This window comes from Mus musculus, chromosome 13, assembly GCF_000001635.26.
Source record: "Mus musculus strain C57BL/6J chromosome 13, GRCm38.p6 C57BL/6J".
In the NCBI taxonomy this organism is placed as follows: Eukaryota; Metazoa; Chordata; class Mammalia; order Rodentia; family Muridae; genus Mus; species Mus musculus.
Genome location: NC_000079.6, coordinates 60,028,772 through 60,172,950, shown reverse-complemented (window position 1 = coordinate 60,172,950; position 144,179 = coordinate 60,028,772). Strand labels below are relative to the sequence as shown.

The 144,179-nt window shown below is 45.8% G+C and overlaps 3 long non-coding RNA genes across 4 annotated transcripts, besides 1 other annotated feature; 2 read left to right on the top strand and 1 right to left on the bottom strand.

Moving 5' to 3' along the window:
- Nucleotides 23,752–27,270: an enhancer, noted in NCBI's record as "VISTA enhancer mm745". NCBI's record gives its function as "enhancer in: neural tube[11/12] | hindbrain (rhombencephalon)[11/12] | somite[11/12] | midbrain (mesencephalon)[11/12] | forebrain[11/12] | limb[11/12] | nose[11/12]" and the evidence as "EXISTENCE:transgenic organism evidence [ECO:0001131][PMID:17130149]".
- On the top strand, nt 46,535–58,425 carry Gm46420. Its single transcript, XR_001780977.1, has 2 exons — nt 46,535–46,621; nt 58,071–58,425. It is a non-coding gene; the product is annotated as a predicted gene, 46420 (long non-coding RNA).
- Nucleotides 56,282–143,240, bottom strand: A530065N20Rik (RIKEN cDNA A530046M15 gene). Its single transcript, NR_046142.1, has 3 exons — nt 143,090–143,240; nt 62,279–62,472; nt 56,282–59,668 (listed from the first exon to the last, which is right to left on the bottom strand). It is a non-coding gene; the product is annotated as an RIKEN cDNA A530046M15 gene (long non-coding RNA).
- Gm35193 lies at nt 127,953–131,826 on the top strand. Of its 2 annotated transcripts, none has more exons than XR_382541.2 (3): nt 127,953–128,181; nt 131,263–131,348; nt 131,448–131,826. It is a non-coding gene; the product is annotated as a predicted gene, 35193 (long non-coding RNA). The 2 variants fall into 2 exon arrangements; XR_382540.4 differs by lacking the exon at nt 127,953–128,181 and adding an exon at nt 129,949–130,274.
- Nucleotides 143,241–144,179: the final 939 nt, after the last annotated feature.

Sequence of the window (144,179 nt, the reverse complement as noted above, 5' to 3'; positions counted from 1 at the left end):
TAAAAGTTAAGTCTTTGTCACAGTAAAAGGTCCAGCTTCCCCCAGTAATAAGTCAAAGGCAGCACCAGGAAAGGCCCGACAACTAACTGTTAACAATAAACTCACAACTTGATTTTTACAGAGCCCTGTCAGAAGCATCTGCCTAGAATAAATCGTCTCAGCTCACCCTCGGCCAGAGGGGACTTTATGCCTTCTCCCTTAAAAAAAGCAAAGGCTGCAGCCCCGTGTGCCCAGCCTCTGGAAAGACCTGGTGGATGTCAGAGCAGACTGCAAAGATCCTGCCAGGGCAGTGGGCTTCAAGAGTGTGGCATCTTTATACCACCCATCAGCCATCTGCTTCTAGACAGAAAAGATTTTTGCAGATGTTGACATCTGCAATATCTCGGTGTCTCCAGGGAGGCCTTTGGAATTCTGGACATTTGGCAGGCTCCAATGTCTCCTGGAGATGCCTGGAAGTGCCATTAATGAGAGAAAAAGGTAGTTTGGGGCTTTGCTGGAGAATTTCCAAGAAGTTCCCCCAGCCCCCACGCCATGAGAGACAGGGTTTGGATTTCAGGTCTAATCTGTCCTCCAGGCTGTTCCTGTCTCCCCAGTTAGTAGGTTGTGATTCTCTGTGACGGTTCATTTGTCTTTGGAGGCACTTCAGTGACAAATGTTTAAGGGAGTGTGGGACAATGGTCAAGAACAAGGGGGGCAGTTCATTGAACTGAAGTGACCATACAGTAAATAGAAAGAGGTTCAGCTTCACTGCTCGCCCGAGCACACAGCAAGGCTTTTGTATATGATCACAATGGATATAGCATAAGGTCCCTGTTGATTTCTAACAATATATAGCAATGTACACACGCAAGCCCCGTATGTAAAGTGGGAAAATGGCCCTAGGGAAGTGAACTTGTCTACTCAGAGGACACCCCTACACCCGAGTAGAACTCCTACAGTCGCCCATAAGGATGGAAGCAGCTCCTGGCCCCTAAGTGCCACAGAGCGAATGGCCCATTGAGATCTAACATGTCTTGAGGGGATCACGGGTGCCCAGTGGAGTCCACATGAAGACAGCAACGTTCCTCCCTACCCTAGAGAATGAAGGGTGGTAGAAAGCAAGAGAAACCACCACGTGACCTAGAGTGGGGAGGGTTTGTCCCTTCCTTACCTCAAGCTCATGCCTCTACCTCATTCCAGCAACATTACACAGGATCCAAAATCAGGAGACCTTAGAGGGTCCTGAGAACTTCTAGAAACATCTAACAAATCCTCGGCTTTCCAACCTGGGCTTCGCTGTATAAGCATTGAGACTGCGCTGTGAACGCTCCCAAAATATATGGTCCGTGTCTCCTTTTCCTAGGCACAAAAGGGAAGAACGTGCGCACCGCCATTGTTCTTTGACCCCACGCACCAAGAAACATGGGAAATGTTGTCAGTTGACCTGGCTCTCTCCCAGCTACTCCAAGGAGAATGGTGGGAGAGCGTCAGGTTACACAAGCAGTGTGGCCTGGGTTGAGTTTCCAGTGGGGCTCAGTGCGTGCCGGTTAAGTTGGACATCAGTGTATTCTGTTTGAGAGATTGCTTCTGGAAGGGAGTTGACAAAGTTCACTCTTGACGATCCCAATGACATAAGTAATGTGCTGTTTGCATCAGTACCCCCTGAGGCATCCGTTTAATCAATTTCGTAAATAACACAATGATCTACTACAAAATAGTGGACTGTATACACTATATTTTGGCACAAAGATGGTCATTCTCCCACTAGTAACCAGGGGCTCTAAATAAATGATTTCAACAATGTTTTATTAAAGGCGACAAGAGCCCTCGAGCTGCATTAATCGGGGAGAAGTCGAGTGGCACCTTTGTTATGGAAATGTTGCGCACATAATGGCAGGGCCAGACAATGTGAGGCCACTTCATTCTTTCAACCATGCTGACACCTCTTAAAGAGGAACTGCAGGAAAGGATGTGGGAAAGATTTGCTTTCCGAGGAAGCTCTCAGCTAATATTTTGGAGGGCTACCTCTAAACCCTGAGTAAAATTCAGGAGGAAGCTGGAGGGCTGCTGAAAATGGAGAAGGGTTTCCAACCAGGGCCCCGAGTTCCTTCCTTCCTTCCTTTCTTTCTTTCTTTCTCTCTCTCTCTCTCTCTCTCTCTCTCTCTCTCTCTCTCTCTCTCTCTCTCTCTCCCTCCCTCCCTCCCTTCCTTCCTTTCTTTCTTCTCTCTTTCCTTCCTTCTTTCTTTCTTTTTTCCTTTCTTTTTCCCTTTCTTTCTTTTCTTTTTTCTTTTTTTTTTTACATGACATTTCCAAAAGACTGTTTTACAGTTTTTAAAATGCATCAAAGACTCTACCATTTTACTGTATCTCCTGCAGAGTTTGGACAGAGTCTCTTTAAGCAAACTGAAGGGATCTGAAGTCTGTGGACAGATAAAGACAGGTAAATATACACAATTACATCGAAGGCATCTTCATTTATGACCAAAGATAAAACAGTATCTTTCACCAGCACCGCCACTGTGGATACTTTGTGATCTTCTGTTACCAGGGAGTGTCCTTAGTAAGGTGCATAAAGTGTGTAAGGTCTTGGATACTGGTTTCCGAATACCGGAGAGGGCAACATTCCACAAATGACTCTTACTAGATATTTCATCCTGATCAAGCACTATGTCCGTGAGATGTGACCCTTTCTTAGACATAATTCTTTTGCTACATCACTTGCTGTTCCTCTTAGCCTGCTGCTTCTTACTCATCAAAGAGTCCACCTATTTGGAGCATTTTCCTGCAAGAGTATTTGAAAATAGCTTTTCTGGCGGGGTATGGTGGCTCTTACTTTTAGTCCCAGCACTCAGGAGATGGCAGAGGCAAGCAGAATGAGTTCAAGTCCAGCCTGGTTTACACTGTGAATTACAGGACAGTCAGAACTACATAATAGAAAGACCTTCTCTGAGAGAGAGAGAGAGAGACAGACAGAGAGAGACAGACAGAGACAGACAGAGACAGACAGAGAGAGACAGACAGAGACAGACAGAGAGAGACAGACAGACAGAGAGAGACAGAGAGAGAGACAGACAGAGAGAGACAGACAGACAGAGAGAGACAGAGAGAGAGACAGACAGAGAGAGAAAGCTTTCTGTTAATGTTAATTAAACCTTTTGTCCGTGATACTGAACAGGTAGAAGGACATCCGCAGATGTTACTGAGAGAAACTAAACAGGGTGGGACCACCCTTAGTCAATGTGGGGACACAAAATAGAAGATGGCTTAGCTCTGTGTTGTACTTAAGAAAAGCTAGAAGAAAGTGACCCAGAGACAAAGCGGAGGAGTGGCATGTGTGCTATGTGTGTACACACATGTTTGAGCATACTTGTTACCAAAGTGTGATGTAAGAAGTGGGAGATATGAAACTTGAAAGACAGGCTACCATCAGGATGGAAGGCTTAGTGGTCATTCTGATAGGATCTTCACCTTGCCCGATGTCCATCTGAGACAGGGAGTTTCTGACTGAGTCTGGCTGGGAAGAGGGAGTTAGCTTTTTTAATAGAATACATGAAGATTTTTAAAGGGCTGAAGATCAGAGCAGGGCCCAGTAGATGAGGATCAGGGAAGGATAAAGGTAGACTCAAGACATTATAGCTGGTCAAAGGTAGATGTTGAAGGAGGCAGAGGCCAGTACCTCAGCCCTGGACTTCTGGACCAGAATGGATAGACTCACCTTCAGCCCTGAGGGAAGATATTTGGTGGGTGAGTGGTATTTGAGAAAGTTCAGGATGTTCCACAGCACGTCCAAGAATCCGAAGCTTGAGGCTGGAGTCAGACTTGAATTGTGTTCATGACTAAAACCTGACAGGAGGAGTTGGGGATGAGGGCCAATTGGTTGGTCACATTGCACCTGTCCTTCAGATGCAGAGGAGATGAGTGCCCCTGCTTTTCATTCAGTCTGGAACCCTGGCCTTTGAGATGCTATCGCCTACCTTCATAGTAGCTTTTCCCCCTCAGCTACCTCTCTAGAAACATCCTCATGAGCACACCCAGATGTGTGTCTCCTAGGTGATTCTAAATCCAGCCAAACTGACAGTGAAGGTGAGCCATCCCAGGAGCCCACAACTACCCAGCCAGGAGGAAGATCAAAGAGATCTAAGAAATATCAGAAGGAAGAAAAGACACGGAGACTTGGGACCTAAACTGCTTTAGAGACAAATACAATCCATGTATCTCAGCAAGCAGAACGGAGTCACAATTTCCATAAAAACATAGTATAGAAAAGATATCATCAGCTACATGCTGGAGACAAATGCATTTAATCCCAGCACTCAGGAGGCAGAGGCAGGCAGACTTGAATTCAAAGACAGCCTGGTCTATGGAGTGAGTTCCAGGACAGCCAGGAAACCCTAAAAGGAAAAACCCTGTCTTGAAAAACCAAAATCAAACAGAACACCCATAGTGCAAGCATTAAAATAAAAGATTAATATGTGGGACCTCATGAAACTGAAAAGTTTCTGTAAGACAATTTGTTAACTAGACAAAGCAGGAGCCTATAATGGGAAAAGATTCTTATCAACTCCACATCTGATAGAGGTCTAATATTAAAAATATATAAAGAACTCAAGAAACTGAGCATCAACAAATCAAATAATCCAAATTTTAAAATGTGTACAGATCTAAACAGAGAATTCTCAACAGAGGAATCTCAAGTGAAACACTTAAAGAAACCTTCAACATCCTTAGCCATCAGGGAAATACAAATCAAAATTACTCTGGAATTCCATCTTACACCTGTTGGAATGGCTAAGATCAGAAACACAAGTGATAGCAGATGCTGGTAAGGACATGGAGCAAGGGGAACACTCCTCCATTGCTGGTGGGAGTGTAAACTTGTATAGCCACTATGGAAATCAATGTGGTTGTTCCTCAGAAACTTAGTTATCTACCTCAAGACACAGCTACACTACTCTTGAGCATATACCCAAAGGACACTCTATACTACCATAAGGACACTTGCTCAGATATATTCATATCAACTTTATTCATAATAGTCACAAACTATAAAGAACTTACTTAGATGTCCCTCAGCGGAAGAATGGATAAAGAAATTATGGTATAACTACACAATGGAGTATTATCCTGCGGTTAAAAACAATAACATCATGAAATTTGCAGGCAAACAGATGGTGAGGTAACCCAGACCCAGAAAGACAAATTTAGTATGTATGGACATTATCTGTTAAGTAAAGGAAAGCCATGCTATGATCCACAGACCCAGAGAGACTGAGTAACAGAGAGGGCTCAAGGTGTAACCCATGGGTCTTCCCAGGAAGGGAAAATAGAGTAGATTTTGTGGGTGCACTGGGTATGGATAGGGATGGAAACAGGAAGGATCAGGCAGGGGGATGGTGGGAAAGAGTAGTGGAGAGATGACTAGAATTGGGGTGCACTTGCAGGGCAATGTAGAGCCCTAGTGCAGTGGGAACTCTCTGGAACCTATGAGAGTGACCATAGGGAAAACTCCTAGTAATGGGAGAGAGACAGAGCCTGAACTGGCCATATAACCAGGCAAGGCTCCCAGCAGTGGGTCTGCGACATCAACCCAGCTACAAAACTTTCAGTATGTAGTCTGTTCTGCCTGCAAGATGTGCTGGGATAATGGTGGCTCAGAACTTGTGGGAGTGGCCAACCAAGGACTGGTCCAATTTGAGGCCTAGTCCATGAGAGGGAGCCCACACCTGACAGACACTGCCTAGAGGACCAGGAGCCAGAGGCTGGACAGCCCAGAGACCCAGGATAGATGTAAAGGGAAACTTGAAGGGAAAGGGAGGAGGAACGGATATGGGGATGGATAGGGGAGGGACAGGACCTAGGAGTGAAGGGAGGGAAAACTGGGGTTGGGATGTTATGTATGAGACAAGAAAAAAAAAAGAAAGGAAGGAAAAAAGAAAGAAATAATAATAATAATAATAATAATAATAATAATAATAATAATAATAATATACAAAGTCATAGCTACAACCAACTCTGGGAAACTACAAATGATTGAAATTATACAATTGCATTAAAAAATATAATAGCCAGTGATAATGGACATTAGTGGTATAAACATGTGTAAAAAACTTAAATGCACCTCGTGGTTTCAAGAATGAAGTCAGTACAAATAATTGGGGTTTTTTTTTTTTGTTTTGTTTGTTTTGTTCTTTTATAAATGGATTGCTTAAAGCCTGACTATAGGGCCCGAGAGATGGCTCAGTAGGAAAATGCCTGACCACTTGAGTTCAACTCCTGGAGTCCACATAGAGGCAGAAGGAGAGAACCAACTTCGAGTTGTTGTCCTCTGACCTCCACACCTGAGTCATAGCACCTCCCCACCTCACTCCCACATTCCAATCATGCACTCACACAGATGTGGTAAGTAAACAACTTAATAAAGTCCGACTACAACTCCTCAATGAACAAGTCAGCAACTTTACAACCTAAGCCACTCTGTGCCTAGAGATTGATTCTCTAATCTCATATGAATCCTCAAAATGTAAAAAGCAAGGAGACTCCAAGAGTTTTTTTTTTTTTTTTTTGAAAGAGTGGGTCAAGTTCAAATGATTCAACAGCGTTTGTCTGAGAATCCAACAGTTAACCAACGAGGGTCCATTCTGAAAATGGCTCTTGATCAGACATGAGTGAGTTGATTAGCTGGTCTGGGCTGAACAGTGGTCCAACCAAAGCTTCCCATCGTGAGTTTTAAACCATTTATCTGATCACAGAATTGTGAATCAGCAACGGGGGCTGGGCTCTCTGCTAGACTATTCTAGCTCACTTGGCTATCAATACAGGGTAAGTAATGGAGATGAACGTTGGGTCCAGGTAGACTGGCTCATTTGATGACTGACTGAGACATCTAAGCCCTATCTATGTCTGTGATATCTGGGAGACAGGTTCTTACAGTTACAGACACTGGCAAGGTACCAGAATGGGGGACCCTAAATGAGCAAACCCTTTTCAAACTTCTGCTTGGTCACACTTGTCAAGGTCCTGTTGGTCCAAGCAAATCACATGGCTGTGCCTAACTTCAGGGAGTGGAGAAGTAGACTGCTTCCTAGCTGCTTCCCGGAGGTGGAAGACGAGCCCTATTGCTAAAGACATCATGCTCTTTGGATCCAAGAAGGTTCTGACCCAAAAGCCTCCTTTCTAAATAGCTTTCATAATACCAAGAGGCTCTGTGAAAACATCCAAGAGAAGAAAACAACCAATAGTCCCACCCAGCTATGACACCTTTGGCCTGATTGGTCTGAAAACCCCAGGGGTGTAATAGGGTACACATACCTTGGAGGTGACCCACATCTCCCCAGTGGGAACTAAGGCCCACTCAACAAGAGAAAACTCGTTCCTGGCTCTGGAAACCTAGCCAGCTACCCAAGGCAAGTGATGTCATGGGTCTTGGAGGAGAGCCTACAACTGCCACTTTATGAAACCAGCATAATCCCTAACTACATTCTAAATATTTATTCTGATACCCACACACATAAGTGTGCATGTGTGGGTATCAGAACAGAGACCATTACAGAAAACCACAACCCAACGAAAACACAGAGAATGAGAGATTGTGTGGTGCGCAGAAAATAAATCAATAGCCTCAATTTTCAGAATTTACAGAATTTAGAGATAAAAGTCCAGAAAGGACTGAAAATACTACCCTGCTTTGCTCATCAGAAAGCACACAGTGTGGTTTGATATCTCTCGGGAACAGGTTCTCATTTTCTTCTACCTTAAAATTCTGCATATTATGCTAGGATTCTTTTTCCCTCCAAAAGACTCCCAGGATCAGGTTGTAAAGGTTCTTTACAAAGCTTTTATTGAAACTCTGATGAGGATTGGGTACGATTCACAGGCAGCATGAAGATAGCTGGCAGCACGGCAGCTTTATAAGGAAGGGCAGGTCTTTCTGTCTTTTCAATTAGATAAACACTATGTTAATCCATAAACAGATTTACTGAGCTGTGTACCTCTTCTTTCCTCTCAACTACGTCTAGTCTACACCCTGTTAGACCAGACATTATTACCAGATATTATCCTTATTCCAGGATACTTAGTCGCTTTGCTGGCTTATTACTATGACACTAATTTGCTATTGAGTTGACCATCCAGTGGGAGCTACGGGGCTTGAACTTTTGATGTGCATTCAGGCACTTCACTGACCTTCCAGACTCCAGTCATTGGCAGCAGCTCTGGTTGTCTGTATAGAAAATACACAAAATGGGGCTGGCGAGATGGCTCAGCTGGTAAGAGCACTGACTGCCCTTTCAAAGGTCCTGAGTTCAAATTCCAGCAACCACATGGTGGCTCACAACCACCCATAATGAGATCTGACACTCACTTCTGGTGCATCTGAAGAGAGTTACAGTGTACCTGTTTATAATAATAAATGAATCTTTGGGCTGGAGAGAACAGGGACTGAGTGAGCGGGGCTGACCAGAGCAAGCCAGGCCAGGTGGAACGAGCAGAGGTCCTAAAAGTCAACCACAACCCAACAACCCAACAACCACACGAAGGCTCACAGCCATGTTCAGCTATAGTGTGCTCACATACATAAAATAAATAAGTAAATCTTTAAAAAAAGAAAAAGAAAACGCACAAAGTCATTCAAAACTTTAGTCTCCAGCAGCCCGATGTTTTTAAATAATTAATGTGATCATGATTAAGTCAGAACAAAGAGTTTAGGGTTTGCTCTGATTTCTTAGGCCTAGGATTATAGTTAGCTCTAGGGTTAGGGTTAGAGTTAGGGTTAAGGCTAGGGCTGGGCTAGCGCTAGGGTTAGGCTTAGGCTTAGACTTAGGCTTAGGTTTAGGGCTCAGGTTTAGTCTTAGGGTTAGGGCTAGGGCTAGGACTATATAGTGAGACTGTCAGAAACAAAAAGGAAAGTTTTTTTGGCCTAGGATGGTGGTAAGGCTAACATCTTTGCTATTATAAAGAGAGTTTGTAGAGCCTTATTTACCATGTTAAGAATAGGAGCATAAACTTTAAAAAGTTTAGTAATTAAATCCAAAAACTAACAAATCCATTATCATAGACAACACATTTGTATGCAAAAATAATTTATTTTCTAAAACCTGTTACTGTTTCATAGTTCCTCCAAAACTTTCTAATATCTTGACTTAATGGCACAGGGCGGGTCTTGCTTCTCCCAGCGTGCATACTTGTAATTAGGAAAAGGAGCAGTCTTCCAATACTCTTCCAGCATGCTTCTCTGATACACAGCAACACTAAAGGAGTAATAGCTGTTGGTTTTCATACAGGATCTCTCTGTGTTGCCCAAGCTGGCCAGCCTCCTGGTCTTCTTTCACCGTGGTACAATTACAGACTCGTGCCACATGCCTGGTTAGATGTCTGAAAGTTAATGTTAAGACGGAATCATGTCAGTAATGTGTCTGTATGTCCCTTCATCAAAACCAGCTCTTGCATCCTTATGAGTCGGAGTAAGGCTGTGATTGGCTGCACATCTGCTGGGCACTTAGAAAGAAGACCCAAGCACGGACGTATTTCACTCTACGACACAAACTGGTTACATCTGTGAATATCACCACTGACTCTTCACCTAATTCTCTGACCACTGGAACGAACTCAGGCTCATCATGGCCCTTACAAAGTTTTAATGTTTGCGTGCGTATCAATTTTTCATTATTAGCAACAAATCTTGTATATTTCTTGACATGTACTTTTTGTTTGATTGGTTGTTGTGATGGTTTGTATCTGTTCAGCCCAGGGAGTGGCAATGTTGGGAGGTGTGGCCTTGTTGGAGTGGGTGTGGCCTTGTTGGAGTAGGTGTGGCCTTGTTGGGGTAGGTGTGGCCTTGTTGGGGTAGGTGTGGCCTTGTAGGGGTAGGTGTGTTACTGTGGGTGTGAGCTTTAATACCATTGTCCTAGCAACCTGGGAGTCAGTATTCAGCTAGCAGCCTTCAGATGTAGAACTCTCAGCTCCTCCTGCACCATGCCTGCCTGGATGCTGCCATGCTTCCACCTTGATAATAATGGACTGAACCTCTGATCCTGTAAGCCAGTCCCAATTAAATGTTGTCCTTATAAGACTTGCCTTGGTCATGGTGTCTGTTCACAGCAGTAAAACCCTAACTAAAACAGTTGTATTGGTTTTAACTTATTTACTGATTTTTATTTGTTTATTTATTTATTTATGTGTGTCTGTGTGTGAGCCCGAGCACATGCACATGTCACAACACATGTGGGGACATCAGAGGACAACTTGTGTCAGTTGTCTCTCTCCTCTGTCATGTGGGTTCCAGGGATCAAGGTGCAATCATCAGGCTTTGGTGGCATGGCCTTTCTGTTCTCTCTTGCCAGCCCTACTTTTATCTCAAGCTGAGCAAGCCATGGGGAGCAAGCCAGTAAGCAGCATCCCTCCATGGCCTTTGTGTCAGCTCCTGCCCCTAGGTTCCCACCCTGAGTGAGTTCCTGTCCTCACTGCTTTTGATGATGAACTGTTATATGGAACTGTGAATGAAATAAACCCTTTCCTCCCCAAGTTGCTTTTGGTCTCGGTGTTTCATCACAGCAATGATAACCCTAACCTAGAGAGAAAGAAATCAAATGTATTTTACCAGCTAGAAATCAGGTTGCCCTCAGTGAAGGAAATAGCCTTTGTGAGGGGAGGGGAGGAATGTGATAAAGGGGGAGCCCCAAATGTCAGCGTTGATCGAGAAACATAAGACAGCCATCTGAGTGAGTTTGGTATGTGAACCATAATTTGTGTAGGGAAGTCAGAAATGAGAGTAGAGAGTAAGAGAGCTGACACAACATGGAATCTGGAAGCAGGACAAGAGTCAGGGCCAGGGAGGAAGAAATCACTGACAGAGTCACAGAAAATGGGAGTAGCTGATGTCTTGGTGGGGGTGAGAGAATAAGAAAAGCAGAAAAGTGGGTTGGAGAATAGTATTTCCTGTATCCTTAAAAAGACACAGATGCCATAGAACCAAGGGCAAAGGTCATGACCTCAACCTCAACCTCAGTGACCAGGGCAGGAGCAGATGGACACCACCGCTAGAGAATATGATTTCCACGACGACGACTCCAGTCCAGGGGAAAAGACGGACCGGACCACGTGAGGTCATACAGGAAGACTTCACACCACACACAATGGAGGCACTTCCAAGTGACAGCTTGCTGTGGTTTGCATGAGTGTAGCCTAGGGTCCACCTGTTAAATGATTGGCCCCTGGGTGATCCTACCAGGAGGTGGTAGAACATCTAGAAGGTTCCTCATGGAAAGCCTTATGTCTCTGCTGGGATACCCTCAAGGCAACTGTGAGTCTCTGACATCTTCCCTCCTCCTTCTGTCTCTCAGACTCTCTCTGCCCCACAGCCCTTCCTGTTGCAATGTACCACAGTTGACAAAGGCCCACAGTGGTAGGATGGTATTTGCAGAACTGGGCTAAATAGAACTTTTTTCTTACAAGTTAACTGTTAGCTGATATAGAAATGCTATTAAAATAATTAGACCCACAAAGACACCCTCTGGTCTTAGAGATAAGTCGCCCCTACGGTATCAGGTCCTCAGAATTCTTCATCAGCCTCTTATCTAATTGTTTTCCTATTGAGGTAGCAGAGACAGCTTTCACTGAGGAGCTGACATTTCCCTCGGTGACTTAAGAGTCCTGTATGTGTCTCTCACTTGTGCTTTGTAGCTGAATATCATCTTCAATGCTCTGTTTTTACTTTAAGTTCATTGAGACATCTCGGAGCCAAGACAAATCTTTCTGAATAGATTCTGTCAACTTGATGCATTCCAGTAGTGCCTTCTGACTTCAAATAGTTTATGATGTTGTCAATGAGATCGCTTCTCCAAGCTCCCTTCCACAGCAAATGAGAACAAATACAGAGACCCACAACCAGACATCACAACACTCATGCCTAAATGGGATGTCTCTATCAAATCCACCCCCTCTGAGAGCTCAGGGAACCCCACAGAAGAGGGAGACTGAATGAGCATAGAAGCCATAGAGGAAGGAGGACACCAAGACGATAAATCAACACGAGCAAAGCCCATGCCAATTCACAGAAACTCAGGCAGCAAGTGCAGAGCCTGCATGGGTCTGCACCAGGTCCTCTGTGTATATATCATGCCTTCTAGTTTAGTGTTTTTATGGGATTCCTGAGTGAGTGGGTCTTTGATTCTTGTGCCTTCTCTTGGGTTCTTTACCTTCTGTTGGTTGGTGTCTCTAACTTTGATGTGATAGTTTTTGTTTTATCTTATTTTTTATTTTGTTACATTTAAAGAAATGGGTGGATGGATGGATGGATGGATGGATGGGGATGGATGGATGGATGGATGGATGGATGGATGGATGGATAGGTGGATGGATGGATGGATGGATGGATGGATGGATGGATGGGATGGATGGATGGATGGATGGATGGATGGATGGATGGATGGATGGATGGATGGATGGATAGGTGGGTGGATGGATGGATGGATGGATGGATGGATGGATGGATGGATGGGTAAGTGATGTATGGATGGATGGATGGATGGATGGATGGATGGATGGATGGATGGATGGATGGATGGATGGATGGATGGATGGATGGATGGATGGATGGATGGATGGATGAGCGGATGGATAAATGGATGGATGGATGGATGGATGGATGGATGGATGGATGGATGGATGAATGGGTAAGTGAATGGATGGATGGGTGGAATAATCGATGGATGGATGGATAGATGGATGGATGGATGGATGGATGGATAAGTGGATGGATGGATGGATGGATGGATGGATGGATGGATGGGTAAGTGGATGGATGGGTGGATGGATGGATGGATGGAATAATCGATGGATGGATGGATGGATGGATGGATGGATGGTTAGGTGGGTGGATAGATGGATGAAAACCTAGCCACTAGGATAAAGGTTAACAACTGAATTGTTACTTATACCTACTGGGAAATAGATAGCCAGTCTTCACTCTCAGAGTGACACTGGGTATATCAACCACTCCAGGACAGGCCTCATGTTCAGTAGTATGGATGGATGGATGGATGGATGGATGGATGGATGGATGGATGGATGAATGGGTAAGTGAATGGATGGATGGGTGGAATAATCGATGGATGGATGGATGGATGGATGGATGGGTAAGTGGATGGATGGATGGATGGATGGATGGATGGAATAATCGATGGATGGATGGATGGATGGATGGATGGATGGTTAGGTGGGTGGATAGATGGATGAAAACCTAGCCACTAGGATAAAGGTTAACAACTGAATTGTTACTTATACCTACTGGGAAATAGATAGCCAGTCTTCACTCTCAGAGTGACACTGGGTATATCAACCACTCCAGGACAGGCCTCATGTTCAGTAGTTAAAGCAACATATAATGGACCCCAGAGGTCTTTGTGTGCTTTTATTTGGGTGCAGGTTGGCAGAGATTTTTATTTGTTGTTTTGGGGGTGTGGTTTTACTTTGTTCTCTTAGTTTTATAGGGTTTGTTATTGTATTGGGTTTTCATTTGTTTTTTGAGGAAAATAAACTTAAATTTGGGTGGGAGGAGAGAATCTGGAAGGATGAGGGATTGTGGAAGGGGAAGAATATGATCAAAATATATTTAAATTTAAAAATGGTTTTAAATAATTAAAATGTAATAAAAATTGTAGCAGGGAGGATAAGGCTTCTCCAGGGAAGATGTCTATTTGGTTCTAAGTGAGGCCTTAGCCTCCTCAAGGCTTCATTGTTCATTAAGAACATTGCTTTTCTGTTGCTGTGATAAAATGGCATGACAAAGATCAACTCGTAGAAGAAAAAGTCGATTATGTGGGTTTAGCATTCCCGAGGGCAAGAGTCCATCATGGCCAGGAGAGACCAGGAGATCGTCAAGAAGCAGACATGGCAGCAGGAACAGGAAGCTGAGAACTTAAATTCTCAACCCCAGGTTCAAAGCAGGAGAAAGAAAAAGAAAAAAGAACCGGAAGTGCAAAAGTAATGACTGGTATTCATTCTTTAAAACAGGAGAAATGTGCGTATAGAGTCCTGGACCCAGGAAGCAAGGGTGAAGGCGGAGCAGAGGCTGAGGTAATGTTCCCACAAGCGGAGGAACATCCCAGATGAGCGGTGACCCTCTAATGCAGTGTGGCGAGGGGCTGCTCTCAACCCTCAGGAGGAGCTAGCCTCTGGAACTGGGACTGTTCTGATGCACAAGCCATTGACTTTATATGGTCCTTCACCACAGTGGCCCTAGTATATACTAAAACAATATCTTAGTATATACTAATAACTAATAATATAATAATGCAGCCATTCAAATTCGGCTTAAGAATAAATTATCTCCTTTGAGTTGAGAGCTGTATTTGTGCAAACACTAGAAAGCAGCATTGATTTGTTCATGAGGGCTAAGTCCCATTGAGGGCTAATTACCTTGTCTTTTTAAAGACAGGGCTTCTTGTACAGACACCAGGTTGGGCTTGAACTTGCTAAGTGGCTGAGGATGACTTTGAACTTATTCTGATGCCTCCACCTCCTGAGTTTTCTGTTAAAGGCACGGACGGCCATGTTGGTTTATGCAGTGCTGGGGTTGGAACCCGGGAGCACTGTGTAAGCCGGGCGAGCAGCCCACCAAGTGATCCACATCCTTAGACTGACCTAATGACCTCTCAAATGTCCCTCAGGACTCAGGACTGTCACCTTGGGGATCAACTTCCAACAGGGGCACCGGACGACATAATAGCAGGACTCCACACAGTTCTGAAATCCCACCGCAGAATAGCAATCTTCCCAGCTAACATCTGAGGAAACACCCCAAGTATTCATTATGGATCTTAAGTTAAAATGATCTTATTAGGGAACTCCACAAACCACACCATTATAGTTTAATGAAGGAGAAAATCACTTCAAATTGAGTTCCTATCCCCAAGTAAGAGAAAGAGACAAGGAGGGCTAGAAAATCCATCTGCTCATCTTGTATACTTTGTAGTCTTCAAGGCAGAGAAGAAAGAAGGGTGCTCAGGGGAGCCCCCACCTCACTGGGCTGAAATTCTGGAGGACAGCCAATGGCAGATGACAGTGCTCCCTGCTGTGTTACTCACTGCCTTGAAGAAGGTGCCTCAGTTTGCCCTACATAGAAAATGTGCATGATGATATTTCTTAATAAAAGAATCTAGAGACTACATTTGCATAATTCGCTAATATTTGGGGGATAAATTATATAAATTTCAGAGATTATATACAATTATATAAATTTTAGTGATTCAAAGCTATACCAGTGCCCTGAAAATGTAACAGTACAGTTCCAAGTGACTTCCATATCTCTTCATGCAGGATCTGTCTGTGAGCCCTGCATGGAAGAGGGAAGAAGCCAGAGGCTGGCTGGCGTTAATAGCTCCCTTTTAGCCAGCAACACCCAGGGCAGGGATGGGGTCCTGTCTTCTCTGTGAGGACTTCAGGGAGATTAAGTTTCAGTGACAGATTTGATCACAGGTTTCCAAACAGAATGGAAGAGTGCTAACAACAACAACAACAACAACAACAAATTAACATTCTAAACCCTTCAAAAGCAAAAAAAAAAAAAAAAAAAAAAAAGAATCCAGGTTCTTGTTCCTAAGAGTTATTAAATAGCCAAGGAGTTGGAGAGAAGGCAGATAGATTCCGGGCAGAGGGTGAAATGGGCTCTATTTTCAAGTTTAAGGTTAATTTAATTTTGACAGATGGAGCCATAATACTCATTTCAGTGAATACTATGTTAAAAGCCACACTATTAAAACTGTGTGATTGCCTCCCCCCCCCCCCACCTTGTTTATTTGCATTTTCTTTTACGATGTGTTTCTCAGAACCCAAATCTAGATTTGGAAACAGAAAGATGGGGGAAAGCAGCAACAGGCACCCAGCTCCATACCACACCACTGCAAACAGGAAGAGACAGAGTGTATAATTTAGAGGCAAAAGCTTGTTTTTCCTCTAAATTCCGAGTCTCCTATTTCAGGTTTTAGTGGGCCACGTTAGAAAGACTGACGAGGACGCAGTCCCTTAACCCATGCGCAGTATGAGAGGACACAACATGCCTATTAATAAAATGGTATTACTGCTCTATTATAGTGAGGAACAATGATGACCTGGAAGGTCGGCCCCTGAACTGAATTTGAGCTGAAGTGTTTTCCATTAACTCTTGGCACCAGCAGGACAGGAAAGCATCAAACCTTTCCCAGGCTGAAATATGAAAAGTCTGCGGGGAATGTCTCAGCGGGAGAGGCATTTCATTAAGACCCGAGCATCTTAGTCTTGAGACTTCTGCTCTCCCCTAAGCCTCCCTATGATAAGGGGTTCTCTCGGGGATTTGCAAACAGAAATGATTTCATTAGATCCTTTCAGAGTGGTTCGCTGTGGCCCGGGCTTTTGAATTATCTGCTCTCTGACGAAGAAATGGTTAGACATTTGACTTCAGTGTGACTGCGGGATGTGAAACTGGGCTGAATTGGGTAGAGACCCCGCTGCCCCGTGGACAGCTGTGATCTGTGGGCTCCTCCCCGGGATGTGACTGACATCCACTCGACTTTCCCAGCTCTCTAAAGTGACTGTTGGAACTTGTTTTCAATGAGCCACTGGAGAGAGGAGAAGCAGCCTGTAAGAGACGGGATTAGCAGTACCACAGGAGACTTTCCAAGGTGCAAGTTCACTTCACAAGCACACACAAAACCCTAGCCTACCTGGCCCGGCATGGAGCCTGCCTACAATGGGGGTGGATGAATGTCCTGGGGAAGAGGCCAGGGCCACAAATGCTGAGATTTACCAGGTTTTAAAATATGCAACCCTGCCATGCTCATCCTCCTCCAACTCAGCTTCTGTTTCTGTTGTCAAATCTGTCACTGGAATTAAAGCCTCAGTTTCCCTACCCGGGAAATGGGAATAATAGGGGTGCCGTAGAATCAAAAAGTACAGGGGATTCTGTTGGGGTGTTCAGTATGAGGTATGCAGGATGTTTTGTTTGTCACACTTTCTGATACCGTAAAGAGTCAAACCCAGAGCCAGATGTCATGGCTTAGTTGCCTGGAATCTATGCCCTTTGGAGGGCCAGGCATTTTAGCTGCAAAGACCAACTTTCCTTTCTCTTTTTCCTTTGCCCTGCCCTGCCCTGCCTTCCCTTGCCCTCCCCTGCCCCCTCCTGCCCTTTGGAACCTCAGGAGGCAGTGTTTAGAACCCTGGCTAGACACTGGAAAGCGGTACTGAGTTGAAGCAGCAGGCACACACATACCTGTTTTCTCTTGCCCTCGGGGAAACACATTCAGGTAGAGTTAAGTTCAATGGAAACTGCTAACTCAGTTGTCACAGACATTTCAAACTGAGAACGCTGCTTCTATTTCAAGTTGTCGAATGTTTCTGTCATGAAAGGTCCCAGGGTCGTATTATTTTCTCTGAGTCAATTCAAATTGAGTTTTCTTCTTTATACAATCAATTATCGGATGGCGTTAAACAATCGTTGTATTTCCATTTTTCAGATAAATTTTATTTGGTTATATAAACTTCTCAAAAATTAAACTTTTTAGGGCTGGAGGGATGACTGAGTACTTAAGAGTACCAGTTGCTCTGTGGCGGTGGGAGGGTACACTAGGCTCAGTTCCCAGCACCTACATGGAGGCTCATAACCACCTGTAACTCCAGTCTCAGGGGATCTGCTGCCCTCTTCTGGCCTCTTCGGGTGCTTCATGCAATTGGTGAAAAAAAAAAAAAAATATATATATATATATATATATATATATATATATATGTATATATTCTTCCTCTTTTCCTTTCCATCTGGGCCTCAGCAATGCAATGGCATGTTCTGGAATTCTAAGATGGCTTCCACTTATTCATTTTATCTTTCTGTTCTCCAGCTTGGATAATTTCAACCGTCTTCACATCCTCACATCCTTCTTCCAGTTTGTATTTTTCTGTCAAGTCCTTTTAGTCCATTTTCTACTTCCATTATTATATTTTCCTAGACAGAATTTTTTTATTTGGTTCTTTTAGCAGTAATCAATAATTACTCTTTTTTTGTAGTTTAAAAGTAATTTGACCAAGAGATGTCTCAGTAAGTAAAAGTCCCTGCTGCACAAACCTGATGATTTCAACTTGAATTCTATCCCCAGATTCCACAGCAGAAACGACCAACTACACACACACACATACACACACACACACACACACACACACACCATAAACACACATTCACACAAAGTAGATTTTTTAAAAAAAGTTTTAAGTAATATATATATTTTGTAGTAGGCTTTTAGTGAAAATTTATAAATGTTGTGGCTAACTCCAAATAATTGAAGCAGACTATTCTACCCATTTAACAGCTTTAAGGCACAACAACTGAGCAATATTAATCTATTTTATCCTCTAAAATAATCTGGCTACCTCCCGGCCAAAACCCCCAAGATACTTATGGCTTCCTCTGCCCCAGCTCTTTTCCAATGATGTCTCGTGGACTTCTCCTCATGACTGCATCACCATTTCCTCTCTCTCTCCCCTCCCCTGGCTGGGAGGAAGTCCAGACCTATTCTTTCCCCTGCTCCATCACTGGCCAATCAGCTCTTTATTCACCAATCAGGGAGTAATTGTGAAGCAATGTTTACACAACACTGAGTTCAGAGATTCTCCGAATACAGATTGCAACCAGATATGAGGGCACAGAGATCAACATTTGAATAATACGAGATCATCTTTATGTGGTGCACAATAACATTATGCCTACACTAGCCTCTGAGTCATTGGATACTGTTTTTGTATATTTCATTGATTAGACATTTTTTAATTTCTCATGTGTAGGGTGAGTATGTGTGTCCCAGTGCATATATGGAGGTCAGGGGACAATGGCGTTGGCCAGTTCCTTCACCTCGTTTTTTTACATGAATTCTGAGGGTTGAACCTCGGTCACTAGGCATTCATAGCAACAGCCTTACCCACTGAGCCATTTTGTTGGTCCCCCAAGTGGGCTCGCCAGTGGGTATATGACCGAATGTTACGGCCCTGTAATGTCTGTTAGTGGCCGATAATTCAGTAGTAAACAGTAAGGCTTCATGACTTCCTACCCATAACTGACTGATAGGTGAGGAGTCTTGGTAGGTTCCGGACCACTGGGACACACATACTCATAGCTGGGCACAGCTGGTGTGAGCTCACGGTTGCCATGGCTGAATTGTGCTTTATGGGTGGCATTTCCCTTCTCTCATTTTCTGTCCCTTACATCGTCCCATCCACTCTACTGCAATGTACTCCTTAAAGTCTTGGGGCTTAGCCTTTGGCTATCTTTATTCTTATGATCTTGAGCAGCCAAAGGTCTCTGCATACACCTCTATTCACAGGTAAAAAGAGGCTTCTCTGATGAGAGATGAGAGTAGGAAATTAAAACATAGCTATTTAGAAGGCTGCTTGATGCTATGTCAACCTATGCGAACAGCAGTGACAGGATCCTCTGTGGCTTAAGACATCCCTAGTCATGGACTTTTGACCAATTTACGGGTCAAATGTATACAGGTCATACATACAGGACTATTTATTTATTTCCTCTCATGGAGGGTGCCTCAAATCTAATTAGGGAGCCGTTGGTTAACCCTATAACAGTTCTACCACTATTACCCAGGTCAGACATTTTGCCTGACATGTTGGCTTTATAGCTCACAGAGTTCACATCTGGATAGGACTATTGATGGCTTCACTGCCCCAGCAGCCTCCAGAACACAGCTTGGCACTATGAAAGCTACTCAACAGGAAGGAAGCTTAGAAATCAGACTCATTTTCATTTCTCTGTATCTTGCTTCCAAGATGAGCATGGTGCCTTCCTAGCAATCAGAGCTTACAAACTACTTCTTGTAAACAACTGAGAGAAATTGCAAGAGGCTGTGTTGTTGTGGGGTCTCTGGGGGGGGGGGTTGTCTAGTACAGCCTTTTAAGGATCATCTAGCCTTTCAGGGTGTCTGCTTTCAAGATTTTTATTATTATTATTATTCGATTGGGTAACCGGATAATAAGTTTCCATATGTCTTTTTCATAGTACCTTCATTTTAATTAAGTCTCACTTCCCTGTCCACTCATCTTTTCTATTTCTCACCCTCTCCCTGTTGGAACCTCTGTGTCCTAAAATAATCCCCTCCACCCCATCTCCTCTCATTTTATCTATATGCTATTGTCCTCTTTCCCTAAGACAAACTACTCCCACTGTCGGCTTTCTGGTTCACTGGTTTGGGGACATCTCTAAGCTAAACATAAAAACCTAGAGTCAAAACTAGAATCCACATAGGAAAAAGATTATGTAGCACTTTTCTTTCTGGGACTTGGTTATCTTGTTCCATCTGCCTTTTCTAGTTTCATCCATTTACCCTCAGAATTTATTTATTTTTGAGTAAAACCCCACTGTGTGTATATATACACCATATTTTTGTTATCGGGTCACAGACATGTGTTGCCTATTTCCTAGCTATTGACAGTTGAGCAGCAAGGAACGTGGATGTTCAAGTGTCACTGCAATAGGATATAAAGTCCTTTGGGAAATGCCTAGATCTGGTATGGCTGGGTTAATATGAAAACTGGAGGGAGCAGAGGTGATATTTTCTTGTGGTTCTTTATGTGCATGTTTGTGTGTGTTTGTGTGTGTTCGTGTGTTTGTATGTGTATATGTGTATGTTTGTGTGTATATGTGTGTGTTTGTGTGTCTGTATTGCGTGTTTGTGTGTGTTTGTGTGCATGTTTGTGTGTGTTTGTGTGTGTGTTTGTGTGGCTTGTGTGTGTATATGTGTGTGTTTGTGTGTATGTTTGTGTCTGTGTATATACGTGTGTGTTTGTGTGTTGAGTTTGTTTGTTTTAGCATTTTTTTTGGTCTTAGTTTAATTTTTATTACTGTTAAAGACCATGACCAAAAGCAAATAGGGGAGGAAAGAGTTTATTTCATACAGTTAGTTCATCACTAAGGGAAGTCAGGGCAGGAACCCAAAGCAGGAACCTGGAAACAGAAACAGTGAAGAATGCTGCTCACTGACTTGCTCCCATGACTTGCTCAGCCTCCTTTCTTACATCACCCAGGACCACCTTCCTGGGGACAGCACCACACACACTGGACTGGGCCATCCAATGAACACAATCATTAACCAAGGAGATGCCCATGGGCTTGCCACAGCCCGATCTGTTGATTGTTCTCAATTGAGATTCCCTCTTCCAACCCCAGGGTACAATTGGTTTTCCTCTTTGTTACTGTAGCTGAGATTCATGTAGTCCCCCTCTCAAAGGAATACTGAAGAACGTGCAGTGGTAATCACTCAGGGCTTGCTCTAGTAACTTAGTGACCAGCCAGGGAGATTAAGAACACTTGCTACTCTTGCAGAGGTCCTGGGTTTGGTCCACAGCATCTACTGGCCTGTAACTCCAGTGCCCTCTTCTTGTCTCTATAAACACTGACATATGTAGTACACATGCACGTATGCAGGCAAAATACTCATATATGCAAAATAAAAATAAGCCTTGATTGAAGGGGAAATTTAAGGGTCCTTTGGAGAGCCAGTTATGTTGGATGGTGTTTTCCTGGGGCAAACACGTGAAGGAGTGTTTTCTTGAAGTGGATACAGGTGAATAACTAAGGCAGGCTTATGAAGGAACGTTTAGCTGAAGCAGACACAGGAGAGAGGTTGTTAAGCTAAAGCAAGCATGTGAAAGGACACATGATAGCGAACTCTTTGCTAACAACACACATGTATTGGTCTGCCTTACATTGCATAGTTGATCTGCATTTGTCAGGACTCCATAGAGAGAAACACACCAAGAAACTTCTGGTGGTGTGCTTCAGTTTCTTGCCACTTCTGGAGACTCAGGCTGATTGGCAGAGTGATGTCAGCTGAAACAGACACACATGCTGAGGCAAGACACCTGGTAAGGCAAGACCCATGGAGGACATGTGATGTTTGGAGACAGTATAAAAGGACTCAACAGTGCTGAGGCTGGGCTAGGCTTGCTTATAGAGCTAGCCGTGCAACATTTCTGTGGGAGACAAATGGATAGGAATGGTAAGTTTCTTCAACCATAGTTATGAAATTTGGGGTTAAAAAAATCATGCTCTAAATTTATCATCGGAGTTACCATCAAAACGAGCATTTTGCATAATTCTGCCTCAGATTTCACTGTACCCTCAAGGGTTATCAATCTCTTATAGCTGTCACTCATTCTGAAAAACTAGGTTTCTTTTTTTCTTTTACAGTCCGTAGAGGAGAACACACTGTCGCACTACAAGACAGGGTAATTCTTGAAGCTGTGAGCTACTCAAAGAGCTAGATTATGTACCACAAAAACAAAGTCCATGAGCAGGAAGAATGTAGACAGAGGAGAGGGCAGATGGCGCTGGGCTCCTCCTGCATTTCTGCTTCAAGCCCACGAGCCTCTGCAGAGTCTGCTTTCAGAAGCAATGAAAGCGCTCGCTCGTCAGAGTCTTACGGTGTCAGAAAGTGCTGCTGGTCATTTGTGCCATTTTATAGCAGGATGGGCTTCTATGCTATCTCACGCTCAGTGTGTGTGTGTGTGTGTGTGTGTGTGTGTGTGTGTGTGTGTGTTGGAGCTGACAGGTGAGTAACTGCAATTTGCATATACCATGTGATATAAGAAAAATACCTATTGCTTCAGGAATGTGGTGCCTTGTGACTCTGACTATTTCTACCCTTTTCTGGTTATCACCCCAGGACTAGGGAAGCCACATACAGCTGCTGTTTGACATTCACAGTGGGTTGTTCCCATGATTTCCTGTAGAAGCTATTAGCTATTAGCTAACTAAGGGCAACTTCACAGGAGAGGAGAAGGAAACGAGCAGATGCCTGCACATGGTGGCATCCTCAGATACAGAGCATGTCTTGCCCTCTAACTTTGCCATCATGAGAAAAGCCCTGGGTAATCCAATCAGGTGAACCACAGGCCTCTAAAGTCATCAGTAAACCAAGATTCCCAGGGATCTCAGTTGCCTTGGTCAAACCTCCCCTGCTTCTCTCTGACCCCTTCACTGTGGAAGTGTCCATCCAGGAGTCAGTGGTAACATGTGGCTCTCCTTTAAGCAGTGCCTAAAATCAATGTTTCTGTGGCTTCGTGCCACATCAACTAACACCCCAAGAGCATAGGCCCAAGTACCAGAGTCCTTCTGTCTCTGTGGGTCATAGTGAATGGTTCCCACTGGGCTATACCACCCAGTTGAATTGTGAGCTCTCTGTAATAAATGACTTAATAGTGTTATCCTCTCAGGCTCTGCCCCTTCCGCGTGTTACTATCAACTCCCAGTGGTATGCCTCACACAATAAAAGCACTACACACCCTTAAATACTATTCTACACTGTGTTTCTAATCCAGGGGATACTTGGACCAGGGGATACTTGGATAGGACAAAGAAATTCATCTTTCAAATCTGAAGATTCAACATTGAGGATTTGATCAACCAAAAAAAGAAAATATATTTTAAAAGCTGACTAAACAGGTATAGGTCTTCTTCTTCTTCTTCTTCTTCTTCTTCTTCTTCTTCTTCTTCTTCTTCTTCTTCTTCTTCTTCTTCTTCTTCTTCTTCTTCCTCTTCTTCTTCTTCTTCCTCTTCTTCTTCTTCTTCTTCTTCTTCTTCTTCTTCTTCTTCTTCTTCTTCTTCTTCTTCTTCTTCCTCTTCCTCCTCCTCCTATTCCTCTTCTTCTCCTTCTCCTCTTCTTCTCATTCCCTAATCAGTGTAAACAGGTGCATAAACACATCACATTAGACATAAGTAACCTGCAAGCTGAAGGATATAAGAGGATTATGTGCCCACATTCTGTCCCTTTATATAAAACACTGGGGCTTCTACAGGAAATCATGGAAACAACCCACTGTGGACGTCAGGAGACAGCTGTATGTGGCTTCCCTGGTCCTGGGGTATGAACTAGAAATGGGTAGAAAAATAGACAACAGAGTCATAAGGCACAGTCTGGAGCTAGGTGTGGGTCATGCAGTTTGGTGTAAGTAGAAAGTCAGAGTGGCAGGACCCTCCTCTCTACCCCAGGCCACTGGTGTTCACTCTCTAGTCTGGGCTCCTCTGTGGTAGTCATGCAGGATACATGCACAGCTCAGAAGAGCAGAGTAGGTAGCTTCGTGGGACAACCAGTGACAGAGGAGGACTGTGGGCAAAGACTTCATTGCTTTAGTGGGTGAGACTCCTCCTCTCACGCACTCTCCCGTTCTGGTTAGGTGAGGTTCCGCAAAGCCTTTCTGTTTGCTGTGCTCTGACTATTACATCATGCCAGAAAGTTGCATCTATTCTGTGCAGTGATTTATTTTACTCCCAGACCTAATTTTACAGGAAAAACTGGTTGAAGGGTATGATTAGGGGGTTCGGGTGGTGAGAAGAAGAGTCAAAGAAGTGACGTAGAGTAGATAGACTTGTAGGATTCTTTGCTAAGAACATCTGGAGAACATCTGGAGGGCTGGAGATGTGGCTCAGCACAAGAGCACAGAGTTCAGTCTCCAGCACCCACATCAGGTGGCTCTCAACCACACATAACCAGGGCAATGTGATGCCTCTGACCTCTGCTGGCACTTACACTGTCCTGATGCGTCCACACTCACACCTGTGCACATATCCACTCCCCCCCCCCACACACACACAGACACACACACATAATTTAAAATAGCAAAAATAAATCATAAAAGAAAAAGCAGAGAGGCCTATTTAAATCATGTTTTTCTCTCTGATGGTTTGCTGGGTGCTATTGGACCATCAGGAATTATTAAGAGACTGTGTATGTGTGTTGCTACCTGCTACGCATGTTGGGGTACTGGTGACATGGTAGTGGTTTGTTGGGGACTCCCTCTCCCCACAAGCCCTCGCTTCCATAGGCACAGGTACTTTTGAGGGGTATTCTTGCTTGTCCACTGCTTCCGACCTGGGGAAGGAGTGAAGTCTCCACTAAGCACACCCTGGGCTTTGCATAGAACACAGGGGGAGCTGGGGGAGTGGCTAGTGGCCATCCTTTGCAACCTCAGGAGGATACTGCCTGCTTCTGGGCCAATGAGTTGATTTGGAGGGTTTAGGTCAGATCTGGGAGGGAGGGTGAAGAGGAGGAGGTAGAAGAGGGAGAGAAGGAAGCTGGGATGTGTGCATGTGTGCATGTGTGTGTGTGTGTGGGGGGGGGGGTGAGAACAAAAGGCACCATTTTGCTGGCTCTGCTCTGAAAGCCAAGCCCATCAGCTCCATTTACTAGATCTCAATAGCTGAAGCTCAAAGCACAGCCGCCTGTGGGCCAACTTCTGCCTCTTCTGGGATGTGCACTTCCCAGCGGGACTGCGAAAGGGCAGACAGGACCATCGAGAAGGCAGCTCAGGAAGGAAAGAGAGGGAGAAAGAAGGAGGGTGAGAGAAGAGAAAGAGGGAGGAAGGGAGAGAGGGAGAGAGCAGGGCTGCCGGTGGAGGGAGAGCGCGCGGGGTGGGAAGGAACGCAGCAGAAAGGAGCCTGTGGGGGAGGGGAGGGAAAAGAAAGGGGCAAAGCCCCTTGCTGACACGGGGCATAACTTAATTTTCACGGTGCTGGGACGGCTGTATCGTGTAATCTGCCATGGCACGCCGTTAAAGCTTCAATGACTTTAGTGACCCAGAAGGGAGACTCAGACCGCAGAGAGGCTTTTGAAAAGAAGTGGTGATCTTTCACGATTTATGAGCTTGTCTTAAAGAAACAGACTCCACTCAGTTTAAATTAATCACCCTTTCCAGGGTGCATAGAAATGGGGGTCTCGGGATGCAAGCTGGGAAGGCCCTGGTGCGCCTGGGCCACATGACCCTGCTGGAGGAGGACGCAGGAGGACAGTGGAGGGGGGGGGGGGCACTGTGGAGGAAGACTCCACCACAGAGGGGAGGCTCTGGGCTTCTCAAGCACCCAGCGGGGTCTGGCTAGACAGACACCAAGCCCTTAGGGGCAGCAGGGAGGTCAGAGCCAGGAGAGCTGCCAGGGGTGGGAGATGGCCTGTGGGTGGTGGGGAAGGGCTTTATTCTCCTTCCTGTACTTGTAGTCATTGTGGAGAAAGGAGAGAGAGGGGGTGGGGGGATATAAGGCATTTCACACCCTGAGGAAACGTGAGACCCTCCAAGTGAGTGACGCTTTGAAAGGAGAAGTGGGTATTACCAGGCCTTTTGATCTACTCTCATTTTCCATATTTCTAAGAACAAAAGGTGAAAACCTCATCCTAATGTGCATACATTTCCCTTTTTGAGTTTGGCAAAGACAAATTCCCCAGGTTTAAAAAAAAAAAAAGATGTTTTAGAGAGCTGACAGGCTGACGGTCCTAAAATTATTAGTCACAGTGTCCTAAAGAAAAATCTCAGACCATAAATTCTTTGTTTAAGTTGATACAACCAATGGAGCGAAGGGTCATATTTCTTTAAGACCCCCTTAGCCAAAGCAAGCATTTTGTTTTCTTGCTAGCACACTTCACCTCTGCACAGGATAAATGAGCCCAAGGTGAGGAGTCCCTGGCTGTCCTGTCTTCTCTTTGGGACTGTCCTTTGTGTCATTTTGTGTGCCTGTGGCCCTGAGCTTTAACACTTTGAGGCCTTTTGTATTTCCAAGGCCTCACCAGCAGCTGGTTAAATGGAGTTACCTTTGAACTGTTCTCAGTGTTTGGAGGCCCCTTCATCTCCCGAACGCCAATGAATGTAAGTGGGAGAAATTGGGCTTGAGTCAAAAGATCATCCAAAGACAGCAGGCAGATCAAGTCAGCCAGTCCTTGGTGGTTTTGATAAAAACATGGATGAGCATCCCTAATCCAACATGACAGCTGTAATTCTGGGACATTTCAGATTTGCAATATCTGGATTAAGGATGTCCAGCTGGGAAAGTCTAGACAGAGATTCCAAAATGGAGGAAAGCTCATCTGAAAATGTTGTTCCAAGCACTCAAAAACAAAACAAAACAAAACAAACAAACAAACAAAAACAAAACAAACGGGTGTCTCTTATCTCAGCTCAGGGCTGTCATTGAGGTGGCCTCCCCTAAAATAACAGGGCTGACCCATGCCTCAGGATTCTCATACAGAAGGAGATGCTGCAAGAAAGTCAAAGCTGTAGGCAAAGCTCCCACCTGCCCTTGTGGGATGTTCAGACATGGTCCACAGTGTATTTAAAGTGATGACTTTCCCTAAGGTTCATCAGCAAGGCTGTAGGCTCAGAAGGTGTAGCGAGGCACATACCTGGTACCCACTAGTTCACTACTGATGACAGACACTCTGCAAACACAAGCTGCAGTCCTGGCAGGATGCTGCTTTCACGGGGCCTCCTTTTTCAGTGTGGCAAAGAAGGCGGCCATGACAATGCCCCACCCCACTTGTCTGACAGAGCATCGTTCTTCACTGGAAACTTAACACAGTAAAATGTCAACATACTGAGGTGGGGTCCAAGCAGCTATTGCTATACACATCATGTGACATAATGCTAATCATTTTTGAAGTTCAAAATTCAGTAGAGTCTATTGCTTTTACGATAGTGTGTAACCGTGACACCCATCAAGATGAAAAGCCTGTGTAAGTGCTGTCCTCCTGCCCAGGCTGCCCAACTCCATTCCTGGCAGCTGCTGGTCTTCTTTCTGACTCTATGGACCTGCCTACTAGGGATATGCCCTCAAGAGGGGCACAGCTCACACGGCCTTTTGTATCAGGTCTGGCATGTTCTTAAGAGCATCACTTCATCTAGGTAATTATGGCCGCTCTAAGGACAGATAGGCTGTGTGCTTCCCCCTAAAAGATCTCAACCTTATTATTACCACACTGCAGCATCAACCACAAAATATTCACAGTCCCTTTCCCCTTATGGTCTGTCTGATAGCAACCATCTAAATGCCTTGGTAGTCTCTCCCTTTCTGGACCTGTATAGATTTCTTTGACTGTAATGTCAGAATGAACTAAATACCTGGCATTTACTTCTGGGTATAGATCTCTGGCTTTTTTTTTTCTTTCACAGATACAATCCCCTTGTGCTTTATGCTATAAGGCAGGATAATATGCCACTACAGTCATCCATTATAATCTCCCAAGAATGCTCTTATGTTCCTCATTTCTTGATATTGCCATTCCGAACGTTTTCATTCATGAAATTACTTGGGTATTTTACATTATTGGTCTTTCATTAATATAGGTTCCCAGGTGGTATTGTGCTTGAAATAAAAGCACAGTTTTGTTTTTTGGTTTTTTTTTTTTTTGTTTGTTTTGTTTTTTAAGAAACAAAACCTACATTGTGTTTCTCATGAATGAAATTGATGTTTATTCCAATCATGCTGTTAAGAAACATTCAACAGTCTCAGCAAATAAAAACTTCAGTACACTGCAGTTTCATCGTTGTGCATGTGGTGATGGGAGAGGGGCAGGAGGGGTGAGAGGGGTGTGCGGTACTTCTTGAATTCACAATGTGTTCTGTGGTGTATGCACATTCTCCTATGCTCAAATTTACGAAGTTTTCACCACAACTTCTTTCGGGATCAGAATGCAAAGGCAGAGGGGCAGGTTCTCAGTAGATAACCTGTGCCAGGAGAACCTACTGGCCACAAAGGAGACTCAATATGTTTCCATTTATCCACCACATTCCAATAGGGTCACAGGCTGCAGCCCTCCACCCCAGAAAGGAGGTTTTCCTAGCATGATGACATGGAACCATTTTATAGCATCCTTAAGTCCACCAACGAGCTTGGGAGACCATAGAGTCATTTAAACATCAGACTTCAATGATAGGGGGTTTGGGGAAGGTGAGGTCACAGATGATCAGCATCAGAAATCATGTCACCAATCAAGGGGGTGCCCCCAGGACCTGTGCCACTGAACAAGCAGGCTAAATGTCACACCAATCTTACATAAAAGAAATCATGAAGTCACCTTTAACCTGCACGCACTTCCTATACCAGGTTTCCCGACGACTCGCACCACACAACGCTAGATTTACTTAGGGACCAGTGGGAGCCATGAGTTGGTTACCATTCCATTTTGGTCAGGGTACTATTTAGATGAGATAGAAGGCTACACAGCGTTTGTACTTTAAGCGTTTATCCTGACACCTTGGACAATGACGGCTGGGTTGTGCTCAGCTTCCTAGGGAGCTGCTTGTACCGCAGTGTGTCTCATCGGGTATGAGGACGAGGCCAGTCAGAGCATGTCAAGTCTATCTGCTTCAGCCAGAGTTTCTAGACTTACCATGGAGACCTCAGATGTCGAAGCGTGGCGCTTTCACAGATTCTCTGGATCCAGAGGTCAGGTACATGACACTGACCCCTGACTCAGTCATGCTCTGCACTCCCATGTGGGCTCCCTCTTCAGCCTTTGGCCCTTCTGCAGTGGGCTTCTTCTAGCTCCTGATTTCTTTCCTTCAGAGCCACAGCTTGTTTAGAGCACTGGATTATAATGGTGATTATAATGGCCTGGCCTGGGTTCTATTGGTTCTCATATCTTTAGTAGCTAATGGTATCATCTTGGCTGATAAGACCATCAATAAATAACATTTTTCCTTTCACAGTTCATTTATAATCTACTGAGCACATGAATCATATCGATTTTAGAAGAAAAATAAAGCAGAACTCATCTTTATAAGCTATCAATATTAAATATTTGCTTTAGAAATTAACTTTATTACTGATAATAATATATGCTTATATAAAATGGAACACTTCACTTCAGATAATGTTTATTGAAGGTAAACAATGAAAAAGCTTTTTCAGTGGCCTATGGCAATCTGTTGGTGGTGCTATCACGCAGTACCATACACTGAGTAGTTTATAAAGAACACAGTTGACTCTCCACTGTGTTGGGAATGCACAGGTCCATGGTCCAGTTCAGAGTGCTAGAGTCCCATGCAGTCTGTTCCTGCCCACATGTTGCAGAAGAGCTCAAAGGCGGAGTCCCTCTGTGAAGGTCCCTCCTTAGAGCCCAGGCCTGACCCCTTCCTCAGTCCATCCCTCCTCGAGACACAGCCTCTTACAATGGCTTCACTCACTACTCCTGAACGTAGCGGGGAAGACTCACAGCACAGCCAGGTCTTCCTCACTAGAACACACATTATCACATTCACAGTTACACACTCACGGCACAGCAAGGCCTTCCTTGGAGTATGCACTATCATGAACACAGTTTGCAAAGTGCTAGTAAAGCAAGGCAAAGGAAACCGACAGAAAGTGACCCTGGGAAGGACTCCTGGGTCACTTGTTGGCCTTCCTGTCCTAGACTTCTCCCAAGGCAGTTTTCAGAGCTCAGGTGCCACATTTCCTGGAGGACAGTTGGAGGTTAGACCCCTTCTGAGATCAGTGGCGGTCACTCCATAATCCACTATCTGTTTCAGATCTCCATCTCAGAGAAGTAGCCACTGTGAGAACAGCAGGAGCCCACCCCCTCCTGCTGTGCCCCCCCCCCCCACCATTTGTGGGGACTTTGCAGTTGGCCAGGACATCCACAAAAGCAGACCAGGAAATGCCACCCCTCACCCCAGCACATCTGGAAACTTTTTTAAAAACGTAGATTTTTGTTATTCAGGTATGGCCACACATGGCAGGCCAGGAAGCAAGGGACTCAGGGGCCAGGTTTGCTCTTTTACAGTAATTAGCTCTTTCATTATTTAAAAAGGTTTAGCAAGAACCATACCCATCTTATTCCTGAAGACTGAATTTCCTCCCATCTGGTCCCACCCCTTCAAGGCTCTGTCACCACACTAGTGACAAAAGCTTCCATGATAAGCATTTAGGGACACTCAAGCCACAATGCAGAGACCTGTGACTGCAAAGAAATAGCACTCCCAAGTGTCAATTGCATCACAGAGCAAAGCTGGCCAGAAGAAAGGGAAGGACTTTAGTAAACCTAATCCAGTAAGCTGACCAGCCTTAGCAGAAATGAAGATAAAGATTCCCTGTCCCTGACTCTGACATTGCAAAGGAGTAGCTCCATCACTATAGCGTGCAACCCAAGACACCCTATAGCCCTGTCATTACCTTTAAAGGGGGCAATGGGTATCATTTTCTATTAAAAATATAGTCTTAGCCTGGAGAGATGGTTCAGGGGTTAAGAGCATTGACTACTCTTCCAGAGGTACTAAGTTCGATTCCCAAAACCACATGGTGGCTCACAACCATCTGTAGTGGGATCTGATGCCCTTTCCTGGTTACAGTATACTCATAAAATAAATAAACAACTCATATGTACACACATACACACACACACACACACAGAGAGAGAGAGAGAGAGAGAGAGAGACAGAGAGAGAGAGGATATATACATCCTGAGGGATCAACCTACATGTCCACCGCAAAAGAATGGATAGAGAAAATGTGGTTAATACATGCAATAGATTTCTAAAAGCTTTAAATTTTTTCATTTTAGTGTGTGTGTGTGTGTGTGTGTGTGTGTGTGTGTGTGTGTGTGTGCTGTCTCCATGAATTATGTGTGCACTACAAATGCTATGTTTTGTAGAGCACAGTATGGTCATGGGACAGGGTGATTCAGCAGGACCGTGCTAAGACATATCCCTCCCCCGACACGAGGTACCAGCCATACAAAGAATCTAGTATAGGATAGAGTTTATCTGGGAGCTTGGGAAGGGGGGTTGAGAAGAGAGTTGAGTCAGAGAAAGAGAGGAGACAGAGAAGGAGAGAGGGAGAGAGAGAGAAGAGAGAGAGAAGAGAGAGAGAGAGAGAGAGAGAGAGAGAGAGAGAGAGAGAGGAGAGAGGCCAGCTGGGAACATGTTGAGAAGTGAGGAGAGGACATCAGATCCTCTAGAACAAGAGTTTAGGATGATCGTGAGCCACAATGTGCGTCCTGGGAACTGAACCCCGGTCCTCTGCAAGAGCAGCCAGTGCTTCTGCTTACTGAGTTATCTCTACAGCCTCCATGACGTATTTTTTCAAACATTAAGAAGAATTAAGTTATGTTATTTGGAGAAAAATAGATGTAACTAGAAATCATCAAATTGAGGGAAGTCAGCCAGTCTCCGAAGACAGATACCATGTGTACTGGCTGGTTTTGTGTGTCAACTTGACACAGGCTGGAGTTATCACGGAGAAAAAAGCTTCAGGTGAGGAAATGCCTCCATGAGATCCAGCTATAAGGCATTTTCTTAATTGGTGATCAAGGGGGGGAGGGCCCACTGTGGGTAGTGCCATCCTTGGGCTGGTAGTCTTGGGTTCTATAAGAAAGCAAGCTGAGCAAGCCAGGGGAAGCAAGCCAGTAAGTAACATCCCTCCATGGCCTGTGCATCAGCTCCTACTTTCTGACCTGCTTGAGTTCCCATCCTGACTTCCTTTAGTGATGAACAGCAGTTTGGAGGTGTAAGCTGAATAAACCCTTTCCTCCCCAACTTGTTTCTTGCTCATGATGTTTTGTCCGGGAATAGAAACTCTGACTAAGACCCCATGTTTCTTCTCATTTGTGGTCCTTAGATTCTATGTAGCAATATAGCTTTGTGTATGTGTACATGCCTTGCAAGGAGGAGACTAAGCAGAGGGGAAGGGGAGACAAAGGGATGATGGCAAAGTGGAATATGTTCAACATACAATTAGAAAAAATAATGTAGCCTGTTCCTCACACTGACTCATAAGATCCCTACTCACTCGACGTGAATATCAGTGACTGCCGTTATAAACCACTGTGTTGGTGGTGCGTTTCTGCATAGCGATAAAGGAAAACTAAACTCCAGCTCTCTTCAGTGACGTGCGCTGAATTAGGTCCTGGTGTCTAGAGAGTAAGTTCCTTGTGGAAGAACTGAGAGCAGCGAGTTCCTACACAAGAGCTCAGTGTGTCCGGAGGCTTGCCATGAAGGTAAGAGTTGGGCATTTGTGGTAGGGGTCCCACTCAGTCAATCCACACCGGCAAGTATAAACTTTCTAGACCACAACAATAAAGTTTTCTGGAAGCAATATGGTAGTGGTGAAGTGTAAGAACCTATAAGAGCTAGCTAGGGACTCCAGGGAAGACACTGGGACACCAAAGCCATCCTCATCCATGGGGCAGTGCCATCTGATGGTAGGTCAAGTCAGACTGGATTTGGTTCCTAAGGAACAGATTGCTGTCAGTGAGCCTGGGATCCTCCCGAATCCTCCACAGGAACTATGTGCCTTGCTACAGGCTCCACAGTGGTTTGAAGGAGGATGGTCCCTGTAGGCTCATATGTTTGAACACTTGGTCCCCAGTTGGTGGCCCTCTGGGGAGAGTTAGGAGTCTGCCTTGTTTGAGGAGGCTTGTCACCTGGGGTGGGCTTTGAGATTTAAAAGGACTTCTACCATCCCGGGTTAACTCTCTCACCTCCTATGTGAGATCAGATCAAGACATGAGCTCTCACCTCCATGCCTTTGTGCCACCAACACTGAAAGCCTGGAAATGCAGGCCCCAGTGTCAGTGAAGGCAGCAGCAGGGCAAATCACCAGGCAAGAAGGAGGCCAGGTGAGGGAAAGGCAAGCTGCCCTCCTTCCGCTGTGTTCTTTTGTTACCTGGGCTGCTACTGCAGGTCCCCACCCACCTTTAGGCTGTAGCTATCCACTTCAGCTGAGGGGCTCAAGACCTTGTCTCTACTGGGACTCCTGCTTAGTGGTTCTAAATTGTGGCAAGCTGACATTTGAAACTAAGTAGCAGCTGTGTCCTAGTTTTTTGTTTGCCAAGAGAACAGTAGTTACATACAATAATGTACAGAAAATATTTTCAGGGGATTTCCTCTCCACTGTATTTTGAGTTGATCTGTGTGCATGCGTGTGCATGCATGCATGCATGTGTGAGTGTGCACGAGTGCATGCGTGTGTGTTTGTGTGCACATGTGTGTGTGTGCATGTGTGCATGTGCCTGTGTGTGTGCATGTGCTTGTGTGTGTGTGTGTGTGTGTGTGTGTGTGTGTGTGTTTATATGCTTTTGGGAGTTCAGAGAATAACTTTAGGCTCCATGCCTCAGGATCCTCTAGTTGTTTGTTTGTTGAGACTCCCACAAGCCTGGAACTTCCCAATAAGGCCATTGAGTCCCAAGGATATATCTATCTTTGTCTCCTCAGCACTAGAATCATGAGTGAGCACACATACACACACACACACACAACCCACCCCCACTATCTTCTTCTGTGTGTGCTCTGGGGATCAAACTCACACTTGCAGGGCAGGGATATACTGCCTATGCTGCCTGCCCAAGTTTCAAGTTCATTCTTCATTGTTTGTCTAGCAGATTTCCTTCATCAAAGAACCCAGTGGCTGTTACTATCCAGGCATCAGTCTTGGAGGCTGGTCTTCCCTAGTTTAACCTCTAGCTTTCACACCTGCAGGTATGAACATCTTAATACGATCCTGACTGACCATAAACCTTCCCACGGCAAAAACTCTCTGGTGTATGTAAGTAGACAAAAACTCATCTGTTTATAACCAGAACAGAATCACAGGTAGAACATGAAGTTCTGAGCCTGTGGTAGGCCACTGCTCTGGTCAGCTGGACTTTGAACACTCCTGGCTGTGGTGAAAACCTAGGAAGAAACAATGTGGACTGATTTGGGAAGTGGCATCCTTTTCCTTTGCTCTCTGGTCCCCAAATGCACAAACTCTCTCTCTCCATCTCCGTCTCCCTCTCCCTCTCTCTCTCTCTCTCTCACACACACACACACACATACACACACACACATACACACACACACACACACACACACACACACACACACAGATCAAGGCACTGAAGGGCCCTCTCTGAAGTGACCTCTTGTTGCAGGGGGTCAGGATCAGGGCTAGATGTCTCTAGGTTCATGGCTCTTCAGTAGCAATGCAATTGCAGAATAGCAAAGGAACTTGATTCCAAAGCAAAGAAATGGTCCAGATCAGACTCGCTGTCCAGAGTGACTGGAGTCAGGCACTCAAGGGCTTCAGCAGGGTTGGGGCTTCCTTTCATAGGTTCAGGAGGAGGAGTCTGATTCCTAGAGCCATAGTTTTGGGATGGATCTCAATTTTGACCCATAGATTTAGACTTTATAGACTTTTGTTCACTACAAAGTCTCCTTTCCATGATGCACCTGTTTTAATCATATTCAGGTCTAATTATGAATAAGCATAAGATGATAAATAGGAAAGTCTTCCTAAAAGCTCAATTTGAGGATGTGCTTCACCTAATTGCATATGCACCCAAAAACAGTTTGGGCCAGATTGGTGCCCCATATTCCATACCCAGATATGGTTAGGAATAGGTATAAATGCAAACTGTCTATATTTTGTGGTTGTTGAGAAGAGGAGAAAGTTGTTTTCTTATTAAGAGAGGACTGTGTACATAGTACATACAGGTAAGGGTCTTAGATTGCCAAGTGCATTATTGGATTAGGAGTTCCTGCCCTGACTCCCTTTGATGATGGGCAGCGATACGGACGTGTAAGCTAAATGAACCCTTTCCTCCCCAAGCTGCTTTGGTCATGGTGCTTCATTATAGCAATATGAACCCTGACTAAGACAGTCCTTGTTTTCTACTGTGTTTGAAACGGACTCTCCCTTTCCTCGATATACACTAAGTCAGGTGGTGCTTGAGTTTCTGGAGATTCTTCTGTCTCCATCTTTGTGACAGTTTCAGTTGTCAACTTGACACAACCTAAATCAGTTGGGACGAGAACGTCAGTGTGGGAATGTTTCATCAGGCTGGGCCTATCTGTGGGGATTGCCTTGATCATGTTATTTGATGAGGGACGACGACCCAGCCCACTGTGGGCGGCACCTATCCTAGGTTTGGGTCCTAGACTGTTTTAAGAGTGGTGAAGGTGGGCTGAGTTGTAAGGATGAATACATTAAAGCATTTCTTTCTGCTTCTGAGTTTAGATGTGATATGATACGCTGCTTCAAGTTCCTCCCACCTTTACATCCCACCAAAACAATGAGCTAGAATTAGAATCTGGGATGATGAGCTAAAATACACATTTTTCTCCAAGCTACTTTAGTTGGAGTGTTTTATCACAGCAGCAAAAGTGAATCTAGGACAGGCTCCTGTCTCTTATAGGAGCCCCAGGGATGACAACTGTACACTACAATTCCTGGTTTTGCTTGGGCTTTTGGTGATTCAAACAAATATCCTCATGTTTGTGTGTTATTCATAGGGCCATTGCCCAGGTCTAAAGGCATTTAATAGAGGTGAAACAGCCCTGTTACCTCCTCCTCCTCCTCACCCTTTCTTCATGACATACAACTATAGTGTGGGTCTTGAAGACCCCTATAAAACCCAAGTATTCAAGGCATGGTCCCAGGTGGGAAATGTTAAGGGAGTCAGGACTTGTCTTTATAGAAGATGGTAATGGAGACCCTTTTCTCTGCTTCTTCTCTTCTGCCTCCCAACCACAAAGTGAGCAGTTTTATTCTGTCATAGACCCCTGCTGTGGTGAGACTGTGAACCAACATAACCCTTTTCTTTTTACAGGAGATGATAGCAGACATCTGTTGTGTGTGCTAAAGAAAGAAGTTGGCGTCTGAGGTGACTTTTAGGCTTCCCCTATACACATGTCATCAGACTCATGTAGTGTAACCCCACCATGGTCCTTATTTCCGGGCCAATACACCTATGCTTGGTTCTGTGTGCTCAACTCTCCGTGGTGTCCACTTAACTGCTATTATTTTGGAAAGATCCAACCAGAAAATTCTAAACTCTCATGCTTCCTTTTCAATGAAAAACATACAACATACGTTTTTCCTGGTGTACACGTTTCCTGAATGCTCTTTTGTATGACTTGCTTGCCTCCAAATGTCCATGGTGAGTTGGGTAAAGGGCTCCATGCAGGAGGTGGCAGAATTATCCCTAAAATTAGCAGGGTCAGGGTTTGCATTCCTCTCTCACCTGTAGCCACTGTGACTTTCCTATAAACACCTCCTACAAAGGCAACCACCAACCCAGCTCTAAACCCAGCAATCTACAGCGATGACCTGCCTACATGATGCACTATTGTTGTTGTGACATAAATTCAGGAGTAACCAACCACTATCTAGTTGAATTTAAAAGGCTCACTTTGCAAGTCGGAAATCATGCCTGGCACTTCTCAAGTGGCCAAGAACCTGAGACTATATAGGCCACACACCTAGGAGCAAACCAAATACTATTGCTCTGCTGAAGGAACATGGCAATAAAATGACTGCCATTATCAGAGAAGTCTCTACCTTCAGTAGATGGGAACTAATGCTGAAAAACCAGAACTGGGGGCAGGGGGAAGAAAGACATTGGAGCACTCAGTCCTGAATGGGGTATCCCATCAATTTCCTCCCCTCAGAGTTCAGGAAGCTCTGCTAAAGAGAAGGCAGAGAGAGTGTAAGAGCCAGTGGAGGTGGAAGACACAAGGAACAAGTGTCTTCCAAACACAGCAAGACTGGCATGTCTATGAACTCACAGAAACTGTGGCAGCATGCACAGAGCCTGCAACAGATTCAAGCCAGATGAGGTCCCAGAGTCGAGAAACAGAGGTGGACACTGCCTCCCAACCCATCCCTAACCAAGAAGCTATCTCCAATTGCTAAAGAAAAGTTATTATTCCCCAATGGAGTTTTACAGACTACACTTGAGGATGCCCAGAAATAGAAGACCAACACAAAATGAACTCAGTGGTGTTTTGTAGATTTTTGTCTCATTGCTTTGTTTGTTTGTTTGTTTTAATCTTACTGGTCTTTTGCTTGTATATTATGGTTTCCAATTTTGTGTTTCTGCGGGTTTTGTTTTTGTGTTTCCGTGTGTTTCTTGTGCCTTTTCAGTTATTATTGTTATTGTTTATTTTGCCCGCTTGTTATCTGAAGACAGAGGTGGGGGGAGAGGGCACTGAGTTGGATGGGTGAGGAGCTGGAGAAGATCTGGGGAGAGGTATCATGATCAGAATAAACTGTATAGATTTTTAATAATAATTTTTTTAAATCACCTCCTAGCTACCCGATGGGGACTTGAAGTCAAAGCCACCAGGGAAAAGTCAAGGTTTTGGGACCATCATGGTTGGCTGGTGGATGAGTCCTGAGGGTCAGTGTGGCCAAGAAGAACAATGCAGGCAAAGGGAGCACTTGTCTTGGATTCCCCTAAAGATACACTGTGGGCATACAGGAGGCTGATTGAGAGTACCTTTAATTGACAGAGTGGTAAGATGGGGGACGGTGACACCAGTGAACAGCCCACACAGCATTGTCCAGTGCCAAGGCAGGGAAGCTGGACTTTTTTGCCTCTGCAGAGAGTGTGGATGACTTTGACAGAGATGTAAATCTGACATTTGACATGGGGCCAAGAGGTAGTTCATTCCGATACAGGGAACACCCAGAAGGATGGACGTGAAAAGTACCTCCATTTTGGGGAGGTTCGGGCGACATCTGCTGTGGCATCTTAGGAAACAGAACATCATCAGACATGGCTTGGGAATTGTGGGGTTTTGCTGCTAAAGTGGTGCACTGTCAGGAACATTAAGCCAAGCTGGATGGGGGAGTGGACTGGTCCACACCTCTTGGTGGTACATGCCCTGTACCTGTGATTGGGAATCGTAGCCCAAGGTGTAGCATTGAACTGGGTGCTCTGCTGGGTCAGCTAGGCTTGGGTGGATGGCCTCCACACACCAGATAACTAGAGAGGAATAAAAAACAAAAGACAAGGAACTGAAGGTGGCCACCACTCATGTATCTATTGGATACAGGTCCCCCTCATTTCCTCAAGTCCTTCTGACTCAAATGTGATTTATATAGGGGCCCTTGTAGACAGGAGACCCCTCTATGGGGCTGCCTCTGCTTCCTACCCACCCCTCCTGAGCATGCACAGGCCTCGAATGCACACGGGCACATCACTGTTTCGCCATGCCCTTAATTGTATGGATCTCCTGTTCAAGGTTCTGACTAATGGTAAGTTATTTGTTCAGAAAGATTTTATGACTCCCATAAAATGTCAATTACAGTTTTAAAAAATAACTTGTAGATTTTCTGTAACCTGATGCTGCCATCTTGGACCCCAGGGGGAATATTAAATGCAAGTAGCAATAACTAATCATTTAAGTAATACATAAATAACCCGAGATGGAGCGCTGTTAAGAGTTAATAGTCTCCCACACACTCCATAGAGGTTGAGGCTCCACTCAATTAACGTGACCCCGGGAGGGGGGGTGCAGGGGCCAAACTGCACCCAGTCGTTTTGTTGAAGGTATTCAACCCTGCACACATTCACTTCCTTCTTTATGCTGGCTCTTTTCAGCAGGGAAGCTCTCTGCAGTCCCTGGTCTAGAGAACAATCACGGTACAGTCTCAGAGGACAGAAAGAAAACTGGGGTCATAAATATGTTAAATGGGTGCGTGGGCTTAAGTGGCTTTGTAAACGAAACACGGAGGAAACCTCAGACTAATTAATGAATATCTGGCAGCAGAAAAGCCAGGGGCTGGGGGACAGTCTCTTTGCAGGGCAAGGACGCAATCAATGGGTAGATAATTCTCGCCCCCCACCCCCCCAGGAAGAGTGCTTACTTATTTTGAAAACATTTTTCAAGATCTCAATCACAGTGGCTTGAAGGGAAAATATCTGATGAGATTAAGCGTACACAAACATTTAAAGAGCGAAAAACTGCTCTTTAAAGTGGTGGTTTCTCTAACTGGGTCCCCAAAGAAGGAGTCTGTGGGTTGTCCAAGGTGTTATCCTTGCATTTGGAGTTGGAAAACCCCAATGGTTTGAAAGAGGGTGAATTATATCCTCTGGGTGGATTCACAGAGTATTAGAGTGCATTTCTGCTTTCCTGGTGTAGAACCCCTGATAAGCAAGTTCCACTTGGATAAATAAAAGATAGACCGTGTGGTATGGCTTTTCTGTGTGTTCTAAAATGCTCTCGTCTCTGTTTGGAGAATATAATATTTTTAAGGCACTTTTAAAAAATCAGCATATGTATTTGTTTAGTAATGGAGAGATTGCTCACATAGGCCAAGCAGCCAGCCCACTGTGAACCCTCAGCTCTTTCTTGATCCTGCTCTGTGAGAGAAGCTGTGGAGGCTAGCATTTTGAAAAGGATCCCTGAGTTTTGAAGATGCTGTTCTGTAAGAGCTAAGTGGAGACCAAGGACCAAACAGACCACAGCAGAGAAGCTGGACAGGGATGGGGGCAGGGAGGGGAAGGCAGTGAGGGAGAGGTGAAGGGGAAAGAGGAAGGAGATGAAGGGAGACAGGGAAGAAGGGAGGGAGACAGGGAGGGAAAGTGAGAGGGAGGGAAAAAGAAAGGAAGGGAGAGAGAGGGAAGGAAGGGAAAGAGAGGAAAGGAAGGAGAGAGGGAGGGAGGGATGGGAAAAGGGAAAAATGGAGGGAAAGAGGGAGGGAGAGAGGGCTAGGAAACAGGGAGGGAGGAAAGGAGGGGGAGAGTGAGGGAGGGGAGACTCCTTGGAGGAATGGGTAAAATACACAAAGCCACAGGATGGGGGGGAGGGGTGCACAAAACCCCAAAATAATAGAAAACCAGCAAACAATACTGCTCCTAGTTTGTCCCTGATGTCCTTGTTTAAGTAATAAATTAAATAGTTGAGCTCATTCAATGTTAAAATACTAAGCAAGCACTCTAAGCCTCTTGTGTCAAGCTGGTTCAATGGCTTTAGCTCCAATGATTATAAAAACAAACAAACAAAATCCCTTCTAAGTCCTCTCCACACTGACTCTGCCAAACTCATTTTATTGGTATTGCATATTAAGCTAAACAATCGCCGAATTACAATCCTTAAACCCAATTCACAAGTGATGTCCGTTCTTCTGCAAGTTTTGCTGAATACTGTAAAAAGACAGAGAATTAAGTTTGTTTTGTTTTGCTTTGCTTTGCTTTGTTTTTTTAAACAAAGAATCCAGGGGTAAATCTTAGTAGCTCTTTTTAAATTCTTCCCCGCTTTGGAGACAGTCTCTAAGTATCCCTGGTTGGCTTGGAACTCATTATGAAGACCAGGCTGGCCTTGAACTTAACCTGCCTCTGCCTCCCAGGGGCTGGAGGGCAGCGTGTTCACTCTTCCTTCATGTGACTTCTTGGGAGGGACTCAGGTGGTCAGCGACTATGAGCGAGGAGCAGCGCTGCAGTCTAACAGGAGGAATTATACCCGGTGGAAGAAGGAGGCTCGCACTCCCACGGCCCCACGGGTTGCGGGGTAGCCCGCAGGAAGCTTCTCTCTGGCATCAGTTTTTGTATCCACGAGCTGCCAAAGGACTTCCGGTCCACTCCTACACTGGGCTGCATGCTGTTATTCTCCGAACACTTTGTGGCTCTCACAGCAGAATCTGAGAACTGGTGAACATTGGGTAGAAAAGGATCAGGAACCAGTGGATACTGGGGGCTGAGGTGGAGAGATGAGGGATAACTAGAACACAGATGCGAGGAAGTTCCCGGAAGGGATGGAAACATCATAAAAGCAGTGTTGTGACAACGGATGTACAATGCAGTACTTATACGGTTATTGTGTATAAAATTTACCTGTACATTATAACTCAGTTTTAAAAACAGGCCTACCAGACCAAGATAATAATAGAAGCCCATCACAAGTTATGTGGGTTTTTTTTTTCTACTGCAAGCACACATTTGGCACCCCTACCCCCAGTAAATATTTAAGGGTGTCCTTCAACCCTACAGGGCTACAGCCACCTTCTATATTTTGTTACGCATGAGATTTGTTAGTTCTAGTTTCCATTTCTTAATTTTAATAAGGATACACTGTAGAGAAATATTTCATGTGTTGGAAAAGAAAAATAGTGATGTGGTTGCCTGGTAACCAGAAATCAATATCAAATTTCCCACATGGAGCCTCAGTGGGCAGCTGTGGGGTCCGTGGCAACCTAGAGGGATGCCCAGCTCTAGGGGCCAGCCTCCATTTGGCTTCAGTGGTCACTACGATGTGGTGAATTGGGAGTCTTGTTCCCAGATTTTGCCCAAAAGAAGCTTAGGGAAAAAATTCTCCAGAAATCTTGCATGTTGGTTTAGATTTTTAATACAAACCACAGTGTGGTCCAAAGAAAATAGGATCAATTCGGCTGATGGACTGAAATCTTGTACCCTCGGTACTGTGGTCAAAACCTCACAATTCTGTACTTAAATATATTCCCAAGACTTTATGTTGGCTAATATTGACTTCCTCAACTTTTTATAGTTTCTGAAGCTGGAGGTTGGGATAAAGGGTCAGGACTTGACAAATCTGTCTCCTCTCTCTTCCCTCTCCCTTCCCTCTCCCTTCCCCCCCTCCTTTCCCCTCCCCTTCTCTCTCCCTCTACCCCTTTCTCTTTCCCCTTTCTCTCCCTTTCCTCTTTTTCCCTCTTCTCCCAGCCTCTCTCCCTCTCCCTCTTCCCCTCACCCCCCCATCTCCTTCTCTCCCTCTGTACTGGCTGGTTTTGTGTGTCAACTTGACACAAGCTGGAGTTATTATGGAGAAAAGAGCCTTAGTTGAGGAAATACCTCCAGAGATCCAGCTGTAAGACATTTTCTCAATTAGTGATCAAGGGGGTAGGGCCCAGCCAGTTGTGGGTGGTGCCTTCCATGGGTTGGTAGTCCTGGGTTCTATAAGAAAGCAGGCTGAGCAAGCTAGGGGAAGCAAGCCCGGGGAAGCAAGCCAGTAAGCAGCATTCCTCCATGGCCTCTGCATCGGCTCCTGCCTCCAAGTTCCTGCCCTGTGTGAGTTCCTGTCCTGACTTCCTTTGGTGGTGAACAGCAATGTGGAAGTTTAAGCTGAATAAACCCTTTCCTCCCCAACTTGCTTCTTGGTCATGATGGTGTTTTTGCAGGAATACAAACCCTGACTAAGACACCCTCCTTCTCCCTCAACCCCCTTCCACCCTCCTCACCCCCCCTCCCTTGCTCTTCTTCTCTCTCCTTGGTTCTATCAGTCTTGTCCTTCTCCTGGCCTCAACAGGGGTCCCAGCATCCTCCTAAATATATATCACAGACACTACTAAATTTAATCATTTAATCAATATATTGAAATCCTGTGGGTGCATAAACGCTGCCTTAAAGGCTAGCCCAACTGTAAACAGGGCATTACCCAGCTGGGTAAAATCTTGACTCAGTGCAAGGGTATCATGGCACCACTTGAAGGGCATTGGCTCTATGGGCTTTCTTCAGCCAGATCTGGTTTATGTGGAAGTAAAAGGAAGATGGTTTCTAGTATTCTGCCATTTTCTTTCTGAATTGTGGAAGAGACTAGATGCATTCTTCCCAGATTCTTTCTTCAGGCTTCGGTCTCTGGCAGTAAGTGGAGAGCCAGACTGTGTTCTGAGCCTGGAGTCTAAACAGATATCATGGACAGATTCTCCAGAGAGGACCACATAAATCCCTGACAGGACCGTCCCCCGTGTCCTCTTTCATGCTACATATGTGGAGCTTGCATACTGAGAGCGAGAAGAGCCTGGGTCCCTGAGTCGCATTTTGGTGGGGAGTCATACATCTTACTGCATCAGCCCGAGGAAAAGTGCCTTATGGAACACGTGAAGTCAGGGGGAGTCAAAGGCAATTTGTCATTTCAGTGAACAGAACGTTTCCGTTTTAGAGCAGGTCTGGGAAAACCTGTTTATGCTTGTAGGTGCCTCATATTCTAATGGGATTAATTAAAACTGCAGATCCCTGAGAAACCATGCACTTTGAATAAACAGAGCTTTGTCCTGTGCTGTGTTGCTGAATGCTCTCAACAAAACCTGCTGGGAGAGGGCTCTTCTCCTTGGTACAGAACAGAGAAGGACCAAATCACACATGTGGGTGCATGGGGTCCCCACCTAGGCTGCATGCCTTCCTTTCTGTCTGCTCTTGGCAGAGATGTGCCCCAGGACTTAGTTATCTGATGACTTTCTTGCAGTTTATATTTGGATTTAATATTTATTTGGTGTCCATGAGCAGTCTTCATTCTTAGGCTAATGTGAATTATTATTTATTAGACTTCCATAAGAAAAAAGAGTTTACGCAATTTCTACCCCAAAGGACAGGCATTTAGAAGATTTGAATTCTTCGAATACAATATTGTCCTGGTTTGTCATGAAACTGCTCAGAATTCTCCCTAAGAAGATAAAATAAAATTACTGCATAAATTTAAATAACATTAGTCTCGTTTTGTTACAGTTTCTTTCTCAGTTTGTGTTATACACATGAACAAAAATGTCTCTTATTATGGAAAATATTAAAATGTTCACTATCATCAGACACTAGAGAGAAACATTACAGAAAAAAATGAAAGGAGACATAGAGATGCTGGGGCATTTCCAGTCTTACCTCCTAGAGTGCCTCCATCAGCCAATCACCTAGAACAACCCTCATCAATCACCCAGAACTACTCTCATCAATAACCCAAAACTACCCTCATCCAATCACCTAGAACCACCCTCATCAATAACCAAGAACTACCCCATCCAATCACCAAGAACCACTCTCATCCAATCACCCAGAACTACTCTCATCAATAACCCAGAGCTGCCTCATCCAATCACTTAGAGACACCCTCATCAATAATCCAGAGCTGCCTCATCCAATAACTCAGAGCCACCCTCATCAACAACCCAGAACTACCCTCATCAATCACCCAGAGCTGCCTCATCCAATCATCTACAGCCACCCTCATCAATAATCCATAGCTGCCTCTTCCAATCGCCTACTCAAGCCCTCTTCATTCCCCACAGTGTGAGCAGTACATCTCAAAGCTGCCTTGATTCTCTTATTTTCCACCAAGCCAGTAAGTACAGCCTACTGTGTGCAGCCCCTGAATGACTCTCCACTGTGGGTAATTCTGTCCCTCAAGGAACCTTTGGTCTGGAAACCAGGGCTGGTTTAATGCAGGTCACTGTGCACCGGCACATTGTTGTGCCTCTGTGGTCCTGGTCTTGGTTTAGTGTTCTGGTGTCCCTTATAAGTTGTCCCCCAACTTGAAATTTGCTACGTGCACATAGCAAAGAGGAAGCTTGATAGGTAGACAGCCATTCCTTCCCCATTCATGACGTCCCCGCGACCATGCAGCTCTAGTGGTCATGAATGAACTGGACTTCAGCAAGATGCAACCCAGCATGTCTCACTCATAACTGAGGAGCAGGCCCACATGGAACCCCCAGTTGCCATACTTTCTGCTAAACCAGAACTTCCTTTGAGTGCAGAAGGCTGACGCTGTTGTTCTAAGAAACTGTGAGCAAGCACTAACCCTCTCCTGTCATTCCTTAGACAAGCTATCATCCTGTCCCAGGAAGCAACCTGTGACCCCAAAAATGATGTCAGGGGGGAAATGGGAAAGGGGTGAACCAGAGCTCTTTCCACTCAGGCCCTCGTTACTCAGTGATGAGCTGAAGGTAGAGCGTTCTAGAAAGTGTGTGCTTCCTGCAGCGTTTCCATAGCTCTATCAGCATGCCCTGGCAGGAGGGGCTGTGGGAAGCTGTGGGGAGCTGTGCACTGTGTACCAGGTACATGTGCTTGTACTTGCGAACCTGGCAATCTGCAACTAAGAGACAAATAGTAAGGTTGTAATAATAAGGTCTTAATTGTAATGTAGACTGATGTGAGGGGAGGGAAGGAGTGACAGAGTGACTGAGGGGGGGAGGGGGGAGGGAGGGAGGGGGGAGGGAGGGAGGGGGGGGAGGGAAGGAGAGAGAGAGAGAGAGAGAGAGAGAGAGAGAGAGAGAGATTTCTATTCTGTACTTTTTATTTTGTAGTAGACTAAGCAATGATATAAGCAGCCAGAATAGAGAGGTTTCTGGGATCTCACAACAGGGACATGTAGATAGTATTGGCTTCAAGAGGGATCTTAAGGTGCTGCACACACAACATCTCCCTCTCTATGGCAGATGGTTAAGACTGGGCAGAAAGATCTCCCACGCCAGCGAGGCACATTTATAATGTTCACTATGGCCATCTCACTTGAATACATACTGATAGCATCCAGTGTGTTCTCCAGTACAAGAACAGAATTTAATAAGCATTATCAATAAATACTTCTCCTGCTGAAAGAAGAGAAGAACGGCCTTTCTATGCTGTCAATGCTGTTACAGTCTTGATCACACCAACAGCATTCACGACCATGACTCAACTCTTCAACAGAGCTGGAAACGGGAGTGTCAGGGTAGCAGAGGCCAGTGGAAGTCCGAGAATTTGAGGCCAGCCTGGTCTACATAGAGATTATAGGAGGGGTAGTAGGAAGAGGGGGTAAAGAAAGTGGGAGTGAGGGAAAGGAAAAGATCAATTGTTGTTTACCTTGATTTCTGATGTGGAGTTTCAGCACTGGGTACTCTTCATTATAAACAGTGATCTCTGTTCATAGTGATCTCAGCTCATATTGAGCTGCTTTGAAATTAGAGGCTCACTCAGATTCCCTCTGTTGAAAAATGAAATTCTGGTTTGCATTTCTCTAAACCCGTGGACACAATTCCTCCTCGAGGGTACAACTTGTTGAAACTCGGTTCTCCTTCCACGCTCATGAAGTGCTCCTGTGTGGGAGGCCACGGGCCAAATGAAGGTATGGTTCCGAGTGCAAAGCCGTACGTGCTCCAGTCTGCTGGGACCGCAGGGCTGATGGGGGTCTAAACTCGATGACACCGGGGCCTGCTATATGCTAGGGCACCTGCACCCTGGAGGCTCTCCGAGGTGGGGGATGACATAGCAGTGGAAGGTGGGTGCTTTTCCTGAGCCAACCATGCTGTCCGTGGTGGCGACGGATACCTCCTTCTTGGCCACCTGCGTCATGAATGTGGCGGACGGAAGTGAAATAAACGTGAAGAGAAGGAGAGGTAAGAATCGCGCGTGGCGCTTCAACCTCCTTTGAAAGTGAGCGCGGCAGGCAGTCCCAGTTTTTTTTTTTTTTTTTTTTTTTTTTTAAGTATCTGCTAAATCATTTCTGCAAGAGAATGTGTCCCAGGACAGATCTCCAACAGGAGAGCTTCTATTTACAAACCAGACATCCCTCCTACCCCAGCGGTGTGTTGTGCGCATGCAAATGTGATGAGAAGGAGTCAGACTTCTCAGGCTTTATCCTAGCTACTTAGCAAGCAAGCACGCTCTCTCAAAACCATGTTCTTCCTCCTCCCTCTCTTTTTGAGATACAATTACTGAAATTGCATGCAAATTAGACATGCCTTACTGGAAGAAACCAGAGGAAAAGACACTAATAATTTTAGCAGGGCAGAAGGTTCAAATTCAGGGCAGACCCCCAGCGGTCCTTCATTTGAATAGTCTCTGCTGTGGATATCCTGCTCACACCCTGCCTCCTACATTTCTGCTGGGCACTAGCCAGAACTCAGAGATATGAATTCAGAGGTGCGTTGATAGTGAGCCTGCGTTCTTGTTCCCTTCCCTAAGATTGCCTGTCCGTGGATTCAGAAGTTAGAAGAAGCCGGAGCCCTGGCTTCCTCCCGTGGACATTTCTGAGCACCAGTTTGGTGAGACTGCCACAGCTGGGTTTGCAATTTCATGCTTCAGATCCTTCTCGTTTGAGGCAGGGTCCCCCGCATTGCTGAAGAAGGCAGTGGGTCTTTGTCTGAGGTCACAGATTCCTGGCAACAGACCCTTCAGTTTGGGCTAGCTGGCTGCTGGAGGCCTGCCAAGCCTCACACCAAGAAAATGATGGCATTTAATTGGGGGCTTGGGGGGGGGGGGCTTGCTTTACATGAAAGAAATGAGGGAAATGAAAAAAATTTAATTCATGACTATGTAATAGGTGTAAAACACTTCAGCTACGTGGAGGTTGTCATTTGACAAAATAGGGGAGAAAAGGAAAGAAAAGAAAAAGGAAAGAGAGGAAAAGAAAAGAAAAAGCTGTCTTCTTGTTAGACCACAGTACAGCTACCTTGACCACTCTGGGCTTTGGCAGCCAAAGGCAACATGGAAGCTAAAAAGCCATTGCAATAAACCTCTGAGCTTTGCCCCATTAAAAACGTCAGAGTCATAAATCACAACTTTAATGACCGAGGAGGGAGGAGATCAATAAGTTTGGAGAAGCCATCTATAGAGGAGTCATATGGTGTTATTTAGCACAAGATCATGAAGGTGGCTGACATCTCCCAGCAAGACAGAGTTCAGTGTGAAGATCCACATCAGAACAAGAAGGTTGGATTAACTTTTAGGTCGGGAGTATTGGGGTAAAGGTTTCTAATTCTAGGCAATGATTGATCTTTGAAGTTGCAATTCGTTTAAAAATAAGCAAGCTTTTTATTTCCAACTTTTTTTTTTCATTTTTTTGCATCTTCAGACTGCAGGTTTTTTTTTTTAAATAAAAAAACTGGAAATTTCATCAGTTTTATTAGTCAGAGTGTTTTTTAAAACCATCCTTAAATTTGGCAACTATTTAACATGCGGAAACAACAGAAAGTCAAATTAAACAAAGGCTAAAACTGCCTGTTTAGGGCATGGATGTAAGAATAATGTGCCAAGAGATCTGTGGCTTCTGTCCCAGGATCAAACTGTCAAGCCCAAAGAAAACGATCCCGTAAAAGAAATAATCCAAGGCTTAGAATTATTCCTGCAGCTTTTTCTTCTGTCTTCCTTGCATCTTCGTACCTCCGAACTACAGCTGTGGTCGCAGACCTTCTCCCCAAGGGGAGAAGAAAAAAAGCAAAATCCCATATTTTATTAAGTTATTGATTTTAGCAGAAAGTTTCAAAATCGCCTTATTTAATGAGTTACACTTTACAATCACAAAAGATATAAACCGAGACACAGGGGTAGCCAGTAAAAGGTCTTTTGAGGTCTTGGTGGAACGTTTAGCAAGGACTGAAGATCACTTCTGATGCTCATTCTAAAAGAAATATTTTAAGCAAACCATAAAAGTAGGCTTGACCCTTCCATGAGCCTATCGTAAATCAACTGTTAAAGGAAGGGTAAAAACTGGGGAGGAGGTCAGAGGTGGCAGAGAGGCCACAGAGAAAGGACAGTGTGAGAAAGCAAGGGTGAAAACCAGAGAGGAGATAAGGCATCCGGGGCTGGGGCGCACTGTTCATTCCCAGCCTTCATCTGTGTCACAAAGGAAAGGAATGGCCACAGGGAAACCTCAAGACCAAAAGCAAAGGACAGATGCAAGGATAAAGTCCTTCACACTAGCAGCCAGAGGAAGGCTTGGACGTAAACACCAGCAAGCCCTCCAGAAAGCCCACAGCACCACCGGAAGCAGTGTTAGTGTCCCAGTCGCATTAGAAGGTAGACTTTAAAATATTCAGGAGGGACAGAAAACTTTCTGCAGGTGTGCTGTCTCACAGAGGTCATTTGCACTACATTCTGTTGATGGCTGGCATGTTTTTAATATTTTGCCAAACTGTCCTACACATACAAGAGACAGTTTGCTTCTCAAAGAGAAGAAAATGATACAGTGATTAATAACAAAAATAAAACTTGCTTTTATGTATATATATATTTAAGTGTTAAATTTGACCCGATCAACATGCCTAACCATTGTGTCCTCTGAGTGGAAGCAGGTTTGAAGCCCAGACAATTATCACAATTCACATTTAAATGAAAGCTGGCTGGATTGATTTGTAACGACACAATTTATTTGGTAATAATGGCATTCCTTGAGTTGAGCCAGCAAAACAAAGGTTGATTTACTCCCTAATAACAAAGACAAATGGCCCTTCTGCTGGCTTCCTCCTTCCTCTCTGGGTGAAGGGCCAGGCTGCCAGCCGACTCCTCTCCCTCTCAGCAGGGCCATTCTAGACTGACTTAGCATGCAATAGTCTGTATGATGTTTTCAAGTCTGGAGGACAAGACTGTCATCTGGACCGGGTCCAAAGATGTACCATTTCCTGGTGGCTGAGTGGAGAACGGCTGAAGAACGGCTGCTCTGAGATATGGTCTGACTGTGGATATGAGCCTTCTACGAAGACACACAGGCCGGTAGGAGTGACTGACTGGTGGACAGAAGGGACCAGAGTGACTCCTGCACAGAGTAGGCTGAGACCTACGAGCCCTTGAAAATGAGGTTCTCGGAGGTGACACTCGGCACAGGCAGTCACAGGGATCCTCTCGGTAGTGCCTCTGTTGAAATCACAGGAGGCGTGATCACGCTGGCGAAAAGTCTCGGGACCCTGAAACCAAACTAGGAGCAAGTGGCTTCCCGGCTGAGCTGGCCCCAGGTGACCACATCCCCTCACTTTCCTGGCCAGCTTTGCCTTGAGAGTCAGCAGCCTCCTTTCTAACTGGAGGTCTCCGCCTGAGAGCGGTCAGAGCATTTGGCTCGCCTCTCTCCCGCATACCACTCTGTTTTTTCAAGATCAATTGACATAATGAGAAGAGCTTAGATCAGAAGCCACCACTTGGGTAATTAAACCTCGAGACCTCATTTGCATGCGATTAAAACGTGATACAACCTATTCACTTAATGAGACAGAACAGCTCCCATTCAGTGCTTAGGAATATGCCAGGAAGATTGTCCGGCCTTCCTTTGCCGCATGGAAGTTGCTGGGGCCTGGGTGGGAGAGGTCTTCGCAACCTAAAAAGCCCAGGGCTCCAGTAAACCCCGTACACCGGCCTCGTGGCAGCCCCAGGTCGCAACAAGGACAACTGGAGGAGGCTGAAAAAAAATTGGCAACCTTGGTCATCTGACTTTGGACATTGTGCGGGATGTGAACAGCACGAGGGAGCAGTGAGGAGCTGAGGCGCTGAGAAGACTGCAGGGAAAACGAACAAGAGGGCGGAAACAAGGAGAAAACTAAATTGCAAAGTAGAAAAAGAAAATGAGGTACTCGGTTCTCCAGCTCCACTGCAGAGAACACTTCAGAACAGAAGAAAGAAAAGTACCAGAAAGAAAGAAAAACGAAAATTAAAAAAGGAAAATGTCAAAGGCAAGGGTGGGGGGGAGGAAAAAGGGGAAAACATTGTTCCCCTAACCACCCGAATTCCCCCCAAAGTTCATCCTACCTTGGGAAATCTATTTTTAAAATGATTTTTATCTTTCCTTGGAATTGCTATATACTTGAGCCTCTTCACGTGTTGGGACCCTTCTCCTCCCTCTGGCCATCTGTATTCATCTGTCTTGCTACTGGGCAGCCATGTCTCAGGTATAGACATTTACACACGCAGAGCACACCATTCTTGGTATTTGTGTTTCTGCGAGCTTGGCTTGTGTCGCTTGAGAAGTTAACCATAACATCGCTTTTCCACAGTCAAACAAGTAATCTACACAGGAGCTACCCAGTCCTGCCCACATTCTAGGGGTGAAGCGGAGTCTGTGGAAGGGATGCATAATGGATAAAGAAAGGGAAGGTCTTCACTGTTTCTCTTAAATCGCCAGGCTTGAAAAAAAAATCATTGAAGACCAAAGTGTTTTACTTAAGTAACTTTTTAAAGAATGGGATCTACAGGGAGCTAATAATCAAAGTATCTATAAAGTCTCATTTTTGTTTTGTTTTGTTTTGTTTTTGTTTTTGTTTTGTTTTTTTGTAATATGTGTTTCTAGAGCTTTCGGGATGTTTTTGTAAGGAGTTAGAATATTTGTTCCTTTTTAAAAGAGAACCACTTAGCTTATACTACAAAGTCTGGCAGGAAGATACTGCGCTGGCCAGGGTTACAAGGGTTGCTCCTGGGTTGATTCACTAATGTGCCATATTGGCATGTCTTACAATGATACCTCAAACACAGACCACTCTGTGTGGAAACAGAAAATTGTCATCACTAAAACAGATCTCCATTATTGCTAGTGTATATGATGCTTGTGCCCATGGGTACCGTGGAAGTTTTTAATAAATGTTTGGATATATTTGTTTGTTTGGTTTTCTTTTTACTTTTTTCCCATTTATTATTTATTCACTTTATATCTGATCACGGTTCCCCTCCCTCCTCACGCAGTCCCTCCCTCCACCTCCCCTCCCCTTTTCCTCTGAGTACCCCCTTCCACACTGGCAACACCAAGTCTCTGCAGGGCTAGGTACATCATCTCTGAGGCCAGACAAGGCATCCAGTTAGGGGAATGAAGTCCAAAGACAGGCTACAGCTTTAGGGACAGCCCCTGCTTCAGTTGTTGGAAACCCACGTGAAGACTGAGCTGTATCTCCTACATATGTGCAGGGGACTATGCCCAGCCTGTGGATGCTCTTTGGTTGATAGTTCAGTCTCTGAGAGCCCCGAGGGTCCAAGTTAGTTGACTCTGTTGGTTTTCCCATGGAGTTCCTATCTGCTTTAGGGCCCTCAATTCCACCCCCACCCCACCCCCTGATCTTCCATAAGAGTCTCTGCGCTCCATCCAATGTTTGGCTGTGGTCTCTGCATCTGTTTCTATCAGCTGCTGGATAGAAGTTATTCTAGGCTCCTGACTGCCAGTACAGCAGAGTATCATTGATAGTGTCAGGAATTGGTACTTACCCATGGGAAAAGTCGCAAGTTGGGCTGGTTAATTGATAGGCTATTCCCTCGGTCTCTGCTCCATCTTTGTCTCTGCATTTCTTGCAGACAGGACAAATTTTGGGTCAAAAGTTTTGTGGGTGGGTTGGTTGGTATCCTTATTCATCCACTAGGGTCCTGCAGGGCTATAGGAGGTGGCCTCTTCAGGTTCCATAACCCCACTGCTGTGAGTCTCAGCAAAGGTCACCTCTATAGACTTCTGGGAGCCTCCTCCAACACAGGTCTCTGGCACCTCCTAGAGATGCTCCCCCACTTACATCCTTGCCAGCTGCAGATTTCCATCCATTCTCCTGGCCCTCTGGTGCTCTCTCCTAGCTTTCCCTACACCTAATTCTGAACTCTCCCCCAATTCTCCTCCCCATCCCCTCTCCTACCCAGTTTCCTCCCTCCATCTGCTTCCTGTGATTATTTTATTCACCCTTCTAAGTGAGATTCAAGCAGCCTGGCTTGAGCCTTCCTTCTTTTTTAGCTTCTTTGGGTCTGTAGAGTATATCACGAATATTCTGTAGTTTATGGCTAATACCTACTTATCAGTGAGTACATACCATGCATGTCCTTTTGAGTCTGGGTTACCTCACTCAAGGATGATATTTTCTAGTTCGGTCCATTTGCCTGCAAAATTCATGATGTCCTTGTTTTTAATAGCTGAATAGTATTTCACAGTGTAAATGAACCACAGTTTCTGTATCCATTCTTAGGTTGAGGGATATCTGTATTGTTTTCAGTTTCTGGCTATTAAGAATCAAGCTGCTATGAACATAGTGGAACATGTGTCTTTGTAGTATAGTGGAACAACTTTTGGGAACATGCTCAGAAGTGGTAAAGCTGTATCTTCAGGTAGAACTATTTCCAATTTTCTGAGAAACTGCCAGATTGATTTCCAGAGTGGTTGTACGAGTTTGCACTACCACCAGCAAAGGAGGAGTGTTCCCCTTGCTCCACATCCTCCCCAGCATGAACCATCACTTTCTGATCTTAGCCATTCTGATGGGTATAAAATGGAATCTCAGAGTCATCTTGATTTGCATTTCCCGGATGACTAAGGATATTGAACGTTTCTTTAAGTGCTTCTCAACCATTCGAGATTTCTCTGTTGAGAATTCCGTTGAGCTCTGCACCCTGTTTTTTAAATTGGGTTATATGGTTTGTTGATGCCTATCTAACTTCTTGAGTTCTTGAGTCCAGCTTTATTTTAATTTAATTATTTTTTAAATTATCTGATCCATGGTGATCAGATAATCTCAATCTTCTTGTGTCTGTTGAGACTTGCTTTATGACAGATTATAGAGTCAATCTTAGAGAAAGTTCTGTGAGGTACTGAGAAGAAGGTATATTCTTTTGTATTTGAATGAGAGGTTATGTAGATATCTGTTAGGTCCATTTGGTTCATAACATCCACTAGCTTCATTGTTTCCCTGCTTAGTTTCTGTTTTGATGACCTGTTCATTGGTGAGAGTAGAGGATTGAAGTTCCCCACTATTAATGTGTGGGGTTCAATATGTATGTGATTTAAGCTTCAGTAATTTTTTATGAATTTTTCAGTGGGTGCCTTTGCATTTGGGGCACAAATGTTCAGAATTGAGAGTTCATCATGGTGGACTTTTCCTTTGATGAATGTGAAGTGTCCTTCCCCATCTCTTTTGATTACTCTTGGTTGAAAGTCTATTTTATTAGATATTAGAACGGCTACTCCAGATTGTCTCTTGGGTCCATTTGATTGGAAAACCTTTTTCCAGCCCTTAATTCTGAAGTAGTGGCTGTCATTGTTGTTGAAATGTGTTTCTTGTATGCAGCCAAATGTTGGATCCTGTTTATGCATCCATTCTATAAGGCTGTGGTTTTTTTATTGGTGAATTCAGTTCGTTAATATTGAGAGATATTAATAACCAAAGATTTTTAGTTCCTGTTATTTTGTTGTGGTTGTTGTTGTTGTTGGTGGTGGTGGTAGTGTGTGTGTGTGTGTGTGTGTGTGTCTTCTTTTGGTTTTGCTAGCAAATAATTAATTTCTTCTGTTTTACTGGGTGTAGTTACCCTCCTTGTATTGGAGTTTTCCTCTGTAGGGCTGGACTAGTACAGAGACATTGTTTAAATTTGGTTTTGTAACAAAATATCTTGGTTTCTCCACCTATGGTAATTGAAATTTTGCTAGGTATAATACTCTGGGATGACATCTGTGGTCTCCTAGGGTCTGCAGGCTATCTGTCCAGGAGCTTCTGGCTTTTAGAGTCTCTATTGAGAAGTCAGGTGAAATTCTGATAGGCCTGCTTTGTATGTTTTTTTGGCCTTTTTCCTATGCAGCTTTTAATATTCTTTCTTTGTTTTGTGCATTTAGTGTTTTGATCATTATGTGGTAGGAGGATTTTCTTTTCTGGTCTAATCTACTTGGTGTTTTTTAAGCTTCTTGTACATTTATAGCCATCTCTTTTTTTAGATTAAGGAACTTTTCTTCTATGATTTTGTTGAAGGTATTTTCTGGTCCTTTGATCTGGGAATCATTTCCCTCTTCTATTCCTATTATTCTTAAGTTTGACCTTTTCATAGTGTTCCAAATTTCCTGAATGTTTTGTGTTAAAAAATATTTTAGATTTGGCATTTTCTTTGACTGGTGAATCAGTTTATTTTATTGTATCTTATATGCCTGAGATTCTCTTCTATCTCTTGTATTCTGTTGGTGATGCTTGCGTCTGCAGCTCCTGATCTCTTTCCTAGGTTTTCCATCACTGGGGTTGCCCCAGACTGTGTTTTCTTTTTTGCTTCTATTTTCCTTTTCAGATCTTGAACGCCTTTATTCATTTTCTTCACCCATTTGATTGCATTTTCCTGTATTTCTATAAGATGTTTATTTATTTCCTCCTTAAAGGCCTCTGTCATCAACTTAGCCTATTGTGCTATAAAGCATTGAAAATCAGCCTGTTGTCATGGGTCAGCACCAAAGGTTCTAAGAACCTTGCTATGGTGCACTTATACAGTTTCAGATAGGTAACTACAGATGTGGCTGTGGGCACATTCATAATGATAAAATCAGGTAAGCACATGCCATTTTACAGGGTGGGGAGCTTTACCAATTCTTCGCTTGCCCAGCACACAAACTGGCTTGCCCTGGTGAGACTTGGGGCCTCATGAGTACCCCTACTGCTGCTCAAATTTCACGGAAGCTGCACCCCCACTTTTCCTAACAGTGCACCCAGGAAGCTTGCACATCTTCAGTTTTTCCATAAGTGGATAGCTCTCTTGGCCCATAAAAAAAGAAATCCTTTTGTCCAAAGTTGAGTTAGGTGTTTGGACTAAAGCATAGAACTGTTAGATTTTTAGGACTTTGTTTTGTCTATGCTAATTTTGTGAAAGTTTAGTTCTTTGGTTATCCAGATTAACAAAGATAAATTTTAAAATATAATTTTTTTTAAAAAATCACTTTTTTTTTTAATAGCAAGGGGCTGGCAAGGTGGCTCAGCAGCTAAGAGCTCTTTCTGCTCTCTTAGAGAACTGAGTTTAGTTCTCAGCATCTGCACTGGCAAGTTCATAACCACTTGTCACCCTGTTACTCCAGCTCTGAGGGACCCAGTGACTTCTGGCCTCAGTGGCATCCACAAGCACTTAGCAGATGCTCAAAAGACACACACACACACAGACACACATATGTGTGTGTGTCTGTGTGTGTGTGTATGCTTGTAAATGTAAAGTTTTTACATTTTTTAAACTTAAAAGGAAACAGCAAACACTACATAAAGAAATGGCCTCATCCCGTTGTACATAGCTAAGTACTATTAGCAATGACTGTAGTTGTAAATGAAGAATTTATAATATTTGAAAATTTATTTCTGCTAATTGTAAGACAATCTAAGTTGACTCACTTGGGCATTTTTTTTTTGAGTTGTGACACAGTTAGTAATTCATTTTTATATATAAATATTTATATATATTTATTCAGTCTTCCCTCATTAATCTGCCACAAAAAATCTTTTATTTTTTTTTTAATGGACCAGTTATTTCCCCCCCAGAAATAACCTTGTCATTGTTAGTAAGTTTCCCTATGATATCGGCATGCCTTATGAAATATCCATTCTGAGTAAAAGTTATTTATTTTTACTAAAGAAAAAAAAATGCCATGATTCTTTTTTCTTTCAAATAATGATCTCTCCTATAGCCTTAACTAAGAAGGTGGTATTAGCATGGCCATTTAACAGTGAAGGAGGCCCAGACTCAAGAAGGAAGTCACTTGTCTAAGGACACGGGAAGAGAGAGAGGCCAGGAGTAGAACACCCAGACAGGTCCAGAGATTCTAACTCTACCGTAGCCAACTCCCATGACGCCAGACAGACTTTGGTCACAAATTCTTTTGGAAAGTTGTAGATCACTGATGGCAGATTCTAAATCTGGAATTCCATAGAAACCTAGAGAAGCATTCCTTAGAAGAGAGAGGGGTGACCCTTTGGCCGTGGGCTTGGAGTCACCACGATTCCCAGCAAAGCTAATGATGCTTCATTCTGCTTCCTCTAGTGGGGACACAGGCATGATTAGAAAGGCTTTTCCTTTCATGGCCCTCGAAATGTTTAGTGATGAAAGTAGATGGCCAGACATACTTCTATTTGGTTCTAAAGCCCTGACTTCTGAGCCTGAAGAAACCTAGAGTCTACCACCTCTGTATCCCCTCTGTGTAAGCAGAGACCAGGCTGCTGGAATCTTCTGCCCCTTCCTCTGCTCTGATCAACACAGAGTAAACAAGGGAGAGCAGGGGAGATCAGCTGAGTGTTAACCCAGGGCTTATGCCTTACTTGAGCCTGTGATCAACCTAGTTAGGGGCTGAAATCCCCTGTGACTCATTGACATTCAGGAAGGGCACATGGAGCTTTGAGGAAGAAATGTACAGTGTGAGGTACATTCCCCAGCATGTAGACACACAGAGACGGGGGGGGGGGGTGTATAAGTGGGGCACGATAGGTGTCAAGTCAAGAAGAGGAGTGCAGATAGCTTGGTGGATGGTCATAACGAAACACAAAATGTTTGCATTTTAAACTGGAGTATACAAAGAAAAAAAATCGCTTTTTCCAAAGCTACCCCAAAGTGGGTGACTGTTGCTTGCCTGTTCTTTCATTGGCGAGAATTCTGGGAGTTGACTGGACCCTAACACAGCAGTACTCCCCAAAGCTCAGACTCTGGTCTCTGTTCTCACACAGGGTGGGTGGCAGCTGAGGACTCCAAAGCTCTCTCCTTGGGCAACCTGAGGGAATCTCAGGGCTTGCCCAGACCGGCTTCACAAGGCACTTTTTATTTTGTGTCTAGTATGATTAATCTAATTTGTTTCAGGTTCTGGGAAACAGGCTATACTACAAGGTAGCCTTCTGGAAATGTAGGAGAACTTACATCCAAAAATTCTTGAGCAAATTAGATGTTAAAGAGCCGATTGTTTCAAAGTTAACAAGCTGCTACCCAGGGAAAGGCAAGCCTGAAGATGATTCAGATGTTTAGGAGAAGTAGGGTCTTGGGCTCCATGTCCTTGGTCCTTTGTGAGTTTTCCTGGATTTTTTTAAATCTGTCCCCAAAGGTGTCACCATTTGGGAGAGACTCACCTGGACTAGAGGTAGGTCTGTTACACTATGGCAGAGCCCTTTCCATGTATACCTGCAGCCCCTGGAGCAGTAGGCCCTGCCACAAAGAGATGGTTCAGTGGTTCAGCGTGTATACTGCTTTTGCAGAGGACCCATGTTCAGTTCCTAGAATCCATATCAGGCAGCTCACGACCATCTGTAACTCCAGTTCCAGGGTGTCTGAAACCCTCTCCTGGTTTCTGCAGATAGTGACATGCCTCTCTCTCTCTCTCTCTCTCTCTCTCTCTCTCTCTCTCTCTCTCAACAGACAAAATGGCTTCCTGAGTGTGATGGTTCGAATAAGCTTGGCCGATGGAAAATGGCACTATTAGGAGGTGTGGTCTTGTTGGAGTGGGTGTGGCCTTGTTACAGGAAGTATGTCATTGTGGGGGTGGGCTTTGAGGTCTCCTAGTGGTCAAGCTCCATCCAGCTCTGAAGAGAGTCTCCTCATGGCCACCTTCAGAAGATAGTCCTCTTCTAGCTGCCTTTGGATCAAGACGTAGAACTTCCAGCTTCTCCTGCATCATGTTTACCTGCATGCTGCCTTGCTTCCTGCCCATGATGACAGTGGACCAAACCTTTCGAACTGTAGTCCAGCCACAATTAAACGTATGCCTTTATAAGAGTGGTCTTGGTCATGTTGTCTTCTTCACAGCAATGAACCCAAATGAAGGCACCAGGTAAGATAAGCATGGCCCACCACCTAATGGGAAAGTGTTTCAGAAACTCTATCCTTCAGTTTCTGGCATCCTCGACATCTTGAGTCTGTGATGCTGACAGATCTGTCAATCAGTCTCCAGGGTGTGTATTGATACAATTGTCCTCCTCTGGTCCAGACAGAATTTGACAGGATAGTTTTAGGACACAGTTCTGCCAGTCCAAGATGGCATGGGATCTGGTACTCATTGATTAAGGTAGGGTGGTGAGGTCGTGAATGCCAGGGGTTCACCTCCCATCTCCCTGTCCCTCCATGCTGGGATGATAGGAACAACCCACCATGCTCAGCATTTTGTATGGAAGCTGGAGATTGAATGCAGGTCCTGAGCAGGCTTAAAGCCATCTCTCCTGTCCCAGAAAGTATTATTTGTTTCTTTTGAGGTTTTTGTCTGTTTGATTGTTTTCCTTAAGACATATTTCCATCATCTAAGACAGGATTGAACACCCAAACCAAATGTCTCTAAAAGCCACAGATTAAGATCTCCGTTTCTCCCCCGATAGATCTCTTAGCTGTCCAGGCAAACAACTGAGGTTGCAGGTGCCTGAATACACATTGTACTTGAGAGGAGATGGCCCAGGAGAAGATATTTTGGCAAGTATATATTGAGTTTAGTTTCTCAGTTATCCTCTGAAGGCAATCACACTTATACACAGAATCATGTGTCATGTTATACCTCAACAGTCATACAGCCAGGCAGCTATTTATTCTCAAAGCAGCCTTCTTTGAATTCATATAAAACACAATTTAACCTCTCTTTCCTTTCTAGGAAAGAAAAAAAAAAACCTCAAAATAGAAACCACCTTGTAACAACTTTGTTTTAAAATCAGAAAATGCATACCATCTACCCGTACCAAAAAAAAAAAAAAATGGAAAAGATTAAAAACTCTCCCAGGAGCGTGGAGTGTGGAATGCAGTACTTAGTTCAGAACTGCATCCCAAGAGACAGCAGTGTCATCAGCAAAGCACGGGCATGGTCTGATACCAAAGCTGGAGGATCTGATCTCAAGTGCAGCCAGCCAGCCTCAAGGTCACCACCCCTTCACAGACGTTCACACCTTTCAAGGGCTCCAGTGTCTGCCCAACCTTCTGGAAAACGACCAATATGGTTGACCAAATCATTTGATCAACAAAGCAGCCATTGTTGTGCCCTGTAAGATCCAAAATAAAGACATGAGAGACATAAGAAAAACAGTTCTCCCGAGAGAAGCTTGTTCTTAGCAAAACCATGAGAAGGGTTCAACCCAGGAGAACCCTTCTGCACGGGGACTATGGTGCACGAGGAAGTGCAGACTGCACAACCACTTAGCTCTCTGAGGCTTGGCTGATAGATGGCCACCCCAGCTATAGACTAGAGGACAGGAATGAGTTTCCAATAAAAGGGTCCACCTCAGCCACCTTCACAATCAGGTCAGGAAGACCAGATTGGATTTTTGCCTGCAAAATCCTACCCTCCCTTTCAGCAACATAACAACTCATGGACACAAGTTCATTTAGCCAATAGAGTTAAAGAGTTTAACCTCCCCTGAGTTCATTTAGCCAAGACAGCCAATGAGTTTTAACCTCCCCCCACCCAGTTCTTGCTGTAGGAGGCAGGATAGAGTTTGTACACATACCAACTGAATTCAGACATTTAAAACAAGTTCTTGTTACCTGATCACCAGCATTTAAAAAACATTATGTATGTTCTGACGTTCCAGGAAGAAGAAACAAACAAACAACCTCATGTAGCTAGAGTCTCCGATGCCATAATTTAGAATTTGAGGAGAAATTCTTTCGTGTGAACTTGTTTGAACTAGTACTTGGACCTTAGGCAGCCACAGTGAACACACCCTGAAGAGCTTTCCAAAAGGGTGTCTATGAATGTGTGTGCTGAAGGACTTTCTCATTGGCTTTCCTCCCCTGGTCTGTAAGCCTCCTGAGAGGGAGGGAGACCTTGATTACAACAGTTTGATTAACACAGCCTTTCTCTGGGAATCTGGAGCAGGGTTAAGTATTCTGAGCAGTATAAACACCTGGTGAATGAATAAATGAATGAATGAATGAATGAATGAACGAATCTGAGATTTTTTGTGTACTGTGTGATTAACTAGGTGACTCTCTTTCAAGGTGAAGCACTGCTGGGTTGCTCAGGTAACCTAGAGGGTTTTGGGTAAAACCACAGTGGTCACTCCAGGGTATATCCTTTAGTGCCTTTTCATGTCTGTCTGGGTCGTGTTTCTCAAAGCTAAACTAGTCTCTTCCCTTTTGGACTTAAACAGTGAAACTACAACATTTTTATGGTACTTTCTTTATAGAAATGGAAACATGTCTTGGTCCTTTGACTGCCCCAGTGACGACTTTGGACAACAGACTAGGTAGGCGACCAAGACATCTTGATTCAGTTGATACAAAAAAAAAAAAAAAAAATCCCAGGCAGATATCCCCGAGGCCAGAAAATCAGCCCACAGGTCTTTCTGAAGCCCCTTCTGTTCATCCATAGGATGGAGACTTAGGCCAGGTAAAATCTGATGAGGTTGATCTACCGTGTCATGTCCATCTCAATTTGAATAGTCGGAGACTCCTGCCTCACCTTCTCTTAGGTACCACAATAAGGAAGCTACATGAATGAGCTTCCTTAATCAGTGCTGGATTCTACTGATGTGAAGGCAAAGGAGACAGGAAGCCAGTGATAGATGGCCCTTCATTCCAAGCAAGATGGTAGCCAGAAGCCAAAAGGGGTCCCACCCAGGAGGGGGCTCATAGCATCTCCGGAATGGGCATAATACCTTTTAAGGTCTCTTATTAGACCTGAATACATTTGAGTAGACAGACAAACAGGTCTGCTGCCAATACCACTAAATTACCAAAGGAGATGGGGCTGCCCAAAGACAAGTAGACTTGGTGTCAATGCCTCTGTAGTAGAGCCTTGGGATTTGGGCAGATATTAAGTGGTGGTTGTTCGATACACAGTGACCAGCTAGTCCTGGTGTGCCTGACATTTCTCAACTTTAATAGTAAATCTCTCAAGTCTCAGGAAAGCCCATGCTCAGGACAAACTGGGACAGTCTTTAAACTTTAAAGACAGTGACAAGCTGGGCTGGACTAGGCTTCCCTTGGCAAAGCTGTATGGCTTACCTATCTGGTCTGTAGAACCCGCATACAGCCAGCAAATAGGAGGCTTCCTAGCAGAACAATCATTATATTTTTGGATTACTTAATTTCCCCCTTCAAATGTCTGCCTGAATAATAAGTTAACACAAAACTACAAGGTGAATAGAAAACAATTCAAATCAAATTTAAAAGGCAAAAGATTTTTGAATCATGGGCTCATTGAAGCTATCCTTTTCTCCAAATGGTTTGCCAAGTGACTAGCTTCAAACATATTGCTCCACACCAAGGAGGCAAGGTGAGAGAACAGATGTTTTGGTGTGCAGAGATAACAAGACAGACAAACAAAGAAATACTGCAGAGGGGAATGATGACCCAAATTATTGTCCCTTCCTTTCAAAAAGGAGAAAATTTGTGCAGAGCTAGCCCGCTATTTGATTGATTCTGCTGTAAATTCACTTTGCACTTTGAGAAATTTCCCCCAATGAAACACACACACACACACACACACACACACACACACACACACACACACGGCAGGGGGAGTGTCTCCAGAGAGAGAAGAATGCACAGCCCACAGTCCGGAGCATATTTAATATGCTGTTTTTACAGCAGCCACTGGTTTCAAAGAACTTTAACCCCGTTGTGTAAATGCGTCACCAGGAACATACCCAGGTTGTCATGGCAACAACCTCAGTGCAAGGCCCTTTGCTCCGTTGAACGGGTGTCAGCTTTCAGTCTCCTTGCATTCCAGGCTGGCATCAACCCCAGGCTACAGCTCAGACTTCATTAGAGGCCCCATGAAGGACTGGGAAAGAATCCTGAGTAATTCCGAGAACTTCGAGGCAGCTTTCCATGAACACACCTGAGGGGAGAGCCGGGGAAATGGAGCGGGAAGGAGCACACTAAGCAAGGCTGAGCTGGCCTGTTCCTCAGAGAAACCTGGATAGACCACGCAGCCTTTTCCTAGCTAATTTTAGGCACATCCATTGTCTCAGCTGGAAGAGACAACAACTAAACTGCTATCTGGAAGTTTACCCCTAGAGTCACATGACCAATGCATGCTGCAGGTGCAGGGGCAGCTCCTGAGTGCTGCTCAAAGGCTGACAGAATCCTGCAGCCAATCCTGCAGCCTGGTACAACTTTCCTGACATATGGTTTTAAATAATGTGTTCAAAAACATGGCTCAGAAAAATCTGATAGTCATGTGGTTCTTGAAATGCTCTGGACAAAAAGGGACATTAGCTTGACTAATGCTATCTATATAGACACACACACACACACACACACACACACACACACACACACACACAGCTAATGTTCGCTTGGCCAGCTACTACAGACAGGATTTACAATCAAATGTTTCTGAAACAACTAGCTTCTCAATTGTCTATGTGATCATGGGTTGTGGTCATGATAGCCCTAATACATTCTCAAATTTCTTCAAAGGAAGGTCTGTTTGACCAAAGTTATATACACATGATTTATCTGAAGAAGCACATTCTTGTTTTATTTGTTTATTGTATTTACTATTGTATCATTTATTTATTATACAAGGAACTTTCCAAAACGGTCCTCAGCCAGAAGGTCTGAAGCACAGAATAAATGCAGCCATCAGGATGGAAAGGGAACACTTGAAAAACCAAAATTTACTCAGAATCATCCATATGGGGGTGACAGAAATGAGCTCCCACCAAGCTCAGAAACAAGCAAAATAAATCAGAGGAGTGTGACAACCCGTGTTTAATAAACTGATCAAACAGGGAAAAAAAAGATGAGTCAACTTTGAATGGTTTTTCTACACTTAGAAATCCTTATTCTGTCACCATGTCTATGAGCACAGACCAGGCGACTGCCCCATAAAGACCTGCAGTGGTAGGTCACAGCCTGCAGTTCCATTCTCTTCTGTCTTGCCCTGGAATGTATGCAGTCCCAGGTCCTCATTTGGCACATGGATATATGTGTGTGTGTGTGTGTGTGTGTACACATTTGGTGTTATTTTTCTCTCTGTGTTCCCACACTAACAAAACTCCTTGAGACAAATTGTATTGTTATAAAATACAATCTCCTTTGTAATGAAATGGTGTCCAGGAACTGTGACTTGGCCACTGGTGACCCATTTTTTTTTAAATGATTGGATTATGTTTTCTCTATGGACATTTTTTTTCTTTCCTAGAATTGGTCCAGAAAAAAAAAAAATCAGTATTTGGTAAACTTACTAAGAAAACTCAGTCAAGGAACAAGGGATGTCATAGTTAAGGTTACTGAAAACCATGTAACATGACTACTCTTGAAAACAAGACGTTTCTTATATAGTTATGTAGTTTTGAAATGTTAATCAAATGTCGGTTGTCCTCCATTCAAATAAGCGTGGTTCTCTTCCCGGTTGTCTCTGGCAATGATAGAGCTGCCAGGGCTAACGCAGAGGAAAGCACCAGTTTTTTTTCGTTGGTTTTGGAATCAGCCTTGAGAATTCTGGTCAATTGGGGTGATTTAGGGATCCCCTAAAGAAGGAACCCTCTGAGGAACAGATGTTCCAAGCAGTCCTTCAAGACCAAAGCTGCATTTGAAGCCTCCCCAGGGTTGATGAGGGAACCTGACTAAAGGCCATGATTGCCAGGATGGGGATAGCATGGGACAGTCGGGGCTGGGAAACGCAACACTCAACCTAGTGGGGACTAAGCAGAGAGGAACGGGGCCATCGCTGCATAAGACTATGGTAAGAGACTCGATGCCTGAACCAGTCGGATTGGGTGAGCCCAGAAGACCACATAAACATATCTGCTACCCACTTAGCTCAAAGCATACATCCTCAAGCAATCTCTTCCCTCTTCAACATAGTTGGGAACAGGCTGAGTTATGCTGCAGTTACAAACGGTCTTGTAGATTCCCCTCAACCTGCACTTTCATTCTCCTTGTTTAGTTACCAGCAACCACAGCCAGTTCTACACTGTTCAGCTGAAGAATTCCATAAACAATTGGTAAGTCCTAAATCATGTGATGAATCCGCGACTTTCCGGACCTGAGCCGCTCCTTTGTCCAGTGTATAGGCTACCCATCAGTCACTTAGTCATCTTGGTTATAGGATCAGCTTCTATAGCCATCAAGTAACTCTATTTTAATTAATCATGACCCCCAAAGCCAAGAACGATGACGGTGGCATTTGAGTATGCCAAAGAGAAGCTGTAAGTAGCCTCCTGTAAACAAAGGTTGAAAGCTTACTCTACATTTGCATGAATAGGAAAAAAAAATCACAGTACCAGTAGTATTTGATGATTAACTGAAGTTTCAGTCATCCCAAGGGTACTAGAACATGTGCACATATCCCTGAGCATCAGGGGGCAGAACAGACTCTGCTCACCACTGGCTGCAAGGCTGGCTCTTCATCATCCCAGCATGCATTGGGGGCAGAACAGACCGCTCACCCTGGCTGGAAGGCCAGCTTTTCATCTTCCCAGCATGCTTTGTGCTTGTCCCTCTCCTGCAAAATGTAATTGTCATCATAAAGAAAATTTGCCTGAATTTCACAATAGTTGCCTTGAGAGAAATGAGATCAACATCTGCAACAGAATATCCCACTGTGTTAACTTATCCCTGATCATCTTCTTAAACTGTAGCCTCGTTTTAAAAAGCTCCTACCCTCTTGGGTCCAGCTCTTCCCCCTAGGAAGTTGTTTCCAATCACACACTGAAGAAGTCTACTCTGAAGCCTGTGCTGTGATGTTTTACCTTCTTGAGTGGTTATTAAAGTATTTTATGTAATGATGTCTTCACCTCAGGAACTTTTGCTTCTTCCTATAAATCCTCCTCAAACCCCACCACACTCTTGTAGTCTCTGTGGAGTGTCCCAACGAGAGACAAACATGAAGTGTTCTCCCTCCACAGCTGCTACTCCTGGAGTACTGATGAGTGCTTGTCAGTGGAATGGATGGAGCTTGTGAAAAGGGTTAAGCAAAGGACCAACCAGTACAAACACCTCCAGTTGGTCGAGGGAGGGAAGAAATAGGTCCAAATGGCAGCCCGCTCAGGTTACACGTGGTAATTACCATAAGGGATGCCACTGGTACTTGTTGGAGAACTTATATGTACCAGTAATAATAGCAGAGACTAGGAGTCATCTCTACTGAGCTCTGTGACTTGCACACAAGAGTACACGACGAGTTTTTGAAAGTTACCTGTGAAGGAACTGCATAATTTTAAAAGTAAAGATGGCCAATATCTTTCCCTCGTAGTCTATTTATTTCTCTGTCTTAATTAAGCACGATGACAAGAATATATTGTCCTCATTTGAGTACATCACAGAATGTCTTTAAAATCATAATGTCCAAATCATTTTATATATTTTTATTTTAATTTTTATTAAATTTATTTATTTATTCACTTTACATCCCAATATCAGCCCCTTCCCATCTTCCCAGTATCCCCTTACACAGATCCTCCCCTTCTCTTTTGAGAAGGGGAATCCCTCCTCTAGGCATCACTCCCCTATACACACACACACACACACACACACACACACACACACACACACATACACACACACAACCCTACATACACATCAAGTTTCTAAAGGACTAGGCACAGCCTCCATTTTACATTTCTAATACATAGAATAATAGTCCAAAGGGGTATCAGCCTCCACAACCCTGAGTGAAATCAGATGAGTTAACACAGGAAGAAAGAAAGAAAGAAAGAAAGAAAGAAAGAAAGAAAGAAAGAAAGAAAGAAAGAAAGAAAGAAACCTCTCTCATAGGCATTTTATTTGCAATTAAAGCAAAAATTATTATCAGACATATTAACAGTTGAGACCCTGGACATAAAGCTGGCTAATGTTCGTTCATCACGTCTGTACCCCAAACCTACTTTCCTCAGGACAGTATTTCTCGGATTCCAGTTCTTTTCACAGAGTATAATCTATCTTACGTTGATGGGGATGCTGTAAAGAGACATCTCTGTGCACACAGACACGTGGGTGATTCTCAGGCAGCCGTTGAGTGTCACACAACTTAACAGAGAGCATTCCGGATCTGAAGGCTGCAGCTTTCCCACCTGTGGCAGGAAATCAAAGAGCTTGTAGCACATCCCACTGAGCCACTCAGAGGCACACCATTCTAAGACACAAATCTATACATGTGAAGTCTAGTTATACCTTGATACCACACAGATGGAGTCTCCTGTTCACCAACAGAATCTCGTGCCTGTTGGGTGGGACTCAGCTCTGTTACTCCTCTGCCTAGGCTAACAAGTCTGAAATTTCAGCGGCAAAACTTGAAGATGATTATTCAGCTCTTGACAGAAAATCTGGGAGGTGATAACAGACTTCTCTTCCACCTTAAGGAAGAGGTGTTTGTGCAGAGGAGCCGGAGGCTGGGCAGAAGTGAATGGCTTTGTAAGGTTCTCAGAACGGCATCTAATAGCAGCCAACGTTACAAACCACGCCGTGCAATCTGCAGTCAGCTTCAGGGCCCACACCAGTGAGTTCTAGTTTCTTTGGTTTTTTTTTCTTTTAAACGTCTCTTGAAAGTACTGTATTACAAATGTTCTTGTTAACATAGCTGGCGTTACGGAGGAAATGCTAATGACTTAAGTCAAAAACTAATTGAAAATCTAAATTTGAAAAAGTTTAGGATAATTTATCTCATTTTGCTCATGTTTCTCTTTCTGTATATGCATGGTGATTCATAGCACCCCCCACACGACTGGGAAGACTCTAATGAGATTTTTTTTTTTTTTGGTTAAATACAAAAAGAGAGAAAATTCCGAGTGTAGAGAAGCCCGGTGCCAGAGTTTCACTGGCAGTCCCTGCCCGGGTCTCTGCCAGTGCTTGTCTTGAATCTGAAATGTGCCTCACAGGCTCATGCTTTGAATGTTTGGCCCTCGTCCGGTGCTGTGCTTGTGGGAGGCTGTGGAACCTTCAAGAAGTGGGGCTTACAGGGCAGAAGTAGGCCACCAGGGATTGGCCTCAGAAAGTCCAGCCCCCATCGCTGCCATTCCTTCGGTTGCTTTCTCCTCCAGGCTGTGAGGAAGCTCAATCCCACAAGCCCCTTGGCAGTGAACGGAGCTTGGCTGCCACGCCTTCTCACAGGAGCTGGACCCCTGAAAGCCACGACTTTTCTCCAGCTGTTTCTGTCAGGTCCTGTGGTCACCAGAACACACAAGCCACTAGGACTGTGATGCCCAAGGAAAACCTTCCCCTTCTAACCACTAGGGACTTTGCTTTGATGAATAAAGGGCATATGACAGTTCAAAGGGTGCCCAATATAATAAAAGCCATTAAACATCTGTTATTGTTTTTCTTGGTAGGATGTTTCTGGATTTTTCATTATTTTGCCCAGAATCTTTGTTTTCTAAAATGTCCATATCAGATACATTTTTAATTTAACCCAATGGCTTCTTTCTATATCCCTCTAGAACCCTGTAAGAAGTCTACACAGACCATGGGCATGCTCTGACCATGCAACAGGGAGTGTGTGGACTCATGGCAGCCAACCTCCAGTGACACAGGCTTAAATAGCACAGATGGGCAACTCTGAACAGATACCTATGCCCAGTACAAGGGCAACTGAGTCTCAGTTGCCCTCAGTAGCGGAAGGGTTAGCATAGAGCTCATGGAGACTCCTCCCTGCCCTCTTCATCCCTACCCCTTTCCTGGAATCACTGCCCAAATAAGCACCTGCATGGAATCCTTGCTTTAGCTTCTGCTTTGGGAAGCCTAACATAAAAAAACAAAAACAAAAACAAAAAAAAAAAACAAAAAAACTGTTAGTCTCTGTCTTTCGGTAAGAAGTCATTGAGGGCCAAAGATGTGGCTCAGTTGTAGAGTTCTTGCCTAACACAGAGCAAACTCTGGGTATGGTGGCCTATACCAGGCTATCTGTCCAGCCCCAATTGTCACATTCGTAAAGGGACACAACTAGGTGAGGCTGCAGTCATGCACTGCACCTAGATATCTTTAAGCAGCAATCACATCATTAGGAATATTATGAAGCATAAAGTTCTCATTATCTAGTGGCATCTACCCTATTTGATTCGAGCACAATGCATTCTCGCAGGTCCTCAGTGACACAGGCATAAGAAAGCCTACCAGACTTGCAGTTGAAGAAAAGGAAAGGATCTACCATTGAGCACCGCCCAGAACCCAAATGATGATAGCAAGCAACTGTTACTGCCCTGTGTGTTTTACGGTTGCTTTATAGTATACCCCCTCTGCTCATGAAAATACATGTTGGTTCAAGTAGCAGTATGTCATGTTACACCAGCAGAAGTCTCAGAGGAGACTCAAAGCAGTGAGAACAGGTAAACTACTGCACATGTGCACAGGGTTGTGGCTGAAGAACCAGCAAGACTGTCAGTCTAGAACAACTAGGCAGCTGAAGCCCATACAGCAAAAGAACCAAGGGACCTGACAGAGGACGCCATGAAAGGCAACACTGGATGTTCAACCACTTGTCTTGGTAAGGGTTTGATTGCTGTGAGCAGACACCATGACCAAGACAACTCTTATAAGGACAACATTTAATTGGAGCTGGCTTACAGGTTCAGAGGTTCATTCCAGTATCATCAAGGTGGGAACATGGCAGCATCCAGGCAGGCATGGTGCAGGAGGAGCTAAGAGTTTTGCATCTTCATCTGAAGGCTGCTAGCAGAATATTGACTTCTAGGCAGCTAGGGTAAGGGTCTTAAAGCCCAGACCCACAGTGACGGCCGCACCTACTCCAAAAGGGCCACACCTTCTAATAGTACCACTCCCTGGGCTGAGCATATATAAACCATAACACAACTGTTTACATAGAATAAATAGGACTGGTGGTGAGGGCTCCTGTGGGCTTGGGGAAGAAATAGAATAAGAGACGGGATACAGATACACAACATAGTATTACCTACTGGGTTCCTCTTCTACACACAAAGTCTGCTTCTGTCAGAGCAGGCTGGCTCAAAGTCCTCCACAAGAGACTGGCAAATTATTGATATTCAAGAGGGTTGAGTAAAACACTCAGACACACGATGGGGATGTGGGGTGTATTCATCTTAGGGACAGGAAAAAGAGATGCACTTATATGGGTTAGGAATCACTATGGCCTCTAGGGATGGTTGTGATTCCTTCCCGTCACCTGGGAAACTCCTACTTCTTGAAGATACTTGATGGCAGAAACACGCCTACCTTAGAATCTGGAAATGTAGAGTCCCTTCCCAGCTACCTTTGCTAGCTTGGTGGCAAGGACAGGTCTGGCTTCCTCTGTGACGGGTATCTGAGCCTTTCTCTCCAGGCTCTTTAGAAAGGGTGCTTTCTGCTTCACTGGAACATTTTGCCATGAAGAATTCCAACCCAATTCCAGCATGCATGTGCACTCAAACAGAAAACAAATTCCCATGGCTTCTCAACCAGGATGTACCAGCAAGCGGCATTCTGTCATGGCTGCCTTTGATGGTTCTCTGCTCCCTCCTCTCTCTCTCCTCTCCCACTTGTTTCTTTCTCTGGAGCTTTTCTTTTTCAGTACAAATCACAGATATTGTGTTATTTCACCTTAGAATGTTAGCATACAATACAAGGACATGGCCCCCATGTCAGCTACCCCACACAGCATCCCTGGTCATTCTACAATGAGTAGCACTCAGCAGTGCTTACAGCCTCCATTGTTTTCCTCTAAAATCATGGTCCATGCGAAACCCACTGGCTGCCCTGGTGTTAGGTCTCTTACAGTTCTTTTATTCAACAACCGTACAAACCCTCTCATTTTTTTTCAGTCCGCTGATTTGTTGGTGAAACAGTTCATTTTTCCCAATATCCTTGCCATAAATCTCTTCTCTGCTAAAACAAGCCAGGATGGACTTCATTTGGCAGACAAAAAGATGGACCCTCTGGCCTCAGTTTCACAAAGGAGGAAATTGAAGTTCAAAGGGGTTAAGAAATGTGTGGACTTTCTAGTCTAGTGTCTAGTGTCACAGCTGGAGATGAAATTGAACTCTCTGTGTGTGTGTGTGTGTGTGTGTGTGTGTGTGTGTGTGTCTGTGTGTGTGTGTGTGTGTCTGTCTGTCTGTCTCTATCTCCTCTCTCTCTCTCTCTCTCTCTCTCTCTCTCTCTCTCTCTCTCTCTCTCTCTCTCTCTCCTCTTTCCTTTCTCCTCTCTCACCCGTCCTCACCCATCTGTATACTGAAGCCATCAGACTTTTCCTAGGCCCTCTTTTCTCTGTCCCCTCCCCTCCCCTCCCCTCCTCTCCTTTTGCTCCTCCTTTCCCTCTTCCTCTCTCAGTCCTCTTTCCTCCCTTACCTTCCCTCCCCCCCTTTATACTAAAGCCTTCTAACTTCTCCTAGACACTCTCCCCTCCTCTCTTCCCCCTCTTATCTCATTTCTCCCACATGTGTATACTAAGGCCACCAGGCTTCTTCCAATCATTTCCCACACTCCCAAGTTCACTTTAGCAGTGGCAAGGCCGGGGTCAGAGCCTTTGGATCCTCACTGTAGCAACTGCATCTGTGCATCTAGGATCATCCTGAACCCTCCAGCAGCGAACCGGAGAAGAGCCCAGTCGGTGGGCACTGGCTTTACTGCAGCCTGTTACAGTTCCTTCCAGAGCACAGGTGCAGATGTGGCTATAAATCAGTAGGTTCCATGCAAATTTCTTTATCAAAAGTGCAGCCTAGACCAGCCCTAGCACCTAGGAGTTTGCTAGAAGGCAATTAGCTCTTCTAAGTCAGACATTCTAGGGGTGGAGCTAGGCTCCTAAATGATGCTCATGCCTGACTCAGTTTCAAAGTATACGCTTCTGCCAATTCCTATGAACATACACTCCCCCAATCCAAGACCCTCTCAAGGGACACCCACTCTGCAATTTCGGAGTCCTCCCTCAGCAGCAGCCCTTCACCTGCCCTTGGCGGTTACCTGCCAACATCGGCCAGTAGGGAAATATTACTCCTTTTGGATGTCATGATCTAATCTCTTCTCCCTCTGTTTTCAATGCTATCATCAGAAAACTTGGATTTCATGCAAAACGACCCTCAAATCTACATCAACTCCTTGAAGAAGGCAGGGTGCGCTAAAGGGCCTGATGAAGCTTTCCGTCCTTGGTCTGGTCCCCAGTTTCAATCATCTGTGTGGGCTGATGAGGGACTGGGAAGAGCAGGCAGAAATTTTGAGGGGGCACAATGGTAAATTAAATAGGGATCTGACTGCTAAGGGAGGAGAAGCTGAAGGTCTTGTAAGATCTTTCATCTGTACTGTTCCTTCACACCCTGTGAAGCCCCATTTACCCTGGGCTACCACATCCCTGTTCTTTACAGATAGCACTCTGCCCAAATTCTCATCCATGGATTCACATAATCTCCTCCATGATGAGTAGAGCCAGACAGTTGGCTCCTTGTGCCTGCTGGCACCTGTCACATGTCCCCATCTGGGCCATAACTGTTGAGTCTTCCCCAGGGCACCACTGGGCATCAGACTTGGATTTGAGGAGGCCCAGATCATCTGGCCCTCAGTGGCCTGCCCTCCGTGTGTTCTTGGATCAGTGCTCAGACTCATCTCTGCAGCCAATATTATAAGGTAAATTAAAACCGCGGGGCCACTCTTTGAAAGACACCATCTGTTGCTCTACTCCAGTACCTTCTTGAACAGAGTGACACTCGTGAGTTGTTTTATACTTCTCTTCTTGACCAGCTCAGATTTCTCCCTCCAAATTTCTCACCAGAAGGAAATGAGCAGATCTCCCTACATTGTGTCCTGTAACAGCTATGTGGCAGGTACACACATCCACACACACAGGCTCCCCTTCCCCAGTATTTTCCCTTGGAAATGTTGATGAAATTCTCCCATAGCGGCTAGCCCCAGGGACACAGATTTTTACATTGAACATTGGACATTTCTGGGAAGGGTTGATCCCATAACATTTGGACTCGGTATTTAGAGTTTGTGTCGGGTCATGTCTTATCCACAACATCACCCCACTTCATTAAGTGGAAAGGAACTGTATTGCCAGAGTTACAAAAACAAGCTGTTCTTTAACAGAGCCGGTTATCTGAGCCCAGACCCTCCTTCTTGGAGCCTGGAGAGGTAGGCTGTCAGGGGTGGGGGGCGGGAGCGGGGGCCTGGAGGGGTAGGGTAGGCTGTCAGGGTTGAGGGGGGTGGAAACTGCGGTCTTTACAAAGTGAGCAAGCAGTGATGCGTGTGCCAAGGTGCCTGGCCTCAGAGAACAATAAAGGGAATCTCTTTTATCCCCCACCTTTGCCGGTTTTCTCCATTTCTTTTAGGGCTGTCACGGGCTCTTAACATGATATAAGGAGGCGCCTGAGGATCATTTGCTTCTCTTGGCATGGGAACAGTGAAAGTCTCTGTTTGCCATCAATCTTGCCTCTCTCCCTCAACTCCTTCTCACCAGGCCCCAGAGTGAAAAACGAGAACATTCCGATCTCGCATGTTAAACCATAACTAATTATTATTAGATCGGTTTTCGCTCTCTCCCGGCCCAAACGTCAAAAGTAGAAGTCTTAATTTACTAGCTCCAGTAGGTCTCTAGCCAGCGTGGGGAGGAGATGGGATGCTTCCAGAGACAACCCAAGTTTAACTGGCTACAAGAGGGGGCTACAAGAGATAGCTGAGATCAAGGATGCTCCTCTAGCAGATCCAGATCAATTCCCAGCACCCACAAGGCGGCTCACACCCATCTGTGACTCCAGTTCCGGGAGATCTCACACCCCCTTCTGGTGTATATGGGTACTGCATGCATGTGGTATGTACATACACAAGACTGGCAAAACACATCCGGTAAATAAACAAGTCTTTTTAAAATAGATATTCAGGGTCAAAGAGTACACATGGAGGGACCCATGGCTTCAGCTGCATATGTAGCAGAGGATGGTCTTATCTGGCATCAGTAGAAAAGGAGGCCCTTGGTCCTGTGGAGGCTTGATGTCCCAGCATAGGAGCATGTTAGGGCAGTGAGGTCGGAGTGGGTAGGTGAGTGGAGGAGCACCCTCATAGAGGCAAAGGAGAGGGAGATGGGATAGGTGGTTTGCAGAGTGGAAACCAGGAAGGGAGACAGCATTTGAAATGAAAATAAATAAAATAACCAATAATAATAATAAAAAGATATTCAGTAAGAGGAATGCCAACTAAATTCTCAACATTCTATTTCATGGTCACCAAAATGAACCGAGCTGTCAGTACCATCACTTTAGAGAGTCATATGCCATTATCTGGTCAATGCGGAAAAGAAAGGCATTTTGTCGTGACCTTAGTTCCGTTGAATGGAGATGATTTGGTAAGCTCTGAGATACCACGGCATGAAACTGACACTAGAGTATAGTGCAGGCAGCAATGCCCCTCAGAACTGTCCTGAGCACATCCAGCAAAAATCATTAAATTCATGGTTGTGACGTAGACATTCCCATGCTACAGCTGAGAAACTAGAAGTGTAGATGTTTTGATTAACGTAGACAAGCCAAGTATAAGACAGATGACTTACATCCAGGCAGCTATTCTCAAATGCTACAGGGTGTTTGGCTCTTTCTGTTGTTGTTGTTGTTGTTGTTGTTGTTGTTGTTGTTATTATTATTAAAATAGGATCTCAGCATGCAGTCTGGCAGTGACAGGTCTGAATTTTGAGATCCTCCTACTTCATTCAGCCTCTGGAGTGACAGGATTATAGGTGTGTACCGCTATGCCTGCCTGAGACTGTGTGACACTCTGGGTCACACTGAGGCAGCAGACAGGGAACAGAGTTTAGAGCAGGAGTGGGCTGTGCTATGACTCTCAAAGGCTGTCCCCAGTGACTCACTCTGACCAGCCACGCCTACCCCAAAGGCCCACACCTGCCCTAAACAGCACCACTAATTGGGGAACATGTGTTCAACACATGAGCCTGCAAGGGACATTTTACATTCCAGCCATAAAGGACATTAAACTCCAAAGTGTTCCACAAACTCAGTCTTTATAATGCTGGCTCAGAAAGATGTTGAGCGCTTTGAAAAATGAAAGAACAAAAACCTTTTTTAAAATGGCTGAAGAGATGACTCAGAGGTTAAGAGCCCCCATTCTTCTAAACTTAAAGAGCCAAAGGATCCAGATTTGATGCCCAGCATCAAAGGTCGGTGGTTCACATCCATTACTCAAGCTCCAGGGCATCTGACACTCTTTCCCGACCTAGATGGGCACACACGTAGTTATACATTTATACAGACACATGCACAAACACATCAACAAACATTAAATCCTAAGAAACTGTTTTGTAAAATGGAGCCAAATGTCATGCCAGAAAACCTCTTGTGTCTATTATCTAAACCAGGGGAGTGACAAAACGTAGACATGGGCCACACTGGCTGCCATTTGGTCTGGTGAGCACCAGTGTCCTGGCACACCACCATGCCCTGTTGTTTATAATGAAGCGACAGCTCCTTCTGGCCTCAGGAGTCAAGCGGTTGAAGTATAGTCTAGACAGCAGGTAAGGCCTAAAATCTCAGTCTCTCTCTTCTCTGTACAGGAAAAGTGTACTATGCTAGCCCCTGACCTAAATGCATGGAAGCAATCACCCCTGTGGGATGACGACCAGGGAGTGACTTACGGCTTCCACAGTCGGCCCTCCTTGCTGATTCAACACTCACACTTCTTTCATTAAGCACTGGTTATGTATGTGGCTTCCCGGCAGGGAGAGGTTATGTAAATGAGCAATTTTACCCCTGAAATGGTTAAGGGAGAACTTTCCAAACCTTAATTACGTCATTTCCTTTATGAACACCAATACAATAAATAAAACTAAAAATGTACTCTCTGCTGTGCTGTGCTGTGCTGTGATGTGCTGTGCTGTGCTGTGCTGTGCAGTGCTGTGCAGTGCTGTGCTGTGCTGTGCTGTGCTGTGCTGTGCTGTGCTGTCCTGTCCTGTGCTGTGTGCTGTGCTGTGCTGTGCTGTGCAGTGCTGTGCTGTGCTGTGCTGGGCTGGGCTGTGCTGTGTGTGCTGTGCTGTGTGTGCTGTGTGTGCTGTGCTGTGCTGTGCTGTGCTGTGCTGTGCTGTGCTGTGTGCTGTGCTGTGTGCTGTGCTGTGTGCTGTGCTGTGTGTGCTGTGCTGTGCTGTGCTGTGCTGTGCTGTGCTGTGTGTGCTGTGCTGTGCTGTGCTGTGCTGTGCTGTGCTGTGTGTGCTGTGCTGTGCTGTGCTGTGTGTGCTGTGCTGTGCTGTGCTGTCCTGTGCTGTGTGCTGTGCTGTGCTGTGCTGTGCTGTGCTGCGCTGCGCTGCGCTGTGCTGTGCTGTGCTGTGCTGCGCTGTGCTGTGCTGTGCTGTGCTGTGTGTGCTGTGCTGGGCTGTGCTGGGCTGTGCTGGGCTGTGCTGTGCTGTGCTGTGTGTGCTGTGTGTGCTGTGCTGTGCTGTGCTGTGCTGCGCTGCGCTGCGCTGCGCTGTGCTGTGCTGTGCTGTGCAGTGCTGTGCTGTGCTGTGCAGTGCAGTGCTGTGCTGTGCTGTGCAGTGCTGTGCTGTGCTGTGCTGTGCTGGGCTGGGCTGTGTGTGCTGTGCTGTGTGTGCTGTGTGTGCTGTGCTGTGTGTGCTGTGTGTGCTGTGCTGTGCAGTGCTGTGCTGTGCTGTGCTGTGCTGTGCTGTGCTGTGCTGTGCTGGCCGGCTGTCTTCACAGCACTGAAGACTGCAGGCAGCGCATAAGCAGTGGGTTTGCGGTTACTGTCTGTTGTCTGCTTCTGGGCCTGAGCTGAGGTATATATCATAGCAGGGTAAGTGTGGTGGAGAGCAACAGCTCACCTGTGGCTAGAAGAGGAGACAACGGAAAGAGGGAGTATATCTCCCTAACCCCCTTCACGCTGATCTAAAAGCCATCTAGTAGGCTAGACCTCTCGATGGGTTTGTGCCCCTGATTGCACCATATGGCGCAACCAAGTCTTCAGCTAAGTTCCTTGCTCTCCAGACCCAGCCTGGGCACTGTCCCTGCGTAGCTGCACACTAGCTTGTGATATTGTCACGGTGACTCCTTTTCTGCAGTCATTCAGTTCATTGTGACTTCCTAGAACTCACTGCCTCTGATATGAATCAATCGAACATAACTGGAAAATAGGGAAAATGAATTATACTAAGGGTTTGTGATTCCTTTTTTGTGGAGGACAAGAAGAGAGCCCTGAGACCAGTGGAGCCCATGGGATATGAGCAGTGGGTATTTTGAATGAGAAATATCTCTCACGGGCTCATGTATTTTACGGGGGGGAGGGGTAGGGATTGAACAATTTTCCATATATTTGCAGTGACAGGTGATAAAGAATTATTTACCTGAAGGCACGACTAATAGCGAGATCTGGAAGCTAACAGCTGCACACATAAAATCCTCCTCTGGAACTGCGATGTGAAGACATTTTTTCCCCAGAGTGGTGTCAGTCTATCTCTACCACTTCAGGAATGAGTCACCTCAAACACCGGAAGAAACATGGGCTCTACCTCAGTTGCTCGTATTGTTTATGAATCAGTGTCAACATCAAAACAAGCTCGCCTCGTTAACTCGTGAGCCCATGGGAAGGGGCAGAGTGATGGCATATCCTTTCTTACCAATGCTGCCCGTGCATCCTGGATACTGATTAGTGGTGGCTTCTGTCCCCTTCTCCAGAGAAGAAATCATGGTTTAGTGACAACTAAGACTGCTCAGGACTCATTCTGCAGGGCTCTGGGATTTTCAATCTCAGCTTAAAGATGGAGAATCGTGTGCAGGCACAAAATGTGTTGTTCCACTTCTGCCCTTGGCTGTGCTGAGCTGGGCTGCAAGTGCTGAACTGGTGAGGGAGAGCCTGGGTTCTGGGGGGCTTCCCAGCAGCGACTCCATCCCATGTCATCCACATTACTGGACTCCAGTTGGTGCCCGATCTCCACTTTAGAGCTAACTAGAGTTCTAGAGACATCGATAACCAGAACGCCAGACTTTAGGCTGCAGGAGTTTACAAGAGCCCTGCAGGTTTGCTATGGGATTCTTCACCTCTGGTCCTGCCACTGAAGATCTGCGGAGGGTACAGACCTCAGCCACCGTTTCTGGCTCCACCATCATCTATTTATGTGGCCTGTAACACTTAACATGACTATGCTTTGAAAAACTGAAAAGCTGAGTTGCTCCCTGCTACCTGCAAAAGGCATTTTGTGAGCAACAGAATGTTTGGTTCATGGTAATCACACTTGGCAATCCAGTCAGACAAGTGGATGAACCTGGGAGCAGGGCAGGCTCATGAAAGGGTGCCAAGGTCACTCAGTATAGAGATGCACTTCCTATCTTCAGCAAATGACAACAGAACACTCCATGTGCGGCAGAACTGAGCACCCAGCACCCCTTCTGTCAAATACGAGAACTAACTTCAGAATCGATGCCTGAGCATACAACAGAAAGTCACAAAGTTCCCAGATGTAAGCATAAGGATGTAACGTTTCAACCTTACAGGAGCCACAGAAAGACCAGGAACCCATTAATAAATGTGCTAGGCAAATTTCATCAAAATCTTCAAAATCTCTGCTTTTTATAGGTCACTGTTAAAAATAAAAATAAAAATGCTGGACCAGCGAGATGGACCAGCGAGCTAAGGCACCCACTGCCAAGCCCGATGACCTGGGGTCAATCTTGAAACCAGCATGGTGGAAAGAGAAAACCTATCCTTGCATGTTGTCTTCTGACTATTTTTAAAAGATCCTAGATCATATTTTTTTTTTAAGACTTGGGAAAGCAACTCACAGGAAATGGCTGGGGTGAACATGTATGCTGGCACAGGGCAGAGAAACTGAGTACCCCACACTGCAGTGGGCACTAGCACCCTTTGTAGCTAATCTTAGAAAGAATTATGTGCTCAGTACACACTCGCTGTGTGCTCTAGCTACCCTGTTCTTAAATATTTATTCCAGGACCATGAAAACACTTCTACACAAAGACTTGTCCAGATCGTTGATTAAAACTTTCCTCAGATGAGCCAGAAACTAAAATCAGCCTAAATGACCACCCACAGCCAAGAGAATCCGTCAGGGTGCTGTGTGAAGCTTCTCCAGGGAAGCAAACAGACATCTATTCACCCCCAAAGAAAACCAAAGGCAGACCAAGCAATGATTCTACAAATCAAAGCAATGTGCTTACCAGGGTCACCTACAAGAGTTGCTTACAGGAGCAGGGAAACTCAAGGACAGCCAGATCCCCAAAAGCTCAGCTCAGCATGGTTGACACATGGACACTGCTCCCTGGAGCTCTGTACAGCAGCCCTCTTTGGTGACCTTGGCAGGGGTTCCGTGAGGCTTGTTCCAATCAGCTGTACTTACGACTTCTGTTTACTTCCTGGGTCACCTCTCTCCAGGAGGGGAGGCACCAGTTCACAGGAAGTTGATGCACAGACCAGGGAGGTTGAAGCAATGGTTAGGATTCTACTCAGCAGCCCACAGGAGCAAATCACACCCACTCAACAATGAGGGAAAGACCCAGACCACAAACAGCATGTCCACTATGATTCCATCTGTGAAGAATTCCATACTTTTGTGGTGGTGGAGAGCAATCCATGGCTCTTGAGAACAGGCATGGTTGGAATACAACCTAAAATTGAGTGATAGTGCTCTCCCCTTTGTCTTAGTTGGGGTTTCCAATGCTGTGAACAGGCACCATGACCAAGGCAACTCTTACAAAGGACAACGTTTAAGTGAGGCTGGCTTACAGGTTTAGAGGTTCAGTCCATTAACAACATGGTAGGAAGCAAGGCAGCATCCAGGCAGACACTGTGCTAGAGAAGGAGCTGAGAGTTCTGCATCTTGATGTGAAGGCCACTAGGGGAAGACAGCTAGGAGAAGGGCCTCCAAGCCCACCCCCACAATGATACACTTCCTCCAACAAGGCCACATCCACTCCAACAAGGCCACACCCACTCCAACAAGGCCCCACCCACTCCAACAAGGCCACACCCACTCCAACAAGGCTTTCTAATAATGCCACTTCCTAGGCCAAGCATAGTCAAACTACCACATTCCACTCCCTGGCTCCCATAAGCTTATTCAAACATATGTGTCTATGGGGCCATACCTAGCCATAATGCAAAATACATTAGTCCAACTTCAAAAGTCCTATAGTCTACAGTGGTCTCAACATTAAAAGTCCAAAGTTCAAAGTCTTTTCTGAGATTCATCCAGTCACTTAACTGTAATCCCCTATAAAAATCAAAATCAAAAGGCAAATCACATACCTCCAACATCACAGGAAATACATTACCATTCCAAAATGTTATAATGGGGAAATACTGGACCAAAGCAAGAGCAAAAACCAGCTGGGCAAACTCCAAACTCTACATCTCCATGTCTGATGTAAAAGCGCTCTTCATATCTCCAACTCCTTTCATCTTTGTTGACTGCAACAAACTTTTTTCTCATGGGCTGGTTCCACTCCCTGTTAGAAGCTTGCCTTTGGGATTAAAGGTGCATATCACCAGGCCTGGACCTAAGCTTTTCTCTACTTGGAACTTGCTCTGTACCTGGCTGGCCTTGAACTCAAGGAACTGCTTGTATGGAATTAAAAGCTTGTACCACCTTGCCTGGGCCTAAGCCTTTCATGACCACTATGCCTCAAGATTTGGATCAAAAGTGAGTGTCTTCCATTTCTGGATTGCAGTTCACTCCAGAGTAAAAGTCCAAGTGAAAACAATAACCAAGTAATAATAACCCCTAACGTGACATAACTAGTCCTTGTTCAGTGGCAGACACATAACAATAAGCTTAGCTGGGTGGGATCTTTCCCCAAGACACCAATCCCTTAATTTGTTCATCTCCTTGAACACAGGATTCAGCTTCATTTCACTTCCCAGTGCCCCTTTTACTACTTGAACCATACGGTTTGTGTGTTTTCCTTTTTAAGCTTGTTATACTTGATCAGAACGCCCTTTCTTCATAAGAATAAACCAGAGGACAAAGTCTACACTGGGCTTTTCTGAGACTTCCTTTGTCAATGCAATTAATTGAAATCTCAGACGAGGGGAAAAAAAAAAGCAGCCACATTTTCACCAAAATATTACAAGGACAACCTCTAGGCTACGTACTAAAATTCTTCTGTGCTGAAATCTCTACAGCCAGGCTTCCACAGTTCAAATCACCCTCAGCCCCACTGCCTTCCATAGTCCTGCTAGGATGGCCCACTAAGCCCCACTTAAAGCATTCCACTGCTTTCCAAATCCAAAGTCCCCAAATCCACATTCCTCCAAGCAAAAGCATGGTCAGGCCTATCACAGCAATAATCCAGTCCCTGGTACTAACTTCTGTCTTAGATAGGGTTTCCATTGTTGTAAAGAGACACCATGACCAAGGCAACTCTTATAAGGGACAATATTTAATTGGGGCTGGCTTACAGGTTCAGAGGTTCAGTCCATTATCATCACAGCAAGAAGAATGTCAGTGTCCAGGCAGACACAGTGCTGGAGAAGGAGCTGAGAGTTCTATATCTTGTTCTGAAGGCCACCAGGAGAAAATTGACTTCCAGACAGCAAGGAGAAGGGTGTCCAAGCCCCACCCCCGTAGTGACACACTTCCTCTAGCAAGGCCATATCTCCTTATAGTGCCACTCCCTGGGCCAAGCATATCCAAATCACCATATGTATTCTGTATTGGACACACACAAACAAAAATTAGTACATTAAAATGTCATGCAAGTGCAAGTCACTAGGTGAGAAAATTCAGAATGTGAGTAGTTAAAACTTACAGTGTTTAAGCTTCTATGGAGTCTTAAGAATAAAGATGCTGCCAGGCATTGGTGGTGCACGCCTTTAATCCCAGCACTCGGGAGGCAGAGGCAGGCGGATTTCTGAGTTCGAGGCCAGCCTGGTCTACAGAGTGAGTTCCAGGACAGTCTGGGCTACACAGAGAAGCCCTGTCTCGAAAACAAACAAACAAACAAAAATACAGATGCTGAGTGCGAGCCCCAGTCATGTCCTAAGTACATGACCCTGAGCAGGTTTGTAATGTTGCAAAGCTTCTGTTTCCAAATCCGTACCCATGTTCAGCAATAAAACCTTCGTCACAAAGCTTCAGAGACAGACAGCAGTGCTTAGGGCAGCATGCCCAGGCACTGAGCATTGGCGGCTAGGGAGTGCTGTTGCTGCTGAAGGGTATCTCAATTTCACCTGTCCCTCTGCTCAGGAAAAGGCACTGAAGGTTGCAAACACTGTGGGACCAAGAATGGGAAACATATTCTGAGCACCTGCTCAGCTAAGGGTCTGAGAGCTATGCTCTCTCATAGCTGACTGGGTGCTGCAACTCCTTGCTAACTGGCCAGCACAGCACCATGAGATAAGGCTGGACCATACAGCACTGACCCCAGAAGAGGCACAAAGCCAAAGCATACTTTCCAATGAACTCCGTGGTGAGGCTGTGCAGGTGTAGGCTGGAGCATTGTGAACTGGGAACCATCTTCAGTCTTTCCTGGCTTCTGATGACTACATTTAGTTACATTTAGTCTCCCGAGATTAGGAACAGAGGGAATGGACTCATAAACAGGCACAGCCATGTTCATCTTACCAGTCAGCCAGAATCCACCAGGTGGTCCCTGCATTCCCAGGACTTCAGCACTTTCATGTGTGCCTACCTTTGGATTTCCATGTTCAGGAACATTGGCTGCTTGGATCTTTCCAATGCTGGCATCCAACTCTTAGCAGGAACTGTTCTTTAATTTAGCCGATGACAATATAGTGTTGTAAGCAGAAAATCAGGGCAACAACTAAGAGTGAGACAGCTTGTGTGAATGCGGTGTGATCCCTGGCTCATGTGGATGGCATGATCATGTGGATGGTGTAACCATGTGGATGGTGTGATCATGTGGATGATGTGACCATGTAGATGGCATGATCATGTGGATGGCATGATCATGTGGATGGCGTGACCATGTGGATGGCGTGACCATGTGGATGGCATGACCATGTGGATGGCGTGATCATGTGGATGGTGTGATCATGTGGATGGTGTGACTATGTGGATGGCGTGACCATGTGGATGGTGTGACCATGTGGATGGTGTGACTATGTGGATGGCGTGACCATGTGGATGGCGTGATCATGTGGATGGCGTGACCATGTGGATGGTGTGACCATGTGGATGGTGTGATCATGTGGATGGTGTGATCATGTGGATGGTGTGACCATGTGGATGGTGTGATCATGTGGATGGCGTGATCATGTGGATGGTGTGATCATGTGGATGGTGTGACCATGTGGATGGTGTGATCATGTGGATGGCGTGATCATGTGGATGGTGTGACCATGTGGATGGTGTGACTATGTGGATGGTGTGACTATGTGGATGGTGTGATCATGTGGATGGTATGACTATGTGGATGGTGTGATCATGTGGATGGTGTGATCATGTGGGTGGTGTGACTATGTGGGTGGTGTGATCATGTGGGTGGTGTGATCATGTGGATGGTGTGACCATGTGGATGGTGTCATCATGTACATGGCATGATCATGTAGATGGCATGATCATGTGAATGGCGTGATCATGTGGATGGTGTGATCATGTGGATGGTGTGACCATGTGGATGGTGTCATCATGTACATGGCATGATCATGTAGATGGCGTGATCATGTTGATGGCGTGATCACGTGGATGGTATGATCTATAGCTCCCATGTGAAACTGCACACAGCCAGCTCTCACAGGACACCCTTTCTGCTAAAATGACCATCTAATGAGGATGCCTGTAAAAAGGGGCTGCAGACAAAACAAAGGGAGAAATACTGTCTGCAGGGTCATCCAAACTGCTTCATGCAAGGGAGAGGAATGTGTGGTGTCCCTTGAAGTTCCCACACCTCCATAATATAAGACCATTTTCTCCAACTGCCTCTTTGTTTTTGAAAGATTTGGGGGCTAAATGACATTTTTTATGGCTTAGAATCAGACACACAGACAATTGTCTCTCTACCCATTTCAGCCCTCAGCCATCTCTCACAATGCCAAGTGCTTGGGGCTATACCACAGGAAACAACTTAATGCAACCTTCTTATTTCACTTCCTATACAACGTTCTGACTCCATTTTCTTTAAAAACCCTCCTCCTGCCCTTTCCTTGGCTCTACCTGCCAGCTTGGGTGGTTTCTGGAGTGAGCTTTGGCTTGCCCCTGCTGAGGAAAGCACATTGAGAGTGGGGGTTCTTCATTTCAGAGGTATAGGGATCCCAGGTGTCAGCAGGCAGACAGCATTGGGAAGACAGGATTCAGCTGTGTCTCAGCCCATGTAAGCTGCTGTCCTGCACCCCATGACTCAGAGAGCAGGTAAACAGAAGACAGCCATTTCCCACGTCACCAAGCTTGCTGCTGGCTGACTTGGTATCTGTTGAGGACACTTGGTTCCTACGAAGTGGGAAAGGTAAAGTCAGGGCAGGTCTGTGGGGTCTCCTCTCCTAAGAGAATTTATCCCCTATGTGAGTTCTCCTGCCCACCCCCATGCCCGCCCAAGGATCTTTGAAGGCTACAGCTCCTAACGTGGTCACTTGCAGGTTAGGGTGTCATAGGTTCTCTTCCAGTATCTGTGACTAGAGTGACTTAAGTGAGAGAGGGCTTCTTCTGACTCACACAGAGGGTGGAGGGAGCGACCACTGAGAGACTCGAGGACGGCAGGAACCTGAAGCAGTTGCTCACATTGCTTCCATTTCAGTTTTCCCACACCAGGGGATGGTCTCTTTCCACACCATGAATCTGATCCAGACAATCCCCGACAGGCACACTCAGACTCACCTCTCAGGTGATTCTAGATTGCTCAACTTGACCATTGTCACTAGTCATAACAGCCGAGCAAAGACAACTTTAGAGACACAGACACTCAGCCTATTAGCAGTTTGGCCCACCAGCACTGGCTTCAATTGCTGTGGCCTTCTCTGGTCTTCCATTGCTCCATTATGTCTTAGGGTTTGACTGCTGTGAACAGACACCATGACCAAGGCAAGACTTATAAAGGACATTTACTTGGGGCTGGCTTACAGGTTCCGAGGTTCAGTCCATTATCATCAAGGCAGCTTCCAGGCAGGCATGGTGCAGGAGGAGCTGAGAGTTCTACATCTGAAGGCTGCTAGCAGAACACTGACTTCCAGGCAGCTAAGATGTGGGTCTTAAGCTCATACCCACAGTGTAACACACCTACTCCATCAAGGCCACATCCACTCCATCAAGGCCACACCCACTCCAACAAGGCCACACCTACTCCAACAAGGCCACACCTTCTAATAGTGCCACTCCCTGGGCTGAGCATATACAAACCATCACATATATACATCCCTCAGAGTTCAAACAAAGCACAATGCGTAGCTAGGGCAGATCTGTTCTTTAACCTTGGCTGGGCATTTTTGCCCACTGGAGTATCACTCTGCCAATAAGTTAGACTGTTGGTATAACATGAGATTGCCCTTTGGCACTCATACCTAGAATAAGGACAGCATAGACATGGCCAGGTGCTAGATCCCCACATGTTTCCCCCAATCCCTCCTCCACATCGTCAGCTCTCAGGCACAAGTTCTCAGGTACCCTCTCTGCATCCTGATCCCATTTCTCCCCACTGTCCTTCCCTGTCTGTGGCAGAGGCCCAGGGTCCCCCCCCCCCCAGTCTCCAACTCTTAATGATCTCACTTAACATTAGGACTTTATGCTGGTGTAAAAGTGAAATACACTCATCAGAACTGAATGCTAATCTTGACTTCACTCTTCTGCTCAGGAGCTGTCTGAAGATGCTGGGTAGCAGCATAAAGCATAGGACCTCAGACAGCTGTGTAGCCGTGCAAGGAAGTAACTCACACTCTACAGGTCTGTCTTCCCAGCACTCTGGAAAACAATAGCCAATATTTCAATAATCCATGAGATACCTTTAGTTATCAACTAGGGTTTGGGCTCTGTCCAGGTGCTCTGTCCCGGCTAGGGAAAATGTTTGAGGAGGTGGGGCTAAGTTAGGCGAGTCAGCGAAGTGCATACTTGGCTTTGGAAAGATGGCGGCAACTTGAGCTGAGTTTAGCAGTGTGCTCTCCTATCTTAAGTCAAGAAGCATTTGTAGTCCCCTTTCCTACTACTTATTGTCTTATAACATGTGGAAACCAAATACAAAGTAATCAGGAATCAAAAAAAAAATTACATTTTCTCAGAGGAAAACAAACAGTATCCCCCAAGCAGACAGTGCTGCTCTCATGTTAACCAGGACAACCACCAACTGCCCTCCGCTCGCTCCCGTGTTGTCTCATTTAATGTCTCAGAGCTGTAACTGGAGGCAGATGTTCCTCATCCTCCTTGGCTGATAGAACTGAGGTTGAGGTAAGGAGCCCCAGGCGCGGGCAGGTGGTTGGGGTGGAAAGTTAGGTTGTGGGTCCATGGGTTCACAGTGCTGAGCCTTTCTCCTAGACTCTGCCCTGTCTGCTTTCTTTTGCTTCTCGGTTCCGGTGAAAAAGCCATTTTAAAGGCTGTCGGAAGGAACAGTCTAGGAGCCAAAGTTTAGAGAAAGCAAAATCCAACGACCGACCAACTGTTCCTGGCTACTTGCCTGGGTGAAGCAGATGCCTCCCATTGGGCCTTAGAGTGTTTGTGACTGCAGAGGAGGTGGCTCAGACACATCTGTGGCTCGGCTTGGCTGTCTGCAGGATGTCCTCGAGTGGCCTCCTGGCAACAGCACCGCCCTGCCACACCCCATCATGGCTTCCTCAGTGATGAGATGGGTCCATCAAAACAGAAAACACAAGATTTGTCTTTCTGGTGATCCTCTCCTCACTCACATTTAAACCATCATAATCCTAGAAGTCTCTCTCCCGCCCTGAATTTGGGGACAGTGTGCCGTTTCAGTTGGGGTGAAAGTCGTATTGAGTTTCAGATTTTTGTACTCAGGTTTCTTTATTGATGAGCAAGGGTTGCTTTGGGTGAGAGAAAGTGGGTTTGGGAGGAATGCGTCGCAGGAAAGTAAAGGCCTATGGGAGCTGGGAGCACAAAGTAGCACCCATGTTGTTTGGCGACATTAGCTGAGTGCACAACCAAGTTCCTCGACAGGTATCTCATGGTATTGCCAGACCAGAAGATGACCCTGACTTGTGTACTAACTCCTGTGATTCTGTTTCTCCAGGTGTGGAAATGGAGAAACAGCAGGTTATGTGATCTGAAATGTCGTCCAGGCTTTTCAGAGGCAGGATCCTTAGAGCCACTATATCTTCAGACGCTAGAGAATTCTTAAACAACGAAGCCGTCATTAGCACTGCTGAGATGCTTGGCAAGCCAGTCCACTAGAGTTCTATCCTGGGGCCCCGTAGGGTGGAGGAGAGAGTCACACCATCCTCAGACCTCGCCATGGATGTACCACACTCACCAACACACACACACGCACACAAAATAAATGTAACATAAGGAAATAATTTTTTAAAGCTATAATTATTCCGGTGCATCTAGGAGGGGAGTCCAAAATATAGTCAGAAGCAATATCTAAACATTAGTAAATTGGTCTGTATAGTGACACTTCACAGCTGGGGAGGGAAGGTCCAGCTCTTCTGCTATTGAGGTCAGATCCTAACTGGGAGGAAAGGAATCGATACATGGCACCCAGTGTCTGCAGACAGGGACAGAGACCCAGCCAGATACAACTAACCTAGGGCTGTCTTTACCGTAAGCAAAAGGCATGCCAGGTCTTAGGCCAAACATTCTGGAACTTTTCCCCATGAAAGTGAGGCATTCAGCCATCACAGCATTTGAAATCTGTTGAAAATTCCAAATACATCTCTTTTCACAGCTTATACAAGCCTCAATCTAGACAGGAATTCCTGCAGGGCCACTGAAAGTGGAACCTGGTTCCTTTGTGCCAACCCAGAATGCCTAAGAGACGCTTGAGGAAAAAAAGCAAAAAAACAAAACAAATTAAAAACAAAAAACAACCTGCTGTTGGGGGCAAGGTTGGGAGTGTCAAACCAGAACAGGCAATTCAGTTACACAGAGGGGTCAGGCTGGCCGTTTAAAGGAGGTAGCACCTCCCCTTAGGATGTGTAGAATTTCAGAACTATCCTATGAACACTTGTAATCCCAGAAATCTTTTCTCAATCTGGAGCTCTAAAATATCATTTCCAAGAGTCCCTCCGCTGTGCCCACGTTGAAGACTCAGGAAGGAATGGTACAGGCAGCTCCAGCCACACGGAGGGCCCTGCCTCAGCTTCATCAGCCAGCCTGTGAATCCATGATGTCATCCTCCCCCTGAGTTTGGGCTCCCAAGCCCCAGACCACCCACGCTGGCAGCCCATTCTCTCCTGCGTCGCCAGGGAGAGACCTGCCTTTATAAATGGTTCGAGGTCGGAACAGAGGACTGGCCTGAATTGTTACACAGAAGTGCCGCTGGCAGCAGCGATAAGCATTTGGACATGTAGACGCGGTGATTTTTTTTTCCTTATTTGAACTCTGAAACTCTCTTTAAGGCACAGTGGAAAAGCCCGTGCACAAAGTGAGGCAGGGAGGTTTTAGGAACAGGCCTGAAAAATCTGAAACACAGCAGCAAAGGGGGTTGGGGAATTACCAAATAAGAGGTAAGGGGAGATAACTAAATAAGAGGTCCACGGTCCTAGGTTTAATACCCAGCACCGCCGCCAACAGGAAGAAAAAGCAAAAAGTTGGGACTCTTTATGCCATCGTCCTGCCTAGATAATCAAACATTCAGACTTCCACTTAGTACTTTTTTTTTTCTGATTAGTCATTAGCAGAGGAAAATTGGGGTGTGTGTTGTGGAATGCTCATTTTAATGGGAGGTTTCAAGAATACACCCACCCCCCGAAAAAAAATTTTCAAGCACCAGAAAACTGGGGCATTGAATATTTTTTGCCCAATATTCAGTCACGGAAGAGGAAGGAACTAATCTGGGAGGGGCAGGGGGCAGGGCTTGCAGAATGAAGGGCACCGTGAAGGCCTGTGTTATGTGCAGATCTAAACCTGTGACACAAGGCTTCTGGAAATGGTGTCCACTGGACAGAGAAGGAGCCTGGAGGACACTGTCCCTGAGGATGCAGGGCTAATTAAGTGAAGCCTTTCCCCCCTTACCTGTTGATGGTCCTTCAAGTGCCCAGAGGAAGTTGAGTCATTAGGGTCGTGATCTAGAAGGGATTATAGAAGCCTTGCCTCTGCAATCACATGCTTCCTGTCCTAATGCTCTGTCCTGCTCCAGGCCTCCAGTGATGCGACCAAGTGGCCATGGACTGAAGCAATATGAAACCATAGGCCAGAGTAACCTTTTACCCCTCCTACGTTAACTATCTCAGGTATTATGTCACAGTGATACAGGCTTCACCAGGTTGTGCCTTATAGGAAGACAGAAAAAAACAAAACACAAACAAACAAACAAACAAACAAAAACAGCAGGAAGCTTAGTAAGCAGGCCCAGTGCTGCCTGCTGTCATCCCTCCCTCCTCTCACCCCCAACACTGCTGTTTCATACAGCATCTACCATCTCCCAAGCCCATGTTGTCTCTGCTGTGATGAAGGCTCAAGAAATGCCTGTCCCCATGATCTAGACTCCTGGCCATGGCCATCAGCTCAGGGTGGGCATATCACCCAACAGACTTGTCCAGGTGACCTTCAAAACCCTTGATGGGACAGAGAAAAGCATTCTTTCTTTCCCTGGCTTGTCAGGGTGTAGGTGTGCGCCTACACCAGCACTGGTCATTTCACTGTCAAAAGAGAACCCACAGTGCAGTGCACGGCCCAGGGCATCGGGCCCCAGGATGAGATTACTAATAACTCAGTAGCATCCGTGGCTTAGAGAAGCATGGTCCTTCTCTGAGCATCTGTGCTGTCCCTGGGAGATGATGCAGATAAAATATCTGAGTTACCCCCACTGCCTTTCCAACTGACCAGGCATATCACTGAAGCTAAGACTACTTTTAATAATCACTGTAGTTTGATGTGTGGCTCGATAAAGCCTCCCCCTTCCAGGACACGCCACAGCTGTGTCGCTGCTGCAGAACTAAAGAGTTGAGGTACCCATGGATGCGAGTGTCCCGGAGAATATAAAGTGTTAAAGTTAGAGATTCCCAATGATCTACACGGAAACCTCTCAGTAATTCCCACACGTAAAGAACTGTAGCAAGTAGCCAGGCCAAGGAAACAAGAGGTAAACAGCACCTTCGTCTTTAAGGGGCTCCCCAGGAGAGGTATTGCGGGATCCTCCAGTAGTACTATGTCCAATTTTCTGAGGAACCGCCAGACTGATTTCCAGAGTGGTTGTACAAGCTTGCAATCCCACCAACAATGGAGGAGTGTTCCTCTTTCTCCACATCCTCGCCAGCATCTGCTGTCACCTGAGTTTTTGATCTTAGCCATTCTGACTGGAGTGAAGTGGAATCTCAGTGTTGTTTTGATTTGCATTTCCCTGATGATTAAGGATGTTGAACATTTTTTCAGGTGCTTCTCTGCCATTCGGTATTCCTCAGGTGAGAATTCTTTGTTCAGCTCTGAGCCCCATTTTTTAATGGGGTTATTTGATTTTCTGGAGTCCACCTTCTTGAGTTCTTTATATATATTGTATATTAGTCCCCTATCCGATTTGGGATAGGTAAAGATCCTTTCCCAATCTGTTGGTGGCCTTTTTGTCTTATTGACGGTGTCTTTTGCTTTGCAGAAGCTTTGCAATTTTATGAGGTCCCATTTATCGATTCTTGATCTTACAGCACAAACCATTGCTGTTCTATTCAGGAATTTTTCCCCTGTACTGGCATATATCCAGAAGATGTCCCAACCGGTAAGAAGAACACATGCTCCACTATGTTCATAGCAGCCTTATTTATAATAGCCAGAAGCTGGAAAGAACCCAGATGACCCTCAACAGAGGAATGGATACAGAAAATGTGGTACATTTACACAGTGGAATACTACTCAGCTATTAAAAAAATGAATTTATGAAATTCCTAGGCAAATGGATGGACCTGGAGGGTATCATCCTGAGTGAAGTAACCCAATCACAAAGGAACTCGCACAAAATGTACTCACTGATAAGTGGATATTAGCCCAGAAACTTAGGATACCCAAGATATAAGATACAACTTGCCAAACACATGAAATTCAAGAAGAATGAAGACCAAAGTGTGGACACTCTACCCTTTCTTAGAAATGGGAACAAAACACCCATAGAAGGAGTTACAGAGACAAAATTTGGAGCTGTGACGAAAGGATGGACCATCTAGTGATTGCCATATGCAGGGATCCATCCCATAATCAGCTTCCAAATGCTGACACCACTGCATACACTAGCAAGATTTTGCTGAAAGGACCCAGATATAGCTCTCTCTTGTGAGACTATGCCGGGGCCTAGCAAACACAGAAGTGGATGATCACAGTCAGCTATTGGATGGGTCACACGGCCCCTTATGGAGGAGCTAGAGAAATTACCCAAGGAGCTAAAGGGAACTGCAACCCTATAGGTGGAACAACAATATGAACTAACCAGTACCCAGGAGCTCTTGTCTTTAGCTGCATATGTATCAAAAGATGGCCTAGTCGGTCATCACTGCAAAGAGAGGCCCATTGGACTTGCAAACTTTATATGCCCCAGTACAGGGGAACCCCAGGGCCAAAAAGGGGGAGTGGGTGGGTAGGGGATTGGGGGGGTGGGTTTGGGGAACCTTTGGGATAGCATTGAAAATGTAAACGAGGAAAATACCTAATTAAAAAAAAAGTTGAAAATCACTTTAAAAAAAGGGGGGGCTCCCACTTTGGCAACACCAATGTTTGGATTTCTGGGAATGGTTCCACAAGGTGTCCGCTGAACAACTTTGAGATAGCCTTTCACGCAATGTTAGGAAAGGACTTTGCAGACCAGCCAGCTATTAAACAATGACAAGGAGCTTAAGCCTTTCGATAGAACAGTCATGAATCTACCCCATCTAAGTTAACCCAACTATCTTGCCCGTGACCCGCCATATGGCTAGCTGCACGCCTTTCTCTGCTCTACTCTGGTCAATCTGTTCCCCTGTTTCAGCACCCGATTCTCCCACAATTTCTTCCCTCACATCATCCTCTCTGCCCGGAAGTTATGTTCCCTATTTCCTGCCTGTCTGTTGGTCATCAGATCTTTATTACAACCAGTCAGTAGCCAGAGAGGTGAGGAAGGACGGATATTTACAAACTAGAAAACCCGATGATGGACAATAGAAATGACAATGGGAGAATTCTGCCAGAACTTAGCTCTTCGCTGACACAGAATTAAGAGTTGAAAAGTACAGAGGCACACCTTACACTGTGTGAAGATAATGTTACCCAACACAATGTCATCTATGTAACAGCTTAGGGAAGTAAAAAAAGTCACAATGCACACACACATGCACACACACACCGTAAAGAGCAAGATGTTGGACAGTAAATAATCTATGATCGTGACTTCACAAGGAGAGAATGTGAGAAGGAAGAATCCAAGCTGCCCCTGGGTCATCTCTGAAAAGAGACACAGATGCTGTTGACAGATGACATATCTGGGATAGTGAAGAAGGGGATTTTTATCCAGTACTTCATGCCCTTTGTCCTATTTCATTTTTCTTCCATGAGAACCGTTTACTATCTCTTTAGCACAGATTTTGAAAGTCAGTGTTACAAAGTGGTTGGTTCTGGATTCTGCCCTCTCACAGAAGTGAGCCTTTACTTGCCCAGACTAACTAAAGGAGCCCCTGGCCCTCACCCCAAAACAATGTGTAGGAGTGTTGGGGTGGGGCTCTGTGGACAGAGTGTTTGCCTACCATGTGTGGCCCTGGGTTTATCCGAAGCACAGCATAAACAGTGCGTGGTGGCACACACACTTGTAATTCTGGCACTTGGAAAGCAGAGGCAGGAGGATCAGAAAGTTTAAGGTCATCCTTGGTTACATGGTGAGTTTCAGGCCAGCCTAGGCTACTTGAGATCCAGGTTAAAAACAAAACAAACAAAAAAGCCAGGAAAGACGTGTGATACTCAACTGAAGGCGGAAAGAAGGCATCCCAGGGGAAAAGGATTCTGTGGACAGGGCACTGAGACAAAAGAGGCAGCTGTTCTTTCAAAACCTGAGACTGTGGCACAGCTGAAGGGTGGAGGGCCATAGCAAAATGACAAGTGGTGACTACAGGAAGAGCTAGCTGCACACGTGATTCCAGGAAGGGAGGTGACATGTCTCCGCAACAGGACTGCCAGCGAGCCACAACACCTGTCTACTAGCCGCAGATCATCTTCGCCGTCCTATGGCGGCCATGATGGGAACCACTTGTGGGCCTCCTCTTCTCTCTAGGCACATATATGCGCCCTGGTCAGGAACCCAGAGTCCTTGGTTTCTCTCATCTGCATCTTTCTTTCTAATATCCCAATCTCTGACACACTCGGGCAGAGGTCTGTTTATTGTGCAAAGTGGCTTGTGTCTGTTCTCAGTCTTTAGCCATGTTTCTCCACCCTGTGGTTAAAATAAGCCCCACTCCTCCCTAACTTTCAGCCTCTTCAGTCATGGCTGGATGAGTGTCTGGGTCAAGACAGTCTTGTCAGCCTGGCTCAGAGGTGCATGCCTTGAATCTCAGCACTCAGGAGGCAAGATCTTCTGCCTGTGAGTTCCAGGCCAGCCCAGCCTACATGGTGAGGTGAGGTGCTCTCTAAAAACCAAACCAAAACCACCAACGAAATAATATGACTGCATAAGTAAATGCCCACTGTGAGTGACTATGTTCTGTGGACAGCTGGCTGGTCAGCATCTCTGGCTGTCTTCATTCCTGAAGCCAGTCTGAACTGCTTCCATGGGTTTGTCCTCTGGGTTAATATTTTTATTAACTTTCCAAGTTCAAAAGAATGAAATCTCTGGAGCCTTTCTTGGAACTGTATTTAATATAAAACCATGAAACAGAATTTGACAGTTTTACTATTATAAATCCTTAAGTTCATTAAAGATGAGATTGCAAATAAGCTTATCCCTCATTTAAAAAAATATTTATTTATTTATTTATTTATTTATTTATTCTATGTATATGAGTACACTATAGCTGTCTACAGACACACCAGAAGAGGGCATTGGATCCCATTACAAATGGTTGTGAGCCACCATGTGGTTGCTGGGAATTGAACTCAGGACCTCCGGAAGAGCAGTCAGTGCTCTTAACCACTGAACCATCTCTCCAGCCCTATCTCTCACTCTTTAAGAGAAAATAAGAGTACATTATATTTAATATATATGTACTTAGAAAAGTTCACAGAAGCAGCTTAACTGTTGTCCTGTGTCTCCAGTGTCCTGCCTGTATGTCCTTGTGAGCCTGTGTGCCCCCCATGTGCCCCCATGTACTCCTGTGAGCCCCCAGTGTGCCCTTGGTATATCCTCCATGTGCCCCGCCTGTGTCCTGGTGTACTCCTATAAGGCCCCAGTGTGCCCCCGTGTGCCCCCAGTGTGCCCTTGGTATGTCCTCCATGTGCTCCACATGTGCCTCCCCTGTGTCTAAATCGACTCTTTGTCACAGGACTAAGTCACATGGCCAGCAGAGAGCAACAGGGATTCCATGACTGGTCCATGTGACACAGGGCCCCAGAAAACCTTCTCGCTCCTAAAACAGCCCCATTTTCAGTAAGCGGCTCTACAGCAAGCCACACCACCCTTCTAAATTCCAAACCCTGTGAAATCTGTGCTGCTTTTCTTGCAGCACTACTTCTTCCCCATCTCTGAATCCCAGAGCCTCACCAGCAGATGGCCTGTAATTTAAGGGGTCTCACTGAGTTTTGTTGACTGCTAAGACTTGTCCGTAGGAGACACAGAAACAGCTTAGTTTCCCACCCTGAAAATGATAAGCCCAAGAACAGTAGGTCTCTCCGGGACTTTGTGTGACTTCATGGAATGACATCTGCCCAGAGAACATTAGAAAAAGCAAGCAAACTTGGCAGCCAGATTCCATGGCAACAGCTGGCGAGCCACAGGTGCTAGCCAGGGAAGAACTCCAGTCCTGCTTAAATGTTCCAGAGAGTTCTTTATTATTTTAAACACCACGTTCAGAGGGTGCTTAATTTGCTCAGATTCAAAACATTCCCCCAAGGGCAGAGTGCAGAGTAAACAAGACTGGGGAGAAAGTCAGTCCACCTAATTTTTAATTTGCAAAGCAGAGCAGTTAAACGCACGCGATTTCTGACAGCCTTGCCGCTGTGGGGTAGCTTGGGGAGGAAGGCTTTGGTGGAAAATATTCACTCAGTTAAGCCACTCGTGACACGGGGAACCTTTGGTGTTCTCTGGAAAAGTAGAATGTTCCAGAATCTGCAAGGTGCGAAAGGAACGCTCTAGAAAAACAAACAAACAAACAAACAAAAAACGCTGAAGGTAGGGATTGCAGAGAGCAGAGGAGAGGGACTTTCAGCAGCAGAGAGGCGGGACTTTCTTTTCTTTGTTTGTTTGTTTGTTTGTTTGTTTGTTTGTTTGTTTGTTTTTCAAGACAGGGTTTCCCTGTGTAGCCCTGGCTGTCCTGGAACTCACTTTGTAGGCCAGGCTGGCCTCGAACTCAGAAATCTGCCTGCCTCTGCCTCCCAAGTGCTGGGATTAAAGTCATGAGCCACCACTGTCCAGTGAGGGGTGGGACTTTCGACAAGAGAGGGGTGGGACTTTCAGGCCAGAGGCATAAATCTCACGGCCTCTGCTCTCTGCTTGACCCAACAGCATACCCGAGAGCGGGTATTTATTTTATTTTATTTTATTTTATTTTATTTTATTTTATTTTATTCTTGCACCAGAGTGAGCCTCTGCTCCCTCATACAGTGCTCGCTCACTCATTCTTTCATAGGGTGTTCCGCCATCACAAAGCCTGTGCTAAAACTGTGCTAAGCAAAGCTGCATGTTAGCGATTAGGTCACCCTGATTCTCCAGGATGTGTTTAAAGAGGGGAGATGGACAAACCAGGATTCTGACACCACAAGGGCTCTGTTCCTTCTAAGAGGCATGAGTTGAGAGTATGCTCAGATTGTAGAGTGGGCATTGGCAGCATCTCTGCCTGCCACTCTGCCACTTAAGATAGCTCAAGCCTGCAGCTTTTGGGGACAACCTCTGCCACCTCTCTGACCCCTCCGAGTAGTCAGGGAATAAACCTGTAGCCCTAGCTAGTAAAATCAGAGCCTTCTCTGGGATGGTCCCAACCTCGTCTAGGGAAACAGACCATACATCTGCTCATATGAGATGCCAGCCACAGGAGGAAGGCGTGCCACCACCTCCCAGAGCACATTAAAGACGAGGCAGCATCTTACTGCACACAAAGGCCACACAAGCTAAGTATACCCGAGGCCTTTCTGTAACCTGAAGATCTGATATACACGCTCCGGACTGCTATCATTTCATGGTTCCGGAGCTAACCTGAACCAGGGAGTTGTCTCTTGTTACTACAGGAGTATTGTTGGATATGCATACTGAAAAATGGTTAAGTAAAGGAGTTAGCTATCAGAGAGGGGGAGGGGAGAGGGAGAGAGGGGTAGGAAGGGAGGGAGGGAGGGAGGGAGCGAGGGAGGGAGGGAGAGAGGGAGGGAGGGAGGGAGGGAGGGAGGGAGGGAGGGAGGGAGGGAGGGAGGGGGAAAGGAGAGGGAGAGAGGGAGAGAGAGAGAGAGAGACACCTGGATGGAAAGGAGCCCCAGCCCCAGATATGGAGCCATAATTGACAACAGGACTCTGATCCCATTTCTCCCATGAAACACATAAGCCCCTCTCTTCCCTTTCACACATACACAAAGTCACAGCAACAAGGAACAGGATGTGCAGCTGGGTGAGTGGCCAGGTCCGGGGGGACAGTATCCAGTGTCATGGGAAGTGAGCTAAATAGAAAAGGGTGCTCAGAGCCAGGCCTCATGTTGCTAGAATGCAGAGCATCCCTGTGGACTGTGAAGTCATCTGCGATTCCCTCTGTGTCACTCTTAACTGTCCACAGGACTGGGGTCACCAGCCAAGCCCGTCCCTCTGAGGGCTGTGCTCATTCAGACCTCCACCACTACTCCTATAGGGGATTGTAGTGAAATGTCCCCAGGAAGGCTGGACCAGGCAGACATCGTGCCAGCAGAAGCCAGGAGTGCCTCTGGCAGAGAGGCTGAGGCCAGAGCAGGAGGGAGTGAGCTTCCAATGGTGTAACAGCCTGCTCTGTGGAGGGAAAGTGCTGGCAATGTCAGTGTGGCTACAGGCACTGTTTTCTGTCATGGCACAGGCCCCCAGCTGAGACCATACTCTTATGCTCTCAAAGCCAGAAGAGCATTGCTCATGTGCTGGCCAGCAGACTATCCGGGGTACAGAAAAGTACAAATAACGATTTCTCTCGAGTCCCCAACAATAAGCATTTGTATAGTAGACACTCTTAAAGATTTATTTTCATGTGGTGTCTGAGTGCTTGCCTGCATGTGTGTATGCACACCACATGTGTGCCTGGTGCCCTCGGAGTCCAGAAGAGGGTTTCGGGTCTTCTGGGACTGGAGTTACAGATGGTTGTGAGGTGTCATGTGGGAGTAGAACCCAAGTCCCCTCAAGGGCAGTAGCCATCTTCAAGGTCGCTACTGGAAATTTTAATGAAAATATTTCCCACTACCCATTTGATTTATAGAGAAAGATTTTATTGCCTGCTAAAAATGATTCCCTGATCCTGACAAACTATGTCATGAAGCTTCATCAGGAAGTAGGCTACCATTATGCTGTTTTCTTTTAATTTAATGTATCACTAGTCTCTCAATATGGCCACTGATATACATGCGTGTGTGTGTGTGTGTGTGCGTGTGTGTGTGTGTGTGTGTGTGTGTGTGTGTGAATACATGCACGTGTGTGTGTCCATGTGCAAGTGTGTGATGGATATCTACTTTTGTTTCTGTCTTCCTTGTCAAATTCTCTCTCTCTCTCACACACACACACACACACACACATCACTATTCTTCACACTATCTCTGCTCTGCTGGAACAGTGGCTCTGCACGTCTGTACAGCCTCTCAGTGCATGTCTTTCTAGCCTCTCAGTGCCTGTCTGTCTAGCCACTCACTGTCTGTCCACCTCTCAGTGTCTGTCTGCCCAACCTCTCAATGTTTGTCTGTCCAACCTTTCAGTGTCTGTCTGTCCAGGTCTAAGCATCTGTGCAGCCTCACCCAGGAGTCCTGCCTCTGGGCCATCTGTCTCTGCTCTGGCCTCTCTCCTGTCTACTGTCAAGGCTGTCATCCACATTGCTGCTCAGATCAACTGTATTTTAAATATCCCATCAAATTTACACATGTCATTGGCTTTTTTTTGTTGAGAAAAGACATAAAATGGAAATTAAAAGTTCAATTACCAAAAAATGAAAGAAGGGATGGAGAGGTGGCCCATCAGTGAGAGTACTGAGATGGCCCAGTACTGAGATGGCCCTCAGTGAGAGTGAGTACTGAGATGTCCCATTAGTGACAGTGAGTACTGAGATGGCCCGTCAGTGAGAGTAAGTACTGAGATGGCCCATCAATGAGAGTGAGTACTGAGATGGCCCGTCAGTGAGAGTACTGAGATGGCCCATCAATGAGACTGAGTACTGAGATGGCCCATCAGTGAGACTGAGTACTGACATGCCCCATCAGTGAGACTGAGTACTGACATGGCCCATCAGTGAAACTGAGTACTGACATGGCCCATCAGTGAGACTGAGTACTGAGATGGCCCATCAGTGAGACTGAGTACTGAGATGGCCCATCAGTGAGACTGAGTACTGACATGGCCCATCAGTGAGACTGAGTACTGACATGGCCCATCAGTGAGACTGAGTACTGACATGGCCCATCAGTGAGACTGAGTACTGAGATGGCCCATCAGTGAGACTGAGTACTGAGATGGCTCATCAGTGAGACTGAGTACTGAGATGGCCCACCAGTGAGAGTACTGAGATGGCCCATCAGTGAGACTGAGTACTAGGATGGCCCATCAGTGAGACTGAGTACTGAGATGGCCCATCAGTGAGACTGAGTACTGAGATGGCTCATCAGTGAGACTGAGTACTGAGATGGCCCATCAGTGAGAGTACTGAGATGGCCCATCAGTGAGACTGAGTACTGAGATGGCCCATCAGTGAGACTGAGTACTGAGATGGCCCATCAGTGAGGCTGAGTACTGAGATGGCCCATCAGTGAGAGTACTGAGAAGGCCCGTCAGTGAAGTATGAGTTCTGCTTCTTGCAGAGAACCCAGTTTGGCCCCAAGCTGTTTGGGAAGTGGAAGCAGGATCAGAAGTTCACAGCTGTCCCTATCATACAGTGAGTGCAAGGCCAGTCTACAGTACATGGGCTGATGTTCTAAAAATAAAAAGAACCAAAATCAAAAGTCTCTCAGTTTCTGGTCTCTCCTCTCTAACAAAGGAAGCTCTGAGCTAGCACATAATAAAGATGAGGTGTACACATCTTTGTAGACCCAAGCCTCAATCATAAAATAAATGCCCACAGTTTCCCTTCTCCCTTCATGAAATGCCCTCTTCCTCCTCACAGAGTGTTAGCAATCCCAGCTACTTCTCTGCAGGACACTTGGAACTAATTCTTTGTACATCTACTGTGTCCCTTTCTGAGAAGACTTCCCTAGAGAAAGGACAGCCTGCTCCCCAGAAGTATTTAATCTCTACTTCACACCTCAGACCAGTGCTCATAGCATTAATAAATGAGAAACAGTTTCCTTTTTCTGTCTGACGGGTTTGCTGCACCGTGAGGGCCTGGTCTCTCTGCTGCCGGTCCAAGGCTCAGTTACAAGCGTTCGATTGTTTTTATTTTACCCTTGCTTATGCTGACACCTGGAGAGCAAATAGACTCCTCTGAAGAAGGAGGGAGGACAGGAGGGGTGACAGGGCATCAGTAAGGACGGTGATCCTGGCGGAGAAAAGATTGCTGTGGAGAGACAGTAGCAGGGACAAACACAAGCACACACCAAGCAGGAAGAGGTAGAAGGGGCTGCTGCTGACAGGACAGGAGCATAGATCAAAGCAGCAAATGATTCCTACCCTGTAGGACCTGCAGGAGACTGATGCCAGGACACTTCGCCCTTCCCTGGGAATACCCAGACCCAGACCCTCAAGTCCCTATATCGGAAGTGCGTAGTACTTATGGCTATGCTACACACACATGCACACACTTTAAGTGATCTCTAGATGATGCAGAGTACTGCCTTGTGCAAATGCTATCCCAGCGGTTACCAAGTACTCTGTGCTCAAGAGAAGAATGAGATTTGAACATCTGCCCTCGTACAGCAGCTACGCCCCTCTTTCATTATTTTGATCCATGGGTTGGTTAATATGTAGACATGTTTAAAAGGAATGCTGTGGGCTCCCAGCCACACTCTCCAATTCCCAGAATTCTCAGCTTCTGCTATTAAAATGCATCACAAGAAGCAACTACAATCAGAGGCAGGCATGGATTAGCGAGTCCTCAGCCCTTGTAGGGAGTTAACTAGGTCTTGGGGCATCCACGTGAGCATGAGATGGTTTCTAATCCAAGGGCAGGTCCCCCTTGAGGTATACCTCAGCTATGGCTGCTAAGGTACCAGGTTCTAATTGGCAATTAACACTACGGCCTGTTGGATGAATTGCTGCAATGATAGTTACCTTTAATTGTTAAGACTAGCCATCTCGGAGGAGAGTATGAACGAGAGATTGTTGTTGGTCTGTGGGCATTTTGGGGGTGGAGGCTGGATTATCTTAACTTAATGACTTTAGGAAGGCCCAGTCCACTGCAGGTAGCACTATTCCCTAGGCAGAGATTCTGAACAATCTAAGAGTGGAGAAATTGCCCGGAGCACAGGCAAACAATCGAGAGAGCATGCATGGATGCATTTTCTGTGCTCCTAACTGTGGATATCACATGACCAGGTGTCTCAGGCTCCCATCTTTGTGATTTCCCCACCACGGTGAACTGTATGTGGCCTGCAACTGTGAACTGAAATAAATTCCTCCCTCTCACAAGCTGCTTTTTGTTGGGACATTTTTATCACAAAAGCAGAAATGAAGCTGGGACAGTGGGGTTAAATGGGGATTTCTAGTTAAAGTGACTTAGAAGAGCAGCAATCATCTACAAGGAGACACACTCAGTGTCAGATGTTTCACAAGTCTCTTTCCACTGCAGCTAAAACCAAAAAAAGCTAAAAACACCAATGCTCAAAGATTTAACAATTCAGAGAAAATTTTAAGACATACCAAATGAGGACCTGATGACCAACAGCGGACCACAGAAGGTCCCTGAGCATCGAAGTTGACTAGGGAAGATGGAGCTAGAGAGGCAGCAATCTAAAAGACTGATATCTATTGTCCCTGAGAAGTAGCTTCTGCTTGCCCTTTCCTTCCAACTGCTTAAAAATAAGCACACAGTATTTTTTACAGTTGGAAAGAAGGCAAGAAATATTAACAAGAGCTTGTGTTTTCCTGTCAGTGAGTGGCCCTGCCCTGGCTGCTTGTTTGAACCTCACAGTGTCTCTGTATGAACGGACAGAGGGCTGATTTCCCTGAGAATCCATCCATGATGTCTGCCCATCTCTGTCTCCCAGAAGGAGGAGCAGGCTTAGATGCACATGCTGTTCTCATTTCCTCTGCTCCACAGCCCTGGAATATTTGGGAATTTGGCCCTCAGTGCACACTTCCAGTCACTATGTCCCAGTCTGCGAGCATTTGCGTCTGTGAAACGCAAACTGCAGCCCCCAAGGGAGGACACTCCTAGCTTCCTGCCTCCTGGAAGAGCACACAACCTTGTGCACAGCTGCCTCGACACGCTGGCCCGAAAACGAGAGTGGCTGAAAGAAGCTGCCAGATGTCTGTGATGGTTGGTTGCTCGCTGCTTCAGAAAACACATTTTCTTTTTCCTCGCTGGAGGCAGCAGATGACTGGAAGAAGGGTGTCCCCTCTTCACTGCCCTGGAAGAGTTGTGGATTTACTGAGAATTTTAGGGTGGGGAAAATGAGAGAGAGTCACAGTTGAAGTCTGCACAGGTGCTTGTTTGCTTGCTTGCTTGCTTGCTTGCTTGCTTGCTTGCTTGCTTGCTTGCTTGCTTGCTTGCTTTGAAGCCTCCTCTAGGTCCCTGCAGGTGGCCTGATCTGTGAGATGCTCCTGAGATCCATTCAGTCAGACTCTCCAAAGACCCAGGTTGTCCTTCACCTCCTGAAAAGGTTTGTAGATGGTCTTGGTGCTTACTAAGGTGAGGGGTGGCCTCTGAGGTGACACGCAAGATAGAGTGATTTAATGGAGAAAGTATAGGGTTGGAGTAGAACTCAGTGATAGAGCCCGAGGATCTGCATTTGACCTCAGAGCCTACATAAAAGAAAAGCAAAAACAAAAATGTCGGGTGAGGTGTTGTGATCTTGTAATCCCAGTCCTTGCGGGGCATACCACTCAGACCTTCTCTCTGGCCAACCAGCCTGACCTCCTAGTTTTTAGTTGGGTGAGTTCTCAGCTTTGCCTCAATTTAAAAAAGAAAAGTAGGCAAGGTAGCATTTAAAGATGACATTGGATGTGGTTATCTGAGCTCTACATGCATGTATATGCATGTACACACATGTATACATGTGTATACATACATGCACATGCACCCACATGCTCACATACACATGTCCTCTCTCACCTAAGGATGATACTACATGACGTCTGTAATTCTAGACCTCCAAAGGCTAAGACAGGGGTGGGGGTAGGGGAATCATGAATTCATGTGCAGCCGGGGCTTCATAGTGAAACCTTGTCTCAAAAGACAACGAAGAACTAGGGATCTGGCTCTTCAGAGTAAGAGTGCTGCCTGCTCTTCTAGAGGCCACATGGGATTCAATGCTGTCTACTCTCTGCTATGGACTTTTCCACATATGTGGCATATACACACACATACACACACACACACACACACACACACACACACACACACACACACAAAGCAAATAAATCTTTAAAAACAAAAGGGAAAAACTATACATAGCATTAGCAGGAGAGATCTACTTTACATAGCCCTGGTGTTATTTTTTTGGAATGACTGCCTCCTTGGGTAGAAAGGAGGTTATCTGAGGTCTACATTCATGTATATACATGTGCACACATGTATACATGTGTACACATACATGCACATGTACCCACATGCTCACATACACACTGTGCTGTTATTTCACTTCATTCATAAATCTGAATCAAACATCAATGTAACTCAAAGGCACATTCAGTCACAGACACAGGCCACCACATAACTCAATCAGGCAAGCTGGACCAGGCAGGGGAGGAAGGGATACAAAAAAAAAAAAAACCAGTCCCTTTGGTGACCATTTTTTTTTTTTGCCTATTAACCACATATGTTGACTTTGTGTGAGGAACTAGAGAGTCCAATCACCACAAACATGAGGGTTAAAAGACACTTGGCAGCCTTTCACAATGAATTAAATCAAGCAAGCCCGGGCCTGGGGAAGAGTGTAGCTCAATTGGTAGAATGCACCAAGCCCCGGATTTGATCCCCAGTACTGAATAAAAAGGCCACAGAGCACCTGTCTGGAACCTCAGCACTCAAGAGGTAGAGGCAAGAAGATCAGAAGTTCAAGGCCACCCTCGGCTACAGAGCAAGTTTGAGTCCAGCTTGGGCTACATGAGACTTTTTTTTTCCTCAAATTAAACAGAAAGATAAATTCAACTTAGTGAGCATGTACCCAGCTCTCCAGCTTCCTAGACTCTCCTTACAGGTTAGGTAGAGGATGTTTCTGACGTGTAAAAGCTTTTCCCCTTATCCAGCTGTAAAGATAACCAGTGCTCCCTCTAGTTATAATTATGCTGACTCTGAGGCCCAATCACTGGGTCACTTGATCTGAGAGTCAAGGAAATGGTTTGTTGGCCGTAAGACCCAGAGAAGGAAGAGAGCTAGGGCTTCTGCTCTGCTTTCCCAGACCTGAGGCAATGCTGGCTCTCCCAGCTCACTGGAGCCTCCTGGCTTAGCAAGCTGCAAGCTGAACCCTGGAGGCCTTTCCCTCCTTGCCCTCTCCCCATGCTTCCATCCAGGCACAGTGTTTAACTCTCTTGGCTCTCTGGTGCCCACGCAGGGCAGTGACGGTATGTCACTTTTCACTTTGGGGCATGCGTTCCTTATTCCCCAATTACCCCAGTAACCTAAAGAGGGGAGAGAACCCACGAAGAGTGACAGTGACCATCTGGAATGCATAACGCGGCCGGATCTGCAATGGATTACATGGTCTGGAAAGTGGCTGGGCGAATTCCAGGGAGCTCAGATAGACTTCAAAGTCTGACCACACATCAGTGAGACTGCCGATCTGCTCTGATATTTAAAGTGAGTGTACATGAGTGAATTTATTACACTTTTTATCTCCCAGGCTCAGATGGGGAAACAGGATCATAGGCAAGTTTGCCTTTAATTTCACGCTACACTTTCCCCCTAGATTTTAGGGGTATTACCCCCCCCCCACCTCCTTAATGTAGCACTGTTCCTGACTTTTTTCATTTGGGACTGGCACATACCTTCCTTATCTCTACTATGTCAAAAAATGGACTCAAGGCTATGGACAACATAGCTGGGCAGGGTCATCTCGTTGAGAGATGTTTTAAATTGGGGAGGGGGTGTCTCAGTTCCAAAGTACATATAGCTTCATGTAAGTTCACAGTCTCTCTCTCTCTCTCTCTCTCTCTCTCTCTCTCACACACACACACACACACACACACACACACACACACACTCCTGCTCTCTAAGTCAAAGGTGGAGGTCTGAAGGTCTGAGTCCTGCCTGCAGAAACGTCCTTTGGATGATCCACTCTGCAGGTTGACAGCCTGCAGATACCTGCAAGCATCTCCTCAGTTGGACCAACCTGGCTGCTTCCCACATCATGCAAACTTACTATGGCCCACGAAGAGGCTCAGCAAATGTGACCCGATCCCATGGCAACCCTACTATGACACCCCTCTATGACACCCCTCTACCTCCCAGAGCAGTTGCCCCTCTTCTGCCACACTCTGTTGGGTGTCTTTGGGACTAGGAAGAGAGGAAATGTTTTTCATATGCACATGAAGGCTAGAAACGGGCTCCAAAGGTTGGGTCAATGTCATCTCAATAGCCACCAGCGTAAGCTCTCTCTTCACTGTGCCAAATGTACACTTGAACTCCTTTGGGTTTATAGGTTAATGAAGACATTGCAATGTGGCTGAAATTCCTATGAATGAGTTCACTGTGCAAAACAGTTTGGAGGCTCCCAACATAAGCAAATGTAAAACTAAAGAGCACAGCACATCGTACCCTCCTCTGAGCACCCACAGACAGAAAGAGGGATCAGCATGTCCCATGGATGTCATAGAACCGCCGTCACTGCATCAGCCAGCTTTCAGTTCAGGTGACAAAATGCCTGAGGAGGTCAGCCTGTGGGGAGAAAAGATCAATTCGGCACCTAGTTCCTTTGACTTCAAGACACAGTCACTTGGCTCCACTGTTCTGGAGTCTTGTGGTGAGAAAGAACTTATTGTGGAAAAGAGCTGGGGGATGCTCAACTTGTGGCAGCCAGGAAGCAGAACAAGGGGGGGGGGGTGTCTGAGGCTCCAGTATCATCTTCAAGGACAAGCCCCTGATGACATAACCTTCTTCCACTGGACCAAAGCCCCACACTGGTACACCACCATCAGCAGTACTGGAGGCTGCAGCCAGAGACACTGAGAATACAAGGAAGTGTGAGGCATGTGTGTGTGTCTGTGTGTGTGTGTGTGTGTGTGTGTGTGTGTGTGTGTGTGTATAAGAAAACAAGATCTTAAGATCTTGCTACCAGGACGGGCGTGAGCGCAAGTGACCGATGCTGAATGTAGGGAGCATCGCTGATTTAGATGTGGAATCTTTACAACCTGCCAATCATACAAACAGAGAGCAGCAGCATGGTTACCAGGGTCCACTGGTGAGATGGGAGGTTCAGGCCAAAGGACACACCCATAAGAAGGACAAGGTCCAGGCAGCATGGGTGTGACGGCTGAAGCTAAGAATGTTTCCAGTCTTTCTGGAGGTGCTCCTGATGTGCACACGTGTGTGAGGCTGTGCACGGGTCTGTGTGAACCTCTCTACCTCTTAGCTGGATGTGAACGTGTCAACATGCTGTTTTCTGTATTCAGTGTGTGCAATGAAGCAAAATAATCAAAGTGAAACCAAACAGGGTTAGGAACAAAACCAAGGAAACTGGCCCAGGACAGAACAGTCCAGTCTGACCTTCAGGTCTCCCTAAAGGTCCCCGCTCCCTTTCTCTTTTTCTTTCTATTTTTCCATATTTATTTGTTTGTTTGTTTGTTTATTTGTGTGTATGTGTGTATGCACATGTGTGTGCAAGCGTGCTTCTGTAGGCATGTGTAGAAGTCAGAAGGTTGGTGGGCCCATCTCCATCCCTCTGCATATTCAAGTTTCTCACCTAGTTCTTCTGTCTTCCCAGCTATACTGGAAGCCATCAAGCCCAGGGACTCTTCTGTCTCCTTCCTCCTTGGAGCTGGAGTTATAGGTTTATATGGGAAGCAGAAGAATCAAAGGAGGAAGAGACGGAGAAGAAGAAACAGAGGGGGGAGGAAGGGGAGGGAGGAGAAAGAGAAGAAAGGAAGTCAAGGGGAGAGAGGAAGAAAGGGGGAGAAGGAGACTGAGGAGGGGGTAGGAGGAGGGGAGGCCTGGACGAGGGGGGGTGGGGGAGGAAGAGCCTTGGTGCACCATGGGAACTCAAGAACAAAGCCTGAGATGCTCCCTCTGGGAATGATTATCTGGCTGTGTACCTCCCAGGCTTTCTGCAGCCAAGGAGTCCATCTTCCATGCTGGCTGCCTTGTCAGTAGGGCTACAAAAAGGTTCATTCCAGCTGATGGCCCCTCCAAAGGCCCAGGCCTTCATTTTATTTCATTCCAAGTGAATTCCCTTTGGACCTAAACATGTTCAAAAATACACATGGAAGACAGTCATGGTCCTCTGGCCCCGTGTCAGATGTCTTCAGATGATCTTCAAAGCCTTCAAGGCTGTTGGCACAGCCCTAAGAGACACTTCTGGGGCTTCTGAGCCTCAAAGGCCCCTGATACGGGCTGGAGATATGACATGAACCCACAGAGCTATGGAAAACCACCGTGGGAGTGATGAGCCTGCACAGCACCAGGCTCTCAGCAAGTGCCCCAAGTGTTGCTCATTATTTTCACTGTAAACACAGACTCCACGGGTTCCAACAACCACCCGAGTTTCAGTCTTCTGAGAGTAACAATCTCTCTTCTCCTGTCTCCTCGTTCTATTTACTACCGTGTAGACACGGGTGGGTCATCCTTTCCTCGTTTTCTAATCTTAATTTTTTTCTCTTTAAAACATCAACATCTTTAATTGGTATCTTAGCCCATCCTGTGCTGAATGGCTGAGGCTGGATAATTTACAAAGAGCATAACTGACTCACCCTTCAGGAGGCTGGGGCAACTGAAGTCAAGGTGCTGGCAGCCCTGGTATCTGCAGAGGTCATGTTTCCTTGCAAGGTGGAGCCTTGCATTCATCCCTCTGGAGAGAAGGGTTAAATGCTCGTAGCAGAAAACAGAAGGCCAAGAGAGTAAGCCTGCTCCTGAAAGGCCCCTTGTCAAGGCACCAAGCCCACTCCTGACAGTGGCGTTCCCAGAGCTAACTGCCTCAGAAGACCCTAGCTGCTTATATCATTCTGACAGCACTAGGTGTCCAGATGAGTTTGGGAAACACTGTGATTGTAGTCATTAGTCCACAGGAGGCAAGTCATTGGACATAAATAAATACAGGAATCTAGACCCATTTTGTCCTGTAGGGATGGCCAGGCTGGTGTAGCCCGGCTAGGCCACAACCTGTTCTAGTTTAAATTAACCGACTGCTGAATGCAACCAAGCTGTTAATTTCCTAGGTATACATTCCAACAAGGCTCTTGTCTCAAAAGGGGTTGTTGAGAGGAACTAGAACTGAGCCAGGTCCCTGTCACTGGAAGCTCAGTCAGTACAATATGGTGGATGCACATCCCAGAATACTCCCCATAGTGTTTCATTTGGGAGTAACAATGTAGGTGAGTCTTCTTCATGACTGCCTCAGTGGGAAAAAGTGTCAAACTGGAGCATCTAACATAATAAAACCATGGTGAAAAATCAGAATTCCTGCTCCCAAGAGGCATATTTATAAAAACATAAATTAGTAACTTAAAACCAATCCGTCTTCCACACTGTGGATGGCTGGCATACAGGGCGAGCAGGATGGCAAGATGAATATAAAGCCATTACACCAACAAGCAGGGCAAAGGAATCCACAGCTGCATGCTGGCCCCAGCTGCCTCTGTGTCTGAGACTGGCTCTGCTCCTCCCTTCCAGATACACAGGGGTCATTCCCTCTTGCAGCCCTGTATTCTCCCACCCCCAAGCTCATTCTGTCGATATGAACATGGGACTTTCTCCTTCAGGAATCTGCCTTTGGAAATTCTCTGATCATCAAACTCCAAGTCTTCCTCTTCTCCGATATCCCATCACCTCTGGATGAGGAGCCCCCCTGTTGCAGGGACCACACATGAATTTGGCATCGGTTGCTGCTATGCAAAGGCGTGAAGCAGAAGGTAGCAGTGCCTATGGCGTGCCAGCCTGCACTGGTCCACCTGCTGGACCGAGCACTCTCCTCCTGCTCTTGGAGACCCTCAGCATCTCCTACTATATTTTCAAAGGTCTTCTTAAAACCTATTGATCCTCCTTCACCTTTAAAACTCAGCATTCGGCTTCCAACTTGAGGCTAACCTACTTGGAAGAAGAATTTAGAGCTGAAGATACCAGGAACATTTTAAGAAAACAATTTGCAGGCCAGTGACCCTTATAAATATTTTTATACCCAGTAGATGAAGGCAGTAAAGATAACACACCTAATAAAGATCAGGTCTGTGGAATTTTATGCATGCTAAAATAGTAATGAACACTTAGGAGTTCACTACAGTCTCCCGTAGCCGTGGTCCAGCATGTCTCCTCAGCAGCAGCGAGCTGGCATTCCTAGTTCATAAACACAAAGGGTGACAGTGACTACCACTGGCAGATTATCTAGTCTGTTTCCAGATGTGTGCACACCCTGCAACCACACAGCCGAGAATCGTCATCACACAGCTGAGGAGACAGAGAATCAAAGGCAGTTAAGTGCCTTCCTCCAGGTCAGCAGCTGGTCAGGCGCAACACTGCTTCAAACCAGGTGCTTCTGACTCCCAAACAGAGCATCAGACGAACTCACCAGGGAGGGTCAAGACTTTCTCCGCAGAACAGATTCAAACAGTTGCCCTTGACCATTGTTTTTTCTAAAGTAATTGTAGCAATGCTTTCCATTTTCTCTCCAGGCTAAGTAATTTTACCTCCTTCCCCTCTAAGTTCTTCTTGTCTTTTTGAATATGAACTCTCAAAATGGAAGTCTTCTGGAAGCATCTGACAAATAAGAAGAATCATCGTGAGGATACTTTCTCTGAGCACTAGCCAAGATGGGCTAACTGCCATGCCCTCCTTGAAGTTGAACACAGTAGGAGCCGGTTTCCACATCCTAAGGTTCTCACAAGTCGCCTTCCCCATGGTGGCTCAGGAACCCAGGCTTTGCTGCTGGCTTTACCATCCTCTACAGCTCTGATTCCATCCATACCCTGCTGGCAAGATAAAGGAGAAGGGAATACCGCTCTATAAGGAAGGAGCTAAGAACCACTCCTGGGGACCAGTATGTCTCAAGCGCTGTGAGAATCAGATGTGACATGTTGGGGCACCCATGCTGCCAGCTCTCCTGAGGCCCAAGACAGGTTTAAGACCAGCTTTCACACAGCAAAAGACGGTGTCAAACAAAACAAATATCAGATTTTGGGTTTGAAGTTGTCTACATCATTCAGTGAGATGAATCAAGGAATGTGGTCTTGTGTGTCCACAAAGAATATGGCTTCAGTTTGCCTAAAATAACCAATATCAAGCAGTCCTTGGATGTGAGGTAGGGTTGTTCATAGGAACAGTAGGGACTTGGCTTACTTTTGCCATCCTAATTTTATTTACTGTTTTGGTGCAGTCTCATAGAAAGGTCCAAAGAAGCATCAGGAAGCACCCGGGAAGGCCACTGAGGTACGGCCACCGTCCAAGAAAGAGAAAGCTAAATGCCTGAATGTGGTCTGTGGGACCAGCAAAGAGGAGTGGATGGCCCGGCCCTCTCAGAGGTAGGCTGGCTGCATAGTGTATCTGAGGAATTAGGGAGAGGGAACAGCAAGTCACAGTGGCTCCCACATTCTAGGACTAGGCACCAAGAATGCAGTGGTAGCCATAATTAGCAAGAGCCCTGTTAGAGGAGTTCACAGCAGGAAAGGGAGGGAGATGTGTGGAGACAGGAAGAAGGATGCAGGAAACTTAAGAGAGCTAAAACAGCTGCCTTCAGGTTTGGAGGCTGACTGTGGACTTGCTCCCATTGTTGCATGTGTTTGCTTGGGCTACTTGGTATTGATTCTGGTAGTTGGGTAAAGTAGTAATACTTGGTTGTAAGACAAGAAAGGATTTTAAAGATAAGGCCTAGTTCTGACTTGCCACTGGCTGGGTGACAGTAAAAAACTCTTCTCTTGTTTTGTTTGTTTGTTTGTTTGTTTTTCTTGGTTTGGTTTGGTTTGGTTTGGTTTGGTTTGGTTTGGTTTGGTTTGGTGTGTGTGTGTGTGTGTGTGTGTGTGTGTGTGTGTGAGTGTGTGTGTGTCTATGTGTGTGTGTATCTTACCCTATTGATCATTAAACCAAGGCTGTGACAATAACCTTCAAGACACAGCTCTAAAGTAGGTGTGTCCTAGCACAAAATGAAAAGTTCCCTAGAAATTAGGGGGAAAATACAATAATATGCACACAAGCATTTAGGTGTATATTTAGTAGCTAGGTAACTTGACAGCCAGAACATTTATGGATGGGTGGGTAAATAGATAATGGATAGATGGATGGATAGATGAGTGGGTGATTGGGTAGAGAAATGATGATAAAGATAAAAGCACTAATGAGTTGATGATGGACAGATGAATAGACGGACGGACAAACAGATGGATGGATAGACAGACAGATGGACAGCAGGATGATGAAAAGAATATGTATGACTTATAATGCTAACACTGAACTTTCTGCGACGAATCTTCCACTGTTCCAAGAATGCCTCCTTTCTTCACGTCTTGATTTCCCTTAAAAGCAAACAGTGCCCATTTTGAACTTTCAATAGAACCCTGAAGCTTTTCATATTTCCATTGCCCTTGCCTTCCCGCACATCCTGTCACCCTTTTTTAAAGCTCTCCTGATCTATAAAAATCTGGGGATGGCTTTCCCAGCCTTTACCTCTGGTGGCGGTCACTCTGAGCTGCATTTGCAGAACCCTGCATTGTGTGTGCACAGCCTCACCAAGCACACAAAGTGCCTCACGTCCTGTAAAGGTGATCCCTTCCCAACCCAGAAATTACAGGATTTGCTGCCGAGGACCTTCAAAGACTTCCCAAATGTCCTCTTCTATCCTTTCGCCTTTATTCTTTTCCTTCTCTCACATACACCCAAGAGAAAGAGAAAGAGTGGGAGGAGAGAAAATTTGTTCTCCATATGACATTTCTGCTCATGCTAGTAGCCTTTAATCCCACAATGCCTCCGTCTGGCACTGAACAGAGGGCCAAGTCTTCTGTCACGTGGTCATAGAACTGTTGTCCATGACAAATTCTGTCTTCTAAAGAGAGACCTGCAGCTGGCAGGCTTCAAGGTCAGCCACTCTAATGCATCCTTCAATACGTGATCAGATGACACACAGTAAACTGAGGGGTAGAAGGGGGGCCCTGGCTGAAGCTTGTAGAGTAACAGCCATTTCCCCACAGGGAAATATGAGGCTAGACAGCAATGGCCCCAACCATAACGTGTGCCTCCTAGTCGTGAGACCGTCATTACTCAGTCTTTTGCTATGGATCCTGCACCTCTAAAAGTAGGAAGGCTCCTCTCTGAGCTTACAGTGGAGAACACTGAGTTCCAAATTACATCCTTACCCACATGGTAGGATTAGTCAGCAATGGTGACAGCACCTGAATCCAGCTTTGTCTAACTATTAGATAAATTAGATTGAGTCCCCTGGCATCCTGAGACCCAGACACACTGTCAAAGCACAAAAGGATAATTGTCACTAAGAGATGACTTTGTTAGCAATCTGACAGACTGGACTTAAACTGATTTCTGGCATCATAGGAAAGAGTGGATGTTGGACTATGATGTTCTTTGTCCTCGGGGCGGACACTGGACCATTGGTTGGTTTGTACTTAGGAGAGAACCATGTTTCTTAGAACTAGATGCCAGGATTACTGTTATGCAGGGAAGATGGCTTAAGCCCTGTCTGAAATTCAGGCTTCAGTTTTGTTAGTCTTCAGGAGCAGTCACAGTTTTTCAGGTGAGCTTGTTCCCCAGGTTACCTATGGAGGACAGCATCGACTGTTCCCCATGCTGGTGACTGAACTGAAGCCAGCCACCATCATCAACCTCAATCAGCAAGTCAGGACACATCCTGTACCTTCCAAAAAAAGCCCGGCGTGGTCTAGAGTTCCCTCCGGAAGAAGCTACAGGATTAAATCTGGGGTGGGTGAGAAAGGTTGGATGCCTCGGTCTCTCAGCAAGTCAGGCGAAGGGTGAATACTGTGCATCAAATGGATGAGCAGGACAAGCTCCATACAGTTGGATACAAGAAGAAAGAGACAGCAAAATTTAAACAGGAAGCTGGGCCATCAAAGTTGAGAAATTCCCAACGGAAGACATGCTGAGTCGTTTCTATACTACAACAGCAGCAGCAGCAATGGCATGGCCAGCTCATGAGTTCTTTTGGCTCCCAATCTTGGGGATCTATGGAACCATTGCTTGGGACCCGAGGTGAGGCAGCATCTCACAGCAGAAATGCATGGGAGATCCAAGGAGGGGCAGCCTCTCAATCCCCATTGTCCGCTTTCCTTCCGCTGATGACGTAATAGCTCTTGTCTCCTCCCAAAATACCACCTTCATTAGCAAATCTTTACCCAGAGCCTTTGGTGGACATTCAACCCCCATGCTAGAGCAGAAGAGCTCTAGAGAAGGGTGGCTTGAGTCCGTGTTCAAGCTGACAAAGGAGGGGAGAGAGAGCAAGGAGAACAGAGGCGTCTGATGCTGCAGCGGACAGGGATGGGAGGGGCCGTGAGAGACGAGCACTCGAAGACACGGTGGGGCAAACGTAGATAGGCTTTTATTTTTCCTGTGGGAAAGACCAGAGCCTTTTCTCTGTGAGGGAGTTGAAGCCACACAGTAGGGGTAAGCTTTTAAAGTTTACATGGAGGGTGGCTGAGTGCTCCGGTTGTGAGTGAGTCACAGAGCCCGACAAAATCCATGGAGGTAACAATGGGTCCTGCAGTATCTCTGCCATCGGAGGCTGGGAGATACAGGAAACTATTAGGGTCTTCCCAGGCAAACTGAGCCACCTAACACGAGGCCATGGGTATCAGGAAGGAAGAGGGAGCGAGGGAGCTAAGTGTTTGCAGAGCTACACTCCGTGGGCATTGCGCAGACCCCTCACAGTCTCTCCGAGCTTTGTGTTCAGTCAAGGAGACCCCGTGCCTTGGTGGCATTGGCCGACCCTAAGCCAGTGTCTTTGCCACACTTTCCCTAAGCTGTGGGCCTGCCCCTGTGTGAGCTCGGTCTTCCCAAGCACTCTCTCCACCAGCGGAGCCAGTGAGTCAAGGCTTCTTGGCTTTTGCTTGGAATCACAAGACTGAGAAACACAGACCGGTGTGACCTGTAGAGAGACTCCAGAAAGTTCTAGATCCAGGGCCTACAGACTATGTATACAGTATAACTGGTATTACACAATTCCTAAAAGGAGCATAGATTTGCCTTTTGATGTTTAAAACTGCAAAAATGTGAATCGTGTGTATTTGATAAAATTGAAGAATTAAGAAAAATAAGATACCCATTTACCCATGTTCTTCACTCAATTCCGCCTTCTCTTCAGCTGCTATCCACAAACAACAATTTATTGTGTAGCCACTTGTCCTAATTCTCTATTATTACAATTTCTTATGTATTAGAAATGCCCCTTTCTATATTGGTTTGTATTTTATATATTATATCAGACAACATATATTTTTCTATAATTGCTTTTTTCCCTCAAGAAGCCTAGCTATATTTTTTGTTTTTAAATTTTTATTTTAAAATACTAAAAATTCAGATAAAACCTTCTAAGGAGGTAATGCGTACCACCAGCCAAGTCCAGGGTTTTTGGGTTGTTTGTTTGTTTTGTTTTGTTTTGTTTTCTTCCTGAACCTGTATCTTGCTGCATTGTCATAAGAATACACTTCCTACCACTGGCACATTCTGGGCTCTGGGCATCCTGAGCAAGAACAATCATATTTGCCTCAGCCCTACCCCTACCCTCATCTCCACCCCACCTCCACTCCCTCCTACACCCCCACCTCACCTCCACCATCAACCCCCTCCACTCCCATCCCCACTCCCTCCTCCACCCCACCCGTCCTCCATCCTCATCCCCACCCCTACCTCATCCGCACCCTCACCCCCACCCCTACCTCACCCCCACCCTCATCCCCACCCTCACCTCTATCTCTACACTCACCCCCCACCCCTACCTCCTTCCCATCCCTCCTCCACCCTCACCCCTCCTCTTCCACCCTCACCCCACCCCACTCTCATCCCCACCCCTACCTCACCCCATCTCTCCTCCACCCTCATTCCTCCTCCATCCTCATCTCCACCCCTACCTAACCCCCATCCTTACCTCTACACTCATCCCAAATCCACCTTCATCTCCACCCTCACCCCACTCTTTCCCACCCCCACCTCCACAAAGGGAAGTCATAGTGACCCCAAATCCCAGAAACCCTAAGGAGACAATCCACTAGCTGACTGCCTTGCATCAACCCCTACCCTTCAGCCTAAAAGTAGTCAGTGCACCCTAAGAAACCAGGGCAGCTCCATCTGAGGAGAAGTTCGGGGTGAGCATTTACAATCCGAACATCTGTAACCTCCAAAATCAATGCTCAAAACACTGGTCTTTGGAACATTTCAAGGTTTAAGATTTTTCAGATTGGGGATGTTTGGGTGAAGTCTGTGGAAATATCCCCGGATCCGAGCCACTGAAGTCAGAAGCACTCTGGACAAAGGGCACTCACTGAGCCTGCTGTGCAGGCTGTGGCACTCATTTGCACTATCTTAACAATGAGCAATGAGAAATACATCAGCTTGAGATTTAGGGTCATTTGTATGCAGTTTAATTGGCGTGCCAAACATCAGGAAGAACACTTCACTGGATTTAACGAAAACCACATTGCTGGCTCATGAAGCAACAGTATGAAGCAGTCCGTCTTGTAGCACGCTGGCATGCGAGAGCGGTTAGAACAAGGGAAGGGAAAGGGCTGTGATCTTCTGCCCCCAGACCACTTTTCCAACTAATAACGGCCATTGTAATAATTACTGCTTGGCTCAATAAGAATTTGCCCCTTTAAACACACGGAATCACTGGCCGCCCCTGTTGTTGCTTCTGATGTTTTGGCACGACATTTAAAAAGTCCCAGATTTTTAATGAAGGTCAGATTCCTTCACAACAGGAAAACATCTGTCATAAACACTGTACAAATATTTATAGGGCTAAGCGGGCGGTGGACAGCTTCCCCTCTCTCCTTTTTAATCACGCTTGAATGTGCAAAGACAAACAAGCAAACAGCAAACATAGCAGGTGACAGAACTTGCCTAGGAGGCTCAGCCACACAGGGCCGCAGAGAAACGCCAAGAGCATCCTCACAGCAAACAAACTGTTGTGTGCAGTTCCTACTTGAGTTAGGTCGCCAGACTCTTTGGTTTATGTTATTTAATGACAGTCTCTTTTCCTTTCAGGTTTACTTTTTGTTGTGCTGGGAATTGATTGCATGCCCATGGTACCTGGTGGTGAGTTCCCCACCGCTGAGCTAACTCCCTAGTCCTGGTGGTGGCAATGGTGCTTCTTTCTCCTCCTCTTCCTCCTCCTTTCTTCTATTTTTTTTTTTTTTTTAGTATAGAGTTTATTCAGAACTTGGGAGGAGAGTTGAGAGGGTAGTGGAGACAGAGAATGGGCGGGGGGGGGGGGGGAGCTGGGAGTGGGGAGGGAATGGGGAGAGAGGGTAAGGGCGGGAGCAAGAGCATCCCCCTCCTCTTCTTCCCCCTCCTCCTTCTTTCTTCTCTTCTCTGCCTCCTCCTTCTTATGAGAAAATACTAAAGTAGCAAATGTGTGACTTTCTCCTGATAAACACCTCCCCATATTTAATCTATATGACATAACTAGATATGCCATGTTTACTATACACTACAGTGAGCTAATATTTACATGACACCAAAAAACAGACTAAAACATTTAAATCAGCTTCCCCCTCCACAAAAAAAAAAAAAAAAATGGAAATCACAGCGGATGTTGTTGCTAATGTTCAATTTTAGAAAAGTCTGCCTTTCAACTCCACCCCTCCCCCCCATTTCTACTGTCAACATTAAAGAAGAAAGAAAGAAAACTGGAGCAAAAATGAGAAACAAAAACACAGAAAATCAGATTTGCACAATAGAGCTCAAGTTGTATATGGAGGAGAAGAAATAGCACTAGAGGTCTTTATTAGGAGAAAGTTCTCAGACTCATGACACGAATGACCCAGCTTTCCGGGCCTGACTCTGAGGTGGGCATTAGAGCATCAAAACCTATGAAGGCAGGAGATGGCAGTGTTGACGTTCCTCATATCTCACCTCACGACCTCACGACCTCACGATCTCAAGACCTCACCTTGCCAACTCGGGATCTCAAGACCTCACGATCTCAAGACCTCTTCTCAATGACCTCACCTCAAGACCTCACTTTGCAACCTTACCTCGAGATCTCGAGATCTCACCTTGCCAACTCGAGATCTCACGACCTCGAGATCTCACAACGACCTCACCTAATGACCTCACCTCGCTACATCACGACCTCAAGACCTCACCTCACTACCTCACCTCGCAATCCCTTGACCTCACCTTTCACCTTGCGAACTCGAGATCTCACGACCTTTCGTTCTCAACTGCCTCTCCTAGCCTCACCTCGTGATCTCACCTCATGACTTTACCTCTAGATCTCACAACCTCTTCTCACCACCTCATGACCCCTCCTTATGGCCTCACGTGCAAATGATCTCTATAATCATCAGACCTGAATTCAACAGAGCAATGCAAAGATGGCTCAACATTAGAGAGCCAATGTGTGTGTGTGTGTGTGTGTGTGTGTGTGTGTGTGTGTGTGTGTAATTAAAAGGCCAAAAAAGAAAACCCATTCAGTCAGTGTCTGCATTTGCCCCACCCCAGCATGGAATTCTGATGACGACAACAACAACAACAAAACTTTCACCAAGCCAAGAACATAAAGTAACAGCCTTGATCAGGCAAGACACCTACAAAATGTCTATAGCTAGCATTATTCCCAATAGTGAAAGACTGGATAGCTCCCTTAAGACAAGGAACCACATAAAGGTGCTCTCTCCTACTACCCCTTGACCATACTGTCCCTGTGGCTCTAATTAGTCACGAGAAGCTAAAATGGGCAAAAGGTTGAGCATAAACTTCATTGAGGAAGACCTGAAAATGTCAGGTAAGTACAGAAAAGACTTCCAACAGCCACACCCACAACACAAACAGAAATATATACTCAAACCACATTGGCATACCACTGTACAGCAGATTAACTGACTTGAAAACCTGCCCCCCAACTTGGCAAGAAGAATGGCAGCTGTCTGTGCTGTTCTGGGTGGTGGAGAATGGACGGTACACCAGCTTAGAAAACAGCTGGGCGGGCTTGGAAAAGCCAAGGGATCCCTTAGAAAGTATCTTGTCCTTCCATTCCTAGGTACTTCATGAGATAAGAAAAGAAACTTGACTTCTATACACATGTTCATAGCAATAATATTTACAGTACTCTAAAAGCTTGGCCGTGTTGCTCAGTGACTGGGTGTGCGTCCAGTGTGTCTGAGGCCCTGGGTTAAAGCCTCATCACTCGATAAACAGAAACAAAGATAAAGTAAAATAAAATAAAAACAGTGCCCATCAGCAGCATGTAGAGAATTGCAGTATGTCTAGATCATGGAATACTTTCTAACACTGCAAACAAACGACTATCTGCATTTAGGATGACAGGATTAGCCTCTCCATACACTACCAAGTGAAACAAGCCAGCAACAATCTAATGGATGTATGTTTCCACTTACATAAAATTATAGAGGGTGTAAGCAGATCTACGGTGAGAGAAGGGGCTCAGTGGCTTTCTAGAGGTAAGGAACAAAGGCAGAGTTGAGGCAGGAGGATTGCAGAGGTCCGAGGAGACCCACAGAAGGTGAATGGGATCAGTTTTCTTCAAGGGGCTGATCACTGATCAATTCACAACTTGATCCCATAATGGCAGAAACTTCCAGGTGAGATCTGGCTGAAAGAAGTAGGTCACTGTAGTGTGCCCTGAAAGAGCATCTCTTGCTCCCCACCCCTGCTTCCCTCTCCCTCTCCTCCCTCTCCCTCTCCCTCCCCCTCCCCCTTCCCCTCTCCCTCTCCCTCCCCCTCCCCCTTCCCCTCTCCCTCTCCCCCTCCCCTCCCCCTTCATAAAGGGTGTGAGGTGACCACCTTCCCCTGCTACTTGCTTCCTACCATGAGGTGGAGCCTTGCCTCCAGCCTCATCAAAGAGCCACCTGCTGGGAATATACACAGAATCCATCTCCACTCCAGGAAAGAGACAAATAAGGGAGGGCCGAGGGACCAAGGCGCCTGTGCTTATTTCCTTCTGTGTTTCTCCCTTGAGGCTTCAGAGACGGTCTTTAAAAAACATTTAGCCAAGTCCTTAATGTGTTTTACCAAACACTTTTCCCCTTGATTTCTAAACCCATGTGTTATTTCAAGAATAATAGAAACCATGTGTCCCTGACATATTTACACTTAAATCATCAAGATGCTATTTTGTTAGAACGTTTTGATGTCTTTGGAGGGTTTTTTTTTTTAATGGGACCCTCCTAGGAGCAGCAAGTCCCCATCACAAATAAACAAATAATTAAAACAAGAAAAGGCCTGAGTCAGGACCCAGTTTCAGACGAGGCTCGTGGGACAGATTTGAGACTTGGCAAGAGGTGTCATTCTCCCCTTGCCTCGGGAGAGAGACTGAGAATAGAAACTGGTGTCTGACGGTCACTTCTGAGTTGCGTAATTCTGTTTATGGCTCCAGAAGAAACCAAGAGAACCCGAGTTCGGGGAGCACCAATCTGATGATGCTTCAGAACTCAGTCTTGCAACCAGGACCAGAAAAGTACAACACAGAAGCCACGCCGTGAGACCTGATAAAGACCAAAGGGGGAGACTGCCCAGAAAACCACACCCTGGAGAACAGTCAGCCATGTGTTCAGAAAACTCCCCTGGGTCCCAGAGTCCCAGTGGTCCAAGCTGGGGCCTTCCTTCCTCTTGAGACACTCTGCGGCTCATAATTCATAAGCCTGCCCCATGAACCCTGCTATAGTCCAAAGATAGTTTATAATTGTGCTTTGCTCTCTGTATGTCCAGATCCTTGGAGAGATGACAAGCGACTCACAGAGCCTTCCCTCAGCTTCCCCAGGATGCCACTGGCAAAGGGGACAGAGTGGGCATTGGGGGTCAGACAGCTGGAATCCTAGCACCACCACCTACCAACTGTGTGAGCCTGGGCAAGGCCCTTCGAAAGCAGTGTCTTCATCAGCAGAGGGGACCTGATGAGGATGCCTGTTCCTTTGGAAGGGAGTGTGAAGCTGGGATTCATGTTCCTGAATACCAGAGATCTGAGGTACCTGAAGCTACCGTTCTGACAGCTCACTGAATGGGGAAAAGATCTTCCAATGATTACTTAAGCAGAGGTTTATCCTTACTTCACAAGAGACTTTAGTAAAACACACAGATGTTACATTTAAGGAGATGGTCCACCAAATGTTGTTGGCTAGTCTTCCCGGGCTAGTCACCTCATACATACCTCTTGGTTCCATCAACTAACAACTCTCTCCTCCACAAACTGCTGTTTTCAACTCCATAGTATACAGGGCATCTCTGCTTGTTTTGAAAAAATCTCTTAAGGAGCACTTCAGAATTTTAGAACTGGAAAATGCCCTTTCCCCAACTTTGTAGGTAAGGAAGGAGCTGAAGTCAGCAATGTGGAGGGACTCATGCAAGATCACAATGGTGTCTGCTAGCCTTTGGAATGAAGACTTAGGTTGCTTGGTTTCCAGTGGCCTCCTCTTCTTCCCCTTCCTCCTTCCCTTTTACTTCCTCCCCATCTTCCTCCTCCTCTCTTCTTCCTCCTCCCCTTCCTGCTCCTCTCCTTTCTCACCCCATCTTTTTCCCTTTTAACAATGTTATTATATTTAAAACAGAATTCAGAACCAACAGACTGTTTTTAAAAACTAGCCTTATCCTCTGGACAGATGTACCAGACTCAGTCAGAGCTTCTGGCTAGACATTAATGAAGAGTTTGGTCTCTGAGTGTCCTCACTTCTGGGTGCCAGTAGCATGTTTGTGATTACCCAAAAACTAGGGGGAATTGATGGATTTGGAAAATATTTTTGGAAGATTTTGCTAAAGAGGAAAAGAGGGCATCTGGCATGTGTTGGTTGGCATATTATTCGAGAGGAGCACAAAATATGAAATACAAATTGTCAAATACAAGGATGTCTGAGATGTTCAGGACTGCTGAGCTGGGTAACCTGCATTCTGGTCAGGCCTGGAGAATAGTTTCCATCTATCCCCAGAGCTCATGCCACTCTGCCTGACAAACTTGGGCTCCTGAACTGGGTCCAGGCATCCAGGTGATTGTGGTTGCCACGTGTCATTAAAAATATATCCCGTGACATTCCATCTACCACTTCATCAGGCTTCCATGAATGGAGGCTCCAAGGCAGAACAAAAAACAAACAAACAAAAAAAGCTGACCAAGTTGGACACCTGAAGCACGGATGTCTTTTAAGGGAGGGACATGGCTGGTAGCTGTTGAGGTGGCTCATAGTTAAAGGTGACTACTGCCAAGCCTGCCAACTTGAGTTTGATAATCAGAACCCACAGGGTGAAAGGAGAGAACCAGCTGCTGACAGCTGTCCTCTGAACTTCACTTGTGAGAAACAGTGTATGCTCACTCATATTCCCATATGTAGAGAAGAGAGTAAGTCACATATATTGTGACAAGGGCTATGGAGAAGAGATGGAGTCATATATAGTGTGACAGTGTCTATAGAGAAGAGATGGAGTCATATATAGTGTGACAATATATATAGTGGGCTATGGAGAAGAGATGGAGTCCTCTGCAGTATGGAGAAATCTACAGAGATGGCCTCAAACCACAACAATCTTGTCCCATATGAGGAATTCTTGCCCAGGCCACTGCTTCCCAAGCAGCTAAACCTGGAATGCAGCCCAGATGTTCCCAGTTGTGGGAGGGAGGACCAGGGTGGGAAAATTCAGGAGTCCCTTACGGATGGCAGCCACCTTGTCTCAATGTCAACAAAACAAACAAATAACCCTGCCAGGCAAATGCAGTAGGATGGGTGGATGCTTTAAAGCTAACACTTACTTAAGAGCAGTATTTATTTATTCTTAGGTAATATCATACAAGCATACAAAGTAGCTTGATCATATTCACAGGTAGCCTCCTGCCCAACCTCATTTCACATTTTTGGGGGCTCAGTTTCCTCTTCAGAAACATGGGCATTAGGATAGTGAGGTTTTGCTGTGAGATTGTAGACACTGGGAGTGGTGCCACACACTTGCAATTTCAGCTCTCTGTAGCTCAAGGCAGAAGGATCACAAGTTTGAGGGTGGCCTAAAATACAAGGTAATTCCCTGTCTCAAAAAAAGGGGGCAAAAATCACAAAGACAAGGACCCTAACCTTCTGAGGTAGGTCCATCTAATGCCATTTGCTGTCATTTTGCTGATAACAAGAGGTTTGGGTATTTAAGTAACTTCTGAGGTCAGGCAGCCCCTAAGTAGCAAAGTGGCTTTGAATCCCTGTAGTGTGTGCTACAGAATATATATATATATATTTGCAAATAGCCATTAGCACAAGGCACTGAGGATAGAAAGTACCCAAGGTCAGGTCATGTGACCACTCTGTAGCAACTCCATCAGTGGAAACAATTGAGAAATAAAGAGAGACAAAAAGGAGTCTATTTAGCAGGTTGGAAGAACGTTACATAAGAGGGAGGGTTCAGATCAGTGCCGAGTCCTCCTTGCCTCAGAGCAAGCTTGCCCCTCACCTTCTCTTAGCACCCTCATTACTCCAGCAAATTAAGAAGTGACATAGAATCGCCCCCTCCTGCCACTTTACCCTGAGCCCCTCTCTCATTTAGCCAGGTTAAACCATCTTCCTTAATTACCAGTGGGAGCCCAGTCTTGCACAAGCAGAGCATGGATGATCAGTTAAAACAAGGGACCTTTGTCTGGCGCACACAGTTAGGCATCACAGTCACCTTAATTATGCAATGATGTCACCCGCTACCCGGGGGGAAGTTCTGAGGCTTAAACCCTGGGAGGCCCATGAGTAATGAGCACTGTGTAGTTCACCGCCTCTGCAGAGTGGCTGCACATGGGTAACTGGAAGAGGAGACTGGCGGGGGAGGGGGGGGGGGCAGAGAATTGTGGTCAAATCTTGATTCTGGCATCCTTGAGCTGTGCGATGTTGGAGAAGTTCTCCCCATTTGGGTAATAAAGTAAAAGTGTGACTTATGTGGTTGGAGTGGTGTCTCAGCTGATAAAGTTCTTGTCACACAAATGTAAGGACCCACGTTCTCATCCTCACACTTGCATAAAAAGCCAGGTCAGGTGTACCTGATATCACACCACTGGCCAGGAGGACACACAAGAGGGTCACTCCATCCAATGGTGAGGTCCAAGTTCAATGAGACCCTGTTGCACAATACTGAAGTAGAGATCTCAAGGTCAGCTTTAGAATGCGTGTGGACACATGAACACACACACACCACAGAAAGAGAGAGAGAGAGAGGTAAAGTGATTGAAGAAGACACTCTGGCCCCCACGTGCATGCACACATCCCACAGCCCTACACAAAGAAGCCATTTCCCACAGGATGGAGAGATACTAGTGAAGCAGGGTGTCCATGCCTAGGGCAGTTTTCAGAGAAGAGAGTCACATATGTAGCAAGGGGACCCTTGGCAGTAAGAAGATCCCCTCCCTTGCCACCCAAGGAGAACACAACTGGAACTTCCTGTCACTAAGGCCTGGCCTCACGATCAAGTCACATCACTTCTGTGGCCTCATCTTCTCTTTGTATAATGCACACTGACGTCGGCCGGGCTTTGCTTGGGGACCCTGGCTAGCAGAGGATGTTCATTTACTCCTAAACACAAATGGAAGACAAATGGCTGTTGGGGCACAGATGAGGCCTGTGGTTTCTTCCGGACAGAGAGAAAGTTTGATCACCAGCTGCTTCCAGGGCTAAGCCAGGCTCTTCCCTAAGGGGAGGGGCTGCATCCCTATTCATCCTGTCTTCTTACCATCGCATGAGCTGCTGGGGCAGCATAGTCCCTTCATCCCCTCATCTCTTCCTTGTTGAGGGTGGATAAAGGCACCTGTCTCCCTCCTTGTAGGCCAGTAGGATAGCCAGATGTCTCAACTCTTCACTTTCCACAATGTCCCCTGTCAGCCAGCACACAAGTGCTGAATCTCTGGTCTCCCTCCTGCGGTGACTCCCAGCACTGGGGTCTCAGCCTTTCCCAAGAACAGGTAGGGAGTTTCCTGCCTCTGTTCAGGTGGTGAGAACACCAAGGCACTCACTGGGATGTAAGCACAAGGGGTCAGAAGTGTCACTTGGTGGGACTTTCTGAATGTAGGTACACTGACGTGTGTAATCACACATCCGCACAGGTGACATTCTCTCTCTCTCTCTCTCACACACACACACACACACACACACACACACGCACACGCGCACGCGCACGCGCACACGCACACGCACACACACTCACACTCATATACACATACACACAGAGACACACACACACTCATACACCTATACACTTATATGGAAAAATCCTCATAAGTACACAACTCATCCTCAGATGAACACACTTCACAGTCTCAACCTTAAGCATACAGACTTGCCTCTCACAGAGCCATAGGCACGCTCATTCACACACAGTCATCAATGCACACACATGGGAACATACACCTTTACACTCACTCACACATTGCCACGCATGCACGTGCACACACACACACAGCCATTGCCACACAGGCACATTGCCCACCTCCACATGGGCACACTCACTCACACAGAGCCATACACGCCCATACACACACAGGCACACGAACATTCATCCACCCACGGACATCAGCACACTCACATGCATTTGCACAAACTCACACGCCCTACACCACCCACAAAGGACATAGAACTCCTCGTGTACCGAACTCCATCTCTACCAATCGGTAAGAGATCCAAATCCTGCGTAGAACTTTCTTGAGATCACAGGGGGTGGGGGGTGTTTTTTAATGATGAGGGAACAGGCTTGGCACTGAGGCATCAGAAGCCAAGTCACAGAGCTGACGTGGCTTCATTGAATCCAGAGGCAGCCCTGGTATTGTGTGCTTTGGGGAGACATCCCACCATGAAGACAAGGCCACCCATGGAACGTTGTCCTCTTGCTAATCCTAGGCTTATTTACAGTGTGAGTCCTGGGAAACAAATGTCCCAGCCTTGCACATGACAGTATCCTCGTGGGTGAGCTCTTCCTGGTTTGGGAACTCTTGAGAGCACCTGGGAGAGGCTACACCCAACCATAGTGAGTGTGGCGCTCAGGTGGCCAAGCCCCAGTCAGGACACTGGGAAGGCGGCGGGGGTGGGGGTGGGGGCATCTCAGCCATCTCCCAGGCCACTATCCCACCCTGCTGCATGAGTGGGCTGCTGGAGACCCGAGCCCACTGGGGACTGTGTGGGTGGGGTAAGACAGTGCCCAGCTCTGTGTGCCAGCTCTTCTTACTAAAGAGCCACATGCGTTGTCATGTCAAATGAGGAAAATATTTTATTTTCCACAGAGCCTGGGGGCTTCTCATCCTGGCAGAGAGGATACACACACCAGAGCACTTGGGCTGCCTTGGAATTTGAGCAGACTAGCGAAGAATGGAGCCCTCAAGACCAGGCAAGCTGCTTCCATTCAGATGAGTCAGCAGTCCACTTTTTTTTTTTTTTAAATTGGGGCTCATCAGAGCTACAGTTTCCACTCTTATGAATATGAGAGACATTTTTTAAAAACATATTTCTTTGTCTGAAATAAAGGTGCTAAATCCTTCTCTGGATGGCCTTAAGTTATTAATCACTTGGTTCTCTAGCTAGTGAGGCCAGAGAAAGCACATTTCCCCGAACCTTGTCACCACACACAAACTTCCCTTCTGCCACATTGACTCCCCCTCCTTGAAAGATTCCTGAGCCCAGCTGCCTTCCTGAATTCCTTCTCCCTCCTCTCTCTTCCCTCGCACTTGTGGCACAGAGCCACACTTCCATGGGAGCCAGGCTCACCCATCCCAGAAAAGCATCAGACCAGAGTTAAACAAGATAACAAAAGGAAAGGGAGCCGAATTCCCTCACAGCTCTGGAGGCTGCCAGAAAGGTGTGGGAAGGTCCATGTTCCCATGCACACTCCAGGGAGGGTCTGTCTGTCTCCCTGGCTGTGGCAGCATTACCCTGGTCTCTGCCTATGTCTTCAACTCCCCTCTCATGTATGCCTCAATCATCTTTCTCTTATGAAGACAGCTGTCCCTGAATTGGAGCCCACCGGGGAATCTTTTTCAACCTCTTTAACTGATTGCAGCTGCAATGACCCCTTTTCCAATAAAGGGACAGGAGTCTACAGATCCAAAAGTCCAAGAGATTGGCCACAAGTCTTTCCTGAAGCCACCATTCACCAAATAACTGCCACAGCACACAGAAAAACAACCAGCAATAACATACATTGTAGACATAACATAACATGCCAGACTTGCTATGTAGGCCCCTCGAGTACATAGATTAAAATAACTTTCCCATTTGAGTTACATATTCCCTCTGTGCTTGGTACTCCAGGGTAGGTAATAGTGGCCTCTAAAGCATAGTCCCCTCTGCCCCACTCAAAACCAACTGTGATGTCACCCTTGCTCCACCAAGGTAGCCAGGTAGTCCTCTGAGTGAGCCACATTGCCACATTGCAGTGAGTAGCCTCTCATTCATGCCCCTGCCTGAGGAAGCTGTGCTCAGGCACAGTTACCACAGGTAGCCAGTGTGTAGAGGAGAGGGCATGGTAAAGGCAGCGGGTTTTGCCTGTCACCAGGGCAGCAATGGGACCAGGTACCATGTCGACACAGCCAGTTGCAAGACTCATTAATGACAATTTATCTGTCTGGCTTCTTTTATGTGTCTCGCTTAACAGTGGCATTAGTCCCAGAGTCTGGGATAGGAGGACAGTGTATAAAAACTGTTTTTGCCCAGCTCCATGCTGTAGTGGGCACTCACAGTGGCACAGAAGATCCTGGTATCCCCCTGCAAGGCTGCATGGGGAGTGGGCGAGTACTGAGGGCAGAGGTGTCCTAAGGCCTGTTAGCAACTACCTCTGTGCTGTCATTTTATAATAACAAGTCTGACCTTCTGAGAAAATACATGGGGGGGGGGGGGAATTAAAGCATTGCTCTAGTTGTCTTCATCATGTGTGTACTCTAGAGGGGAAGTTCCTCAGTGCTACATAGGCCAGGCTGCTGAGGCACGCAGGGTCTTATGGCCTGTGTGTGTGTGTGTGTGTGTGTGTGTGTGTGTATGTGCGCGTGCACACACACACACAAGCATACAAGCAGGAGCATACACACATATACATGCACAGACACACATACACACACATGTACACACACACACACACACATACCTTCTGGTGCTCATGATCAGCCAGTTGGTGGTAATATCTTTGCTTCTTCATTGACTTCCTGTTCTCCTCCCTTAGTAACCTAAGCTCCATCCATAGGCCTTATCCATGCTCCATAGATAGTTGTCTCCCATCTGAGTGGAACAGAGCTGAGGATGTAGCTGGAAACAATCTTGGACTTATGATCCTCCTATCTGTGACAGGCAAATGCCATGATGCTCAGTTATATGATGCTAAGGATCAAAGCTCAGATTCGGGCGTGCCAGGTAGGCAGCCTGCCCACTGAGCTATGTCCTTTGCCTCACATTCTGAATCTCCAGCTCTGGTGTCCCCTCTCCAAGTGATGAGACTTTAAGATACTGGGGTAACTCTAAAGCCTGCTTTTCTACAGTTGGGGTGTCCTTCCTCACCCCACCCCACCCCAACCACACTTGACTTTCAGTTTCCTGTGGCATGGAGAAAGACAGTAGGATGCTAACAGGCTAAAAGATGGCACAATGTATATGTCCACCCACAGCTCCAGGAGACCAACTAAAAATTAACTCTGGCACAGAAGGGGTTAAGGGTCCAGCGATGTGGAGTGATCCCTTTTCATGGCTTTTCTGACAGGCTGAAGCTGATCCAAACCTTGTTTAATGAGCACTTATTGTCTACAAATAAGCTCATAGGGCGTCCTCCTGTGTAATTAACCCAGAAAGGAAGCATTTGTTCTAACCTGATGGTGTAGCTCAAGAATTAATTGTGGGATTATTTAAAATTACAATCTTGTGATCCGTTCCCCGAAGAGGAAAGAGAGAAAAAAATTACTAAGGAGTCTAACTCTATGTGACTTTTTTTCTGGATTTTGTTCCCTTTTATTCTTGGGAAAACCTCAGTCAGACTGCACTGATAACGTGCAAACAGAAGGGGACTCTTCCGGGCATCTTGCTACATATTGCTACATAGTTTCACAGAAGGCCAGGCAACTGGTGATAATGGCTCAATTTAGCATATTTTTAACACCCCCTATTATTACGCATTCTCCGAGTTTCCAGGTGGAGGATCGTGCCCCACAGTTATTTAAGAGTCATTTCTGAAATCTGCTGTCAGAAGTGCCTGCAGACGACAGATGTTCTATCTCGAGAGCTGTGGCCAGAGGTCTGAGAGGTGTCTCTGACACCTGGTGCCCGTGGGTGGCACCGATTGCCAGAGGTTTCTTAAGGAGACCGTGATGAGTCTCAGCACATTGGCTTGTTAGTGGGGGTCCTCTGTTGCGGGTCTCTTCTGCTTCTTGTTGGTCCAGTTTTCTGACAGATGTTGCTTCCCTGACTGTCACACATGCATCCCCTCAGGCTGCAGGGAGAACAAACTTGTCTCTGCTCTAAAAATAATTACAACATATGTGTCATTCCTGACTGCACACTCTGAGCCCCGGGGACCAGCAGATAGATAGATGTCTTTAAGAGGATCGGGCAGGCTGGGACCCTGTGCTCTCTGGCACCTGGGAGGCTCCAGCCCTCTGGTGGAGCACGGCTTGGGGAAGCTGTGCTTGAGTTACTAATGCCCTGCCAGGGGCAAAAGAAACCCAGATTGCTGCCAAGAACCAGCTCGAGCTTGTGTTGCTGACACTTGTAAAAGTCTTGCTTTGACTTGCAGATGGAAGGAACATATCTCAAGCTGAGCAGTGATGGACAGAGCGGGATGCTTGACACCTCCGGGAGATGCTGTTCTTTGTGCAAAAAGCCATTTCAAAGAGCAGGGTGAAGAGAGGGCTGGACTCCTGCTAGGTATGGGGTTCCGGCCCTGCAGCCTTCAAGTGCCACATGAATGCCAGGTCAGAAACGTGTCTGTCTCTGAGTATTGTAGGAATGGAAAAATAAAGATAATTGTCAGAGTTATACAATGTGAGATGATTCGGTGCAGGCCACGGGGATCACAAATGGCTAGTGGGAGATAAACGGGAGCCAGAAGAGCCACTTCACTTTGGGGATAAAGCTTAGCGGGGATTAAGAATGATCTACTGGGTGATCAGTGTGCCCATCGCCAGCTCAGCTTCTCCCTCAACACTGCAGTGCTATGCTGGGGCATGTCAATGGTCAGTGGGAAATGCAAGACAAAATTCTTCCCAAGAGACAGAGTCACAAGGGACAAGCCTAACTAACAATGAGGAATCCAGGAGTAGAAGAACGTGGGGCGTGATCTTCTTTCCAGAACATGAATTCTGATATATGAGGTAGTTCTGTCTAAGAAACTTAGGTATTTCTTTGGTTTTATAAAGTATATGAACCTTAAAAATTGGAAGTCCAAAAGCTAAGCTGCAATTCTGTCTGGCCTGAGCCTGTACGCATCTTCCCTTTGCTGTCTCGGGTGCTGCGAATCATATGTGTAAACTCCCCTACCCTGCCCATAAACAAGGAGGTGGGCAAAATTCTCAAAGAAATAATAAAAAATGAGCGAGAGAGAGAGAGAACTTTTTAAAAAGATTTATTTATAATTATATCTTAAGATACACTGTAGCTGTCTTCAGACACACCAGAAGAGGGCGTCAGATCTCATTACAGGATTACAGGTAGTTGTGGGCCACCAGTTGGTTGCTGGGATTTGAACTCATGACCTTTGGAAGAGCAGTCAGTGCTCTTAACCACTGAGCCATCTCACCAGCCCCCAAGAGAGTGTAAACTGCCTTTTTGTGACCCTGTCAGGATGAGTTCCAAACCCTTCATGCCTCATGCCCTCCCCATGTCTGGAGGGGCATTGTCTTTCTCTTGCTCCAAAGAGCTAAGATGGATGGAGAATGTTCTTTCTCTTCCCATCAAAGGAAGATGAAGTTCGAGATGTAAAAGGTTAGCTGGTTAGCAACGTGGCCCAGGAATACAGGGAGAAATATGCTATCCCGTAAGCAGGTGCAGCAGAAGGGCAAACCAAACAGCTGTTCCTACAGACATTCACTCTGGCAAGATGGCCGTCACCAGGCTGAAGCTGGGCAAAGCCGGCAAGAAGGAATCCTGGAGCAGAAAGCCAAGACTTGCAAAATAGGAAAGTAAAGGGGCAGATCTGAGGAAGAAAGGACTGAACAGTTGCCAGAATGGACGGACCTTCCAAAGCACCTCCACCGAGACATACGGTTAAACATGTGAGAAGGATAAAGCTTACGTCTTCTGGAGAGACACTACTCCAGTGATCGGATCAGCAGAAGAGCCACCTGGTATTGTCTCTTGAGTGGTGTTTCTGATTTGAAACCATCATCACAAAAGGTGAACAAAGTCCACCTGCACAGGACTTGAACCACAACAGAGAATGTCAAGAAGTCCCTGGCTGTGATTAGCAACTTTCAGACTCACTTTTTCCCGATGTGTGTGCCTGCTTAAGCTCCTGGGAATGAGCACTTGTGGCTACCCAAACCTCAACCGGCTACTGTGAAGAGTGGGTTGGGTCTGGGGCACTGAGGCAGGATAGGCGTTTGTGGGGAACTCTGATGTCTTTCGGCACTCAAAGAGTGCTCGCAGGAGTGACGGATAGATCTAGGGGCCTTAGGCCTATCATCTGAACAAATACCTCCCTGTCAGACCACTGTCACTGGAGAAAACAGCTGAGATTTTACGGAGCATCTGCTAGTGAATGAGTTACACTGTGTCAGCTCTCCCACTGGGTGTCCACCCCATGCTCTGGTGTTATTAATGTAAACGAGAAAAGGAGACTAGCAGAGTTGTTTACTGGCCAAGTCAGTGGGTAGATAGGTCCTTTCAGCTCACAGATTACAAATCCTGATTACAAGCCCCAAATCACCTCCATAACTCCCTCCTTGCAGGGACAGCTAAATGCACACCAGTCCCCATCTGCTAGGTACCAAAGCCACTGCTCTCTGCTGGGAAGATGCCAGGGCAAGATAGTGCTGAGACAGAAGACTACATCTGGCCTCTGGGAAAGGTAGGAGTGGCTTACCAGGAAATAGAGTGTGCTCTGTTCTCTGGCCTAGGGCTGCCTGGGAACGTGGAAAGTGGAGGTGCCCTGGCTGCAGGTGTGCCACATAGGTATAGACACACTGAAGCTGGGCCAATTTCTGCAAAGGAAGAGGTAAAAACTGAGTTGTACAGGTAAGTACAGGGCTGTTTCCTGCCAGAAGCAACTTGTGTTCGATGCTGTACTTTGCATTAAAACATGTAACAAGGGGTTGAATATCCTATACCATAAAGCTGGCAGGTCCAAACTTAAGTTATTTAGCTCTCTCTCTCTCTCTCTCTCTCTCTCTGTGTGTGTGTGTGTGTGTGTGTGTGTGTGTGTGTGTGTGTGTGTGTGTGTGTGTGTGTACATGGAGGTTACAGGTAAGCTACAGGTGTCATTTCTCAGGAGCCATCCACTTTGCTTTTTGAGACAGGGTCTCTCTCTGGGACTCGGGGCTCTCAGATGAAGATAGACTAACTAGCCAATAAGCCCCAGGGATTCATGTGCTCCACCCACTCCCAAGCAATGGGATTGCAGGCAGGCACCATCATGCCCAGCTTTGTACGAGTGCTGGTGGTCAAACTTGGGCCCCGATGCTTCAATGGCAAGCACTTTACCATAGTTACCTCAGCCACTAAACTGTCTACTTTCTAAACTGGGAAAGCACTTATTAGGATTTCCAACATATTTTTACCCTCACAGGTTTTTGTTGTTTTGTTTTTTTAAGATGTGTCAATTTCAAGTGGTCTGCAATGCCCTGACTGAGTGTGCCTATAATGTACTTCATGAACAAAGGTGGCCCATGGGCCCTGTAGGTGGGAGTATATTGCTGACACTCAGGAGGTCATGTGTGCTGTACATCATGCAAATTTGAGAAAGTCCAAGAACATTTTAAAAGGTGGATTTAAGAGAGACGATCTTTCTCACTTTGTGAGAAGTTTTACATAACTAAATACAGTCATCTCTTTTATAGACACTGAACCCTTCATTTGAAATCACTGAAGTCCCAGGAAGTTCTTCAGAGAGGGCTGAGGTCTCGATTTTACATTCAGAAACATTGTAAGTCGCTGGTATTTGGAAGCTTGGAGATTTGATTTTGAACTTTCTACATTTGAAAACTGGAGTATAGAATCATTTCTGACTTATCTCATTCTCTAGGACCAACTGACAGATGCAAAGTAAAGAAGTCAACCCAAGATTGGCATTTATCCAAGCAACAAGAACCAGCAGAGTCAGCTCTTCTGTAAATTCCCCCAACGGCCATGATATCACTTTCTAGAGTATAGACAATGGAAGGACTCGAGTGGCTTTCTATCAGCAGTGGATTCATCAAAACCTTTTAGCAGAGCGTGGAGTGCTGGGTCCATGGTTAAGAGCACTTGCTGTTCTTCTAGAGTCCAGTTCTCAGCACCCACGCCAGGCTGCTCACTACCACCTTGGCTCCAGGTCCAGTGTCTCACACCTCCATGGATACCCACACACACATGTGCCTGTACCTCCTGAGCATACACATACGTGATTAAAGATAAAATAAACCCCCAAATCTTCCAGGTCTGGCAGCACCACTCTGATTCAGTGAATTCATACAGATGTATCCAAGAGACCAAAGGGTTGAGACCACTTATTAAAGACCACTGGGCCCAGGGTGTTGGAAATGACTGTTCTACCTCACCTGCTTGAATCTGGATTCATCAAGGTCATGGTCATAGATTGGAAAGAGAGGTTCAATTTTAGAAAGACCTGCCTCTGCCTCTGCATTATTCCCTGTTGTCCGTTATCAGGGCTAGACGGTGAGGACTCAGTGTAGCATTTGCAGGTTTCTTGAAGTTCGTGCTGCAGCTGGCATAAGAGAAGGCAGCCCTCCATGGTGGTCACCTGCCCTCCACGGTGGTCACCTGCCCTCCACGGTCACCTATCCTCTTTTTTTGCCACTCCAGGTTCTACTTTGCAATGCAAGAAGTCTTGGATGCAAATTAGTGGAGCCAACATACACATCTATAACCCACCTGTACCCAACTCTCTGCAGCTGACCCTGGCCACCCCCAGACCTAGAGATTTACATGCTGTTCTGCCATTGAAAGGAGGAGTGAATGAGTCCCACAAGGCCCTGGATATGGATTCTGAAGTCCCAAGAGGACATTCTAAAAGGGTGTGCTGAGAGGGTTGAACATACACCCTTCTGGACTGGAATGCACTGTAGGAAAGCATATTCTATCTATCTATCTATCTATCTATCTATCTATCTATCTATCTATCTATCTATCTTCTTACTTTCTATCTATCTATCTAACTATCTATCATCTGTCTATCTATGTGTGTGCATACATGTGTGTGTGTGTGTGTGTGCCCATGTACATAAGAATTCACACATGGAGACCAGGAATCAATGGCAGGTGATCTCCTGTATCACTCCTCACCCTATTTTCTTGAGATGGAGCCTCTCCTTGAATCTGAAGCTCTATATTTTGGCTGGCCAGACTGGCCAGCAAGCTCCAGAGAGCTTGTCTACACCACTGCTGGCTTTTATGTGAGGGTTGAGGAACCTGTGCTTACACAGCAAGTCTTCTGCCCACTGAGCCATCCTTCCAGCAGTTCCTCATTTCTTGACCTCATCTTTTGGTGAGAAGGAAAAACTACAATGAGGTGAGAACATGGCCATACCCAGGAAGGGACCCAGGAATAGTACAGAATTCCAGGTTTTATTGCTGTGAAGAGACCAAGGCAACTCTAATAAGAGAAAGCATTTAACTGGGGCTGGCTTAGAGCTTTAGAGGCTTTGTCATCAGGACAGAGAGAATGATGGCACACATGGTGCTGGAGACATAACTGAGAGCTTTACCTCGTGATCCAAACTCAAACAGAGGAAGAAAAACACTGGGCTGGGTGTGAGCTTTTGAAACTTCCAAGCCCACCCCAGTGACACACTTCCTCCAGCAAGGGCAACACTTACTCCAAGACCACACCCACTCCAAGGTCACACTTACTCCAAAGCCACACCCACTCCAAGATTATACCCACTCCAAGGCCACACCCATTCTATGGCCACATCTATTCTAGGTCACACCCACTTAAAGGTCACACCTACTCCAAGGCCACACCTACTCCAAGACTACAGCTTTATGAGCCTATGGAGGCCATTCTTACTCAAACCACATTCCTGGCAACATCATGTCAGGCTAAGCTTACAGATTAGTTCTGAGAAATGGAATTCCCATGGTGTATGTCCTCCAAAAATCTGTGTGCTAAAGAGTTGGTCCTCTTCTGATGGTGCTACTGGGACATGGGGCCACTGGGGATGACAGCTTTCAGGTGGTCTAGGTCCTGCTCCCTGCCCTCTACATTGTGTCTATTAGGAGATGGCCAACTTAACTCCATCATACACTTCATGCTATGACATTCTGTCTTCCCACATGTCTAGACACAGGGTGGCATGACCATGAGCTAAAATGTCGGAAACTGTGAGCCAAAATAAGCCTCCCCTTCTTGTAGATCATGTATGTCAGGTAGATCATGTATGTCAGGTAGATCATGTATGTAAGGTGCTCTGTCACGGTGATCAAAGATAAGCCACATGCTTTAACAAAGTAACTTACAGATTCGCTCATTTATTGGTGAGTGGTTTATTGATACCTCAAGAGTGCTTTTGTGTGTGATGAGACAAGAGTGAAAAGGTAAATTCCCTGCATCCATTACACCCATGTCCTTGCTCCATGTAGTGATAACCATACATGTTATCGCTTTGGGAGATGATAGGACTGTGAAATAAGGCAAGCAGGAAAAGGCAGTAGGAACTTAAGTCTCCTCAACCTAGAAACACCATGAGACCTGAGAAGGCGAAATCTGGGGTGAAGCATAAGCATCACAAAGGGCAAAGCCTCATGAAAACCCAGGACATGAGAAATAGCAGATACAAAGACGCTAAACTAGGGAGAAAATGAAGCTAGTGGACTTGAAGCTAGTGAACAGCACAGATGGAGTCAATAGAGGAGGGGCGGCAGAGACATAACCAGCAGCAGATCTGGGGTCTTACCCAGATAATGTTATTTCATGGTATTTGAATTATTATTGGAAGTAACACAAAAGGATATGTCTTAGTTAGGGTTTTGCTATGAACAGACACCATGACCAAGGCAACTCATATCAAAGACAACATGTAATTGGGGCTGGCTTACAGGTTCAGAGATTCAGTCTGTTGCCATCATAGCAGGAAGGATAGCAGTGTCCAGGCAGGCAGACATGGGGCTGGAGGAACTGAGAGTTCCTCATCTTGTTCTGAAGGCAAACAGGAGAAGACTGACTTCCAGGCAGCTAGGATGAGAGTCTTTAAGCCCATGACCACAGTGACACACTTCCTTTAATGAGGCCACACCTACTCTAACAAGGCCACACCTCCTAATAGTACCACTCCCTAGGCCAAGCATATTCAAACCACCACAGGACACTAGGTACAGGGCAACCTCATTTCTGTTTGTAACTGGTGCCCTGTACTGTGATGTAAGGGAACAGTAGACAGAACCAAAGACAAGAGGCTTAACACATGTGAGTGATGGAAATGTCTGGAATTAGTTTAGCAGCTGTGAACTGGGATGACATGTGAAACCTGGGGTGTTTGGGCATGAGACGAGACAGAGCTCGATGATAGGTTGTGCCAAACGTGAAGATTCACAGATGAATCTCAGAGAGAGTGGAGCCACTGACAAGACAGGAATCTGAGGAGGGGTAAGATAGCCAACGGCTCATGATGGGTACACAAAGTTATTTGTAGTAAATTAGTTTATAAGTGTATATGAGTATTCTGCCTAACTGTATGTCTGTATACCATATGACCGTCTGGTGCCTATGGAGGCCAGAAGAGGGCATCCGATCTCATGTAACTGGAGTTACAGATGGTTGTGAGCCTCCATGTGGATGCTGGGGATAAAACACAGATCCTCTAGAAAAGCAGTCGGTGCTCTGATCTGCTGAGCTGTCTCTCTCCCCCAACACATACTAATTTCTCCATGTTTATTAGAATGGCCTAGACAAATGGCTAGCATCTAAAGCCATGGGCCAAGGTGAGCTCTGAAAGCCCCAGAAATGGCGGGTCACAGTATATACTCTGGGAGTACCTTAAATTTGAGATTCAAAGAAGGAGAAGTCAATGTGAAACTGAGTCTTCCTTTTGCAGCAGATGGTGATTAACACAATGAGCCACAACTGGTTCATGTGCAGAGGACAAGGCATTGCTCACCCCACAGGACAAGACATTGCTCATCCTAAAGGGGAAGACATTGCTCACCCCTACATGAGATGTCTACATCATACTCCCTTCTCCCAAGGTTGAAGGATCATCACAGAAGAGGGGGCAAAAAGACTCTAAGAGCCAGGGTTAGTGAATGACTACATCAAGACTGTCTTCTGGACACAAAATGAAAATTGCACATATGCAGTCACAATGGTTATGACAGTAATCACACAACCTGTGCAAGATCCAGACAGACCTCTAAAGATGCTGACTGTGAAGAGGCCTGAAAATCAGTACACGTGTATAGAAGTCAGAATCAGTCAGGTTCTGCTGCAATAATAATTAAGCCCAGACCCTCAGAAGGATAATAAAATAATGTGTGAGGGGATTTGGGCAAGCATCCTCCAGTTCAGCCTTCTAAGCTCTCAGGATCATAGGGGACAGAAGGGAACAGAGACAACAAACCTCTTCTTGGACAGGAAGAAAGATTCTGTATTCCCATTTCCATTGGCTGGAACAAGTCACACAACTCCATCTAATTGAAAGGGTGGCCAGAAAATATGGTGGGCATTTACAAAATTCAGTGAGAAGCAAGTACCTAGGCTCAGGGCATGTGCATCTCCTCAAAACAAGGGGAGGCGTGAGACCTTGCACTCTTTCCTACCTGGAACTCTGGCATTCTTTCTTATTCAAATGGTCTCTGTGAATTCATGCTCTAACCCTGTCATCCCCTCAGGACACGGTTCTCCAGCACCAAGAATTAAGAATTAACAGCACCCAAAGAGACACAGCTTCGTTTTTTATCCAATTAAAAATGCAAAGCCAGCCTTGTAATGATAGGCCTCCTGGCCCCAGATCAGGAAGAGAGAGGTACCCACATGCCCATGTACATGTATCTAATATCTGAATAATGGCTCCTTTTTATTGGGTACTTACTATATATTGCCATGATTATTTTTTATTGTTATTGCTGTTATTTTGGAAAGCAACACAACCAAGTCAAACTCATGTGTGGGGCTGAATGGCCAAGAGCAAGTTACTCTGTCTGCTCAACCACTTAAAATAGAAGTAAGAGCATCACCTCCTTGGGGGCTTCGTAGAGGTGAGAGATGAGGTTTAAAGTCTCATTTCTAAGATGGGTACTCAGTAAATAAAAACAAAGCCGGCAATGTTATTAATAGTTGCCTCAATAAAAGAGTTATAACTCAAACCCATTGTATATTTGAATAACAGTAGCAACATTGTATATTTGAGTAATGGTAGCAACATTGTATATTTGAGTAATGGCAGCAAACCACTGTCCACCCTGGCATTTCTTTCTTGAGAGGAAGGAAGAAGCTGATAGAAAAGGAAATGAATGTTGAAGGGGCTCTCCTAAGCCATCTGAGTTTACAAAGCCAGTGTTCACAAGTGGGACACCCTCCACCACACGGACGCTCAGCACTGAACGCCCTTCCTGTGGAGGAATTCCACAGCACCTCTCAAAGCTGTTTTCCCTCCTGGGAGCTCCATCCACCCCTGAATCCTGACTGACACTCAGCAATGTTCCATCCAAAGGAAGAGGCTGGCAGCGTGCTATAAATACTGACACAGCCATGGTTTTTAATTAAATTTTTGTGGAAAAATACCACTTAGAGGTGACATTCTCTCTGCTGCCCTTCTCTAAGCAGCCCACTCACTGGGCGGGTGATTTCTTGCCATTGCCCGCTGTACCAACACTTGAGCTAACGCTGTCACTTTTGCCATGATGTCATTGCCTGAGGTGCTGAAATGTTATTTGAAAACACAGCCCAGATTTTGAAACCAGACACCTTCAGTGGAGAAACCTCCAGGGTAGAAAGTCTAGCTGTGACTTAATACCAAGGAGAGACTTGGAAGAAGTAAGTCCTGGTGTGGTGAGATGTAAGTCCAGCAAAAGCTAGGACCATGGTGGCAGGTGAGCCCAGGATGGAAGACTCACATTTCTGTCTACCCCCACCCCTACCTCCCCAGCCAACCCAGCCACAAGCAAGCCACAGATCTTCCCTGTTAGGCCTATCTCTAGACACTTCAAGATGAGATGGTCCCAAGAGCCAAAGAGGAAAGTCAGTAAGTACAGTAAGACACTCAGGCCATTGTTTGATAAGAGCATCCAAAGTTTCTGTTTCTTCCCCCACTAAAATCAAGACTCAGGGGCTGGACAGATGGCTACTCTTCCAGAGGTCCTGCGTCTAATTCCCAGCAACCTCATGGTGGCTCACAAGCATCTAAAATGGGATCTGATGCCCTCTTCTGGTATGTCTGAAGACAGTTACTACAGTATACTCATATACATAGAATAAATAAATCTTTAAACAACAACAACAAAGAGTCAAGGCTGATGGTGAAGGTGGTGGTGGTGGAAGATCAAAGCCTGTTCCAGCTCTGAGCCATGGCACACACAGTCCAGGATCTCTTGCAGCTCACTCGTGTGAGTAAGAGGTAAGAGCTGAATCACAGCCATGATTCCACTGCACTACTGACACAGAAGGTGCCATATAGGTCACTAGAACCATCATGGAAGATGAAGAGTCCAGCAGGAAGACAGCAATAATTACAGGCAAGAGAGATGGAAGGAAAGATGCATGGGTCAGTTTTAAACCATACCATGAAAGAAACTAGGTCAACTGCTTAGGAGGTATCAGAACCAGATGGCATTTCCACTGGGAGAGTTCTCAGAGTCTAATTCACGTAGGAAGTTTATCATTCTTCACCTAGTGAGCCTACGATTGAAAGAAATGGAACACAAGTCTATGCCTCTGGTGCAGTGCTGAATCAAACCACCGAGTACAGACTGTTCTAAGCACTGCTTCAACGGAGGCCAGAGAGACTATAGCAAGCTATGCAAATCTGCTTACCCAGAGAGTCATGTGTGTACTCCAGGACTTGCAATGTCTCCAGTTATCAGAACATATTTGCACTGGTCCCTAATGGTTCTTACAATCCAGTTAGAAAATGCACATGAACAGTGATGCCTCTGTAGAAGCTGTGGAACGTGGTGGGTGTCAGGCAGCATGAGTAATACATTTAACGGGAAGACAGAGTCAGAGGGCTGTACTACTCTTCTGCCATCCATTCCCCATTTAATTGTGAAATGGGAGATGAGTTTGGAGACTTAGATTCAGTATCGGGGGAAGGGGGGGGGGAAGTTCTGCTGATATGATACGGTTTGCCTGTCAGAATGGACAGGACTCCAAAGGTCCTGTTCAGAAGTGGAAGTTGTTAGATAAAAGCACCAAGATAACAGTGCCCAGATGTGGTTGTGGTTGTTTTGTTTTTGTTTTTAGTGTTTAGTTTTTTTTGAGACAGGGTTTCTCTGTGTAGCCCTGGCTATCCTGGAACTCACTCTGTAGACCAGGCTGGCCTCGAACTCAGAAATCTGCCTGCCTCTGCCTCCCAAGTGCTGGGATAAAAGGCGTGTGTGCCACCACGCCCAGCTACAGTGCCCAGATGTGATGGACAGAACATTTGATTGTGTTATGTGGATATTTATAGTGAACAAATAATAGTGGTAGGGTCAACCACCATGGAAGGTCTCCAGAGCAGGTGGTAAAGCCAGAAAGAAAATACTCAAACTGGGTAGAACAAGAAAGGTGTTAGTTGACATGAGACTAAACAAAGATGTGTTCCAGGATTGTCTTGGGTCCCTACGGCTGTGATAAACATTGTGGGAAAAAAAAAGAGTCATTTGCCCTATTGTTCCACAGCATAGTTCATCCCTGAGGCAAGCCAGAGCAGGAAGGCAAAACAAGAACCTGGAGGCTGACACTAGGACAGAGAGGCCTGGTGAAGTACTGCTCACTGACTTGCTCCCCATCAGCCTGCTTACTCACACACGTTAGACCAACTGCCCAGGGTTGGCACTACCCGAAGTGAGTGGGGCCCTCTCATATCAATCATCACAGTGGGTGGGGCCCTCTCACACCAATCATCCATCAAGAGAATTCTAACAGATGTGCCCACAGACCATTCTGATGGAGGTTGTCTAGATGTGTTGATTGACTGAAGGTGACCTTCCCAAAAGCTTTCCCATATTTTGATAACTATTCCTGCCATGGCCATTCTCCAGGGTATTGGCCTTGTGACTGCTCACCACCCTGCCCACATCTCAGTAAACATCTCTTCCACAAGACTCGAAAATTACCCAATCCACAGTACCATGTGTTTCCCTCCTGACTTGTGTAAGACTTTGGAGTAGATGACTGACCTGTCAATCCAAGGTCACCCGATCTGGCCATGAGGAATGAAAGAAGACCAGCTGGAGGATTTGCAGCAAAACTTAACCTGTGGCCATTTTATTGAGAGTAACCAGACATTGTATACCCTTATCAGAAACAGAATATAACGGCAATTGCCAGGATCAATACATAGTTGCCAGGGCACAATGACATTTGCAAGCTATCCAGGGTAGACAAGCTTCCATGCTCCCTCGACTTCTAAGAGAACATACAGAGAACCACAAAGTCTGAATGCTTCCCTGTTCAAGAGAGTACATAAGTCTCCCAGGAACTGGAAGGCACGCACTACCCAAGGAGCCACAGCCTGAACAACCTATGACACATGCCTCCCAAGGCAGCTAGGCCAGGCCAACTCCATGGTTCCCTGCACTGTGCAAAACACTGTCTCATAGGAGAACTCATTCCAAGGACTAAATCAGACTGCCAAGAAATCCACTTCCAATGTTTTCCCAGCGAGAGGAGTGGTTCTCACCCTCCTGTGTTGACTGGGTCATATGACAGAGCAAACAACCCCACCCCACGGGCGCACCATCCAAACCTTGCCATGGAACCAGATGTGGAGCTTTGGGGAGTCATGTATACAGCAGCGGTATACATGGACAAGGAAAGGGGCTGGACTCTGTCAGCCTCATGTTCAGGCACAAGGACCAAGCTCAGATGAGGGTCTGTATGTCAGGATGGCCTGAGCTTATGCGTTTCTACAATGAACACAGACTTTATAGCTCACTTGTCGCATTATTGGGGGTCCCCAACACAACAGCCGTGCTTGGAAGAACTTCCATCTTCAATTCTCAACACATCAAGAAGTAAAAATTAAAGACAAAGACATTGTATCTGTTTATCCATTTATCCATACATACAGTCAAATGTATAGTGTGGAACAGTAATTAAAACTGGAACATTTGGACTTAAAAGTACAGCTAAGAGACACTTCATTCTCACCTCCACCCATGAATCCAAGAAGCTAAGTTGCTGAGCTGTGAAGTCACATGAGAAAGTCATGGAGAAAAACCAGGACTCTCCCACTAGACTCTCAGGTAGACCCATAAGCTGTCCATCCCTCACCAGCAACTTAAGACATTTGTGATTGATGAGAAACACAGTTCTGAGAATGTTAATACATACATATATGCACACAAAGACATGGTCGCTCAAGCAAAGATGCCATCCCATTCACTACGAACGTGACTACATTCTCAAAGGAGCGGTCTGTGGGAGTTTCTGCCATGCCCGCCTCAGGAACAGACCACTGCCAAAGGCAGAATGGGAGCCCTAAAGTAAAGCGTGACATCAGCTGACAACTAGAGAAAGCAGCCCACGATGGCCAGAAGGTGTATGAAGGAGAATCACAAATGATAACAGTGTCACCTGTGGCTCAGTCTGTGGACAGACTCTGTGGGTTCCCTTGTGGCTGATTCCTAAAGGAATGCTGTAGACCATCACTGGGAACTGCAGATGTCCCCTCATGATGAACAATTACACGGCTCTGCTCTCCATCTCTCCATTCCTTGTCTCTCTTTCTTATTTAGGTCTTCTTTCAACTGTTAGAGAACACTTGGGGGAATTCTGTGTTCCCACACTGCTCTCACCCCATGCCCATCCCCCTCTCACCGACCATCGGTGAGTCCCCTGGACTGAGTGGATACTTGTCTAGACGTAGGAAGGGCAAAACCAGCACACTCCATCCCGTTGTCAACCACATACGCAGAATACTTCCCCAAACTCTGCTAGCAGGAACACATCAGAAAACATTACCAAGAAAGACTACCCCCTTCAGCTCTGATGCCCTTGCCTCCTGAATTACAGAGTTTCAGTAAAACATACAATGCCCACAGCTTCCAGAATAGTCACAATTCTAATGTCACTTCCAGGAGACCCATTCCCCTCCTCTATACTGTAGGACAGATGACTCATGGGCATCGGCTTCCTGGTGCTCAACCCCCATCCCATGGCAGCATCACACCCCGGTGCCTTGGACATTCGCCTTTGTAACTGAGCCTCCAACAGAACTAGATCTTCTTCACGAGCGCCCTTATGAAGCTATGCTGGCTGTGCTGGGTACCAAAGCAAACACAGAACTCTGGGCTGAGAAGCCTGGGAAGGTCTGTGTTCTGTGTGCGTTATTTGTTTGTGTTTAGATTCCTTTTTAAAGCAGATAATTATCTGAATCCTTCCTGATGGCTTCCTCAGATGTTACCCGTGGCAGCAATCATTCTTTTTTGTTTGTTAGTTTGGGTTTGTTTTTTGGTTTTGTTTGTTTGTTTGTTTCTCGAGACAGGGTTTCTCTGTATAGCCCTGGCTGTCCTGGAACTCACTTTGTAGACCAGGCTGGCCTCGAAACTCAGAAATCCTCCTGCCTCTGCCTCCCGAGTGCTGGGATTAAAGGCGTGCGCCACCACCGCCCGGCCTGGCAGCAATCATTCTTAAAAAAACAAAAATTAAAGGTCTATCTAAAGAAGAGTTTCTAGCAGATTTCTCGGCTCATTCTACAATTTGTTTTTAGTTTGATGTTAGTGAGGAAATAGTGACATAAAGGAAGCGCTAGCAGGACTGAGGAGATGGCTGCTCGGAGGGTGAGATCTTTGCTGCACAAGCAGGAGGAGCTCCGGCTTGCGTCCCCAGTGGCTACATAAAGGCTAGGATTCACCTTGGAGATCTGCAATCTCAGACTTGGGGGCAAAGACAGGCAGACACCAGGGGCTTGTCAGCCAGTCTGTCTAGCCAGACTAGCAAGCCCTAGTTCAGTGGGAGACCTCTGCCTCACAAAATATAAGATGGGAGGCTGGCGAGATGGGTCAGCAGGTAAAGGAACTGGCTGCCAAACTTTATGTCTTGCGCTCCATCTCCCAGGCCCCATGACAGAAAGAGAGAACAGATTCCCAGAAGTTATCCTCTGACCTTCTGAGGCACAGCCCACCCCTCTTCAATAAATATCAGTTAACCAATCAATCAATCAATTGACAAAAGCAAATGTACTGTTTTTAGAGGTAGGCAATGATAGAGGAAGACATCCCAACATCAGCCTGTACCCTTCTATGAGCACATGGTGTGCCGACCTGCACAAACATGCTTACAGCACACATGCTTACGGCACTCAGAGGGAAACAGGGAGCGACAAAGAGAAAGAAATAATAATATTGAAGAGATTGTTGCTCCTTCAAGTACTGAGCACATTTTATCTTGCTTGATCTGATAGCAGCCTTACAAAATGGAACTGCTGTGGACACGTTTCGCTAGACATCCAATCCTTTGTTCCGGGGCACAGCCAGGCGGTTTATTATTAATTGCTATTATTGAGAACAAGATAGATAAATACTCACAGATCACATGACCTAGCCAGGACCCAAGCCAAATCTTTCCGACAGAGCTGTCTTCTCAGCCTCCAAGGAAACCGAAGAAGGGAGAGGGAGATTGAGGGATTGGCTCCTAGCCCACCTTCTCTTACTCTCCCTTGTTTTTGCATTGTTCTTCTGTCTGCAGTGTTCGGAAGGCAGTGGGACTACAAGCCCCACAGCGATTTGAAGTTTGCTTGAGCCAGTGCAGCGGCAGTTGACCTAAGGAGAACTTGGCAGGTTTTCATTTAAAGCTTTGTAGAATCAGGGTTTATCCCTGAGGAGAAAGACGATAACGATGCCAAAAAAAGAAAAACAGGAAGAAGATACAGCCAGTAGCACCTAAGACTCAGCCCAACAAAAGCAATGTCTACATCGACAGATTTATCAGATTTCCCCCATGGGTGGATTACTTATGAAGGACAGTGTAGAGATGACAACTATGCATGTGTCTCTGTGTGTACATTCATGTGTGTGTCCTATGTATGTCTATAACTGTATCTGTCTGTCTGTGTGTGGGGCGTGTGTGTGTATGTTCATATGTGTGTCTCTATGTGTGTCTATATCTGTGTCTATCTGTCTGACTGTGTGTGGGGTGTGTGTGTATGTTCATGTGTGTGTCCTATGTATGTATATAACTGTATCTGTCTGTCTGTATGTGGGGTGTGTGTTTGTATGTTCATGTGTGTGTCTCTGTGTGTCTATATCTGTGTCTGCCTGTCTGATTGTGTATATGAGTGTGTGTCTCTGTGTGTGTTTATGTGTCTGTCTCTATGTGTCTATATCTCTGTCTGTCTGTCTGTGTTGTGACTGTGTATGTTGGGGGGGGGGTGTTCATGTATATCTCTGTGTCTATATCTGTGTCTGTCTGTCTGATTGTGTATATGAGTGTGTGTCTGTGTGTATGTGTTAGAGAGAGAGAGAGAGAGAGAGAGGTGCTCTGGAGATGAGGTCAGCATGAATTAGAATATCATTTCATTTTTAAGAGATCAGACTTTCTACTCCATCCTGTTCTAAATTTTTGAATTTTTGTGAAGATTCACAAGTTGCTTCTTACCAAGAGGAAAGGCAGTGTCCC